Below are 104,317 nucleotides of genomic sequence, written 5' to 3'. Positions count from 1 at the left end.
TACAAAATTTGGCCACCTGAAGCAGTAACTTCGGCAGTATTCACACATTCGTGGTTGTGCAGACGGCACGAAGTAATAAGTAGCCTCTGATTTTTTTCGAATATTATCGCAACCATTTAAGGTTCTCCATAAACAAATTACTTTCATTATCTCGATGACGTCAGCAAATGAGCTGATTATATCAAAATCGCTTAGAGCCGGTTAACTGTCTAATGTTGGCCATACCATTTCTGTACATCGTTTAAAAAATGTTAGCTTTTGACAACTGTAAATGGAATGCCAAAGTTTATTTACAAACCATGGAAAATTAATAAACACGCACCAGGGCCAGCGCACTTAAATTAAAAAAAAAACCAGCGCCAAAAAGTAGGCAGTGTTATTTCTCACTAGAAATTAGCAACCACAAGGAAAAGCTCAGGAAAAATTGCCTAAAGTGTATCTAAGATACATATAAGGTATAGCTCTCTCTCTCTCCTTTTGCTCTACGTTACATCTTTTTTCTCTGTTGCGGAACGGAAATGCCCAAAACGTTGCGTGGTCTTGAAATTTTACTCTCCATTCTCGCTCGTCCATCGACGCCTAAGAAGTTTCACTTCAAAATCTATACAAATTGCTCACTGCTTTGTCTGTTTTGTTTAGTAAACAATTTAAACGCTTACCTCAATTGTTGATTGTGTTTTCGATTTATCCTTGCAAACGTTATTTCGTCGGAATCCTGGAACCCTTTCATTCATCGTTTTTACTCGATGTTACTTGGCTTCTTCAGAAACCTGCTGCGATTTGAAATTTGTATGAAACAAACCAAAACGAACCTATTAAAGGTGGTATCGGTAAATCAGCTGATTTGTTGTTTTTTTTTTTTTCGTCGTGCCCATGTGGCTGTCAGCCCAGAGTGAAACAATTCATTCTTTGTTTTCTACTTTGTGCCACTACCTTTAATGAATGTGCCTTGAAACAAACTTATTAGCTCAGATTATTCTTCATTTTCCTAACTATTTTATTATTTCTTAATATGGATATAGAAAATGTAGTTTTCTTTTGTTTACAGAATGTTTTATCGTTTGCCACATTTACCTGGATTTAGCAGCAAAAATTTCTCGCACTAACGTGGTAACTTCTGACAAAGTGGTTACTTGTTTGCCTTCTCAATTGCACTCTATTTTACTAGATCACTTTCCAGTAATTTCTGGTAAAAAATCGGAAGTTTGGACTGGTACGGTAATGGAACTATTTACTTCAATCACATTTTATTGATAAAAAAGTGTATTTTGTATTCAAAATAGCTTAATTTCAAATTTTGTCTTTTTATCGATCAGTTTCGAATGAGAAATGCTTAGCATTTTATCGCGAAATAAAAATAAGAAAAAACAACTCTGAACCGATGACAAAACAACGCAAAGCCACGCAAACACCCCCACTCGTACACAGTAAGTGGGCTGAACAAGCAAGTTCGTTAAAATTTATCGGTTTCCATTTTCTTGAAATGAAAATGAAAACTTTGCGCTGTGGCTATCTTAAGTGTTTTTTTGTATATGTATTGGCGCCAATTCACTGATATTTGAATGTTTCTGGCATGGGCGTGGTATATGCAGGGATCCAATTTTTGTGTTGTTGTACTTTTTTTCTGATCGGTGCCCGATAAAATGAAATGATGAAAAAACTCGGATTGGTAGATATATTTTACCATTATTCAGGGAATACGGATATAAATTTATGTTAAATTGAGTGTTGTTAAAATTTTTTATAATCTATAGCAAGGCGAATCTATTTTAGGCGGTAGCACTAAACCAACAAAAATGTTTTGTACATTATACCATGTTCGGACAGACATCGACATGTTTTCGTGAAAAGATGTGGTTTTCGATGGAAAATCGTGTTTTTGCCCTTGCGAAGTCTGCCAAATCAAAAACTAGCTTTCGCTGAAAACTTCTTTCAAGTCTGCGTTGATTCTTCCGATAGATTTATCGAAATGGTACTCATTGTTTGACACATCTAGTCTTTCATTGAAATTTTTATTGCCGGCTAACAAATATCAAAAACAAAATATATACAGAAAAAATCGTACAAAAAGAGAAACCTATGGTTGCAGATAAGAATACTGGACATGCCTCCGGCAAATCTTACCATTTTTGTTGGTAGTCAAGCAGTGATAAAGGCACTGGACTCAGCACACGCCAATTTCAGATGTGTTAAGGAATGCAGGAGCTTATCCAACAAAACAACACCACACTTTGTTGGGTACCCGGCCACTCTGGAGTGGAGGGAAATGAAAAAGCGGATGAGTGTGCAAATAAAGGCTCTGAGCTTGACCTTCAGCGAGTAGTATAATATATTAGCAATCCGCTGAATGAACTGCACACTGCGATTGTAATAAGCGTAATCGTGGAAACCAATTAAAAGTGGTCTCCGACTACTAACTGCAGGGTATCCAAAGAGCTCTGGCCAAAACTGAATCTTAAAAGGGCAAAATGTCTGCTCGGATTCAACAGATCAACCATCAGCATCCTCACAAGTGCAATAACGGGTCACTGCACTATTTGCACCCTATCCAGTAGAATGGGGCAATGACTTCTGAAGGAGTTGTGGAGATGAAGAAGAAATCGAGTCGGTAAAGCACCAAGCGGCGCCAAATATCTTGGCAATATATTTGAGAACCTGGGAAATTTGCCTTCTTACCTTCTTAAAAAGATCTAAGTATTTTAAACAACTTAGTTAGGGGATGGAAATCGAATGTAGGTATCACAATGAACCACCGAGTAGCTTGTCTTAGACAAGCAACCTGACTACCCTAACATAACCTAAGGGGGACAAATCTTTTGATCAGGATATGGCGCAATCGCAAATTGATGTTTTGCGTGGGCTCCACAAAAACAGTTACATTATTAGAAAATGGCACTGCATATGGAGTAGCAAAAATGCAAATAAATAAATAAAACAAATTCAAATAAAAGAATTTTTTTTTTTAATAATTTTTTATTAATGAACGTACCCAACTCTGATGTATTTATATATTCTATTTATACAGGTAACGATCGATCTCGAAACCAGATAACACAGAGCTGTTGATTTGTGGCGCGATTCTTCTCCTTCAGGCGCTATTGTTGTGTCACCAATTTGAGTTAAATTAATTTGTTTGTTTTCACTAATTTGAATTCCATTAAGTTATTTACCATTTTGATTTTCTATTTGGAATAAAAATGTAAATAAAGACTGTTGGATATGCAACGAAAACACTTTTGGCCAATGCAAACGTCACGAGCTCATTATCCACAAAACGCGTTTTCAATCTGTTTTCGCTGTCAGTGCGCACATGGTATTAGAATGTCACGAAAAAAGAAAGTAGAGTAATGTAAAATAGAACGACTATTCGCCATTTCATTTTGTGCTGGCATCCAAATATGCATGGCGCAAAAAAATCAGCTGGCCTACTGCTATTACCTTTAATAGATGCGCCTTGATCAATGCTAATTCAATTTTTGAATGAATCTGGCATTTATTGGCAAAACTACATCAAAAAGTTGTTTTCGAATTAATGGAGTAGTTTTTATTTTCTTTTTTTTCTAATATTTATTTATTACACTAGCAATAAAACAGTTTAATCACGGGTCTAGTTTATACCACTACAAAAAATTGTTAACTCTTTATAGATCAAAGTCGGCAGTTGAAAAGCAAATAAGCACCAACAAATGTATGCCACTTTTCATACCGAAGCAAACACGTAAAGAGGTATCAATCCAAATCGAAAGATGTTTACTATTTTAAGAATCAAAATGTATGTTTACGAATGCCGTTCAAACACCTCAAAGAATGTTAAGAAAACCAAGCGTGATCGCACATTTAGCTAAGAAAGTGTGGCTTACAATCGCATGGCAGCTTTGAGGTGACACACGACCAAGCAAGCAGCCACACGAGCACAGGTGGCTTATGTGTGTATGTATGCGTACACACTTAGTAAACAGCTTGAGGTAGCTGCAAACGAAAAAGTCCTAATTTGTTGCTTAAAAAATTCACTAAAAAGAATTTGGACATCAAATACCTGTATGTGCTATGCACACACAATGTTGCGACTGAAGTGAAATTGTCTTTTGCTATAAAGCCAGATTTTTTCTTTTTGCCACAGGTCGGTTATATTTTTGGTTTGTTTATTTTATGGCTATTTAGAGCAATTACATGTGTGTAATAGTAGCTCACCTTAGATGCAATAAAAAGTGTATTGCCACCGCGAATTGCCCAGCAAGGTACAAATGTGCATAAGTTTGCATGATATACGTATGTATGTATGTATATCTGCATGGAATAGCTTTGCAGTATATGTGCCTCTAAATTTTTAGTTATATGCTTCTCATTGATGAGCGTGGACAGTAAAAGTTGTCCTAAAAGGTATATGAGTTGATCAAAATAAGTTGAATTAAGCCTCTTTTATTCATTAAAAAAATATTCTCTTGTTTACGCAGGTACGCAAATGTGTTCCATGCGATGAACACTAATGATAGTAAAAGTCTAGAAAGACATCTTAATCATCATCGCCTTTGGAGCGATCAAGTAACGAGGGCTTGACCTCGGAAGTAAAGTGAAACTTTCGTTGAAATAACAACTTGCAGTGAAAGAGATTTAAATTTTGGAAGCAATGACAGATGAATACCAAAAATACATAATTGTCGTTGCCAACGTGCAAAGGTCCAAAAATCTTGCGCAGAATTTTTCTCTCAGACACTCCAAGCGTCGCTTCATCGGATGTTGTCATCGTCCAAGCTTCTGCGCCATACGTTAGGACGGGCATGATGAGAGCCTTGTAGAGTGTTAGTTTTGTTCGTCGATATAGGACTTTACTGCTCAGTTGCCTACTTAGTCCAAAGTAGCACTTGTTGGCAAGAGAGATTCTTGGTTGGATTTCAAGGCTGACATTGTTATCTGTGTTAATGCTGGTTCCTAAATATACGAAGTCTTTTACAACTTCGACATCATAACAGTGAACAGTGACGTTGGTGCCGAAACGTGAGACTGTTTGTTTGATGACAGGAGGTACTTCGTTTTGCCCTCGTTCACCACTAGACCCATTCGCTTTGCCTCTTTATCCAGTTTGGAGAAGGCAGAACTAACAGCGCGGTGGTTAACGCTGATGATGTCAATATCATCGGCATACGCCAACAATTGTATGCTCTTATAAAAAATTGTATTTGAGCGATTAAATTCTGCGGCTCGTACGATGCTCTCCAGCATCAGGTTAAGCAGCGAGTCACCCTGTCTGAAACCTCGGTTGCTATCAAACGGCTCGGAGAGGTCCTTCCCAATTCTGACGGCGTTCCTTCTATTGAGCAACGTCATGAATTAGCATAGCCGTATTAGTTTTGCGGTGATACCAAATTCGCGAAACCAAAATCACGACATACAAATAACTCCTTTTCGTATCGTCGAATGCAGCTTTGAAATCGACGAAAAGATGGTGTGTGTCGATTCTTGTTTCATGAGTCTTTTCCAAGATTTGGCGTATTGTGAATATTTGGTCGATGGTAGACTTTCCAGGTCTAAAAACACACTGATAAGGTCCAATCAGTTGGTTGATGGTGGGCTTGAGCCTTTCACACGATACGCTCGCTAGAACCTTATAGTCGATATTTAGAATACTAATCCCGCGGTAATTGGTACAGATTGCAGGATCACCCTTCTTATGAATTGGACAGAGCACACTTAAATTCCAATCGGCAGGCATGCTTTCTTCCGTGTAACTATATAAGCTTTCTTCCCAAGCAAATTAGTTGGACGCTACTTAAAGGCTTATACATACCTTTAAAATGTTGCTACACTTTCACCATAATCTACCGGGAAATCTGGGAAATCAGATTTGCCGTTGAAAAATACAAAACGAAAGCACCTTACTGGAATTCCGCAGCCTTATAGTATAAACAAATTGACGACGACACTTCATTAGTTTGCTTAGTAAACAGCTTTCCCGTTAGCTCTTGACAAATCGGCTCCCTTAGTAAGACACTGCGTTGCTAATTCTAGAAATTTGGAGTAAAAGTGGAGGAAAAGTAAAATTTGTAGAAAAAACATTTCGTTTTCAAAAAGGTGGGCTTATGAGTAAGATCTTGCTCGGTATGTCCAGGACCAAAACGATATGGAATACAACTTAAAATAAAGCTTCAACCAGGATATCAAAGAGCATTTTTTGGGGTAATGCGCATGAAAGATGGACATTTTCACAATCTGAGATCGATGCCTTCCTATATAGGCTGTGGAAGTATTTCTAGGCTGCTTTAAAGATACAGGGTTTGATTGAAAAGTAATGAGCCTTATTTTTTTAAGCAGTTTTATTAAACCTTTTGGCTTATACAACTAATATTCTTCAAAATAGGACCCTTGAGCGTCAATACACCGCTGGTAGCGGTCCTTCCACTGCAGGAAACAGTTTTTAAACTCATCCGCCGGAATCGCGTTCAATCCGGCTGTCATAGTTTTTTTGATTGCCTCGATGGAGTCGAAACGCCTCCCCTTCAGCTTTCTTTTCTGGCGCGGGAGCAAGAAGAAGTCCGGAGGGGACAGGTCTGGGCTGTAGGGAGGGTGGGGAAGCACCGGAATCCCCATCTTCGCCAATGCAGAGGTGCGCTGGCGCATTGTCGGGATGAAGGGTCCAATTGTTGACGAGGTCAGGCCGAACCCGGGCGACGCGGTTTTTCAGCCGAAGGAACACTTCTTTGTAAAATGCCGCGGTTACAGTGCTTCCTGGAGGTACAAACTCCTTGTGGACGATGCCTCGAGAGTCGAAAAAGATGATCAGCATGGTTTTTACCTTGGATCTCGACATGCGCCTCCAGGCCTTCCTTGAACGGCTTGTGCCACCGTTTTACCTAGGCACTGGACAAAGATTGGTCCCCGTAAGCCTCCTTGAGTAGCCAAATGGTTTCGGTACTCGTTTTGTTTAGCTTTACGCAAAACTTGATCGAGTAACGTTGCTCCAACGATCGCTGCATTTTCGCCACTGCAAAATCCTAACACACTTTTAAAACAGCTTGCACGCGCGGAGCGATGTTCACTGCACCGCTGTTGCCAGCGAACTGGGACCGGTTTCTAGTGGAAGGGGAAGGTCCGACGATCATTTTCCCCCACCAGCCGATTCGGCTGATCGGTTGGCAGACGTTCCGCGCGGGAAGGCTCATTACTTTTCAATCAAACCCTGTACATAACTTATCAACAATAGTTAATTTAGCAAGATGTAATTTCTTTTTTCATGGCAGAAATACTCTCGGAGGTTCGCCATTGGGACATCTATTACAAACAACATTTTCTATCATTTGATTAGTTAATACACTTAATATTTGAAATTAATATTGGTTACCGCCGTAGCTAAATGGGTTGGTGTGTGACTATCATTTGGAAGTGCGCGGTGTCGATACCTCGGCACGAAACACCGGTTGATAGAAAGTTTTTTCTAATGGTGGTCGCACCTCGGCAAACAATGGCAAACCCCCGAGTGTATTTCTGCCATGAAAGAGCTTCTCATAAAAAACCATTGTCATTCGGAGTCGGGTAAAAACTGTAGGCACCTCCATTTGTGGAACAACTAACATCAAGAGGCACGCCAAAAATAGGAGGAGCTCAGCCAAACTCCCAAAAAAGGTTGTAAGCGTCAATTATATAGTTATATATACATAAGTCAAATATTTCTTCCTTGAGTTGGATAACACCTAATATATATAACATCTAATTATATAATATCAATAAATAAATATTTATGTTTTTCAGAGTAGGCCAGCTTTTTGAGTTTTCTTAAGCTAGGTGGAAAGGGTTTGTGGCGCGAATTTTTTACTCACAGATTTATTTCTTCTTCTTAGATATTCAAGTACTAGTAATAAGTACACTAAAGTAAAAATATGAATATTTCTTTCTAGTCTTCGTGTGAAACTAATGTGGAAGCAAACAAATCCAACTTCCCACTCGCAACCAAACACAAGTGCTTTATTCCAACTATTAAATTACCCTGTATGCCTAAACTGTATGTTTTGTGTTTTTCCGAGTTCACTCACACCTGCCTTCGCACTTGGGTCGCCTAATTTATGGGCCGGTTTTACTTTCAAGTGTTATGACCTAACACCCAGTTGTTTAGAAAATCGCTAATGTCACATATGCTTTGTTTGTGCGGATCGCTGCATCAAAATGCTCATAATTTTGTCACTTTAGGCCGATCTTTGCTACTTGGGGTTGCACATCTGTACACACTTTCCCCTCTCTATTTTTATACATACTCGCATTTAACATAGCTGTTGCGACCACAGTTATTTGAATTTTTCTCAATTATAAAAGTGACAGTGTTGATCATGTGAGGCTATGATCTTTTGAGGGCCAGAAATTTGTCAGTAAACACTTTCTTTTTCACTTCCGTTTATAATTAACTATTTCATAATCATAGTTATAACAGTAATAATGTTAATTAGCATAATAGGCAGAGGCACGACGAACTTATCGCGGGTAATAATGATGCAAGCTTTGATCGATGTCTGCCAATTCAATTGTGAATGAATAAATATAAAAAATGTGCTATGTTAACTGACAACAAGCTGACACGTGCTTGGCAACTTTTCATTATCCGTCTGACTTTTCTCTATTTTTAATTTATCATTTATCCTGAACATTAGCTGAATAAGTAACTAAATCGTCACCTTCATATGTAATACAATGCATGATTGTGCTAAATGCGTTTGCTCCACTTTTTTCGTACCCTAATTTGTGACTCACGCCTAAACTCTCACTAACTATATCTCCATACTTGTATCCAAGCCAATGACGTAAATTTGTACATTGTATGAAGTTATAATGAATCGACAACTACCGATAGAGTTGTAGCAAAGCGTGCTAAATATGGTATGCATTTGCAATATCAAATCTGTAAGACACATTTATGTTAATACCCCAAATACCCTCATATATATCTTTTGTGCATAGGTAATTTCTGTATCCCGATTATTTTAGTTCACTCACGCATACTATGCAACTTCCAAATAGAAAGCGCTATTGATAAAAATGTGTTCAGTGGGAGTCGTTTTACCGCATAACACAACAAAAAAAACGTGTGCTGTTGTTATTTCAACAGCAATACTCAAATCTTGCAAAGTTTGTATGAAAGAGGTGATTGGTGCCATGAGATCTTGCTTCGCATGCTGGATAGGTTAGGTTAGGTTTGACAGCCGCATCGCACATAGAGACAACGATGCCACTTAGACCACGAAATGGGTTCGTTGTGAGCCGCGGGGGCTGCGCTACATTTTGCTTTCCATATTGAACCATCCTGAGCTTTTGACAAAGCGGAAAAAGTTGTTGATATCTAGAGTGTATAGATTATCTATATTCGTTAAGAAGTAGGTTCTTAAATATCGGTTCCTGCTTCTGGCTAGAGCTGGGCATGTGCAAAAAAGGTGTTGAATTGTTTCCAACTCCTCCTCATTTCTGCAGCTACGATAGAAATCATGAGTGTAAACGCTTAATCTCCTTGCATGATTTCCTATGAGATAATGTCCTGTGAGGGCCTCTACTAAGGTCCTAATTTGAAGTCTACTCAATTTTATAATACTCTTGGACAGATGTAGATTTTGCTTAGCAATTTCACTGGTATTAACGCTAATCCATCTTTGATTTGCAGAACTGATTAGTGCGTACTTAATAAGAAGCTTACAAATGCAGGAACTTAACCTGCCATGATATCCCGTTCCCACGAAACATAACGAGCTCATCGTTTGAAAAAGCTTCTAGTTGATCTTCGATAACGTTAATATTCGTGAGGTGTAATCTTGGTGGTCAATCCACTGGTTCGAGATGAGAGATAAATTGCTCACCGAAAAGACGACGCAGTAAGTCCATTGTTTCACGGGATGTATGGCAAGTAGCGCCGTTTTGTCGAAACCAAATGTTGTGGGCTTCTTCATCAAAAAGTCATTTACAGTTACATTGGCGCCAGCCTTGTCTTTGAAGAAATATGGATCGATGATTCCTTCAGCCCTCAGGCCGCACCAAACGGTTGTTTTAAATGGATGTGATAGCTGTTCTTGAATGGCTTCGGGTTGCTCTTCTGCCTAAATACGGCAATTTTGCTTATTGAGGTAGCCATTAAGCCAAAAATGGGTCTCATTGCTGAACGGTTATATACACCATAAGTTGGCCTGAGTGCGCGATGAACACTTTTCATAGAGCGTCGATTTTCGTAACACAATAGTACGATTTATAAACGTTGTTGAGGTGTAAGCCTTTCTATGATGAAAAGTTAAATGAAAAAAATTTAGTTTGTATTTAGTATTTAGTTTGACAGTAGTCACGCGTGATCTGTCAAAAAACCCGTATTGGAAAAAGTACCTCCAATCTGGCCACCTTTTAGTTATGAAACTTACCTTGTATGCATCAGATATAATCCCTACTGGTGCAACCCTTCCCCTAACCCATTTTCTCAATTCTTTCATCGGAAATATTTTAGCCCATGGTGAAATGAATTTAAAGGTGAGCTCTTTAGTAGACCGTTATTCGGCTTTGAGCGAATTTGATAAAATCAGGTGATTGCTAGAAATACATGGGGTGTGTTTACAAAACAACTGAGCTTGTGTTAGTGTTACATGAAAAAAACTAACCAATGACACTTCGTTGCCGTCTGAACAATGACTGATTGGACGAGTGTGTGAATACATGCGAAATGATCGTGCAGTATCGCCTGCCGAATCTCTCCCAAATGTCGTGGCAGACAAAGTTCCCCCTACAGTTTTCTTTTTCACCATAGTTAAAGAGCAAATCGTGCCCCTCAAAATCCACTGATCTAACACGCCTCCCCCTTTAGATGAGTTAGGCGACGACGACCGGTGACATACACTACACTGTGAGGGCTTGTATTACTGCTACAACAACAACAATAACAACAGCAAGTCTTGTAAATCTATCATCCTCGGTTTTAATTACTTGAAAACGTTTTCCTTAAGCGGGCGAAATTTTCATTCAGGCAGCAATAGCTTAAAAAGTGCTTTCAGTAAAAACAAAATTAAGACTTAATTTTTAGACTTCATTTATTTAAGTTTAGGTTTCAGTTTTGCTTTACTGTATTTGAAATTTCAACAACTACTTTTGACACATTTGCATTTTCGCAATTGCATTTAACATCATTTCTCACTACTTAAATGACGAAAAATTACAAAATAATATAATTTTCAAATATGTTCGTTAAATAATTCATAGACAGTATTAAATTGCATACACCTTCCCGCTCGTTTTATAGTTTTAAAAATTGTGTTAAATGTTCATAAAAATAAATAAATCAATAGAGCAAATATTTTAAGTTAGAAAGAAAATATTTCTAGTTAAAAATAAACATAGTTTTATGTAAACTTATCACTCACCAGGGTACACTAGACGCAGTGTTGCTATTATTTTGATACTTGAATAATTTAAATAATCTAAAGCTACTACTTCCCAACTCTTTTGTTGTAATTTTTCTAATAAATGTGTTAAGCAAGTTTGCTTTCCTTAGCTTTCGTACTTAAAAAAACGTACTTTTTGATATATCCTTTTCAACTAGACGCATCTGCGCAACTCAACACTTGTAAAGTTTCTATTAGACAATAGCAATCAGTTGAAATTTTCGTAGAGTTTTTTTCTAACTTGGTTTTAAATTACAAATATCACAATATTTGATGATGATATCGGTCTTTTCTTATTACTTATTGCTTTTCTAGTTATTAATTTTTAGATTTTCTTACTCCAATTATTGCGTTTATTTTACAGCAACACAAATGAATTGATTGATGAATTTTTGAATTCACCACGCTTACCATTAGAACCATAACAATTCGTTAAAGGAACACAATTTCTGATTCATGTAAATATCCTATTACATACTACAGTTATCTGACTAGTTTGTTTTTCTGTATACTGATTAAAGGCAGTACGACATTAACTTAAACCATGCCAAAGCCTTCGCTGCCCTCACTTATAGCCAATAGAAGTGCCTTTTCGAACTGCTCGTAACTCTCGTAGTCAGGTAGGCAGAGCTGATTGAAGCTGTGAAGTAAAATGCAATAAAAAACAACAAATTGATAGAAAACAAGGCTTGTCCTTAAATGATTATAATCATCATCGACTTGTCTGCGTGCACTTACCACGTGTGCGCTGTTGGTAGATTACCGAATGTCGGCGCTGCTGTTATTTGAAATTGTGGATTCAATTCCTGAAAACCGCCTGGTGGTAATTGCGAGCAACCTGTAGTGAATTGCAGCAATCGCGCCATTTCGGTTTGACTAAAATTGCTAACAGCCGCCCAAAACCAGGCCAAAACACGGCGAAACTCAGCGGAATTGCCATTTATGATGTGATGTGCCTTGAAGTCGGCAATAGAGTATTCACCAGTGCCGCACATCAGCAACTGTACAGACAGATTATTAAAAGAAAATTGTATAAATTTACAGGTGCAGACAAGGCGCATTCATTAAAGGTGGTAGCACTAGGGCAACAACAATATTGTGTACATTTCATTGTCAAAGAAAAGTATTGGCAAAATAGAAAATAAAAAATGAATCCACCTTGTTTCATTCTGGGCTGACAGTCCCATGGGCACGGCGAAAGAAAAAAAAAACAACTCAGCTGGTTTACTGATACCACCTTTAATAGATTCGCCTTGGGTGCAGATAATTTTTTTTTTAATTTTGAAAAGTAACTCACCTCCAACTCATTCTCATCGAAAATACTTAGCAAATTATCTGGTATAATACCATTTAGACCTTTTAAAAATGCATCGACCTCTTCCTTAACGCTACTGCATAAACGCTGCTGAGCCAACGCGTCGAGATATTGATTTTTAGTTGCATTCGAAACACGAACCTTTGAGCCGTTCGGTGTGAGCTCCACGGTCTTGCTCAGCTGACCGCCGGTGTCGTAGACTTCTTCAACAAAATATAATTCCAACGAGTCAGTGGCATCCAAATCGGTATCCAGTATATATTTGATTTTGGAGAGATACAAATCGGGATCGTCTTGCTCGAAATACTAAAAAGCGAGAGAGAAGTACAAGAGCGAGACTTTGTATTAATTTAGTGTATTTGTACAGTAGCTTGAAGTGTACCCACCTTGTAATGCACACGCAAGCCAATGAGTTGCGCCAAAAATGACCTAGTGAAGCGCGCTCGCACCAGTTGTCGATAAGTGCCACCTAGTGCGCTTTCGTACAGGCATTTACCCACAATTTTTCCAGCAAATTCGAAGTGTTTAAGCTTGAGATGCGATGGCCGATGTGGATTTGGATGTACCAGCGCTTGATGTTTATCATGAAATGTGCAGAAGAGGCCGCCGCGCGGATCAAATAGTGCGCTGCACACCAATTCGAACCATTCACGGCGCAAGCCACCCCAATCGATGCCTGTGCGGGGCGAAAAAGTGTGAAAAAGCAAAATTAAAAGCCTTAAATTAACGCCACATCAAGGCAGAAACTTGCAGTGTTACCCACTTTTAATTCGCAAAGCTCATACTTTGTGGATTCATTAAAATTTGGAGCAAACTTTACAACACATTGCAACTCAGTAACTCATTGAAAGAAAAGGCCCACTTAGAAGACGCTATGAAGGCAGTCTAGCCACCAGAGGGAGTCACCCTGGTCTTCTACGCTGACGATTGTACGATAATGGCGTCGGGCAATGACATCGATGACCTGTGCGTCAAAGTAAACGATTACTTCACCTGCCTTTCTCGCTTTTTCACTGCACGGAATCTAAAACTTTACCCCACTAACTCCATGGCAACCCTCTTTACCACCTGATCAAAAGAGGTCAAACCATAGCTCAGGTTAAAGTCGACAACACACCAATACTGACTGTAAACAAAGCCAACATTTTGGGAGTCAGCTTTGATAGTTTACTCTCCTTCTCTGCGCATACAACTGCAGTTGCTACTAAAATCCAAAACCGCAACAAGGTCCTCAAATCGCTAGCCGGCAGTACTTAGGGCAAAGACAAAGATATATTGCTGGCGACGTTTAAAGCAGTTGGCCGGCTGATTCTAAATTATGCTGCGCCTGCCTAGCCACTTGGAACTAGTGATACGCAGTGGACAGAGCTCCAGAAACTGCTATTAGGACAGCCACAGAATGCCTCCTGATTTCCCCCCTGCAACACCTATATAATGCGGCACAGATGTTCCATGTCACGGAGCACAACAAACTGATAACCAAACAGTTTCTACTCGGGTGCTACCGTAAGTTTCGCCCAAGTAGACACCTGCCTCCCAGGCACGTCAGGAGGCATCTCTTCAACTACTCCAACAGGATCCAGGACAAAACTAACCGACAACAACTGGACCGTACAGTGTTTAGACATACACTCATCGAATTCATCGGGAAATACTTACCATCTTCCTAAACTCCCGACCCCCGAATGCCGTAGTCGGAGCCCATCAACCACCCACAGTAGATGAAGAGCTCAAGCTACCACGAACGTAATCTTGGCGCAATTACATTAGCAGACTAAACTCCTATTCAGATATGACCCCGACATACCAAGCGTATGTCCAGCATGTGAAGGCACCCCGCTCGATACTAACCACCTTTTCACATGCCCCATTAAACCATCTCGCTTAACACCCCTTTCTCTCTGGACCTAACCTGGCGAAACAGCAAGTTTCCTTGCCCTACCGTTAGATGAGCTAGACGAAGACAACCGGTAACTACAATGCACTGACAGGGTTTAGTAAGCTGCTACAACAACAACGCCATGAAGGCAAACACGTCTAATTCAACTCATTCATATTGTATAGGCCTCACTTGTTCTGAGCTTTCAAAATTTCAAATGGCTTTTTATAGCTACAAAGCTTTGAAGTTGAATATTTCATAGAAAAAGTCTACTTAAAAGACATCTCGACATTCAGATAGAAACGGTACCGCGACATACATAAATATAAGTCAGGCAAGTTTGGGTGAGGTGGTTAAGTGCCTAATACCCCATTAGACATCAATAGATCCATAGACATCCGAAATATCCAACTATGAAACGTTTCTTACCTTGTTCTCCCTGAAATGTTACTTCAAAGTTGCCACACCAATCGGACACCGAAAATCCTTTGGTTGCCTTCATGCTGCTCTCTAATATCTTCTCACGATTCACTTTCAATGCGAGCTTTTCATGATAGTAACTAGCATGGAACTTCCGCACTTCGTGATAGAAAAAGTCCTGCTTATCCTTGAAGGTCTCTGAGCCGCCGATGTTCTTCAACAAGAAATGCGTAAAAGTTGCCGCAATGATGTTACGATCGCGTGATGCCAATTCGATTTTCGGCTGTGCACCATCGTCTATTATGAAGACGGGCCCATGTGGCTGTGTGGCCAATGTAGGCAGAAAATGGAATTTGGTTGACGGACACAGTCGGAATGTAGCAATGCGCTTAGGTATAAATTTTAGTATCATCTCCTTGATGGTCACCTGAAATATTAGAGAATTCTATATTTGAAAATTACGCTGTCATTTGGAGCTTAATAGCTTCAGGCACTCACTTGTTTGGGTCCCACATAGCACAACACCTTGCGTGGCTTGCTCTTCGGCGTGCCGTAGATGCTCAACAATTTGGCTTCATAACAAATATTATGTTTGCGTGATGCGATGTTCTTGTGCACGAGCGTTGTGTCACTTCCTACGAGATGGGTGGGTGGTTGCGAACAAAAAAAACAAAAACAGAAAACAGAGCACAAAACAATAGATTAGTTAAGAGCGAATGAAGTGGAAAGTGCCTGTGTGTCGTGCCGCTGTTGTACTCGTGGTTAGCGGCGTGTGCTCGACATTTGAAAAGTTCAACAAGCATTTGTATGCATTTTATTTCCGTGTTTAAAAGTGATTTGGACGTGCGCGAAATGTGAAAATAAAATGTGTGATTATTAGAATGTACAGGAACATACCACTCAGCACGATGATGTCAAAGTCACCGTTTGGTAACTTCTGTTCAAGGTAGCTTATGACCGCGCGCAGACATATCGGCTCCGGGAATAGCGCCGTCACGGCAACGCGCGTATTCACGCGGTCATAGGTGAAGGCAATGGCGTGATGTAACTTTTCAATGTGTTCGCCATTCAAATCGAAAATCTCAACTCGATAACCCTGCATGAAGAAAAATGATTTACATATTTGAAAATGTTACTTTGGCACGCCTTTGCCGCCACACGTGTTTCACCAGCCCCTCGCACTTACCTTTACCGGATCGTCGTCGTCTTCAAAGTTGCAGGCATTGCCAAATTCATCACGCGGCTCAATGTGCAACATTGTGGGCGTTCCAGCACAGCATATCACTGTGCTGGCAGGACGTATAAAACGCGATCGCCGCGCATCGATTGGCCCTGGTATGAAAGTTTTTGTGAATGGTGAACCAGAAATGTGACTGGAACCGATGAGTACGGAAATTTTATACTGTCCCGCTGTGCGCACAGTAAATTTCACTTTTGCAATATTCGCATTATTCGGATCTGTTGATGAGCCAAGCTCGCTAATAGTTACGACCTTACGTGTACCCTCGGTGACTTCGACAAAAAATTGATCTGTATCACAGATGGGATAAGGCTGTCCGTTGCGTTGAAAGAAGCGTACAACGAAACACATTGTTCCACCCACTGCTGACGGGTCTTTCCAGTCCCACTGTACTTTGCAATTGGCAGGCAGTAAATATTTACCAGTGACATATTGCAGTAACGAATGGCGCGCTTCCGGCGCCAGTGACGGCTGTGTCATGGCAGCTAGCGTGACCAGGCCCGCAACCGATACAGATACCACCAACATGCCACCCCATGTCCAGGCATCCTGATGTTGACTTGATTTCACAACTGTCGACCAGAGTTGCGCTTTAAGTGCATCCAATTGCGCTTTGGATGTGGGCAGGTTCTGTCTTGCTTGCGACCATATTTGCCAATCTTTTCCGAGTATTTTGCTCGCACGTGAATCCTCCAACCAGTATACATCCTCTAAAGAGGCTACCTCGACGGCTAGTAGGCGCTGATAGTGATGCTGTAGTCGATGATCGCGTAACCATTCGCGTAAAATGAGTTTTTGTTGTAAATGTAGAGCGGCGCGCTGGAGGCGTTGTTCATCGCCAGGGGGTAATTCGGGTAGGCGCTCGGGGTCGCCACAACTGGACAAGGAGGAAATGCCTGGAATGAAAAAAAGTAGAGTATGAGTGGAGTATTTTCAAAAATAAAAACTTTAATATTAGTACATAAAAAATTTAGTATTTTTTTAAGAAAAATTACTTCTGACTTTGCTATAACAAATCAACATTGCAAAACTTAACGAGCAAACAAAACATACTGAGAGAACACACTTTGGGCACCAAGATCCAGGGATTTAAAAGCTAACGAATAAGCAGCTATTTTGAAAAGTATGTGGAATCGCTTCCACAATAAAACTCTAAATTGCATTAGGTTGCACATAAAATAGGATTTCTGATATACAGGGTGGTCCATCTAGCGTTAGAAATATAAGTTTTATGAATACATAGTTTTCTATGACTTTTTGACCATCAAGCAGTCACCGTAGCCGAATGTGTTTGTGTGTGACTACCATTCGGAAGTGCGTAGGTTCGAACCTAGCGTAGAAGTTTTTCTGTGTTTCCCGTATTCACAAATTGAGAAAAATACAACATAAGCCTCTGGCAGAACGTGACTAACTTGAGCATATGATTTCTCTTAGTAATAATAAGCACCACAGGACCATTGACTGCAGGAGCTGTAGACATGGAAAATAGATTCAGGTGGAATGAACAGCGCTGTGTAGAAGATGCAATTCTTGGACAACAACTTTAAGGATCTGATTAGACCAGATTCTATTCCCATTGAGGGCATTTTCAGAATTTTCCCAAAGGCTGGCACATTTTAGGAAATAAAAAGGGAATAAATGGTAGGTAGGTAGGTAAGTAGGTAGGTATAGTGGTTGCCAATTGACACGCCTAGGCCTGCTGTAGGCCAATTGTGATACCACCAGAGCTCCACCAGGCCCCTCTCCTCACTCTACATTGTCCTCATTGAACCAACCTGTGGTTTTAATATATCATATCTAACAAGAGTGGTGTTATTTTTAAATTCGATTTCGGCTAATAATATATTTATGTACAATTTTTAATATGCTTATTGAGAATAACAGACGTGAACAGCTGAAAGCCTTAGTAGCTATAGCATTTTAGGTAGAATACATGTTCTTGATGAATGGAAACATTAACATCTGGGCTTAAGTTACATCGCATCTGTACATTGCATACAAACTAAGCATTTTTCTCAGCTTCAATTTCGAGATCAATAAAAATCTCATTCATATAAATTTGGCAAACTAATCCACCAATACCTCCTCAATGGCGATTCCCCGTCTGTGGTGCCCGTTTTGTATCCTCATATCCTCAATAGGTATCCATCAAATCGCTGAAATCCTCATTTCCATTTAACAGAATAGCCGAAATAATGAAACACGTGACTTTAATGGTTTAATGATAAAGTAAATTTTTTTAAGTATTAAAAGAAGAATAGTAATGAACTCAATAACAGCGCACTCCAAACTCTATGGCTCGCGCTTTCTATCTTGTTTGGCCGTCATCCCCTGCTAGAATTGCCAACTAGTATATGTAATATAGTTGACACATTTTCAAAATAATTACGAAAGAATCATAGGCCGCAGCCGCCGGCGATGAATTGCATATTACTCGCGTAGCTCCGAGTGGGGAGTTCTTATTTGTCACTCATAGATAACAACCGTCTTTAAAAAAAAAATGGACTGCAGAATATCTCTTAAACTTCATATGCCACATGTATGCTCTCTTAAACTAATTCAAGGATAATCTGGGAGGCTACTCAAAGGAACAAGGAAAGCGTTTCCACCAAGATATGATCTTTGAACGAAGACACCAACGCGACCATTATGGGAGAATACAGTTGATGTTTAATGAATGAATGAATGAAAATGAGGTTTGTACATCGACCTCATGGCCATTTGTACCCTCTACTCCTCACAGCACCTCATCCAAACACAGTTGCCATAGTAAACCTAATATGATTAGGTATAGCTGGGTTGAGTTGAGCGTACGTGCCTTTCTTCCAACTGCATGCAGCTGAGATAACTCATCCTTCTTTGAGTTACAGCATTATATTCGAAAAGGTGCACTGAAGTCTCTGGAAACTGGTCGCAGAAACGATAAGAGTTAGTGGACCATATCCCAATACTGTGCAGATGGCTACGCAATCTGTAGTGACCTGTGAGAATCCCCTTCAGTATTCTCAGTTTGTCGTTGGGGACGGTTAAGAATTGCCGGAACCTTTTTTTGATTTAAGCCTCCTTTGGTTTAATACCAAAAAGGTCATACAGATCACAAAATATGAAATTAGTAAGAATATTAATTTTTGAACTTTTTTTTTTATTATTTTCCTTTTTGTTTTTTTGCGGATGAAATGCCTAATGTAACATCAAAGATGCCGTCGAAGCAATGGTATGTTCGGTGACTAAAAACCTCCCCTTCGTTGGAACCGTCGCCTACCCGGGAACCGCTTTCGCAGTACTTCAGAGTGGGGTTCCATCTTCCTCATCACAAGTTCTATGCTTGTGGGCCCGCGACCAGGTACTGCCTTTTCATCCCGAAAATTTTTTCTGTGAAGCCACTGCTGATTTCCCACGCTTCCTTGTGGCCTACCATCTTGTCGATTACATTTTCAATGGTTATATTGCATTCTCCAACGTGCGAAGTTCTTGTACCCAACGCGTGAATTGGAAAAAGGTCTGTTCAGCGTCATCTTTGGCTGCATAACTGTATATGCTTCTGAGATGTTCACATTTTGAACAGGCATTTCTGGAAATACCCGTTTCGCCAAATCCTTTGGGTTGTATAAAAATTGACTTTACCGAAGTTCCCGCTGTACCTACTGTTCCTTCTGCCGCGTGTTTCATTCATTCATCCAGCGGTCTTGCCATAGCCTTATCGCTTCGTGCTTTAAATCGCGCGCTGCAAGTTTGCTAATTTTTTCTTCCGCCCTCTCGTTAATGTCCACAACTTTTTCCTCTCAAAGGCTAGTAAATCTATCGGTATTGAATCGGTCATCCCTCGAGAAGGCTGTCCCTGATACTGTGCGGTAGGCAGACACGACTTTCAGAGTTGCCGTTCATTTTACCGATGTTAAGAGCTTACACCGGTGATTTGGCTTTAACGCATTTGCCCACAGTTCAGCTCCGTATAAGAGAACGGAGAGCCATTATTATTTCCCGATTCTTTTGCGTTGGTCTCCCTATGTTTGCCATTAGTCTACTGAGAAGGACCGCCATCTTGGCGGCTTTCTCTTATTTTACATTTGTATGCTATTGTAAATCATTATTCTTGAATTAAAGAATCGAGGCACATCGGAGCAGCAAAAATGTGTCTGAATGAAACTTACGAGGTGTGTTCAAATCGTATCACGAATTTTATGTTTTTTCAAAAATTATTTATTTATTCATTAATATCTATTTTTTCCCCTTCAAAGTAATCCCCATGAGATATTATGCACTTGTGCCAACTTTTTTTCCAATCTTCGAAGCACTTCAAAAAATCATTTTTTTATCTTGTTTCAGCTCCTCCTTCGATGCCGTCTTTTACATGCGGCCGCCGTAGCCGAATGGGAATTCACAGAGAGATCGTAGGTTCAAATCTCGCTGAAGCACCAAAATTAAGAAAAACATTTTTCTCGTAGCGGTCGCCCCTCGACAACAATGGTAAGCCTCCGAGTGCATTTCTTCCATGAAAAAGCTCATCATAAAAATATCTGCCGTTCAGAGTCGACTTGAAACTATAGGTCCCTCCATTTGTGGAACAACATCAAGACGCACACCACAAATAGGAGGAGGAGCTCGGCCAAACACCCAAAAAGGGTGTACGCGCCAATTATATATAGGGTTGTTCAATAAGTGCGCTTCAATTTTTTTCCGATAGGGAGGGCGAACGACGCTATATTTTTTTATTTTTCGCTTGTCATTTGTAAACTTCATTAGTACACATTTCATTATGGAACGCTACACACTTGAGCAACGATTGCAAATCGTGCAAATTTTTTATGAAAATAATCGTTCTGTTGCTGCTACTTTAAGAGCATTACGGCCATTCATTGGGTTCAACGATTGGACTTCGTAAAACGTGCACGCGGTGGTCATGCAAAAGAAATCGAATTTCATACTTAAATGTATATGTTCAAACTCGATAATAAAAAAAAAATTAGTTAAAAAAGTCAAACCGTTTGTGTTTTATTCAAAAAAGTTCAAAAGTTGAAGCGCTCTTACTGAACAACCCTATATATATAAAACTTTACATTCGACCGAACTTGGCGCGCTTTTTTCGGCCTTGGTTCGTGGGGCAGCTTCCATTGGTTTCCACGTCATAACCATAAACCCACGATTCCAATCTGGAGCAAATTTGGGTCGTCACGGACAGAGTCCAACATCTCATTAGCAATGTTCATGCGATGCTGCTTTTGGTCGAAATTGAGCAGTTTTGGTACGAATTTTGCGGCGACCCGTCTCATGCCCAACTCATTGAAAAAAATCAAATGGCACGAGCGGTCCTCAGCAACTTCTCTAACGGTGATTCGACGATTGGCCAATACCATTTTCTTCACGTCATCAATTTTTTCGTCTGTTGTTAAAGTGCGCGGGCGTCCGGCACGCTTTTCGTCGTTCACATATTCTCGACCTTCTGATAACATTTTGCACCAACGATAAACGTTGCTTCCAGTTGGTCCAAAGTAGCTTCTCCGTATGACACAGTCCACATTCGAAATGCATCCGCGCACTTAATTTCGTTTTTCACACAAAATTTGATACATAAAAATCAAAGACGAGCCGAAACACGTGCAAGCAAAGCAGCTGGCCGAACTCGTCGGCATGAGTGAGAGACATGAGTACCAACATATCGCTACAAAAAAATCGAAATCGAATATACGTAATCTGCGAAAATTCAAAATTCGCGATACTTTTTGAACACACTTTGTATACTACAACAAATAAATCTCCTTAATTTTTGCAAATGGCGTCGTACGTCAATCATATTTGGCACTTGTGAACTAGACAGCTTCAGTATACAAGCAGAAGCAATGGAGCGCGTAAAGAAAGATTTTCATCACTCAAAATCATTAAAAAAAAAAGTAATTAAAAATAAAATTGCATGATTAATTTTGCGTTATCTTCTATTGTAAACAAAACTGTGAAAAAATCAACCATTTTTCTTAAAAATTCGAAAAATTACTCTGGTTTCTGCAAAAGGAAACTTTATTTAAAACTGTAAGTAACGTCAAAGAAACCAAAGTTTGTTATTCAGAAGGCCGGACCAAAAATTGTGGCGACCGGTGAAATTTACACCTCCATCGCTTCCAAATTACTTTTTGCGGTGTAGCGTGAATAAAGTAATTTTATAAACTTTTTTTATTAATAATTTTCACAATTGCGCAAAATGTTGTTTTAAATTTCTCACAAAAGTCTTTAATGATTCACATCAATCGAAAACCATTTCTAGAGCCGTCAAAACAAATTTATTACGAATATTGCCAGCCGGCAAACAAATAAAAAGTCACTTAATACAATAATAACAAGTACTTGACAAATTAGCTTAAGTGTATTTCGCTAAAATTGGCATCGAATATTGACAAAGTAATTTTCATAACCGCTACTGCCAATGAATTGCTTTTCTTTATTCAGGTGAATTTACTTACTTACATTTCGCCGAGAAATACAGTAATTTTCTTAAGACCAATTCAAATTAGCCGTCAACATTTTCGACATTTTTAGTGATTGTGGCAGCGAAATGGGTGTAGAAATAAGTGAGGTGAACACATATACACGTACACACTTGTAGGTAACAAGCAAAGCACGTTTTATCGCAGAAGCCAATCTCTCAAATATATTTTAGTAAAAGTCGAAAAGGTAAAATGCAGCAATGGTCACCGAGGACAAGGTCGAGGTGAACCCTGCATGAGTGTGTGAGCGTTTGTAAGCGTTTATGTGTGTGCAGATGGTTGACGCAAACTAAACAGAACTGAAAGGCGAAATCACCAAAAGGAGAAAAGCATAGTTAAATGATGACCTCATAGGCCCAGTGCTTGGAAAGCGCACAAACACATACCTACTTATATATGCATATACATATACACTAAAACATACACTCATGTAAAAAACAAGAAAAAAACATCCCTGCCAACCAAAGTTGAGTAAAAATGCTAAAAAATAAAAAAAATGTATTTTGATTTCTTACACAGATATTTACACCTTTGATGTGCATACTCTTCTCTCTTTTTACAATTGGAAATCTTCTTCTGAAAGCTTTAATAGTACGCTTAAGGTTTTCACTTTTCCGGCTTTAACGGATTTAAGGCCTGTTTTTTTTTCTTTTTCTTAATGCAAATTTCATCTTAAGAAACCGCTCGACGCCGCATCAGCACCGGTGTGCCGCATTTGGCTAGAAACTCTCCCCGGACACTGAGTGCTACATTACCGGAATGATCTGTATTTACATACATATATGCCGGCAATGCATTGTCGATTTGTACTGTCTTCAGATAAATGAAGAACAATTTTGAGAGTCTGACGCTTATCGGGTAACCAATTCCTCGTCAAAGCTTCAAATTAAAACGTATTATTGAATTACACGTAAATGTTATCGTGAAGGAGTCCGAAGTCTTTGCGATCCTGCAGGCATGCAAAATGCTTAGGGAACGCGTGAAAGAGGGAGATATTAAATTTTTTTTAAATCAAATTGCGATCAAGCCATGGTGCAGCTTCCAACTAGTCAACTCCTGTAAGGAGGAGATCAAATATCTTGGGTGTGCAGGTACACATTTCTTTGATCTGGGTTCCAGGACACAGGAACATGGAGGGAGAAAAAATTGCTGATGAGCTTGCCAGGAAGCCAACTGAAATGGTCTCAGAGACCTCCTACCCGCTCATCGGCATCTTCCTGTATGCCGTTAAAGAGGTATTCCATAACTTTTTTTTCAGAAAAGCGCAGAATAGATGCAGCTCCATTTCTTCATGTGCTATTTCGAAAACCCTTTGGCTCCAGTACAGTAGACGGAGGACTCAGAAAGTCCTGTGGACTCTAGGCCATTTAATTTTCAAACTCGTAGTTGTATTTGCCAGTCATGGGACGATCGGCACACACGCGGAAAAGCTCGGTTTACCATTTAACACCCATTGCAGAAGCTGTGGGGACCTTTCAGAGAAGGTGACTGTTGAGCAGCACTTTCTCTGTAGATGCCCGGGTTTGACAGCTAGATGATTAAGGTCACTGGACGCTGCTTTCTTCGACAGCCTGGGGTAGTGCGCCGACCTAAATCACATCAGTCTTGTCCATTGTCCATTACAACAACAGCTCTGGTTGGCTGTAGATATCTGCCTGTTGGAGGTCAAAACGGCGCGATAGTGCTACTTGGGTAGTGCCAGAGTGGTAATTCAACCGTTTCGCTTACCTACCTATTACCGTGAAGTATACATGGCCAAATATTATACAACTAAGCCATCAATTTCTTCCTCCAAGGAAAAACTCCTTTTCGGTTCCTTGATATTATTTTGCCCATGTCATGGCTTTCAACATTTTTTTTTAAACCAATAATTAGACTAATAAAAGTACTTTTTTTGTATTATCTTACTTCAAAATGTAATTTCTTCGAACTTTAACTTTCCTTTAAATAATTTTGTTTGCTCTACTTACATTTTTTATACGGCTAATTCTTTCCTAATCTCGTTTGCGACTCTTCACTCGATCATTCACTTTTTGCTCATAATAACAACACGTTTTTATATACCTTTCCTTGAGCCCTTATTTTCGGTTGACAGGGATATACAATTTATGAAAATTTTTATGTGTGACGTTTGCATTAATTTTGTGAGATAAACGAAGGAATATAAAAAGTCTGTCGTGCCAGCAAAACATGTCTCAAGCAAACGCAACCATAAACTTACAGGGTATGAATAAAAAGGTTGCCTACTTACTTATACTTGTATATTCATACGATATATACTCGTACATACTCAAATAGACTCGTATGTATGTAAGTGACTAGAAGTAGTCACTACCGACGCACACCACTGTTGTTGGCATAGCTATAATAACTAGCTTGCGTGTCTGGAATTTTCAATCAGCTATTCAACAATAGTATACTTTTAGGTGCATAAGCAGGTAAAAGAAGTCGTGTGATAAAGGTGGCAGAAAAACGAAGCGTTTCCGGTAATTGTTCGTGGTGTTGGCCTGATAAAAATTTTGCAGGTAGTCGTTAAGGCCGGTAAGAAATTGAAGTGTAGTGAAGTGAATTGTAGAAAAAAGAGTAGTTAATTAATTCATTATTGCAAATTAAATCCCATTTGTGTATTTATAGAAGTTATTGGATCGATGAAATTATGCGCCTAATTTGTGTTCTCTAAATTAGCGGTCGTTGCCGAACGAGTTTGTGTGTAACTATCGTTCGGTTTGTACTCGTTTCATGGGCGCCGAAGGTATGAAAAAGCAAATGATACCTTCGTTCTTTCAAATAGCGGCCACCTATCGGCAGGTAATAGTAAACCACCGAGTGTGTTTCTGAAATAAAAAAATTGGATAAAATAAATCTGTAGTTCGGTGGCGGCATACAACTGTAGAGTCATTAATTTTTGATACACCATCAATACGCACTCCGCAAATGTGGAGATTAGCTTGACTTAAATACCTTTTAAGGATGCAATAGCCAGTCTATTACGAGTACATGTGAGACGTCACCAAAATAAAAATAACGCATGCAATTACATATTTTGGGTAGGTAGGTGATATAATTGAGTTACCACTCTGCCACTCCCCAAGTAGCACTAAAGCGCCGTTTTGATACCACTATGAGACCTCCAACTGGCAGATATCTACAGTCAGCCAGAACTGTTGATGTAATGGAGAATATTGATGTGATTTAGGTCGGCGCACCGACCCAGCCTGTTGTCTAGCTGCCAAACACGGACATTTAGAGAGAAGGAACTCGGTAGTCTCCTTCTCTGAAAGGTCCCCACATCTTCTGCAATGAGTGTTAAATGGTAAACCGAGCTTTTCCGCGTATGCGCCGATCGTCCCATGGCTGGTAAATACAACTACGAGTTTGAAAATTGAATGGCGTGGAGTTCCTTTTCTGAGTCCTCCGCTAACTGTACTGGGGTCAAAGGGTTTTCGAAATAGCACATGATGAAATGCACTTTCCTGAGAAATAAGATGTGCAATTTCCCTTTAACAACAATCAGGGATATGCTGATGTTCGGCCAGGAGTTTACAAAATAAATTAATTAGAGAAATTGGGCAATCTGCTATAATAAATGAAAGCCAAGGGGTTGTAGAGTTGTGGAATTATTATTATGAGGAGATTTAGCACTGCAAATGATATTGTGAACTCTTTATAAATTCAGAGTACCTATTTCTTTGCGCCCTACTTCAAATCATCAATTTTAGTCGTTGTCCTATTTTATTGAGTTTTATTTCCTCCTCTGGTAAAATATAATTGCCCAGGTGTTCGTCAAACTTATGAAATCAGTGCTGGGCACGATGGCAAACTCCCTACGGTTCTTTACTGATGACTCAAGGCTGCACGATGAAATTGGCTTTGGAACCTATACAATACGTACCCGGTTTTTCTGAGATATTTAGCTTATCAAGACGTTTTAGCACCAGTTTTGATGTAGCCTGGAAAAAGTTGAGAGCCTTGATTGACAACCTCACTATTCCTTATTTGAAGATTAAATATGCCTGTCTTCCTTTCTGAATGCTCGGCAGCGCTAACACATTGCTCAAGAAATACCCATCGCAGCGTAGCTGTTTGGAGAGCATCTTTCCATGCGGCCTTGAAGCAGTTATTTTTTCGAGCTCCATTTCTTTTTCGTTGCAGTAAAAATGTGACCCAGTACTACCCAGAGGTAGGTGTGTGGATCTCGGCTGCAACAAAATCGTGATTCAAGTTGATGTTACATTCTCGGATCGAATCGTACGTACGTGACGTCCGTTTATTTCAACATGATACATAGATTTCATGCCCTGAGAGACGTTTTTGCGTTAGACCTTAGAGGGGTTCTGTCTCGTTAATATTACTGCTCTGTCTTGGGGCCCACCGATGTTCATTAGGATCAGGGTATGAGCGAAGGTTTGCCTACTGAGGTTGGGCTTTCTAGCTATAGGACTACGCACGCTGTAGTTGACGTCGTTAAGCAGCAACTGCATGTCGTGAGGGGAAAGCGAATATGAGTAAAATGTAGGATGATCTAATCATAGAATAATTCAAGTCGCGACTTGACACTTGTCCATTATATATATATATATACATATATAATTGGCGCGTACGCCCTTTTTGGGTGTTTGGCCGAGTTCCTTCTTCTATTTGTGGTGTGCGTCTTGATGTTGTTCCACAAATGGAGTGGCCTACAGTTTCAATGTTTGTCTTAATTTTGGTGTTTCACCGAGATTCGAACCTACGTTCTCTCTGTGAATTCCGAATGGTAGTCACGCATCAACCATTCGGCTACACTTGTCCATTAGAGTGAAAGAAAGCTCTTCACGATGAAGTCTCATTGCTATCACAAATCTACCACCTAATTTGCACGCCGTAGAGGTCGACTCAAGGGAGTTTGAAGACGAAGCCTGTACGATGAATTCACGACAGCTGACGACTCACTGGCAAGGTCGCAAATAAGCTTTAAGCCAGGATTCGATCCCAATGGAGTTTATTTGTAACCCCAGCCGGCGAGCTTGCAAATAATAATAGTAATAATTTGCACTCTTTTTCATGCCATCTAAATTAGAAGTCCAATGGTCTGCTTACCTTGCCATGCCCACCTCATCTTTTGTTATGTGATGATGCCAGCCTTTTCTCTTAAAGAGGAAATCAATCAAACCGACAAAGGCATCATAGGATATTCAATGTGCAAGCACTCAAATCATAATCTTTCAATCGTTTTTAAGAGTAGGAGAGCTCATCCAACGTTTGTGTTTTACGTTTAATTGCAAGTTGCTTTTCTTTAGGCAGTCTCAAACCCAGCGCCCAAAAACACTTGGGAATTTTTCAGGCCGCATTTACATAGTGAACCGTTTTTTCCATCACAGACGCCCGCTTGCAGTCGCATCCATTGATTAACGTACGCAGATTGAGGCAGACTCTTGATGCCCGTAAGCCGAATACGGAATGAGCCCATCAGGGTGTACCGCCTCAGTTTAGTTCACACCCAAGCGGTTGTTTTATTGATATCTAGAAGGTGTTTGACGGTAGTTGCTGCTTGAACCGGAAGGAATAGAACTATTTCTGGACATTCGCACTCGCCTTTGAAATTTTTTCACACTTTCATTGTTTTTATGTACACAGAACAATCCTCGATTTATGTATTTCTCGGGAATTATCTAATCATCACTGAATAAGCGAAAATATACTCGCTTGTGCAAATATGGAATTTATATTATCCCTTTGATGATGGCTTGCTCGCCTCACGAAGTAACACGCAGCCACGCGCTTCCTAAAATTTAGCTAATCTTTTTGTATGCATTCCACAACAATACCATTTTATTTGCGTGTGCGTGTGTGTGTGCAAGTGTATGTGTTTACTTATACTTTTATTGATTTCTTTTGTGTGCAAACAAAGAAGTAATTTTTCTTAGTATGACATACGAGTTTGAAAACGACAAAATAAAAACGAAAATAGCAAATCCAAGCACAAAAATACAATCGCTTGTGTGTATTTACTTATCACACAATGACAGAAACGATTCACAGCGCAAAGCGTAAAGGACACAATCTGTATCATCCTTCACAAATACAAAGGTTAAATATACACATACTTAGGTATGTTAATGTATGTGCTTGTGTGTGTATCTACTTGCCATTGATTCGATTTTATTTACCATTGTGTATCCCTGCTTGAGTGCAAAATGATAAAATCGTAGCTTTGATTGCCTGGAAAATCGAGTGGGTTGGGTGTGCCGGCCATTTTCGCAAGTATTGCATAAAATGCGGCAAAAAGTTGAATTATCCACGGCTGAGAAAAGTGAAAGGTATTAGAAAGGCTAAAAGTTGATCACTACGTAACCAGCCACAATCGCCTCCTCTCACTTCTATGTGGATACTTATAACTAACTAACTTATAACAGAACTTATGGCAGGACTAAGTATTATTGACTGGTAAAGGCAGAGTTTACATTTACTACCTGTTAGCACTTTAGACTTCAGCAATTTTTTGTTGCCGTAATATGCTTTGTTTGCTGCCAATATTCTGTCTTAACCTGCATCGTGACTACTGTTGTACTATAATTTTTTATTAACACTCCCAAATATTGGAAGTGTTGAGCTCCATCAAAGGTAAATGTCCCGATTAGGATGTTTTCAATATTTCATCTCTCTTCGCTGAGATCTACAGATATTAGTTTTGCCTTCATTTATTCTAAGCTAGTTGCAAAAAAAGAAAAGGTATCTCGCTCTTATATCTTTCTTTTCGAACTGTGAAATCATTGGATTCTTTGTTTGTGCCCGATTGCCCAAAAGCTTTGCCTTTGGGTCTTTTTTTAACAGCTTGAGAATTTAAAATGATAACACAAGACAGAAATATTGTTGGAATGCATTTTTTTATTATAAACTGGTAGATAATTTCATGGCATTTATTTTTTTAATATGATATCCGGCATATGTGCGCCGCGGCTACAAGTTATTTGGTCCATTCGAGCTGTCCAATAAATCGACTGTTAAGTGTGGTGTATGGCAAATTGCGCCGTTGTGTTCGAATCGAATGCCGTCGATATTTAAATTTTTGGAAACTAAAATCGATCGCGCTCGTCATTCATCGTAACGGCAGTTCTTTCCTCGTTTCGAAAGAATTAAGGACCGATGATGCCCTCAGAGCTTTATGGAGTTAGGGGTAGTGAATCCGACAAATACGTGTGGAGTTATTCAACAATTAACCAAGAGGGCTCGGGCACTCCGGAATCGACAGCAAAACTTTAAATGATTTTTTCTCAAAACTATGTTTTTTGAACTGGTGATCACTGTAACTTAAAAACCGCTTGGTAAATTTTAATAAGATTTATACTGCTTTTAAAAATCATAAAAAACTCGTACCTGATTGAAGAATTCTTTTTGCAAAATTTCAATTTTTTTTAAACAATTAATTGTTGGCTTTTTTTCTCGAAAATCTGAAAAATATTTCCTGAGGCCGTCATATTGTTAATTATTACATACAAGATTATCTATTAATAAAACTAATTTCTCTTGTCCGATTGATTTTAGATGAATCTCCAAGAACTTGTACTGATCACCGCAAGGGACTTCTGGGGAAACGAGCTCCACACAAGCAGCGATAACTTTTACAATTATTAATTTTTTTTTTTAATTCTGCTAAAGTCAAGTAGAAACACGATGTATTAATGCTATGTATTTTTTTTGTAAACTAAAGCAATTGACTAGCAAACAAAAAAATCATAATTTTTCGGACCTCTCACTACCCCTAACGCCTTATGAACTTTGCGAACAGAAGTAAGTAAAGTAAGTTTCCGCAATTTGAAAGCGTTGTTTTGGCGTTAAACGATTCATGATGGCTTGCCAAACTTTTCTGAATAGAAATGTCAACACAGTTTGTCTTGCTCCGCTGTCAAGCCACAATTCATCTTCTTTACTTGCAAATTCTTAATGCAGAATGTAAGCGGTCACAGTAATAAATTTGTCATTAATTTTAATACAAATGCGATAAATATTTCTATACTATATTATATATAATATTTTGCCAATTGTCGCTGCTTCGGGCTGCTTCAACCAACTACCCAATAGTCCTTAATCCTGCCCACTCCCTTATGTTACGTTGCCAAGACATTTACTTCCTTTCAATTCCTCGTTGCCTTCGATTTTATCTTGCACAATCAGTTGCAACAACTCATTTTTAGGACCACGCAAAATATGAGGAAAATATGCGGGTTTTCGGTACTTTATCATTAATAACAGCTCTCTATCCTTCCTGAGTTTCGTTAAGACTTCTTTGTTATTCACTTTGTTTGTCCACGATATTTTCATCATCCGCCGATAGCACCACATCTCAAACGCCTCTATTTTATGCATACTCGTAACCTTTAGTGTCCATGGCTCCACACCGTACAACAAAATAGACCAAACGTAACATTTAAGGTACCGAAGACGTAATTTCATGTTCAAGCTTTTATTGGAAAGAACTTTCCTGTAATTGGAAAGAACTTTCCTGTAATTGGAAAGAACTTTCCTGTCATTGGAAAGAACTTTCCTCGCTGCTTCAATCCGACATAAAATTTCTCTGTCCTTTGTCCATGTTTCGCTAAGCCAACACCCTAGGTACTTAAATCAGGATACTCTTTGGATCGGATTGTCATATACATAAATGTTTGAATTGGTGATTTGTTGAGAGTTTTTGAAACAACCATGAATTTGGCTTTATGGGTGTTACTATTTAGGCCGTATTGCAGACTTTTTCCGCTGACTTCTTTAAGGAGATATAGCAGATCATTAATTTTGTCAGCCAATATTGTGGTGTCATCGGCAAATTGTGTGTTATTTATTATTTCGCCGTTGACTTTTATACCTAAGCTTCTTGAAATATATATTTCCAGTATAAATTGAAGAGCATTGTTGATAAAATACATCCTTAACGAACTCTTCTTTTGATTGAAACATCACTCGTCACATCATTTTGTAGTCTCACGTTCGCAGTTTGGCCCCAATACAAGTTGAAAATGCACCTTATTTATTTTTCATTAATGTCCGTTTGCCTTAAAATGTCAAATAGTTTGGGTGCAGTACCTTATCAAAAGCCTTTTCTTAGTCAATGAAGGATATATATCTTTTTGGACGTCTTTGCAGTTTTGTACTAGGACTTGAAGGCTGAATAAAGCTTCACATGTTCCCATAGCTTGTTTGAGTCCAAATTGTGTACGACCCATTGATTGTTCGCATTTTGTAAATAAACGGCTGTGAAGGGTCTTAAAGAATATTTCAAGCCATGACTCATTAAACTAATGAGTCGATATTCATGGCATTTGTTAGCTCTGGACTTTTTAGGCAACGGCACGGAGGTCGCCTGCAGCCACTCCTTTGGATATACACCATAATCGTTGATTTTATTAAATATTCGAACCATATTTTCCTATATTTTCTTCATCTACAAGTTTATATAATTCAGCTGGAATTTCATCCGGCCCTAAGGATTTTTTACTTTTGCAGAATTTATTGCTTTTAACACTTCTTCCTTTGTTATGCTTTGTCCCGACAATATAAATATGTACAATATAATTTTGACGTGATAACGTCTTATAATTCGATTTAGCCGGCTGCACGCATGAAAAAATGTGTCGTTACCTTACTCATTTGTCGTTACCTTACTCATTTATCGTTACCTTGCTCATTTGTCGTTACCTTGCTCATTTGTCGTTACCTTGCTCATTTGCCGTTACCTTGCTCATTGTCGTTACCTTGAATGAACTGCAAGCGAGAGCGCGGAACGAACGACAAAGATCACAATCGGCCCCCGCGTTCGGCAACGTTCGACATCTGGCTCTGTCCTACTTTAGTGAGCATATATATGTATGTATATGCGCATTTGTATATAAATTCACATACTTGTATTTGCATATGCCTTCTTCCTGTGTGCATGGTAATGAACCATTTCTCTGTTGAGAATAGGACGATGATAGAAAAAGTAGGAAATGAAAGGGAGTGTTTCGAGTGTAAAGTGTTTTGAAAAAGGCAAATCGATGATGGTGCCTCTTAGTGTTGTTGACTTATTAACGTCTGATGCACAATCGAAATTGAACATATCTTTCATGAATTTGATAAATTTTCGTCATTTTTCACGTTTGTGTAAATGTACACTACCGGTCAAAAGTTTGGGTTCACTTGAAAAATTGTAAACAATTTTTAAATAATCATGATTTTCTTCGTCAAATATTTTTTAATATTGTTATTTTACAGAAAGTAATTGTGTTTAATACAAAATATGTTTACTTTTAAAGAAACCCGCAAGTATTTGTTCATATTTTCGATTCCTCGAAATATCCGCCTTTTGCTCATATTACAGCATCGCATATTCTGGGCATCCTATCAATTAATTTACGCAAAGATTCTGCTGTTATTTGATTCCAGCAATTTTGCAGAAATGTTCAAAGTTGTTTTGTATTAGTAGGTTGCAATTTTCGTACTTCTCTGTCCAACTCGCCCCACAGCAACTCGATCGGGTTACAATCCGGCGACTGAGGAGGTCATTCCATATATTTGAGTTGTTTTTGATTTTCTTTGGCTGCAATGTAATCCTGGCAAAAAGTTGAAGTGTGCTTAGGATCGTTATCCTGCTGGAAAACGAATCCGCTGCCCACAAGTCTTTTCCCACACGGAAAAGCGTACCGTTGAAGTATGTTGCGGTAGACTTTTTTGTCCATGATACCCTCAATTTGCACAATGTCTCCAACTTTGTCTCCAGCAAAGCATCCCCAGACTAACACTAACCCTCCACCATGCTTAAATGTGGGAATAACCCATTGGTTCATCATTCGTTCGTCGACAAAACGACGAACATATTGGCGGCGTCGTTTGTGGAAAATTTCAAATTTGGACTCGTCCGTGAACAAGACTTTAGACCATTGTTCAGTTGTCCACTCTTTATGTTTTTTAGCCCTATTAAGTCTCTTTACTTTATTTTGTTTTCGAAGTAAAAGTTTTTTGGCGGCGACGCACCCTTTTAGGCCGTGGTTTCTTAGTCGTCGCTATACCGTCGAAACAGATACTGGAGCCTCGCGCGAGGAATTGAGTTGTTCGCGAATTTCAGGGGCTGTTAGAAAACGATTTTTTTTTTGCTTACAACACGTATGAACTTATCCTCTCCTTTTGACGTAGTTTTAGGCCTCCCAGAACGATGACGACTCTGATTGCACCCAGAATCGCTCTTTCTTTGTAACGTTCTCATGACAGCAGTTTGAGAGACATTACATTTCGAAGCAAATTTTCGCGCTGAATAGCCTTCTCCACGTAGTGCTACAACGACTGCTCGTGTTTCTACACTAAACTCTGCTTTCCGACCCATTTTAAATAATAAAACAAGAAATATGTAGTTTTATTTAAAATTTAATAATTAGAAGATAATTTTTGTATAACGTCGACTTGTATGTAAGTTTTTGTAAAACAATTATTTTTTGGAATACAAAAAATTGTTTTACTTACCTTTTTGATAACAAAGATTACACCAACAATTAGAAATATAACTCTTGAAGCGAGTTTTGCAGCAATAAGATGTTACGCGTAATAGGCACTAGACGCACTGACAGAATGCAGCAAGTCATAACACGTTTATGCTTGATCTACGCGCCTCCCACAGTCACTTTGTAAACAATAACAATCTCCTAAACTCAAACTAGTAGCAGAACGCACGTTTAAAAAACAAAACCACTAATAAGCCGACTTGATTGTGTAAAATTCCAAAATAATGTAAGTGAACCCAAACTTTTGACCGGTAGTGTAACTTGACCTATTCCATTGCAATTCCATTTACCTCCTCCTCTATATCCATAGAAAATATCTATCAAACAAATAAAGTTCAAATTTTCTTTTGAAAAATGCAACCAATATTTTCTTATGATGTTGTCACGTTAAACTATCGTCAGTAAACCGACTTTACAGACAACCTCTTTTTTAATGTTCAAATCGAAGTCTTGCCTGGATTCATCATCAAATAATCAATTCATATATTTTTCCCAAGTAGTTTTTACTTCTTCTTGACCTGAAATTATTTCATTTCCGTCGTTCATGAGAACACCGAAGGCTTTTTCTGTAGACACCGGAATTTTCTTTAATTTTTTTATGCAGAGCATAAGCGTTGTGCAATAGTTGCAAGTTTTCTATTTCAGAACACTGAATGCTTAGCCTGCTTAATTTCTTTTTGTATAACATTGTGCAGTCCCTTGTATTCTGTGTCATTTTTAGACTTAAATTTTCGTCCTTCTTCCGCCAATGCTAATATTTTGTCAGTCATCCATTTTGGTATTCCTTCAATTTTCTTCTGTTTCAGTAATTAATTGTTTACGCCTTTTTGTGTGTGACAATCGTATTTTAATGTTGGCATTTAATAAATTGGGTCTGATGGTACATCAGCGACTGGGTATGTGGTAACTTTTGCGACTGATGTTTGGAATCTTTTATTTATTAGAATGTAATCTATTTGGTTTCTAACGATATTACCGCCACTATCTTTAGGAGATTCCCATGTATAAATTCGCCTTTTTGGTAGACTAAACCTTGTGTTAGTTATCTTAAAGTATTCTTTCTGACAGAATAATTTCGGATATTGATAGTTTTTCCGCAGCTAAAAAAACACCCTTTAATTTCACAACGGCCATATTCGCCTGATTTACATTTTGTGTCACATCTGGATATTCAATAAATTAAAATGACTTCTCCGGCGACACCGCTTCAAGTCCATAGAATTATTTAACGTGAAAAGGTGCGTTATGTGAAGAGCGTTACGGAAATCGAATTACAAAAAAAAAAACCTTTTAAACAAAGTCATACGCACATACATACATAAATATTTATGTGCCAGTTTGGAATTTTGATAAGTTTTCATCGCATGAATAATGCAAAATATTTATAGTTTACTGCAATATTTTACCTCATCGCGTCAAAGGCGAGGAAAACGTTGCACTAATTATTTAGTAGCACCTCACTCGAAAATACATTCATGCATACAAGCATATACTTGTATGGATACACACGTATATACACGTACTCATACACATGCAAAGGGCTTGAAGGCCTAAACCGAAATGTGGGCGTAGATGTTTCGGTGGGAGCTTTAGTGGTGTGGCGACGATAAGGAAGGGCATTGCTGGCGCCAGACGAGATGGACATTTTGCATATTTAATGGACACATATCACAACATTCGCCATTCAAGTACACATAACACTTTAGCATAATAAATATTTACATAGCTAAGTATGTGCATATGTTTGTGCTCTCCATACAAGCGCACTTATAGTAAAGTATGGATTTACATATTACTAAGTGTAAACTATTCCGTGAGAAAATTTTCGCAGGACAACACTTTACTGTCGACATGCAAAGCAAAACAAACAAATGTAAAAAATAGCAAAAGCAGAAACACTGAGTCAGTGGAAATATTTATTATTTTCGCTTCTACAAAAGTATCCAATATTCTAGCGTATTTAACAAGAACAAACGAAAACAACGATCTGGTGACGGCTGACCAAGGCACTCTTAGGTTATAGAGGAATCACTTCTCCCAGTTGCTTAATAGTGGATGTAGCAGCGCAGATGGGAAAGTAGGCACCCGACCTAGACAAAGTGGGAACATCTATTAGGAGACTCAAAAACAACAAAGCCACTGGAGCAGACGGACTTCCCGCCGAGCTATACGAAGCTAGAAGTGTAGAGCTGACAAACCGCATGCATCAATTCCTTTGGAAGATATGGTCGGTTGAGAGCATGCCAAGCGAATGGACCCTGAGTGTGCTGTGTCCAATACTTAAGAAGGGTGATGCTGAAATCTCCGCAAATTACCTCGGGATAAGCCTGCTTAACATCGCCTACAAGCTCCTGTCGAGCGTATGGTGTGAGAGAACAAAGCCCATCGTCAACAAACTGATTGGACCCTATTAGCGCGGCTTCAGACCTGCTAAGTCCAAACCTTCACAATACGCCAAATCCTGGAGAAGACCCACACAGTGTTGATAACCAACAACTCGAAGTTGTGAAGGACTTTGTCTATTCTTGGGACCAGTATTAATAACAGAAATGCATCTGAGAAGTAGGCAACTGAGAAGTAGAGCTCTCTCTGGAATGACTAAACTGGCACTCTACAAAACGCTCATCATTCCCATCCTAATATATGGCGCAGAAGCATGGACGATGTCAACAGCGAATGAAAAAGTTTTGAGAGCCTTCGAGAGAAAAATTCTGCGTAAGATCTTTGGCCCACTCCGCGTTAGGGAGGAGTACCGCGCACGGTGGAACAGCGAGTTGCATGAGCTATATAGAGACATGTACATAGTTAAGCGTCCATGGACAAATACAGCGGCTACGCTGGCTTGGCCATGTCGCCCGCATGAAAGAAAACGCTCCAGCAAGGCGAATTTACGGCACGGTACTCCAAAAAGAAAGGCGTGGAAGAGGAAGACCAAATCTCTGTTTTCACTCGATATTTCCAACTGGCACTAACGAACGCAGGACAGAAACACCATTTTGGATTCGGCTAAAACCGACACACGGTTGTAGCGTCACATAAATAAGTAAGGAAGTATTTAACAAGAATTCGATTTTGATTATTATCAACCAAGTAATTTGGGCCAAACAAGTTTTTTCATGTCTCAACTGGACGTTTCAATCTTACTCCATCTATAATAAACTCATCAAAACCAGGCATCATTTATCCAGAGAAGATGTCTACCAGGAATGAGAGCTACTTATACTTTAAACGGTATTGAGACTAGGGTGGTTTCAAACAAAACAAAACACAAAAAGATTTGGACTTCACTCTGGGGTCACACTTTAATGGGTGAAGTACGTGTCCAAAGCAATAAAGACTCTAATGATCTGCAAATATCATGCGGGATAATCCTGACAAGACTATCATTCACGAAACTGGAACGCTTGACAGAGGTAGTGCCTACATTTCCGACATTTACGTTGGAAATGATCCTTGCGTTTACGGCGCTACATATGAGTATTACTATAAGTCATAGAGATAATCGCTCTTCTAAGCTTCGTCACAAAAGGTTCTGGAAAGGGAAAAACGGTGTCATCTCTGAATATATATAAGAGGAACTCAGTGCACAGCTGCCTTTTGCTCAACTATCCACAGATGAAATCTATAAGATAATAAAGGGAAACGTGGAAGTAGATACATAGTTTGGCAAAAGTAGCCATGGAAAAAAAGCCGATACGGACTGAAATTTTCTTTGCCGTGGGACCACACACAATCAAAGCTGAGCTCAGGAAAGCAAAGCGGCTATTGAGAAAACTCTATCGGAACCAAACAATGAGATAATGCCGGACAAAGAAACAACTGGCACGCATATCTTTTGTTGTAGGGCCAAGCTCCTACTCTAATTTTTGGTAAGTGTCTTGATGTTTATCCACAAATGGAGGAATCCACAATTTTATGTCGGCCCCGAATGGCAGATGTTTTTTTATGAGAAGCTTTTACATAACTTTTTCATACAGCCGGCGGTTTAACCATTGTCTGTCGCGGGATAACCGCTTTAAAACAAAGCGTTTCCTTTTATTTGATATTTCATACACACAGTGGGTCTCGAGACCAGGTCCTTCCGAATGGTAGTCACTGACAAACACATTCTGCTACGACAACCAAATTGTTTGCCTCACTAAGAACAAATTAAAGATACTGAAAGATATTCTAACAAGTCGTCCACAGCTAATCTGTTGACTGAGAAATTATCTGCACATATGGGTTGGTCGAATGACGTACGAGTATGCAGTTTCCCGGAACTTAATTGCAGCTGAACAGCGGCTAACGGGTTGACAGGGAATGATCAGATGATCCACTTCTGTCGGTTAAACACAATTGCGCCGGACCGGTTTTCAGCTGACATTTTGTGTATACAATATAATTCATTTTATAAATGATCTCGTTTTCTATATTTGTGAAGCAACTCTTTGAAGCTGATTCTTAAAAAAAAATATCTCGAAATTATCAAGGCGAATTCATTAAAGGTGGTAACACTAGACCAACCATAATGTTCTGCTAGTTTGATTGTCAAAGCAAAGTATTGAGAAACTAGAAAACAAATAATGAACTCGTCTTGTTTCATTCTGAGCTGACACCCACATGGACATGGAAAAGAGAAAAAACAACTCATCTGATTTAACAAAAGCACCTTTAATAGATTAGCCTTGTAAATTATTGATAATTTTCAGGGTTTCTTGAGCAAATCGAATATTTTTGCCTTGCTATTTGTCTGCTGTTGCTTCTAAACAAATAAATTATCATCAAGTAATCAGAAAAGAAACTCTGAGCCTTCAATAGAAAGGAATCTAATTATTTTGACGCCTTAAAAACAACCGACCGCAAGAACTCCGTCCCCGCCGTAACTCTGTGCAATTTCATGCTACTAAATGTGATCGAAATTTGACAGCGGGTACCTGACAACCCGTTACCCGCTGCATTTCTGTTCAAGGGGATAGAGTGGGACGACCTATCAAGGAGGCGGAAGAAATATTTTGGCTCAGCAAGCCTAGAGTCACAGCAGCTTTACCCGCTATCGCAGAACATAACTCAAGAATTTCTAAGTAGTTTAAGTCTGATGCAATCGTTGTGTGTAGTTAAACAACTAGAGCGCTGGGAAACCTCATTTGTTTTATTGTTTATAATAAAGCATTAAGGCATGACTATGGCATTTATGCATACTATTATATCCCTTGCAAGAAACTTTTAGATTTTTTTATATTTTTTATACTCATTTTTTATTTTTACTCAGCAGAATTTCCTTCCCGGATTCGGATATAAACACTTTCCTTGTTGTTTAATTTCAAATGATGGCCTTTGTAGTAGTTTTAGTAAGTTTGAGTAAATATTATATGTTAAAAATGTAGGTCTGTGTATGTGTGTATGTGGGTGCACAACAACACAAATTATGTACACAGTTTGTATAAAAGTTATGCCAATTTTGGCATTGAGTCTTAGATGACTGCATCATTGCCATCAGATGTCCTTTCAGCAACAAAATAAATTTCTTGGCAATTGACAGCAAAGGACAGATGAATGATTTTGGCGCCAAACTATAATGAGTTTATATTTTATGGGGTAATAGTTGTTTCGCTTTTTCTTTCACATCTAAAAATTGAGTTTCCTAGATCCCATAAAATATTAAACATTTTGTGCCATTGAACGAAGTTGTTTAAGAGGCTGATTTATGACGCATTGGAATGCTGGGTATTTAAGTGCCTAACTTAAACTTTTATAGCTCGAGTCTCTACTGTCCAGGCTTACTGAACATATGTATTGTAGTTCACTCTATAGTCAGTCCTTATTTTCTGCAGTCGATCTCTGATAACACTGTGCGACAGTGATATTATACTTTTATGGAGACCTAGTACAACTTGTAGGTATAGTAAAACTAAGAAAAATGGTATAGGAGAAATTTCCAATACACCCCCAAAATCTCATTTTATGGCCATAAAACCGTTTTTCAGTAGGTTGATGTGAACAATCACTCCTAACTTCGCCAATTTCCATCCGATTTCGAATTTGTTTTTCTAGTTCGAAAGAACAAAAACAAACCTTTTTGACGGTGTGTTGACAATTTTTCTGAAAGGACAACTGACGACACTGTAGACGGAAGTATTTGGAATTTTTTTATTTTTTCTCTATTTTTTCAACTTTGACATAATTTTTACGATATTATCCGATATTGAGAGTTTTGCGCCGAATGAGCTATATTTGACTGTAATTGAGTTAAAATTAATAGAGTTGTGTGAGTTTTAAGATTTTTTTTTTTTTTACTAATTTGGTATGTAGGTATAACTTAGTATAAGGCTTTTTTTACAAAAAAATTGTTAATGATAAAAATTAATACAATTTACTATGAACTTTTTATTTATAAACATAAAACTGATTATTATTCCCGTACTTAAGTAGTTACTTCTCAAGCTTGGAAGGTTTAGAAAATAGCAGGACTGCAGTCCTTTTTTCCGCACTGCCTTTGATATTTTTGAACGCAGTTAAGAGAAACTTTTGCTAGGTTATGATGGCCGCGAAAAATTTAAAGCCGATACAGCGAAGTATCGTTTTGAGAGCAAAGTCTTGGATTGAATCTTTGATCAAATCTACTAGTCCAACCGTTAAAATCGCCAATATGGTGGGGTAGATTATACAGAGATTTTTATCGAAAAGCCTGGAGGTTTTTTTTTTCCTCAAAAAAGTAAACATTGACACGAAGGCGCTGAACTGCTTCTTAAGATTTTTCTAATGCCTAACAAGCGGCACCAATCTTTCTCATGTTGGTGCTAGCCGATCCCTTCCCAGTAAGAATAGCAAATAGCCCTAAAACAACGAACCTTGGATTTGTTCAACGAACAGATGTGTTTTAAGGTCATTATTATTTATTAGGGTCAAGTGTATTTCACTTTTCTTCAGCCTCTCATCAAACGTCATCTATGGCACGATTACTGAAGATGCTAAAAATATTACCGATTCATAGTGCTGGCGGAATAACTCTTTCCATTGCCGGCTGTTGAATTTAACCGCCATTCCATGCGGCAGAAGCGATGATGCAGCTGATTTTACTTAAGTTTTCTTCATTATTCTCTGACTTCTTGAAGAGTAATCGGCTTACAGATGATTTTTATTAAACAAAAAATACAAAATTTACAACTCACACGAAATTCAGCACTAATGACTTCTATGCGGCAAACGAGCAACGGTAAAAAAGCAGTAAAAATGCCTAGCTTACATTTATTTGTACTTGCATGTTTGTATGTATGTATGTATATACTCGAAGTCATAAATGGCATACGAACGTGCAGAGATTTTCAGGCATAGCTGAAATATGCATGATGGTTTGTGCGAATTTGCATAGCTTTGCTTTTGCGCCTTAATTGCTGCAAGGATTTTTTTTCACACACACAGTTCCACATATATTCTTTACGTGGCAAGCGCATCTGAGCTGAAAATGTATACACATAAGAGCATAAGTATATATGTAGGTAAATATGTAGGTACATATGTATGTACCTATAAGTGCATATGAATGTGAGTGAGCCTGAATAGAAGAGTTGTGCTTGTGAATGGAAATCAGCAAATCGTCCATTCATACACATGTGCGCAGACATTCGTTATTTGGGAGGCCTTTAAGTATGCAATGAATTGCATAATGCTTTTGGCTTTGACCCAAATTGCAAATACAACATACATACACACATGTATATGTATATGTGTGCGCTTGGAACCTGTCGAGAAAACCCAAACTTGTGAACCCATTTTCAGGTGCAGAACTAGTAGCAATCCGCTAATTGCGAAGAACTTTGCTCCTCATGACACGAACAGCGACATCTACTCTCTGAAGTCTTCCAAGTGGGATGCATCCGAATATAATTGAAGCATTCTACTGGTTGTTTATGTGGAAAAGCGATGAAATACGTGGTAGTTATGATTCTCAATTCACTAGACGCGCACGAATTCGTTACATGTATGGATTTCCCTGCCGGGCTGCGTTCAATTGCAGGAGTGTTAGTGGCACGTGAGCAGTTTGTGAGCGCGTTGGCCACGTAGTGGGCGAATTTAAAACCAACGTACATATATTTCGAATTGCTTTAGGTAGAATTTCATGCCAAATAAAGAAATGAGCTGGTCGAGATTGGCAGTTGCAGGCAGTTTCAAAATTTACAAAAAAAAAAAAGTTTCATAACATTCGGCAATGAGCTCGTGCAGACAAGATGAGTTCGCAATGCGCGTTTTTCTTCTGCTTCTTGAAATAAAAAAGTAAAACACAACTTTGCTCTGATTTTTTATACATTTTTAAGTCTTTATAAGCCTTGGCAATGATTTTCTTTTGTTTACTGATTTTTCGCTGACAAAAATTCCTAAAGTTTTGTACTTCTGCCAAAAGACTCACATTCGTACAATCAACTAATCCGATTCAATCAAGTGCGAAACTTTCAGCATCAGCTGAATGACAAAAGTTTTTATTCTCACTAAAGTTTTGCGAAAATCAACTTTAATGACAATGACTTAGTTCTTTAGTAGGTGTATCACATGGTGCAAAGATTTTTGAAGGTGTGCTCTTTAGTAGGCCGTTATTCGGCTCTGAGCGAGGGGATGTGTTTACAAAAAAACTCAGATTCCTTTGGTGATATACGCAAAAAATCAACCAATGGCACTTCATTGCCGTCTGAACAACGACTATTGGACGAGTGTGTGAATACATGTAAAATGATCGTGCCGAATTCGGCTGAATCTCTCAAGTGACGTGCAGCCGAAGTTCCCCTCATCATTTTCTTTTTCACCATAGTTAAAGAGCAAACCTGGTAAATCTCCCATCCTTAGGTGTGTTTAGATTACAAAAATAGCATCGCCTTTCGGTATCATTGGCTTTGACTTTTGTATTACAAGGTGAAATCCAAAATAAACAAGACTGGCGTCATAAAAATGTTTTTGATGGCGCCATCTTTTTAAGAAGTTGGTGAGTTGGAAGTTACAACACTAGCTGACTTCCACTGAAAGCTTGGTGACATTCATTACATCTTAAGTGTCATTATGTTTGTGTCATGGGTACAAAACTGAGTTTCGAACAAAGAGCGAACATGAAACGAAAAAAAAACGTTTAGCGAAACATTTGAATTGATGAAACAAGTTTATGACGATTATTATCTATTTCGTACCAGAGTTTATGAGTGGTTTACATGTTTCAGAGATGGTTCTCAGGACATACATGACAATCAACATACGGGCCGCCCAAAATCAGTAGTCACCGCAAACTCCATCGAAATTGTTCGTAAATTTATCAAAAATAAACCGAAGCCATGAAATTCGTGATATCGGAGTGAAATATCTCCAAAACATCGATTTATCGCATTTCAACTGATCACTTGAGCTTACGAATGGTCTGTGCACGTTTCATTCCGGACAAGTTAACTGAGGACCAAAAATTGCTCAGAATTCAACATTCGAAAGACCTCACTAAAGAGGCGAAAAAAGATGAGAACTTCCTTTACAACATTGTAATTGGTGATGAAGCTTGGTGAACCTGAAACTAAGCGTCAAAGTGCCGAATGGAAGGCCCCAGACGAGCCACCACTCAAAAAATCGCGTTCGGAGAAGTCAAAAATCTAGTCGATGCTCATTTGTTTTTACGATTGTCCACAAGGAGCTCGTGCCAACGGGCCAAACCGTTAATGCAATTTTCTAACTTGGCGTTTTGAAGCGTTTGTTGCATCGCATTTGGCGAATTCGCCCTGAATACCGCGCAGGAGGAAGCTGGCGCTTGTTGCATGATAATGCACCATCTCATCGATCCACTCTTGTGACTGATTTTTTGACTAGAAATCGCATTTTAACCATCAATCACTCATCATATTCGCCTGATATGGCTCCCTGTGACTTCTACCTTTTCGGAAAATTGCTTTTGGCCAAGAAAGGAAAACGTTTTGTGTCCGTAGAGGCCATCCAAAAGGCTTGTACCGGCATATTGAAGGACATTCCGGTCAAACACTCTTTCTAAAAGCTTTTAGATGGCGCAAAACAGTGTATCGAGGTCAGAGGGGACTATATTGAATAAATAAACTTCAAGTTATCAAAGCTCCTGTTGATTCTATTTTACCAGTCTTGTTTACTTTGGACTTCACCTTGTATATATGTATATATCAATTTCAAGGTAAAGATATCTTTAATTCAATAATATTTTCAAACGGCGTTGCCACCTAATTTTATAAAAAAAACTATTAATTAAAGGATTGGATATGGGTATAAAAAAGAAGCTGTAATTGAAATTATTTTTGTATATCGTTGCCATCTAGCTCCAAAGTGTAAATGGTAAATAATGTTACAGGTGAATTAAGCATTAGGGCCCCACACAAATTGTAATTGAGAGCATTTAAATTAAAAATAATTTTTGAACGGCGTTGCCACCTATTTTTTTATACAAAACGTATTGAAATTGTCTTATAAAATACGCTAGATAAAGGGGAATGTCAACTATTAACAGAAATTGTTTGCCTTTCCTGTTCAAAAATGTTAAGCGTTCTATACGCGGTGACTATATTCAGTATTTCATTTCATACGCAAGCGAAGCCACACGCGCCAGCTAGTTTAGGTATAAAAAAACCCTATTTGCTAAAGATACTCGACTTTAAATGTTTATAGTTTTTTCGTTTAACAAAACCTTTCACCCATGTACACGCAATGGTTTAAATGCAATTCCTTTTCTCCTCCCCGTCCTTCACCACATTTTGAAAACTCACCTGATGATGATGACTGCGAATGACGCATCGTTGTGGCCATTGCAATGGAATTAATTTCCGATTCTGGTGTCCACATTTTGCTGCGTTGCGTTTTACATATATGTATGTATGTTTTTATTATTTATTATTTTACTTCTAGTATTTTTGAACACGTTGTTTTATCGATTTTTTGTAGAGTTTTGATTGAGTTTCATGCATTGCTAGGTACGTACGTATATGTGAATAGTTTTTTTTTATAATTTGTACCATGTTTTCAATGTTTAGTTTTTAAGTCTAATATTACTTAGTTTATTGCTAGAAAACGCGAGCATCTTTATAAAATTTTCATGAATTTATTATTGTTTTTATAAAGTAATTTTACATAGCATCTATCACTTCAAGTATCGACCGGTTTTGAGAAGGGACGGACTGAATAGTTAATAGAATACACTTTGTTTAATTTTCTTGATTCAAAAATCATTGACATTAAAAAATTATAAACATCTTATTGATTTTCACCTAGAATAATAATCATAATATTTTCAATAAATCATAATATTTTTATGGAATCACGAACACTTTGGCATTCTGTTGCCTTTAAAGTACGTCTTCCAAATCTAACAAATACTTCTTCATTCTTTGAAACTTTTTTTATTTTCCCTACCGAAACCTTCAACACTGTCTTCAATAAATCAAAACTAGTATCAGTCGGTGGGGTTAACTCACTTTCCAAAAAAAAAGTATTTAACACGTGATAAAGTTCATAATCATAATATAATATTTTATATACCAGTAAGGCGGGAATTGAAAAAATTTGCATAAACAAAGGCTCGATAAATGATGCGGCTATCATTCCTCTTCAAACGAAAGTTTTTCTAAATTCGCATGAACACTTCTTCGCCCAGTTCGTTGTCGACCAATGCTAGACTATCTTTCCTTTTTTCAATAACTGACGTTATAATCTCTTAAGCCACTTTGTCCCACGTAATAATGCAAGTGATATGAAATCTTGTCCAATACTTCCTTACAGGCGAACTCTTTCTTGCTATAACAGCACAGTATTCCTCTCAGCGCTCTCAGAGAGCCAGAGAAAGAGTCGATCGGTAAATTTCCCACCAGTACGCGCAATAGCGATTGTCTTTCGTAGATAGAATTTAGCGTGCGCTGGGGTCAATCGTCCCCATATCATTACATTGTAGATAGAAAAATACGTACTGGGGGTGCATCACGCTCTTTGCATTATATTTCAAATGATATGAGATTACGCCCATCTCGGACTTACCGACAATCTCTTTCTTGCTATAACAGCACAATATTTCTCTCAGCGCTCTCAGAGAGCCAGAGAAACAGGAGATCAGTAAATACCGATTTTTTTCGCCAATGGTTAGCAAGGAACGAAAAGATGAAGCAACTGGTTTAAACAAACATTTCTTAGCAGCGCTACCTAAAATTACATTTTTGTTAAATTGTGAGTTATACCAGAGTTATGTGGTATAACCATGTTCGCTAGTGCCGAATCTTGCCCGATAACTTTGTTGTTACTTTCACGTGCAAATGGTTCATGAAGTGAGCCAAGCAGAGACATAGCGAGCAGAGAAGTGGCGAATAGAGGAGGCCTTAAATATTCCGCCAGCGCACGCAGGAGCAATTGTCTTTTCGCAAATACGATTTAGCGTGTGCTGAGGTCAATCGCCACTGCAGCATTACATTGTATATAGAAAAATACGAGCTAGGGTTCTATCCCGCTCTGTGCATTACATTTGATATGCCATGCAGTAATCCATTTTTAATTTTTTCTGAGGAGATGATGAAAGGCAAAGATAAAGAATGCATGAACTGTTTGGCTGGTTTGGTTTAAGTGGCTGCACTAAGAAAAGAAGGGGTCGACTTACAAGAAATATAATACATAATGAACAGGACCTACTTGGACTGGTTAATTGTACAAAAAACCAAACAGTTGAATAATTACCAACATTGAAAGATCTTCGCCACTCTAAAAATGAATGAGGAGATAAATTTGAACTCCCAAAATCGAAACAGCAGAGAGGAAGATACTGAGTTGAATCCACCGCACTGTCCGTCGAACAAAAATGTTTGCATATGAATTAGTGGTAGTGTTGTATCTTTACAAAAAAATTTAGCTTCCATCGAAAAATACTCCATTGGGTCCTAAACATGGTTACTATGGCCTTAACTTACTTAAAAGCTTACTTGATTGCTTTTGGTCCACGTTGTTATGCAAAAGTATTATGTGGCACCCTGTAGAAGTAGCTTTAGTTTTATGGAATCTCGGGCCATTCTTCAGTTTAGTCTCCACACAGTTTTTGGTAGTTTTTATGAGCTTACTTTCTGAAGTAGGAACTTTTCAATGAGCTACATACCGATATTTTTAAGAAGGGTCCCAATCAAGAAAAGTTTTAGCTAAGTATTTAAAAAAATTTATAAATTTTATTATATTTTAATATTGAATGCTCTATAACTTGTTAAATGATATGCACTACAAAGTTTTTGAATAAGAGACCTCAGCTGCATATCCAATACACATTTCGGTATCAGTGTCACAGCCAACAATTAAATTACGGAGTAGCAAGCGCTAAAACCGAAACCAACAACAGCAATAATAACAATGTTAAGTCATTGTAAATGACACTGCAAGGATGCTGATGCTGACAAAGGCAATAATGAAATTGTTTTAGTGGCCAGAACAAAAATTTTGTATAGACTGACAAAGTTTTTCAATGATGGAGAAGATGAAATGCGGAAGAGGAATGAGCTGCAAAACTGAATGGCTGCTGCAATGTGCTAAATTTCTATAAGCGCTAGGAAATGTATACGCTAAGATACATACACACAAACATACATAGGGGCATTGCACAGTGTGTGTATGTCTATAAATTTATATAAGTAAGTGACTGAGTATCTGAGTAAATGTACCAAAATGTAGTTAACACAGCGGTCACTGTCATTCGCAGTAACTAGGAATGTCTCACAAGTGACTACAGAATAAAAAAAAATTGCACAAAAATGAGTCGGAAAATAGCACAAGTCCGCCCATGCAACCGATTCGCGCAGGCAGACAAACATTTAGTCATTTTCTGTGGGAGTCCTTGTTGTTGTAACGCAGCAGACACGCCATTACTCGACAGTGTGTTTGCCAAGAAATGAGGCGTGAGCGCACACAAAACAACTGAACTTAAGTGAACATTCGACTAACTGATGCACGAGGAGCGAGCTTGAATGTAAATACAAACATGCACATATACATATATGAGTACACGAAAGCAATGAAAGCGAAAGCTTAAATACATATAAATAAAAAAATAAATGTGAAAATTATCTACTGAAGATACCGAATAGTAGTTGCAGGCGAATACATATTGGAATACCTCTTACACATGATATGTTGCATACATTTCGGCGTTCGTCAAGATGTGATTTGAACACAGATCATAAACTTACCGCTTTATCGTTAACGGAATTAACGATAAAGGACTTTTCACGAATTTTCGAGCTTTAGAAAAGCTGCTCCAGAGTGTAAGCATGTAACAGTGCTTATAATAGATGCGGTCACTGCTTTTTTACAGCTGACTGTAGCCTGAGTAGGAGCTCTAAATTTGTGGTTCAGAGAATTTCGGAGAACCAGTAGCGCTACGAGTTTCTGGATTCAACCTCCGTTTAATAATAACGCTTTTCGAAAGTACCATGCAACAATGGGTGCCGCATTTGTGAAGCATTCTCAAGACATTCACTATTGGGTAGAAGTTCGGTTCACACTAATATTAAGGGCTTAAGTTCTAAACTATTATTATTAATATTAACAACTCAGAGGCCCTGTCATAAGATTTCGTGCTATCCCACTAGCCGACCAGCAACTATACGTTCCAGTTACAAGTTCCGCACTCTACAAGTGCTCATGCTAGTGAAAGGCAGAGCCTGTCAACTCACTCAATGAATAGCAGCTGGGTAACTAGAGGTCAATCATTTTGTCCATTGTTCAAATATTGCTTAGGATATTTTTCATAAATTTTATATTATTTATTGGATATCTTCTGAACTATTTTTTGCGGTCTCTGTAGTATTTTTGACTCTGTTTGAAATATGTCTAACGAAGTTTACTCGTCCTCATGATATCGGAACCTAAAATTCGCAGCCTTGCTCTAGCAAATGCGGGACACTCACAGAGAAAATGCCCACTACTATCCACCGCCTCTAAACAAGGCAGGCAATTCGGGTCCTCAATGATTCCAATGCAATGGTAGTCATATGTTGACCCCATGGATTGTGTCCCGTAATACCTACTATCAATTAAACATCTTTTCTTCCAAGTTTTTGAAAAAGTTCAACAGTTTTCGGGCTTGTCACAAAACACTTTGCAGCTCTGCAGCGTTCTAGACTCTTTGTGTAAATTGCATACATAATTGCTGATCCAATTCATGATTCCTGCGGAACTGATTCTGATTATTGGCTCTGGTCCCTGTGGGCGAACCGCTGGCCAATTCACCGACAATTTCATTCCATTAAACACCGCAGCGTTCTGGAGCCCATATAAATTCAAGCTTATTCTGTCTTGCAACAGAATTAAGCTCCTTTTTTCACAGCCTAGTACTTTCGCTCATACATGAATGTCAGCGGTTTGTATTGGTCTGTATTCTTGTGAGGTCACATTCGAACGGAGGGGTAAAAGGAAAAAATAGACAAACAAGAAAAAGTTCATTATATCGCAACTGCCCCGTCGTCCACTCACTCAGGCTGACTGACTGACAGCTTGACTGCCTGCCACCGCGTACATTGCGCCTAGATGCACACTTGTAACCTAATCATGAAATTATTTATTTATGTTGCTCTCATTGTAATGATGCTGCTGCCTCAATTCAGCTCAGCTACGTACTTGTATAGTCGGATCGTCCTTCTTGTGCTTTCGGCTGCCAGTGACACTGTCATTTTAGCTTATGTGCCAATAAGTATGCCACATTTGCATAGGTATGTATACACAGTGCACTGTGGTCGACTTTGACTGCCTGCCGGTCGTGTTGCTCGTTGGTGAACTTGTCGTGCATATTACCGACTGTTCATGAGTATTGTGTCCCTTGTTAGCTGCCCATCTACACCAAGTTAAATGCATGATATGGATATGAACAAACGTGTACGTATGTATGTGTGTAACTAAGAGTTAAGTTCACTACCAGCATCGAATGTGTGCACACTCGTACTCGTATATGCAAATATTTAAGTGCATGGCATGTGGTCCGCAACTGCATCTGATATTTTCTAAAGTGGCTGCAATACAATGGCTCATTATGAGCCAAGTGCAACACAGAATTCTTTGTCGTTACTTCGACTGTGCATGTACGGATGGATGTTGGTCGCTTGGCTGTCTACTTGGCGCGTTGGCCATTATGTGGGGTTTTATGTAGTTTTGAACCGCCAAAAATGTTATGTGGCATTTTGGCTGCTCAAAAGCGAGATTAATCATTGAAAGAATAAAAGCCAAATGTCCTCTTGTTCAAGTTTATTTCTACATACATTTGTCTACGAGGGTAAATATTTAAGTAAGAAATGCTTAAGTATAGAAATAAAATAAATGAGTTGTAGTATTAAAATGTGGAGAGCAACTGTTTACAGAGAATAGATGCAAATTTTCTAAGGAAAAGTAATTTTCAAAAAAAATCTGCCACACGCCTTTTTCAACAGAATGCTTAATTAGTGGAATTATTTTGTAGTCATCTTTATTTCTAGCAACACATACATTCTCAATGTCTGCATGCATTTTCCCCCTACAAGTGAATGAAACGAAAGGCGAAGGTCTCCTTTACGCTTGAAGGATTTAGCTTCACCTGGTGTGTCCAACTGGCGCCGGTTGTCACGAGAAAGAAACGACTGGCGCGCTTTGTTAAACTCGACCAAAATCGTGTAAGCGGTTATCGCGCCAGTCAAGTAGGAGAAGAATGAAAATGCGGTTTGTACTTCGACCTCAGGGTCTTTTGTGCTCATATTTTATCTTATACAATAATTACTTTCCGTTCCTCCCAACTTATCTCGGTTATCTATTCCCACCCGATTTTCTGATCGTACGAGTTCATAATACCCTAAGATGTGGCTGTTGTTTTTTGCAATAACTTAACTAAATCCTGCCCAAATTCGGATACCAACCTTTTAAGCGCCATCATCAAGGAAGAAAATTGTGCCGAACTCACAAGATCAAGGAACCTGGAATCAGCTGCAGACTTTCAAAATCACATTAAAAATAAATTTTAGTTGTCATATTTTCATATCGACATCTATGGTGGACTTGATGATCCGCAATCCCACACGTTTTTGTCTAAAAGACAAATTACACGTAAAGAGTGACAGTTTAAAATTGAAATTTGAAAAAGACGGACCAAGAAGTACCGTGAGAATAGTAACTCCTAAAACACTAATAGGCTAAAAAGCACATTGTGTTCAAAGCCTTGGAATTTGAAGGTGCAGATAGTCAAGGAGAAGAGGATAGAAGTAAGAGAAAGAAAGAGATAGGATAGAATAGGGAAATAGAGGTAGTTGGACATGTCAGAATTTTCCAGACTCTTTGGTAAATCTGAAAATATCCTCCAGAGCGAGAGATCGAATTTTACTCACTCTCATGACATCGCAACCCAAAATTCGTAGCTCTAGCAAACGTGGGACACTCATAGAGAAAATTCTAAGCGCTATCAGGCTCCTCTAAACAAGACAGGAAAATGGTGGATTGGATGGATTCTAATGGCGGCCATATACCGACTCCATGGGTTGAGCGCTGTAATAACACCGACCGAGTGACAGTTGGGTGCAGATCGTGAGTACGACTTTGGGCATGTGCTGCTGAAAATGCCATTTCGGCGATGGAAATATTGTTATGAAGTTTTTGGGGACTGAAATTGACGATAGTTATGAGCTTAGACGATATTTAGTATCAGCTTGTTGGCGCGCCAAGTCATACAGCTGATCAAATAACAGCCGCTTAGGAAATTATATTCGGCAATTTTGTTAGAAGCGATCTTGATCACCTCGGAGCGACAAATATATTTCTTCATACCGGTATTTTGTAAGTAGTCGTTGAAACTCGTTGTTTTGCGAATAACCTAGAAGCGATAAAGAGGAATATTGCCCAAATTATGAGCGAGCTAGAGTCACAAATTGTCAACATGGTCTTAGAAAATTTCTTTGATAGGATATTATACTGCAGCGCCAACCAAGACAGTAATTTGAACGAATCGAATGTGTCCAAGTAGCTCCACTTCCTCTACTACTTCCTCTCCCTTTTTCCACCATAGCTATAACTATAATTTATTCCTCTAGACAGATTATTTACTGCCTCACATACTTATAATCACAAAATAAATATTACAGTAAGATGATTGCGGGTCTCAAACCCAGCACACAACCAAATATCCTGAGTTGTTTCGCCTTCTTACATTAGCTCGCTCTCGAATGGATGTTCGGAAGCTACCCAGCGGATACTTGGACGAAGCCCGTAAGTTGTAAGCACCTTGGACCGTATGCAGAAGAATTGACCTGGTCACTCCCAAGTGAATAACGATCAGGAACTTTCCCCACTTGTGTGGATTTCTACATATGGAAACATTCTCCAAATTAAAATTTAGTACTACACTTCAACGAGCCCTACAAAGAGCAGGATAGTGGCAAAGTAGGTGTTCCAAGTTAACCCTAGCGTTCGCTTTCGTTGCATGTGTTGCACGCGTAGCTCTCGGCTAGTCCCATTTTGGCTGCGTGATGTGGGGTGAGACAGAGTCCCGTCAGTACTCCAACCAATATTTTCTTTTCAAGAGATTGATAAAATAAAGTTTGGAGCTTTCGTATTCCAAGTCCTTAGTATAATTTTGGTAGATTTGTACGAGGTTGAGCGTTCCCACATCTACTGTGTTTCCAGAGTTAATGAATGAGTTCAGTTCCGTTTTCAGAAAGGACAGTGATGGGTATTTGTCTGATGTGCTCAACCACGGCAAATGAATACCTGTCTTAGTGAGCTCATCAGCTCTCTCTAGTTTCCTTCTATTCCTTTGTGTCCTGGTATCCAATAAATAGTAAGCTGCCCATTTCCGCAGAGTTCATTCATTTTGGATCTGCATTGTTGAACAAATATTTAGTTAATCCAAAGATGATTAAGAAGGAGTCCATTATTTTTGGTACGAAACTGCTGACAACTCTTCAGGCGTAATTAAAAAGTGAGAGCCAAGATGTCTCATTCTTAGCTTCTCGAAATCAGGTAGCTAAAAAGTGCTGAGATATTTCTTTCCCAACTCTCTCCCACAGCTAGTGCATGCTGGTGTTCTTGTTCAACGCTCGCACCCAACCAAGAACAGATCACAGATAAGCCACGCGAGTCGCCATCCTTTTTTGCACAAAGCAATCCCCTTATAAGTTCGTTGCTTAGTCAAGTCATTAGTCATACAATTCTCTGCAATATCCCTGTAACGTGATACCCATATGAGTATACAACGAGTAAGCTTAAGTTTTCATTGCCGCCAGCCTATCGGATTCAATTTGTATATCCCTCAATCGGTTTACGGAAATCAGCGGACTTTTGCGCTGGATAAATACTTAAGGGATACTTGAGGATAAATGCTCCCTACCTAGGTACCTCACAGAAGGCTCCTCTACAATGTTGTTCACTCTACATCGCACCACTTGTGAACACTTTCAGTGGCCCCTGCTTCCAAATATTACACACAGGAAAGGACCTAACTTGAGAGTATGTGGCTGAAGAAGGATCCAGTACGTATCTACTTACAGCGGGCATGAACTTGAAGTTCAGAATAATTTTGAAGCGCTCACAGTTTTCTGCACCTCCGTATAACTACTACTTTTAGACAAAAAATTTAATACGATACTTACAGCTCTCACACCAAAAGTTATTGGCTGGAACTTTAACAAGTATCGCTTACTAATTTTGCAACGCCTTGCTTGAATTGCAAAAAAACAGATAAATAAATAAGAAACTACATGGCCTTTTAACTTTATCTACCATTTGCCAACCTGCTGAAAAAACTTTCATATTTATTAGAGGAAAGTAAATTTCAAAGCAATGCGGCTTATTACAAAAGTATACCTACAAGTGAAAGCTCTTCACTGCAACAGGACACAAATTACTATGTCGCGGCATAGCGACTTAACTTGCCTCCACTCGTGTAAGACACGTATCTTTAGTTTTGCTTGAAGTAGCCATACGAGTGCATTGGGTAGGTACTTGGTAATGACCGTCCAAAATAGTTACATAGTTTTCAACGTACAATTATTGTCGCCTAACTATGTACGACAAATTTCCGGAAGCCACAACTAAGAAGGGCAATTTCCACTTAACTGCCTAAAATATTGTTCAACATAGTGTGCATATGTATGAGTACATGGATGGATGCATGTATGTATGTCTGGCTGTCATTTTGAAAGAATATGTGGACAAAGAGCACTAATACTTTCTAACTGCTCATGGGTATTACAGCGAAAAGGTATGCATTGGTTGAAATGAGCAGGGAGCACTTTTGAGTAAATGCTTTTAGTTGCAAAAAATTGAGGTGGCACCTGAGTAATTTTTGGCCTCTAATGAAGTCAGTAAGTAAATAAAAGATGTTTTGAATGTTTGCTTTTTTGGAGTGTGTGAAGTAATTCAATGAAATAGTGACTATATTAAAAGGTTAATTAAGAATATGCCATTTACAGATGAATTAAATGTTTTTTTGTATTCCTTGATAATATTGGCTTGGCAACTAAGTAATTGCGGATTTCACTCATAGATGGCTTCAGTTGAATTTATATGTTTTTAGGACTTTGTACAAATGTAAAACACGTTTTATTATTTGATAGTTGGCAATTCAGTTGTCAATCAGTAAAAAAAAGTTTTTTGATCGGTTGCATAGTTTTCGTTTGGCGTTCGTTGAAAAATGGAAGTGAAAGGGAACATTTTCGTCATATTTTGCTTTTTTATTTCCGCAAAGGGAAAACCGCATGGCAAGCTCAGAAAAAGTTATGTGCTGTGTATGATGACGAAGCCTTAGAAGAACGGCAGTGTCAAAATTGGTTTGCCAAATTTCGTTCTGGTGATTTTTCACTCAAAGATGAAAAACGCTCTGGTCGTCCAGTTGAAGTTGATGACTCCCAAAGCAATAATCGATTCGGATCGTCACAGTACAACACGTGAGGTTGCAGAGAAGCTTCATGTATCACATACATGCATTGAAAATCGCTTAAAACAACTTGGCAAAAACTCGATACATGGGTTCTTCACGAACTGAAAGCAACGCATTTAACGCCACGCACTAACAACTTTGATTTGCTAAAAAAACGTAATTAAAATGATCCATTTTTAAAACGACTGATAATTGGCGATGGAAAATGGGTTGTTTACAACAATATCAAGCGGAAAAGATCGTGGAGCAGGCCCAGTGAACCAACTCAAACAACATCAAAAGCAGATATTCATCAAAAGAAGGTTTTGTTATTAGTTTGGTGGGATTACAAAGGAACTCCATCATGACAATGCAAGGCCACAGACATCTGTGGCCAAGCGGCAAAAATTATTGGAGCTTAGTCCATAGTCCATCATATAGTCCTGACCTCGCACCATCTGATTACTTTTTGTTTCGATCTTTGCAAAACTCCTTGAATGGTAACAACTTCAATAATGATGATTACGTCAAATCGTACCTGATTCAGTTTTTTGCTAATAAAATCCAGAAGTCTTTTGAAAGTGGGATTATGCTGTTGCCTGAAAGATGGCAAAAGGTCATTGATCAAAATGGGCCATACATTACAAAATAAAGTTATTAAGTTTCATGAAAAAATTGTCTTTGATTCTCTAAAAACAATCCGCAATCCAACCCAATATAATATATACTTTTAGTTGACATTTTAAAGCAGAACTAAAGAACTACTATAAAAAACTGTCTCTCCCTCTCAGTATCCGAAGATATTTCGCACGTTTAATAATTATTGCATTTTCAACTTTTTTTTGGGCAAAAGTGTTGAAAGCCTTCTAAATTGAATAGTGCCCTCCGTTTTGTGAGATTAGTTCCACTTTGCGAGATAGGTTAGGTTAGGTTGAAGCAGTTGTCCACAATGTCATGCCGCGTGGGGAACTTGCCCTTATCTCCCCTAAAACCAGTGTGTACCTTTCAAACATTTTAGAATACCCTTGATTTCGACAGAACTAAGATCTTTCAATGCATTAAAGGATTTCTTATCTAAAATGGTTAGTCTACGTTTGGATAGAGCAGGGCAGTGGCACAAAAGGTACGGGATCGTCTCGTCCTCATCCAGAGATAACAGCATTTGAAAATTATGTAAACATTCACCGTAGTCGAATGGGTTGTGGTGCGCGACTACCTTTCGAAACTGCACAGGTTTAAAACCCCGAGCATGAAACATAAATTGATAAAAAAAAGTTTTTTCTAATGGGTGTATTTCTGCCATGAAAAAAGCGTCTGATAAAAAAGCTCCTACCGTTCGGAGGTGGCGTAAAGTTCTAGGTCTCTTCGTTTGTGGAAAACACCAAGACATATACCACAAATAGGACGAGCAGTTCGCCTCAACGCTCAAAACAAGTGATGTAAGTGCATAAGGTGGCGCAAAATTAATCTCCCTATAAGATTTAAGATTTATAAGTGTCATATTTGACACTTGTGAACTAGACAGCTGCAGTATTCAAACAGACAAACAATGGCGCGCGTAATAGCCTAGACAGAAGGTGGCGTTAATCGAGATTAACGACTTAATTCCGAATTATCTCATGAATAAAGTGCAACTAATGCAGATTTACAACTTGACTTGATTCTCATAATTCAAGCACAGGTACAGTTAATAACGGTCAAACTAAAACTGTTCATCAGTCAAAATCTTAATTTTTATTTTTTATTTAGTAAAAGTAGTAAAAAAAGTTATTCAGCAAAAATGGGATGATTAATTTTGCGCCCTCTTGCATATATACATACATATATTTATATACAATATATTGTATATCCAAGTAAGATTACATATCAAAACAAAATATGGAATAATTCTAAATTATACAGTTTTGTTTAAAAAATAATTTGCATTTTTCTGAAATATTTTTTACTGCGTTTATGCCTGAAAAGTGTTCAATACTGGAAAACAAATGTTCTTCCTTGAAACAAAAAAATATATATATGTACGTATATGTATTTGTCTGTCTGTAAAAAAAAACGTTTTGACGCACTTTGAATTCGGAAGGCGCCTTTTATTGAGCGCAGCCTGTGGAACACTGAATTTGATCGTTTATTACTCGCAGTATCAATTTGGCGTCGTGTGTTTATAAAAAAGGATGCAAAGGCATCTATTTTTGCCATTTTCGGCGTATTGAATATTCTTAAGACTGCGCATAAACTCATCAGCCAAGTATTTCTAATTTTGATAAAATATTGAAAACATATGTGCCCCTATAAGAAACTATAGCGTGAAAAAAAAATTTAGGTAAACATTTAAGGTTCAGGCTTATACTTCAATCAATCTTTTTATTATTTCAGCGGATAAGTTAGTCATATTTTTCTAAGTGTGCACATTTTTGTTAATTAATTTCCCTCGCTTTGGTGAACAGAATTAATCACATTTCATTTCTGGACTTCATAACTATAAGCAGGCAAATACTATTGAAATAATTTATATATTTAGTAACCAAGCAATGTTTACTATATGTACATATGTGTGTGTGCACGCCAGCTTATATACATTACAGACATGCATACACACCTAGTATGCACACATTCGTACCAAAAAATAGGTCAAGGTTCAAAGGTATGCGTGTGCTGCATTTTACTTTTTTGATGCAGCAACAATTCCGGAAATTGCAGCAAAAAGTAAAACTTTATACGCTCACCAAAGCATATAACAAAAGCGTACAGTGATTGCAAAAGTTGTGGGCCAAATTGTTTGAAAGAGATAATTTGAACGTAATTTATTTATTTCACTGAATTTCGTATTAAGTTTTAAGTATTTCACACCTTTTCCCATTAATACCAACAACGATAGGGACAATAAACCAGTGTGCGGATAGGGATATGATACAAAGGACAGGTTGGGATTGGATTGGCTAGATCAGAATACGACGCGATGAGAGGAAAAAGATATAAGGAAGGAAAGGATATATTGGGAAAAAATAGGATGGAGGACGATACTTGATGGACTGGAGGACACTTGATAGCATTTGATTAGGGCTGAGGGAATAGATAAGGAAGAATAATGATAGCATAAGATATGATATGAACGGATAGGATATGATAGAACAGTAGATAAGGGTAAAGATAAGTATAGGGGCAAGGCATCGGGTACTTTTTTCCCCTGGGCCCGGAGTTTTCAGAGGGGCCCGGACTCGAGGCTCACTATAACATAATACGCATTTTGATAAATAAAAAAAATTTGAAGGGGCCCGCATCTCAAGTTTCCCCCGGGGCCCGAATACTCCCTCCACAAGGATAAGAATAAGGATAAGGATAAGGATAGGGCAGAAGCAGAATGAGGATAGTACAGGAGATAGGGTGGGTCAGAATAAAATAAGATATGATTGCAAGGATAGAAAAGAATTGGATGTGATAGATTGATAATTAAATAACTAGGTGGATGATAAAAAGTAAAAAAAAACTGCATGAGAACATCAAAACAAGTAAAGCACGAGCAATATGTGCATATGTATGTAAACATGCGTAACCTTTTGCGCTCCAATATGCAGTTATATATCTATGTATGTACAATATTTACGCCTACTGCATATCCCGAAAATCCGGGTTGAGCTGAAAGCAAATCGAAACAATTCAACAGCTGTGACCTACTAGTCGTAGAATTGAGGTCAACTCTATAAGAACACTTGACGGTACTGGGGAAATGGATAAAAAGTATGAAAGGACAACAGGAGGCACAAATTACATACGAGTATGCACGTCAGGTCAATAAAAACTAATTGCCAATTAATTTAGCGCGTTTAATGGTCGCGATCATGTGGGTTTATCTACACACATACATACAAAATCATAAATTTAAAATGAAAGCTACAGTTACTGTTATGAAGTTGACGTCCACATCCCCACGACTAGCCACCACATTCACAGCAATGTTGTATTTTTTACCACTTTTATGTTTTTTATAATTTTTCGCTTATCAAAGAAAACGTCAGTGACGCATGATTGCCAATTACCACGTTTGTGGGCATGTGCCTATAAGTATGTTACGCTTTTATTATTTTTTGCGAGTGATATCGAAAAAAATTCCACACTCTCTAAGCGCACCAACATGTGTGTATATATGTATGTATGCATATTTGTGTGTATGCACATTGATGTGGCATCAAAGCACAAAGTTGACTTGTTGGTGTACGCACATCAACACACGGGAATTACAGCGTGTGCAGAAGTATGGAAAATTAATTTTTAAAAGAATCAATTGTGAAAAGGGCAAAGTGAACTTCATATCGCTTTAAGCGTCGACTGAGAGCACACGCTTCACTTGGTAGACACAAAAGTGAATGTACCAGTTATTGTACGTACTTATACATATGCATGCATACATATATGTGTGTATACACTCGTACTATAGTATTAGCGACATAAAATGGTTGCGTATACGCACTGAAGCCCACACGTGTTAACAATTGATTCGGTAGTAAACACGCGTATTTTAAGCGTTTTCGTCATGTTTGGGGTTATGTTTCGAAATGCTATGCCACATAGAGACTATGTAGATAGAATAATATATGAAAAGTACGCGAAAAAATATATAATTATAAAAAAAATAAAATAAATTAAAAATAAATAAATAAAAAAGAGTAAAAAATTAAAAAAAGTAAAAAATTAAAAATAATAATAAACTAAATAAAAACAAAAAAGTAAATAAAATTAAAAATAATAACAATAATAATAAACTAAATAAAAATTAAAATATAAAAAACGTTAAAAACTAAAAATAATAATAAATTAAATTGAAATTACAAAAAATGTAAGAATTAAATGTAATTAAAAATAAAAATAATAATGGTAAATTAAATTAAAACTGAAAAAATTAAAAACGTAAAAAAATACAAATAATAAAAAAAAAAAATTAAATAAAAATTAAAAATGTAAAAAATTAAACATAATAATAAATCAAATGGAAATTAAGAAAAGGTAAAAATTAAATGTAATAAAAAATAACAATAGATTAAATTAAAACTAAAAAATTAAAAAAGTAAAAACTTTAAAATAATAAAACGATAAAAATAATAATAAATGAAATAAAAACTCAAAAAATTTAAAAGTAAACCACTAAAAATAATAATAAATTAAATTGAAATTAAAAAAGGTAAGAATTAAATGTAATAAAAAATAAAAATAATACATTAAATTAAAACTAAAAAAATTAAAAAGCAAAAATTACAAACAATAAAAAACTAAAAATAATAAAAAATAAAAATAATAAATTAAATTAAAACTAAAAAAATTAAAAAGTAAAAATTACAAATAATAAAAAACTAAAAATAATAAAACATAAAAATAAATTAAATTAAAATTAAATGGAAATAAAAAAAAGATAAAAATTCAATTAAAAATATAAATAATAATAAATTAAATTAAAACTAAAAAAATTTAAAAAAGTAGAAAATTAAAAATAATAAAAAATAAAAATAGTAATAAATTAAATAGAAATTTAAAAGAGCTAAAAAACTAAAAATAATAAATAATTAAAAATAAATACATAATAATAAATATAAAAATGCTACTAAACAAATTATTCCTCGTGCATTTTTTATACTTAGCAGAAGCTCGAAACCAAAATATGTTCTCCAGGTTTTCTAACTGAAGCTGATAAAAGTCATCACCAAGTAAATATTCACAGAAAAAAAGTTTACCAGTGTGGTGCTAAAACATTTGAACACACACATACACACAAATTTACATATGTACATACATACATAAGTAAATAGGTTAAATAAAGATACACGATCTCGATTTGAGAAATAAGAGCAGTAAACTTGTGCCCATTTATTTCAACATGTCAAGCACTTCCACCAAATCTACATTTGGTTAACTTAAGAAAATATTGACGAGAAAAGTGAATGCATTAACAATTTCTTTGTAAGGCTATGTGCTCAGAAAGAAACATTTACCACTAAATAGTAAATATATCTAAAAAAAATTAACACAAGTCAACGTACAAACGCGTAGCACACCGAATAAACGAAGGGACGAACAACACGCCGCGAAAGGAAAACACAACTGAACTGAAAAGGGCTTTTGCCATTGATTTTATACTTGTGCGCGCACACAATCAACCAACGAAAGTTAGTGCATACACTTGCGATACAGGATAAAAGAGATAAACAAAGAGAGAGCGGCTGAAAAAACGCGGGAGAGCGCTTAGAGGTAAAGTTAAATGTCAAAAGTGAGCTTTTTGGAGTCAACTCATTTTTAAAGCTAATATACGCAAAGGAAGTAAAAGAAATTTAACTTTCGCAACTACTGCTTAGGCGTTTTATATTGCCAAACTTTTTTTATAAGGATTTTACATGATATTTAGTAGTAGAAGTAAAGAAGCGAATAAACAATTTTCGAATTTTCATTCCAGTTTCCGCCCACTGGCGATTCTTGTTGTCTATCCCTCGTCTTTAAATACCAGCTGGAACTCGAATTTTGTAATTACTAAGTATTTTCGTTTAGATAACTCATCGATATTTTCCCAAAACATTTAAGAAACATTTCAGTTTGACACTTTCATAAAAAGCATTAATGCATGCTGTTTTATTTTTATTTTTATAATTGAAGTGTACACCCTTTTTGGGTGTTTGGCCGAGCTCCTCCTTCTATTTGTGGTATGCGTCTTGATGTTGTTCCACAAATGAAGGGGCCTACAGTTTCAAGCCGACTCCGAACGGCAGATATTTTTATGAGGAGCTTTTTCATGGCAGAAATACACTCGGATTTTTGCCATTGCCTGCCGAGAAGCGACCGCTATTAGAAAACACTTTTTCTTAATTTTGGTGTTTCACCGAGATTCGATTGTTGTTACTTCAACAGTTCGTCTTTCGATAAGTTCCAGAGAATATAAACAGAATCCAAATCTTACGTCTAACCGTTCATAAATACGGCAAAACCGTATCCCAACTTGTACTCGTGCGTACAATATTTCCTGCTGGGGTATTTATTGCGCACACACATATAAATATCCTTTGTTCCCTTGCTTTTTGCTATCGCCTTAAATATGGCTGCTTGAAGCTAAAGCTCATTAAATTTGCATTTTCATTAGTCGTTAGCTGGTTAATTATAGAAGTTTGAGGTTTTTGCTATCATCTCCCTACATTTGGCGTCGTTCTAATTAGCGAAGTGTAGCTCCTAAGTAGCGAAGTGGATGGATAGCAAGAACATTGCTAATATTTCTGAGTAACTGCTACATCCTTAGTTCAAACGATATTAGAGCTTTTGTATTTAATTCGAGGAATTGCAGGACTAAAGCAAAATAAGAGGGGAAACAGGCGATAATTAAGGCAATAATTTTCTGGTAAAGGCGTATTGTAGAATTGATTCATACATATGTATTGTTTTCAAATATTGTATTTGATCGAGCTTTCGTACGTTAAAGGGGGGAGCCTGGTTTATAAGGTCAAAAAAATCAATTTTTTTTTTCGTTTTAAGCGATTCCTAATATATTTCAGATTATTCACACAAAGTTACAGAGCCTAATTCTCAATATTTCCGTAGATACAAAGCCAAAGGTAGGCGAGCGTTAGGTAGTTACGCTGTGACCGGACAGCTATAGTACAAACTTTAACTTCTTTTCTCGACTTTTCATTTTTATGATTTCTTTGAATTGGCGTACATGAATGAAAAAAAACTAATAAACCTTTTGAAATGAATCATAGCTTGTTCCCTTCAGTATTAAATTCTCTTCTATTTGAACTAACAAAATAGATAAAAAAAAATTTCAAGATTTTTATACCAAGTTGAAGTGAATTTTTTTTTAAAGAAAGGCATTAAAACCTCCAAAAAGTTGAAATTTTGGAATTTCTCTCAGTTTTCTTAGTTCATCTAGAATAAAAAATCATGATAATTAGAAATCTATGAGAATTTTTTGCTTTAGATAATAATTACGAGCTGTATCTTGTACGCCAGTTGGAAACTCCAGCGTTGCAGCGCTCTACTAATTTATATGTTAAACATTTTTTTCAACTTATTTTACAGTACAAAAATTTGTTATACTTTTTAAATGTTCATTAAAAGATAGAAAAAACTTTGCAGTGCTAAATTAATTTTTCCCTCAAAAAAAAAAAAAATCGCAAAAAGATGCAATTTTTAGACCTCATAAACCAGGCTCCCCCCTTAAAAAAATAGTCATTGGGGTAAAATTAGACATAAAGAGCCGTTAGCTGTATTATTCCTTCAAAGGGATCTTTAAGTTTTTTTTTTTTTTTAGTTTTATCCGAGTTGGAAAAATTTAAAAATTTAAGTAATAGTAATAACATAATTTGGTATATAAAATTCTGTTACTAATGCAGGGCGATTCAATAACATCGCAAATTTTCTGATTTCTGAATAAAACAGTACAAAAGTTAACGAAACAATTTTTTTTATTTCTTTATGTTTTTTAGACTGTGTGTAAGTATGTATGAAACACAATATCCGCTTAAATAGAACAGCATAGTATGAGCTGTATATCATTTGTAGGTTAGGTTAGGTTGAAGTAGTTGTCCACTGTGGGACACACTCAGGCCCATTGTGACGCCGCGTGGGGATCTTGTCCTTATCTCTCCTAAAATCAGTGTGGACCTTTTAAGCACTTTATCAGCTAGAGGCGCATTTGCTTCTGCTTAAGAAAGTATTATAGTGGTTTATATCTTCTTCTTTCCGGTCCTCAATCTCTATTGGGACACAGGGCATCATCATAGGCAGTTTCTTAAACATTGATATTTTTTTCTTTCCAAGAGTCTCCTTTGGGCTCAACTGATTTTTTTTTGTGTACTTTAGATCACAAAAAGTCACGGGGAAGATTTTTACAGGCCGTTATTCGGCTCTCACTTGGCGTGTATTTACATAAAAAACTGAGATTGTGTTAGTGTTACGCGAAAAAAATTAACCAATGACACTCAGTTGTCCGCCGTCTGAATAATGACTGATTGGACGAGTGTGCATGATGCAAAGAATAATGAGATGGCGCCGATCGTGGTCCCGTTACTTTGCGCTCAGCGAATTTGACAACTAGTTACATGATTTTAGCTCCAGTATGGCCAGATTACCATTTTCGTAACTTGATTTAGCATTTTTTTTTTTGTTATTTTTATTATTTTTTGTCTCGGAGTTTTAGTTCATTCCACATGACATTTTTCTAGCCTATTCTAATTAAAAGTAATGTTTATAATTTTGTAAAATATACATTTTTTAATAATTATTTAAATAATTCACTCAGTTTTATTTAGCTTTACTTTTTTTTAACATCTGGTGGCATTGCCCGCGATTGCCGGTGTTGTTGGTGTTCTTCTGCTTTCGGCAGTCAAATCTCTCTCTCGCTACTGCAGAGTTGCCTAGCTTTGGATATAAAAACGCACTAAATGCCCATTTAAAGAAAATAAAACACGAAATTTTTATTGTGTTACTTAAAGAACTTTGTATGCGTGACAAATTGTCTGTAGAATGTGGGTTTTTTTTTAAATAAATGTGTTATGCTTATGCACAATTTAATTTATGAGTTTTTTTTTGTTAAGCGAGACTCTTTTATTAAGGGAACGATTTTTTTGCTATATTTGAAGTTATGTAACTAGATAAGGTACTCTTTTTGTAAAAATGTCAGTATTCAGTATTTTCTCGTATTTTGTTGGTTATTTTTACTATGAATACACCTCTTGATGCTCTATGTCTCACTAAGGATTGATGACCGGAAGAAACGATTACACCTCTATGGTTTTAATTCGCATTCAATAAATTCAAAGGCTTTTTAAAATGTGTAAAAAGGTTTTCAATCTTAAGAAGAGTTGAGAGCGGGGCATTTAATATTTTTGCATAGCCTTAAATAGAGCCAAAAATTAAATTTGCACTTTCAAATTATCAAATTTTATAGGAGTAAAAAAATTTTCATTAGCACTAAAATCTTCTCAGAGTGGCCTTTTTTAAACTTCTTTTGTATAATAATACAGTTTTGTTTTAACCTAAAGTTTCGCTAGCCTTAAATTAAAACAAAAAGAAACAAACACCAAACTTAAAAATTGTCGCAATTTCGGTATAAAAAAGCACTAAATTTATTGCGAAGAGAAAATGGTTGGCAATACTGCTCAACTCAGCAAACGTGACGTCTCGTACGCTCTGATGGGCGCAATCTTGTTTCTATCATTCTTGACGAGTGTGTGAATGCATGCGAAATGATCGTGCAGAATTCGGCTGCCGAATCTCTCCCAAATGTCGTGACAGACAAAGTTCCACTCACAATTTTATTTTTTTCCATAGTTAAATAGTAAACCTGGCAAACCTTGTAAAAGCTGCATTTCCGGGTAATCATGTAAACTACTTTCCATCTGATTTAAACATATTATATTATGCTGCAGCATAATTTCGTAATATTTACTTCACTAGTACTACTACTACTATCTACTTTCACTTCTTTAAAGATTATTGCTGGAGTTCTCCCTTCTGATAATTTTTTGTTTATTTATATGCTTTATTTACTTTACTTTGTTAGTTCAGTTTGTTAGTTCTAAATTTCAATCAATTTCCAGCTCATTTGATTGCTCAAAAAAGTTGGCTTGTAGTAACCTATTCAACGCTTATGAAACTCATCTGTAATTTTTTATTAACTTCCCCATGTTTCCAATTCGTTTAAGTTATGAACAGCATCAAATATTGCTTGTTTTTGGAAGAATTAATCAATTCTGATATTCATAAATATTTCCCCCTCTTCTGCACAATGTTTATTTCGACCTGTTTGGCTTTTTTTTATAATTCAATAAATCATATTTTTATGACATAAAATTAGTTGATTTACTTTACAAATATCGAACGTTTTTTTAGCGGCGTGAGAACTATCGAAATCGATAACTATGGTTTGACAACTGAGAATGGCTAACTGTGTTGACATTTGTGTTCAGTAAGGTTTGGCAAGTCATCATGAATCGTTCAACACCGGAACAATGCTTTCAAATTGTGGAAATTTGCTCCGAAAAAAATAAATCTGTTCGCGAGTCGATCTGAGTTGTTCTCAACTTGTTGGCATTTGTCCTTCGACTGTGTGCAAAGTTTTACGTAAGGATCTTGGCTTGCGCGTCTATAAAATACAGCTCGTGCAAGAATTGAAGCCAAACAACCATTGTTGGCGTCACATTTTTACTGATTGGGCTCATTTAGTTTTCATTAATTATTCAGATTTATTGGAAAATGTAGTAAAAAACTGATGTAACTCGTGACTGACCATGTAACTCGTAGCCGTGGCAGACTTATGCCGGATATCATATAAATTATTATTATTAAGATTATAATAAAAAAATGCATTCCAAAAATATTTTTGTTTTGTATTATCATTTCTTTATTTATCAGTTTTTGTGTTTTTAAAAAACATCCGACACAGTAAGAAGCATCAAAAGTATGTGTGTTCCCACACTGTACAAGTAAGTCAAACCCTACCTATATAAAAACATAAACTCGTACAAGCAATTAAATGAGTTTCAACGTATTTTTATTAATAGCTTATTTTACTAAAAAAGAATTTAAAAAAGTATGTCTAGAACAAGTAGTACTGTCATAAGTTGTATAGTATGACATAACACAAGCAGTTTGTATGGCGTAATATTAAACTTTGTGATTTTAAGAAAATTCGTAATTTCTAATTTATAATATTTTGCATTCTTTCTTATATTTGTAAACGAATATTTTCAAGCTTCGAATATTTTTATTTAATTTATGTCTTATTGTAATTTCTTTTTTTTTTGTTTTTTTTTTTTTTTTGCTCAGTTTGCTCATTATCTTGGCCTTTCCACTTGCCGCTAAAGTTGTCAAACATTACTGCTTAGCTTATAAGTTCAGCAGCGAGCAGTGTGGCAACGCTTTCCTTGTCTCTCACTCACTCATTTTCTTTCAGGTGCTCACTGTGAAATTGTAACTTGTGCTAACTGTTGTTAGTTGGTTCCATGGTGTAATGGTTAGCACTCAGGACTCTGAATCCTGCGATCCGAGTTCAAATCTCGGTGGAACCTAATGAAACCACTTTTTTCTTTTAGTTTTTATAATATTTTTTTTCTATATATATTTTTCTTCATTATTACGGAAAACAACTTAAAAAAAAAGCCAAACAATTTTCCGATTCTTCTGGCACGAATTTCTGCGATTTTGATTTTTCAATTATTTCTGAGCAAAGAGAATTTACTCTATTCTTGTGAATTTCTGTTGATCGATTTTAAACGAAAACATAATTTTTTCTCAACACAGCCAGTGCAAAACACTATATTATTTCGAAAAAATATATATTTTCTAAATATAAATATACAGAAAATTTAAATACAACAATTTTTAAGAAATATGTATGTAGTTCAGAAAGCAGCCAAAATTGGAAAAACAACAAATTGCAATTTATTAAAAATAGACAGCCTTTTCATCAGTGAGTGAGTTTCGAAAAAATTTTCCATTGAAAAATAATCGATAAATCGCTTGAGAGTCAATGCAATCTTAAAACTGAAATATTTTAGGAAAATTTACTGACAAAAACGGAACACAGATCAATACAGAATCCTCGACCAAAAATTCAGTTGGCATGCCTCGCAGTTTTTATGTGTAATTTTAACGTCCCTACAGTGTTAATAACCCTCCGTCGGATACCTTTTTTAAAACCTTCGGTTGGACACCCGAGCCCCGTATTGTTCGAATATCCTTTTTGAAAGGTTATATCCATAAATATCGATAGAAAATTAAATTTTAGGAAGCTACTTAGAAGCCTCGTTAGTTATAATAGAAATATGTTAAATTCACGTCCAAAGACGAAAACGCCAGTCTGGCTAGACCTGATTGCTCAACTCAGGGTTAAAAAACACGAACGAGGTTTTATATTTAGATCAAAGATATTAAGGGGTTACGCCTCTGTAGCGGCGGAGAAAATAAAACTATTCTGAGATCTTTTTTGAGTGGAGTAAAGAAACTAAAATTCTGAAAAAGTTCAGTTATTCTACATTTATAAATTATTTTATTCAATGTAATATAAAAGTACAGATTTCCATCGATGTATGTGGACTAAGTGTATATCCAATTTTTAATTTACGGTGAATAAATTTTTTTTCGATTATTTGGATTCGAATGAATAGCTATAAAAATGCAGCACAAACACGGCGCGCTTTAAAAAAAATTGTAAGTAAATAAAAAATCGTTCGAATTTTTGTTTTTAAACTTATGTATTATAACTATGAAATCGATTTTGAATGTGCAGTTTAAATTTTAAGTCAATCGGTAAAGGTTTATTGGCAACACCAACACCCCGATTTTCGGTAGCTGGTTGTATCCCAAACTGGTTCTGTTATAGTTTTCTCTATCTGATTTCTATATCATGAGTTTCAAAATCTGCTGATGGCTTGGTAATAATTCGACTTTTCTCTATGTACGGAGGAAGATATTTATTTATCGTGGAATCTATTATAAATGGATAGCACGTAAACAGACGTTAGCCTATCTGCTCAGAAAAAACAAAGCAGTTAAAACAAAAAAATAATAGTAAATTCATAGTATCAAAATGAAGTGTACACCGGATTTAACAAAAAATAATACTAAATAAATACGCAGCCTTATATTTTTTTCTTTTTCCTTATGGGGAGGTTCTAGTCAAAATCGACCAAAAAAAGTTATTTTTAGTATTGCTTTATTTTCATCCTTAAGGTCTTAAAAATGTGTAGGCAAACGGATATTTCCCTATGTAATTGATTCTACGAGTTATAGCGTATAGACGAGAGAGCGCGTCGGCCGAAAAACAGGTAGAAGCGCGCTCGGAGCTGCTTCGTCAAACTTTAAACGCGTTTTTCTCGAAACAACTTTTTTTTTTGCGCACGGGGTGCGATTCCGCTTCAACGACTACACCGATTTCGACGTTTGGCGCTTAAAATTAAAGCTTATTCAATTTAGGGAGCCTCTAGGAAGCGTTTTTTGTCCAAAAAAAATTTTTTTGTATTGTTTTTTTTTTTATAAATAAAAAGAGGCAAAAACGGTGTTTTTTTTTCAAAGGGTTCCCATTTTTTTAAAAGGGTTTTTAAAAATCGGAAATTTATTAGGCCCCCCAAATTTCATCTACTTTAAGATTTTGTTTTTTTTTTTCGTTTCAGATCACTTGGCAGGGCTGTAGAGTGCCCCGCGCACACTGTCCACCGCCGCGCACAACCATCGCCAGTGATGGCAGCTGGAGCTGCCATTTTGTATTATTTTTACCCGAAAAATTTTTGTAAATTTTTTAATATATAGACAAATAAATGCCACAAGTTTTTAAAAAAATACGTATGTACTCTCAAAAAAAAAATCATGAAATTTCGCGGATTTTCGGGCCTTTGGAATAGAACCACCAATTAAGAACTGCTTCTGGCTACTTCCACTAATTCGTTCCACCAATTTATTTCTCCTTTTCGTTGAAATTTTCATTTATTAAATGAGCATAAAGTTCAATACTTTGTTTTTAATTGTTTTAGCTGTTTGCCTAGGTTTTTTGTTCTGCTGAAAGATTAGATTCCAGCGTTTTTTACAATTACGTGCTCTTTTGTAGATTGAATAACGAAAGGAATGAATATGGCATCACTAGCTATATAAAATGAGAGAGCGAGAGAATTCTGCGCTCCCAATTCAACAGCTAAAAAAACAAAACATCAGCCACGAAAACGTCAAATCTAAACGAAAACAAATTTGCAAAGCAAAATAGAAAGGTAAATAGTGTATGGGCAAAGGAAAGCGGGAATAGGTTACGGATAAACAAAACAATGTTCAGTTCCGTTTCCCACGCGCATGCCACACGAAAAACACACACGCACACTGCACTTACATATGTTGGTACAGTTCTTCAACTCACCTTTGTCTCGGAAAAGTTGCTTATACTGTGACAGTCTTTGCTGCTCCAGCCATTCATCCACCGTTGTGGGCTCACCAGGCGACAGCAAATCCGCGTATAACCAAGTTGGATAAGTATTCCATAGCAATAGAACCAATTTTAGCAGTGAGACAGTGAACATCAATGTTAAGATAAGAGCCACCAGTAGCTTCATTAAACGCTTCTTTTTCATAACTGGATACGATTGGAGGAAGCCTTCCGTACGTCACACTGGACACAAAAATGTGCAAATGGTATTATTCTATTTGCAAACTCATGCGAGCCACACAATCTGCACACTTTGCACTTTAAAATACAGTGCAATTAAAGTTTAATGATGGAGAGTAACACACTTGCTCGGCGACCGTCAATCTGTCAAACGGCACAAAGTACATCGCGTTTGTTGCTTCAGCAGTGCACATTTACCTGCGCATTTATTTATAATTTTAATTACACCTTTACTTACAATTTTAAATGAAAATTCAATTACTTTGCTTTTGAGAATTTTTATTACAGTGTTTCTTTATTAAACAAATTCACTGGCAAAGCCAGCGAAGCATTTCACTCACACACAACTCACAAAAAGTACTGATAGAAATTAGGAAGTAAGAGCCGTGCTCTTTTTCTTTTCTCCATTCGTTTAGCTTCTTATTTTGGTCATTTGCTTTTATCACTAGCGAGTGTGGGAGTGGGTGGATTGTTGACAGCATGGAATTGGCTTAATAGGAAAGCGAAAAGAGGTGAATGGGAAACGTTTACATATTGAATCAAAACAAAACAAACCACATGAATGCCTTTCGCTGATAGACCTCTGTCGTGGTTTGTGAGAGGAGAGAGAGGAGAGCGTGTAAAACAAATCAAACGTCAACGTTAGCTGTCAACTTATATTAACTTGAGCCATTTCACCTTGCATATTTGTTGTTGGATTTAAGTCGGCCTACTGCAATAAAACTAATTTTCAACAATTAATTTAGCTGGTAGCACTAACAACATAGTTGAGCTACATTTATATAAACGATATAACTTTTTTATAGCATATAGAATACACGCTGAAGATTTAAATAACTTTAGGCTGATTGCAAAAGCGTCCATGGATCTATTTTTAGCACAGACAGTGATGCCAACCCTACTGCATGTATGAATTATCTCAGGCCGAAATACCGGGCTCTTGCGTGATTGAATTTCAACTCAAAATACGTATGTTTTTGCTTACTAGTCATCTCGACACTACATTTTTGAGGTTTTTCAATTGTCAATTTCACTGAAATTACCAATCGAAACTGCAAATTGCATGAAGTTGGCAATTCATGTAATCAAATATTTGAATTCTGTGAAGCAGTGGGCTGTAATTTTGTATGTTTAACATCCATTTGGTATTTTTTTGCGACGCTCACATTGACAGCAGTTTTGATAATTTTAGTTCTCCAGACTGTGCATTTCCCTTCTTGCAAAACGGGATTCACTCAGGATCGCGACGTCCTTGTTTCCTCTTCACCGAATAAATCAAACAATGCTTTCAAACAATCAAGAGCGGAAGCACAATGTATTGACTTCCTTGACGACATTTTCAAAATTACAATAACAGCACATGACAACGCCCCCACTTAAAATATTGCCATCGCATTCAATCAAATTTGACCGTTGTTTTAAAGTGAACAATTGAGATGTTGAGTTAAATACTGAATTGGCAAGAAATGGTATATTTTATTTAATTTTCTGCATCCCATTATATTTTACATATTTCGATTTCTGATTTTTAAGTTTAAATTATAAAATTCGGTTTCCATTTTCGGTTAATTAAAGTATCGATTGTCTTATGGTAAAATTGGTTAATTATATAAATAAAAATATTATTATTATGTATTGATGATTGGGTTAAAAAATAATTTAGTTTTTGAAATAAACGAGTTAAAAGTTTGAGGTATAGGAGCGCGCGGACCGTTCTCTACCTAGTTAATGGGCTGTATAGGCTATAATATTAGAAATTTCCGCATGAAAATTTCACAGTATATTCTTAAGATACAATACTTTCGAAATATCGAAAAAACAAAAATCGATTTTTTAGATATTTCTAGACCACCGGGTCCTCTTAAATTTATTTATTTTTGAAAAGCTTAAATAACAGTAGAATTGCTAAATAAAAAAGGATAACGCAGCGTTAGCAACGGAGGCTTTCAGCTGGCTGGTGAAGAATTGCTGGTTTATATACGTCGTAGAAGATCAGAGTCCTTCAGAAATTTATAGATTTTGGAAATGTTGGAATCGGAAGGGTTAATTAGTAGCGATAGTGCATCATGACCGTCAAAATTCTGCTGTCTTTGTATATCTAGTCCAGGGCAAAAGGCTAACAAGTGCAGGATACTGACTGGAATATTACAAAATGGACACGGGCTTGGTTGCCTCCCTTGTAGTAGATATGCATTAGTGATTACACTGTGACCAATGCGTAGGCGAGTATAGTTAGATGGGAAGGGTGACATATACATAAGTTGGTTTAGTACGATTAGGATTAGTCCTGGAGTAATGGTGGCTATAGTGAAACCAGTCAGCTACCAAACTGGTTTGCCTGTGCTGCTTTATAAGTCGATAAACATCATTTTTACATATAAGATTTGATGTGATATCCACTTAAATTAATTAAGCATATTTTGGCCTTCACTAACAAAGTTGCTTTCTGTAACTATGCCGCAGTCTGCAGTTAGCTGGGAATTAATAAAGCCAATTTTTCTGACAGTCTGGGTTATAACAGCAATTTTTTTGTTTTCCTCGGTTGAAAATTTTAAGGTTTTTTTTTAATTTGAAGTTGCCGTTCAAGGAGAAGTATTAGTAATTAAAATTCTCTGTTTTCTCCGGTTGACAATGGGAACCATTTTTTTTAAATGATGTTGCTGTTCAAGGAGGAGTATTTAAATATTAAAATTGTTTTAAATGCATATATTTCTACAATAAAAACGTCCTTCCGGGCGTGTTTGAGTAGCGCTGCTCTTGATGCAAAGATCTTAAGTATGAGCTGTTCACTTTTTTTTAATCTTTTCATTTCGTTAATCCAAAAAATCTATTTTTTTGCACTTAAGCACCAGCTAGGGGCCGTTTTTGATAAAAATAAATTGCAGATTCAGATTCTTGGCAACCGTAAACTAACTGGAAAGACATTTTAAGAGCGTCAACCTACGATAACTAAGAAAGTACTTCGTTTTATGCAACCCATTCTTGTAGAAACACTTTGTTTCATCAATTCTTCACAAAAGGAAAACCGATACAGAATACCGATTTATACTAAAAGTATAAAAAAAAATCGTATCTTTAAACAAATAAACAAAAATTCACAAAAAATAAATATAATTTTCCACATGAAAACAATTTATGAAAAAAATCGATTGACAGTCATTAAAGTTAGAAAAATAAAGCGATATTTATATCGTCTAGAAGCAAGAAAAGGAATATAAAAATGTAAAAATTTGCTAACATACAAATTCAAAATTGTACTAATACTAGTTTGGGGGAAAATAAATCAATTATTTTTGCGTAAATGATTTAAAACTGTGTTATGGTCGATCTTTAGCTCCTGAACGAAGCTACTAATATGTTCACACATAAGTAGATGATCTACTTCTTCGTGCTTAACTCAAAATCCGTAATTAAGAAGCGCGATTTCCCATATAAAATTTCTCTCCCAAAAACTAAATGAAATGGATGCCGGCAAAGAAAACAGGTCTGTAAACATAATTCTAATACAATTTTTGTTAAATATTATTAATTAGGGATTCATTTTACAGAAAAAAGCGTGTGCCCATAAACGTTTTGCCTTTTTACTTATTATAACATGTAATATAGAATATCCCGCGCATTGCTGCCATAATTTTTTGCAACCTCAGTAAACGTCGCATACGGATTTCCTCCAACTGTTTATTGTTAGCAGCCAATTGCGCAATTAAATTAGTTATTCCTTCTCCTTGTATTTTCTTCATATCGTAAGTAATAATTAAAGAAACCAAAAACACAGAAATATTCTATCAAAATAATTTCTATGAAGAAAAACCTCTCAAAGCAGTATTGCCAATTTTCCAGTAATCTGCCATATGTGAATGGGTAGATTAATTTGGTGGACTTAACATGCCTGTAATCTTCGATTATTTCTGTGATTTTATCGATATTTTTGACATCTTTCATCATTATCGGTGCATCTGTAACATCAAAAATGCCTGAACGGAATCGACGAAACCAAAAATGCACGTAAATGGCTTTTTTTATTCAAATGTCTTTCGTTTAAGCACCTAAGTAACTTTTTTGGGTAAATAGCAAGTGCTAACAACACTGCTGTGCGCTTAGTAAAGACACAAACCTATGCCACATAAGAGACTTATGGCTACTTTAGTAAAAGCTAAATATAAATGAATAGTGGTACTCGGTTGCAACAAATGGTTGTTTTAGGTTAAATGTGAATGATTATTGTTTTTATGCAAACATTTTTTTTCATCAGTCGATTTCTTATAGAATGTTCTCTCAAAGCAATAATAATATATACTTTTTGTTTTTTAGGAAAATATTCCGGAAAAATACGACCACGTTTCGTCAAGGTTCCACCGAGATTTGAACTCGGGTCGCAGGATTCAGAGTCCTGAGTGCTAACCACTACACCATGGAACCAGCGAATTAAATAATGGCTAAAATGTTAATGGTACCATTTGGATTCAATGCACTGAAGAAGTTAATTATTATCTACTTAATTAGCAAATATGTATTAAAATTTCACAATGCACAATTCATGATTGAAAGCGCATTGCTTTGGTTTTAGTATTCAAATATAAATACATATACTTATATGTATTCAATGTTTACTATTTCGATTCTTTGTTAGATTGATTTCGAGACAATTTAGAAGGAAGCTAATGCTAATAGTCCGGGAGCCAGGGGTCATTTTGACCTCATCATTTCATGCCAAATGATTTTAATACTAAAGGTAGACGCCATCCAATGGATGACTAAACCAACCATCCGCTGGCCTAGTAGCGGTGGGACCGTGCGTTGGATCCTGCGAAACGTGTAGAAAAAAATTGTTTACAACTATTTTAATACCGGCTGAAATTTTTGACATTTAGTAGAATAAAAAAAAAAATAGTCAGCTGCGCCGTAGAGAGAAAATGTCAGCTGAATGGGTGAACTTGTAAAAAAAAATTTAAAAGTAAAACTACTTTATGCCGATTGAATTTTTTTTAGAAAATTTTGAACACATATGGAAATATAATAATGATGGTCAGCTGCGTTTAAAGAGGTGGGAAGACCGTCAGCCGAAGCAAAAATGTATCATTGCGTACAGCTGACGTATTTTCCCCCCTCTACGGCACAGCTGACAATTTTTTTTTATTCTACTAAATGTCAACAATACATGAAAAAAATGTCAGCCGGTATAAAATGAGTTGGTAGAAATTTTTTTTCGACACGTTTCGTACCCTCTCACAATCACACTCACCGCGGGTGCGCCAGCTGACGTTCACTTTCGTTATTCATGAAAGCTAAATCACAATTATAGTCAAGCATTTAACGGTATAAAAACGCAGTCCAAAATCGACCCCTGGCTCCCGGACTATAATGAGCTTTGGAATCTCTAACTAAATATATTTTATTAAATCTCCCAATTCAGTCACCAAAAAGCGGACCTTTAACAGTTTCCATTTCCAAAGGTTCCACCGAGATTTGAACTCGGGTCGCAGGATTCAGAGTCCTGAGTGCTAACCGCTACACCATGGAACCATTCTCAAAAATTATATCTTCTTATTTTGAAATTGTTTCAATGTTATAAAAATATAGACTAAAACGTTAAAAAAATGTTGAAAAAAGTTATTACGGAATAAAAAATCAAAAGAAAATTAATTAGTAAAAAATTAGATTCCACTAGATATCTGGATGATACTCTATTATGGCATATAAATCAAATAGAATATAAAAAACAATGTCACTTTTAAACATCACTGAAAGGTTCCACCGAGATTTGAACTCGGGTCGCAGGATTCAGAGTCCTGAGTGCTAACCACTACACCATGGAACCGTTATAGCAGCGATTCTCAATCTTTTTTCGGGTATGATCTATAGAAAATGTGGATTAAGCTCATAACACTGAGCTATTAAAAAAAATATATATATTTACAGTAGAAACTCAATTCTGGCACGTAATGAAAACCGTTTCGAGATTGTCGCAAGTACGCAAATACTCTCTTTTACTAATAGCAATCCAAGTTTATTTGATTTTGTTTTATATATTAAATACACTTTAATTCGATTGATTGAAATTAAAGAAATTTTCCATTTTGGTTTGTTTTGTACAAATTCGCTTCTTCAGTGCCACCTTGCTTCTCAGCCTCTGCAGCGTCATAACATCGTTTAAGCAAGCATTGTTTTGCTCTGCCCAATCCAAGCGTATATTGAATGCTGATATTTCCTCGCCCGATGTGATTTTATTCGAATTTAGCACCACGTCGTTTGATCCTTCACCGATTGTTTCGTCGTCTTTATTTAAAGATGTGGGTTCCGAATGAGGTTGAACAGTCCATTGCTCGATTTCAGATTGGGAGACTTGGTGCAATAGTTCTATTTTCCGAACCAAAGTTGCAATGAATTGAATATTGGATGCAGCGTCAGCTATCTGTAATCGTAACTCCGAAAGAGAAGTCACGATCACAGTCAGACGCCTTTTTAAAACAGTTTTTGAAACGATGACTGAATTGAAGTTGCAGTAAGAGCATCACATAAAGCATATTGCCGATATCTGGCCGTTGTAGCTCTTCAACTCGCTTTCTTTGGGATGGCATGGAACATTGTCAATAAGAAGAAGTACCTGAGTACCTCGCCCGCAGAATAACTACCATGAGATCAGTGAGGAACTCTAAACTTTTCGCATACGGATTCCTCTGACGAAAAATTCGAGATCTTTTAATTTGATTCATTCATTGAGCGGGTTTGCGATGTTCTTGTAAGAAGTGAATCGCTCTCCAATAAGGGCTGACTGCATTAATCTTGAAGGTGCAATGCGATCTTTTTTACTCACGCCGAAATTGCCACTTTGCAAGCATCGAAACCACTCTTTACAAGTTGGATTTGATGGAGCGTGATTACCGTAAATATTTATCAATATGCGACACGTTTCAGCTAGACTTTTCTTAAAAAGGTAGTAATGAAACATAAATTCTCGCAAATGCTGTTTTTTCGGGACGATCGTAGACATTTTTGACGAATGTCAACTACTGCGATCGAGACCTCACATATACACCTTCAAATCCCCAGTATATTACTAGAGCGTACACAAAAATAGTATCAACGGCGACACCTCTTTTACGAGTGTGGAAACATATTGCCATACCCAACAACTTAAAATATTTATATAAATTTTATCATGAGCCATGTAACTCTGTGACTAGCCCTAATAATTATAAGGTTTACCCTTTCTGTGTTAGGATTGAATCACTAAAAAACTAGAGAAATAAATAAATAACAAAATAAATAAAAAAATAAAAAAGTAGAGAAATAAAAATATACATAAATAAAAAAAAATAGTAAAAAAAAATTAATATATAAATAAATATATAAATAAATAAATAAATAAATAAATGAGTAAATAAATAAACATCTAAATCGTTAAAAAAGTCTTGCCGTGTTTTAGCCAAAAAAAGCTTAAATAGGTCAGAATATAAGTGACCACATTATGTGAGACAGCAATTTGCGAAAAACTACTCGGCTGTCTGAAGTGATGTAGAAGAACTTCGAAGATGCACCTTCTCAAAAACGTTCTAGCTCTAAATTATGCGTATAGGTATAGCAAGAATATACATTTTTTAAGAATACACAGCACTTGTTTTCTGATATTCTATATCTCTGAAGTAGATCTTTTTGCTTTCAACCCCAACCTCAACTTTTTTTAAAATCATCCGTTTTTTTAATATTGCGTCACCCACTTACAATACGGGGTTCTTTAGGTTTTCGACGAACGAAAACAACCCTCTATTAGACGTTCCCGGTGCTGAATCCTGGATAGTCAAACAATCAGATGCAGCCGCTCTTGGAGTTTTCGAGAGGGAAGTGCTTCGCAAGATTTTTGGCCTTGCTCGCGTAGATGACAATTATCGCAATCGAATGAGCCACGAGCTGTATGAGTTTTACGGAGATATTGCTATAGTCACTCTGCAGCGATTAAGGTGGCTGGATCATGTCGACCTTATGGAAGGAACTGCTCCGGCGAAGAAGGTGCTTGAAATGGTAATTGGCGGTCGCGGCGAAGAGGATGTTTTCGTGTCCGGGGCAAGGACCAAATCGAAGATGACCTGGCTTCTCTTGGCTTAAGAAACTGGAAAAGGCGTGCGGAAAACAGAGGCACCTGGCGAGACATTATTCGGCAGGCTGTAACTCGGGAACGATTTCTTACGACCAATGAAGTAAGTAAGTAAGTAAGTGGTCATTGCTGGCAGTCTTTGTAGGGGGAATAACGCAAAGGCCTTCGTGGACTTTGTGCCGTAACTGCAAGACTGTCGGAAGTGCGACTATTCCTCCCCGTGGGGGCCACTGGAAAGAGGATACCCCAGCACGGTCATGTCTCTGTTGGGGTCCTGGCTAATATAGTCGGGCGGGAAGAGTAAACTTCCTTGGGTAAGTATAAATCCCCAATCCAAGGTGGAACAGCATACGCCGAGGGATGCTTGGCTAGAGGGGGATCTAGTCGCTAGTATGCGGACTTGGGGCGCCCTGGCGAGGCCTCATTTCAAAAATGCCTTCCTGCGCTACCGGGGCACTGGCGCAGGTGACCGATATACCCCTTTACTCGTGGGAACAAAAATGAATACAAGTAAACAAACACAAAAAAATGGCGGAAGCGGCCAAGAAGGCTTCAACGAAGAGGCTAGCAAAAAACCTCAAAAACCAGAGGCGGTCACACCTCAACAGAAAGAGGCCACCAAGCCTCAAACTAATAAGGAGGAACGGTCCGCAGTTGAAGGCGTGAGAACTGCCGAGACGACTCCAAACACCGATGGCGAAGGGCCGAAAACGGAACAGCCAAAAAGGCTCAGTGGTGCGGGCAAGAGAAGACTTGTACACTTTCTAAAATAAGGGCTAACCAGAGAAGAAGCTTATGCTAAGGCTCTGGAGCCCATGTGCAAAAACACTGAAAAACCAACGACGGGGCCGAAACGACTAAGGTCGGTTGAGGACACACCATCCGAAGCAACAGCAAAAAAGCGGCCTAAAGATGATGGTCCGTCCACATCGAAAGACGCAGCTCTAAAGAGCAAAAAGTGGCAGCCCACTGCCACATACAAAGACATAATAACAGGAGTCAGGTTGGCAGTACTTGCTAGGGACTACCCCAATACGGTACTGACAACCGAACAAATGGACTCCATCCAACAACTCCTGTTGGACAAAATACTGGCGGGGAAAAACATGGCCACAAAACCAGCGTTCTTGGGCACTACTTGTCCTGCATTGTAAGGAGAGCACTTCGGCGGAATGGGTCAAGGCGGCCATCTTTAATGCGTCGCCGTGGGAGGGTGCAACACTGTGGGCCACAGAGGAATCCAAAATTCCTCACTCTCGGATCGCAGTGGGGTACTTTCCCAACTCAGTCAAAGTCGAGACAGCCAAGATACTGGACTTTGTGCAGGGGCAGAATAAAGGCCTCAATGTTGATTCCTGGCGCCTGCTAAAAAGAGCCGAAAGAGGCTCCAACGTAACGCTAGTCATAGCAGTAGATCAAAAATCAGCCGCCAGCCTGAAGGAGTACAATGGTAGAGTAAACTACCGTTTCATACAAGTGACCCTCAGGCTGAAATCTGAAAATATAACGACCGAGGAGTTAGTGGACCAAATGGAGGCAGTGGAGTTACAAGAAGAGGATGAAAGTCATCCCAAAGACTCCGAAAAACAACCGGCGAAATGAGGTGCCTCCAGGCAAATCTTCACCATGCTAAGGCTGCCACCACTGAGCTTAGCAGAAGACTTGCCGGAGGTATCAACATAGGGCTGATCCAAGAGCCCTGGATCTACAGAGGCCGTCCCCAAGGCCTCAATGTCTAAAACACACAGGTAATTTATGACAAAAGCGCTGTCAAACCTAGGGCTGCGATAATCATAGATACCAATATTAAATTCTTGCCATTCACAGAATTCATGGATGGCGACACATCAACAATACTGGTCGAAGCGGAGTCTGGCGGAAGCAAGAGAGAGGTCGTAATCGCCTCAGCTTATTTCCCCGGAGACGCCGACATAGTACCACCAGAAAAAATCAGAGGCCTAGTGGAGTATTGCCAAACCCACAATCTAACCCTCGTAATTGGATGCGACGCCAACTCCCACAATGTGGCATGGGGAAGCACGAATACAAACAACAGAGGTGAGTCACTCCTTGAATTCTTATTACTTAGTAATATAACAATAGTAAACAGGGGCAATAAACCCACTTTTGTAAACGCAATACGACAAGAGGTACTCGACTTAACTCTAACTACTAACAAATCTTTGAATATGATCCGTAACTGGAGAGTCTCGGATGAGGACTCAATGTCTGACCACAAACACATACTCTTTAACCTAAATGGGTTGGTAAAGTTCTCCACATTTTACAGAAGCCCAAAAACAGCAAACTGGAAAAGATACAATGAATGTCTTTCAGCTAAGCTTAATAACAGCGTAAGCAAAATAACATCAACAGAGGAACTAGAAGAGGCAGTAACAGAAACAATCATGGCCTCATATCAAGACTGTTGTCCACTAAAAATGAAATCCTCCACGAAGAGGGTCCCCTGGTGGAACAACGAACTTGACAAACTTCGGAAAGCAACGAGAAAACTATTCAACACTGCAAAGAAAACAAACAAATGGGACGAATATAGGAAATCCCTAACTAACTATAACAAAGAACTAAGGAAATCCAAACGAAACTCTTGGAAAAACTTCTGCAACAGCTAGAATCCAAAAATCACTTTCCAAAGGTGACTCAAGTCCCATAGGCACACTAAAAGGTCCAAACGGAACTATTACCAACACATTCGTAGAAACACTAGAGCTTCTCCTAAAGACTCACTTCCCAGATTGTAAAAGTCAAGACCCATCAATCGACAATAGTCTAGACATGGTAACTCACCATCAACGGAGATCTACGGTCTCATTTGTCAATAAAATCGTAAACTTCGAAGGGGTAGAGTGGGCAATTAACTCCTTTAAACCCTTTAAATCACCAGGGCCGGATGGAATATTCCCAGCACTTCTATCCAAAGGCACTGTGGAACTGATCCGAGTCATGGTGAAAATCTTCAGAGCTAGCCTAATATTGGAATACATTCCAAAGATATGAAGGAAAGTGAAGGTAATATTTATTCCTAAGGGAGGTAACAAACCCCCTGATTCTCCAAAATCTTACAGACCAATCAGTCTATCGTCGTTCATGCTAAAGACAATGGAAAAACTACTCGAATATCATCTAAGAGAAGAAGTAATCTTCAAAAAACCCCTTCATAAGCTGCAATTTGCTTACCAAAAAGGGAAATCCACAGTCACAGCACTGCACACACTCGTTGTCAATATAGAAAAGGCCCTAAATCAAAAAGAAATAGCCCTATGTTCCTTTATGGACATAGAGGGAGCCTTCGACAACGCAAATTACAAATCCATGGAAACAGCACTCGAAAAAAGAGGTGCAAACCCAATAATAACTCACTGGATAAGCCAAATGCTTAATCAGAGGATTATTAAAGCCTCGCTAGGACAAGCTGAACTGAATGTCACAACAGTAAAGGGATGTCCGCAAGGAGGAGTTCCTTCTCCACTGCTATGGTCCCTACTAGTTGATGACTTGGTGCAGCACTTGAACAACAAGGGATTCATAACCATTGGTTATGCAGATGACATATCTGTTATAATAAAAGGCAACCATGAAAGGACACTAACGGACTTAATGCAAAATGCCTTGAACGCAACATGGGAATGGTGTAAAAAGGAGGGGCTGTCGATCAACCCTAACAAAACCACAATAATCCCCTTCACAAGAAAAAGAAAGTTAAAGTTTCCTGCATTGAAACTAAATGAAACAGTGATAGAACTAAAGGAAGGGGTCAAATATCTAGGTTTAACCTTAGATAAGAAACTCACTTGGGAATCACATATAAATAATATAACAAAAAAAGCCACGAAATCCTTGTGGACAACCAAACAATTACTAGGGAGATCCTGGGGCCTCAGCCCTAGTATGGCCCTCTGGATATACACCCAAATGGTTAGACCAATCATACTGTATGGGGCACTAGTATGGTGGAGCAAATCTATCCAACAAACAACGATAACCAAACTGGGAAAAGTACAAAGGCTTGCTTGCCTATGCATCACAGGGGCTATGAGAACTACCCCAACAGCTGGCATGGAAGCACTCCTTAATCTCCCACCACTTCATATAGCAATCCAAGAGGAAGCAGCTACGCAAGCACTCATGCTACACATGAAAGTAAATTTCAAATTGGGCAACCTCACCGGTCACCTAAATATCCTAAACAAAATCAAAAACACCATAAGCATGGCTCAAGTTTCAGACCACATTGACCCAACCCTCTGTTTCACAAAAGGATACTCAGTTACCTTTCCAGAGAGGATAGAGTGGAAAACAAACCCGAAATGGATGAATGATGATTCACAAAAATGGTACACTGATGGATCAAAAACACCTTACGGTGTAGGAGCAGGTGTAGTGGGGCCCAGAATCCACAAATCATACACTCTCACCAGGGACACCACTATCTTCCAAGCGGAACTATACGCAATAATGGAAGCAGTAAACATCATGCAACGCAGAAACCACAAGAGAGTAAGAATTAAAATACTCTCGGACAGCCAATCAGTCCTAAAAGCTCTAGATAGCTATACATACAACTCAAAAACCCTCTTAGAATGCCACAAGGCACTCAATAATCTGGCATCCAAAAACAATGTCTCATTAATTTGGGTACCGGGACATGAGAGATATGACGGCAACGAAAAGGCAGACGTTCAAGCCAAAAAAGGGGCAGATGAAAACTTCATCGGACCTAGTCCTATGTTCGGATTCAACAAAAACAACCTAAAACAAAAAATAAAATACTGGACCAAAACTCTATTAAATCAGCATTGGAACAATGTAGAGGGTCTTAGACACTCCAAAAAGTTCCTAAGTTTCAACGCTAAAAGAGCCAACATGGCCCTCACGTTAAACAAAAAGAGCATTCGCACTCTCACAGGCGCCCTCACGGGTCACTTCACCTGCAACAAACACTTACATAAATTAGGCATAACTAACACCAGCACCTGCAGATTCTGCTGCGAAGATGAGGAGTCTATGGAACATCTCATTATCGAATGTCCGGGGTTGACGCACAGAAGGAAAAGGTTTTTAAACAAGTTCATGCTTACAGATGAAGACCTTCAATCACTCCCTCAGAAGGAGCTGGTACAATTCATAAGCATACTTAACAGTCAATAGACAGCATAGGGTGCACAATAGATCAATATGGTCGCAGTGCTAAAGGGCTACTCCTTAACTCTCTACAACCATTAACCATTAAGTAAGTAAGTAAGCTTGATTAGGATCCTTGTATGGCCCATCACATAACCGATTTTTGAGTCAACAGTATTTAGTACCTCAATAGTTGGTATAAGAATTTGGTAACGCCTACTTAACACGTCCTGTGCAAATATATAGCACATTGAGAAGCGCGGTGCCAACCTTTTTGAGCACTCACCAATTCTAATAAATATTCTAAGTGTCATCTTGTTTACGTGGAGCGGTTATGCAACTCCTGCAGTCAGAGATCGCAAAAACGTAAAATGATAAAAACAGTTTTTCTCACAAGCAAACCCGCCGAATGGATTTCTGCCATCAAAAAGCTTCTCCTAAAAAGCCATTTGCCGTTCGGAATCGACTCAAAACTGTAGGAAGAAGGAGCTCGGCCAAACACCTAACATTAGTGTGCACGCCAATTATGTTTTTTTTTTAAACGCTTTGTGGAACTCGAGTGTTTTTTTTGTGGTCTAACACGTCGAGCTTCACAAAATCCTTGCCTAGCACATCGATTTTAATACAGATTCAAATAACATTTGTTTGCTGCATTCAGATTTTTTTATTTACTTAAATTTTAACAATTTCATATATGGACATTTGTTGGATGTAAGCACACAAACAACAAACAAGTAACAGCATAACTTAAATCAAGACTAAAACTAATTAAAATTTCCATAGTGCATTATCCAAAATCCATTATCCTTGGTCCATTAACAACAGAGCAATTAGTCCTTGCGCCACCGAGTGGAATGTTATGAGTGAATTAGTAATTGCGTTATTGTAACTAGTAGTAAAATGCAACTGAGCAGGCGACTGAGCGCATCGGTAATCCTTTCTATAATTTCCGTATGAATTCCGCTAATCTCAGAGCTTACCTACCCATAATTACACACTCACTCGCACACCAAACACACAGTGGATCTACTCGTAAAGTGGCAGTGACTATTACAACTTAACCGTAGTATGGATAGGCAGAGTAGGCGTAGGAGTAGGGCGAGGCATAGCCGCCATAGTAGAATTGTGGTGCTGGTGCTGGTGCGGGCGCTGGGTGTGGGCTAGCCACCGGCAGTGGTACTGGACGGGCCACAGGTGATGGGCCGGCAGCGGCGAAGGCAAAGAGAGCGGCGAAAAGGACAACGAACTGTAAGTAGAGTGGAGAAGAGAATGTTATATGTAAGTAATACTCGTGAACTCGTGTATTAGTTAAGATAATTGTTTCATTCGCAGATTATTGAATTACTAAGTGGCACCGGATTACACCGGTTATGTATGTAGATCCGGTGGAATTTGCAAAATATAGCCAATTATTTACTTACAAGCTTGAACATTTTGCTGAGTTGTTGATTTGTTTGAGTTTCTTGTTAGAAGATCGCTGGTTGTGCTGTGAATGTCTTTTTGCAGCGAATTTGCGTTCTATTTATGTGGAAAATTGTATGCCCTGCCGAGCGGTTTCTCATGGAGCGCTCACATTAGTATGTAGATGTGAGTGTTGGATTGGATTTTCAACGCGATTTACTACTTCTTTTGCATTCATTTCGAGTAGTTTTTGTTTGTTATTCTCATTTTCATTTTTTGTTTTATTTTTATATTCATTATTATTCTACATTTGTGGTGACAAATAGTTCTAATTCTCATTATAAATGTATATTTTTTCAAATTTTATTCTATTTTAATTACTTTGAGTTTATTTTCCTACTTCTTTGTTAAAAGTCAATAGCAGCAGAGCCTTGGGGTAAAAGGCCCATTAGCAGTTTTATTCCGATTTTGGTGAAATTCTCACACTTTATTTGTAATAAAACAAAAAATCATTCGTAGACATAAGGAGGTGGGTAAGGGCGAAAAACTTTAAGGCTAGAAGCTCCTTTGAACGAATATACTCAGATTTTAAACTGATTTTGCCACGTAGATTTGACAAAAGGTAGTGAGAACCCCAGTTCCAAAATCTTTTCTAAATGTGGCTAAATTAGTGGTAACCCCAGACACTTTTTCGATTAAAAATAAATAAATAATTGGCGCGTGCACTTCTGTTAGGTGTTTGGCAAAAAATGGGGACTCAAGCCACGTGTCGTACTTTCGATGTACAACTTAGTGGTTCTGCCAATTTTGACATATGGTTGCCTAGTTTGGTAGGTAGCTCTTTAGAAGGGCTACAACACCACTAAACTAGATAGAGTGTGGTGCATCACTGGTGCTTGTAGAACATGTCCCACTGCTACGCTCAACGTCATTCTGCACTTACTTCCCATGGATCTGCAAGTTAAATCTATTGCTGCTCAGCGCGTTGTTAGGTTGAAGGAGATTGATCTCTGGAGGCAACTTCCTGTAGGACATAGGAGCATCTTGAAGAAGATCTATCCTTCCTTCTCTGTACTTCGAACTGATTTCTCCATCCGCAAACTGGGTTTTGAGGGTTGTGCTAGGGCTATTTTTCCGAGCAGGCAAGATTGGAAATAAGGGAGAGTCACCACGGATATAGGTACCTCTGTTTTCACTGCCGGATCCAAGATGGAATCTGGAGTGGGAGCAGGGGTTTTCTCTAAATCAGGCAATATTTCGGTGTCCTTCAAACTACCGGAAACGTGCAGCGTTTTTCAAGCAGAGGTCTTTGCGATCCTGCAAGCATGCAAAATGCTTAGGGATCGCTGCTGGAAAGGGGACATAAATATTTTTCCTGATAGTCAAGCTGCGATCAAGGCCCTGTCGTCGCCGTATTGCAGCTATCTTCTCATAAACTCCTGTAAGGAGGAACTCAAACGTCTCAAACGCGCAGGAAACATTTCCCTTATCTAGGTTCCTGGGCACAGGAATATAGAGAGAAATGAAATTGCTGATGAGCTTGCCGGGAAGGGGTCGACAGAACCGGTTTCAGTTGTCCCCTTCTCAGACATTGGTGCCCCCTTGACCGTTGTTCAAGGGAAACTACACAATTTCTTTCTAAAAAAAGCGCAAGACAGATGGAGGTATGTCTCATCGTGTGGTATTTTGAAAACACTATGGCCTCAATGCGATATAAACAGATCATGGGATTCCCCCGCTATTCAATTTCCAAACTCATTGCGGTGTTCATTGGTCACTGGGTGATCGGTACTCATACGGAGAAGCTTGGAAATCAGTACAACTCCTATTGCAGAAATTCTGGAGATCCTGCGGAGAAAGAGACTGTAAATGTCCGGCTCTGGGGGGTAGGTGCTTAAGATTCCTTAGCATGCCCTTGGGGGATGGCTTAAAGAAATGCTCCAGCCTAGATCCCTTTTCTCCCCTCCACTACATCAACAGCACTGGATGGCTGTAGACGGTTTTCTCTTCCCTAAATTTTTTCACAGGTAATGGTGGTTCACATTATGGTATCAAAACGGCACGTAAATGCTACTTGTAGTGTACCTGGGCTACTCTTGCCATCTATCCTACCTACCTTGGCCGAGTTCCTATTCCTATTTGTGGTGTGCGCCTTGATGTTGTTCCACAAATTGAGGGACCTTCAGTATTAAGGCGACTACGAACGATAGAACGGAGATTCGAACGTACACACCCCGAATGGTGGTCACCCATTCAGCCGTTTTGATTAGTTCATATATTTTGATCACTAAGCAATTGGGGTATATAGAATAGAATAGAAAAAATTTGACTTCGACTTCATGGACTTTTGTGTCCTCTATTCATCACAGTACCACATCGAAACCCATTTCCCTTATCAAATTTAAGATAGAGCTGGGTTGGACTGAGCGTATATGCCTTTCTTCTGGCTGCAGTAAGCCAAGATGTCTCAACCTTCTCCGCCCTATAGCGTCACATTCACGGAAAAGTTGTATTGGATTCTTCGAGGATTGGTCGCCGAAATGACAAAGAATCATTGTACCATATCCTAATATGCAGATGACTGTGATATCTGCAGTAGTTTGTGAGAATGTACGCGAGCATTCTTAGTGAGTTTCCTACACATCTCTTGCTTGGGGCTTCGCTTGGCATATTTTGGTGCCAGCTAACATTTCCTGGGCTAAGCTCTTCACTCCTAAGATTCTCCTTGATAATGCGTTGTCCCATAGCAAGGAGGGCTCGGGTCCTAGTAGTAACAACGGGTCTTTACAAAATATGTTAACTTTAGTACAGCAAAGAAGCGAAATCGCTAAATAACAAGTATGTTTTCCTATACAACACTGATTACAGTTACAGTTACAATTGCGCGGCTATATTCAATCTTACACTCTTATGCACCCGGGCTATCCCTTATAACTGGAACATAAAAACTGACATTTAAGGTATGACAGATGGGCAAGACGAAAGGACTGCGACGTGGACTACAGCCACTAGACAAGAAGCTCAAAGTCAGTGCGGATTTGTGGTGGGAGTAAAATCTCCTCGCCAAGTACTTTCATCCACTTTGGCGGACGAGTGTGTTCCAATAATCAATATCGAAACGCGAATCTTCAACGTCTCGCTCATTTGCGCTCCAGCCCCGAGCAAGAGAAAAATTGTGCGATTCCGAAATACGTGATTGTGACGAGCTTCAGATGATGGTCGATAGAAAAAGTGACCAAAAATTCGATGGCTTACAGAAGTTCAGGGTGTTTTCCTGTAAGAACAAAGGCCGCGATGTAGTGATTGTCGTCCAGAGATGGAGGAAACACTTATCGTGTCTGCTGAATGTTGACAGCAATGGAAAACAGGAAAAGGGAAACCGCTGATCCATCAACCTTTGATGACGAGATTGTAGTTCCATGGCGAGGTTTGAACAATAACGCACTGGGGACACTCCCGTAAAAGCACGTCATTGTTGACAGCTATAATTTTTAATGATTAGGAAACTTCGTTAATTTAGAAGCCAACATTAACATCTGTAATAATGTCAGCTTTGAAATCTCACTTTCAACAAGTCTTACTTTGGAATAAGTCCGCTCGCGACGAAAAATCACACTTCCAAGTGCTTCCTCATGCTGGTCCTATTGTATGACGTAGAACCTTGGACGAAGACAACACCTGATGAGGTGGCTCTTTGATTCTTCGAGAGAAATATTATGAGGAAGATTTTTGTATCTTTGCACTTTGGGAACGTCGAATATTGCAGACGATGGAACAATGTGCTGTATGAGCTTCACGGCGGCATGGGAATAGTGCAGCCAATAAAGATCAAGGAGCTCCGTTAGATAGGTTGGCTTTTGTTAATATCGGGCGAAGGCGCTTAAGGGATTATATACACTTAGAGTTTTCAAAAAATCGATTTTTTTTTCTTAATGTACATAGGTATATAGGGTGGGCCATGTAAAATTTGCTTTTTGAATCGGCTATATAAAAAAAAAAACTAATCAATATTTTTTCAAACTTTTTTTTTTATTTTGAAGACAGAGCATTGTCCTTTATGAATGAAAAATAATATCGTTCAAATGACTGCCACGACTGGCTTTACAGTAGGCCATTCGATCAACGCAATTTTTAAGCACATTTTCGGTTGCTTGGGCTCCAATTTCATGAATGGCAACTTCGATTTCGTGTTTTAAAGCATCAATCGTCTCTGGATGGTTCGCATAGCATTTGTCCTTAACGGCTCCCCACAAAAATTAGTCCAACGGGCTTAACAGCTCCGGGGCGGCCAATTGAGATCGGAATTTCGGCTGATTATTCGGTTTTCAAAAACGGTAGCCAAAAGTTCGAGTGTAACTTTGGCATTGTGACAAGTTGCACCGTCCTGTTGAAACCAAATTTTTTTGGAAACAACTCGTTGAGCATGTCACGGTAACGCTCGCCATTTACTGTAACCGCAGCTCCTCGCTCATTTTCGAAAAAAAGTGGCCCGATGATGCCACCAGACCAAAAACCGCACCGAACAGTGACTCGTTGTGGATGCATTTGCTTCTCTACAGGAACGTGTGGATTTTCTGAGCCCCAAATCCGACAATTTTGCTTTTTGACGTAGCCACCGATGTGAAAATCAGAAAAGAAGTAGAAGACTCACCACTTTGGAAATAGGTTTTCCATATTTTACAATTTTGTTCAAGCGTATAGCGGCCAATTTCGTAAATGTCAAACCTTTAAGAAAATTATGAACACATTTGACATGTCATTTGTGTTACCATTCTCAAAAAAATAGGACATTTAATATCGTTCCGGTGAATATTTTCGAAGTTTGCAAAGTACTTTTCAAACTGTAAACGCGTTTTCTCCCAAATGGTGTTTTCAAAGACGGTGACCAACATTACTTCAATATTAAAATGGCTAAACCGATTAGTCTCAAATTTTAACACGAGCTTCTCAAATATATTTTTTAGTAATTAATCGAAGCTTTTTTCTCACCGATAAATATTTTTTTTATAATAAATTTAAGGCCAAAATTTTGGTCAAAAATCAATTTTTTTTTGAGAACCCACCATTTTGTGAAAACAAATTATTTTGCTTAGCCCTTCGATTAATTACTAGATTTAACATTATTTTAACGAAATCTGTTTGGTTTTTTAATTTCCAGTTCAGAGATATGGTGGCCACCGCAAAACGTCTTTTTTGAGAGAAGCTCCCGGAGATCAGCTGTAGCTCCTTTTCAAATAAATATTTTTACTAATACTAAGTCTTTAAATACAGTTAAAAGATAACCAAATATGTGCACACATTTTTAGATCAATAAGTTTATAAGTTTTCTCAGAAAATATTTCTGGAAAATTCGCTTTTTTCAGCCTTCTAACTGTATATAAACCCTAAAGCGGTTATCGCACTAAACAAACATAAGAAATCTGTTCTTCCCCGATTACTCGCCATTGTCAGAAAAATCAAATCTACCAAAAACTAATCTTGTATTATTTTTTATTCTTTTTAATTGCATTAAGATTTTCATGAAAACTAATTTTTTTTAGTTTTTAAATATTCACATTTTTTATGTGCCTAAGCTAGAAACATGCGCTTGGTATGAAGAATTTGGTCTCAGCCGAAGTTAGGCACTTTTTTGTTTCATTTGTTTTTGTTTTCTATTTTAGTTTTTTAATTTCGTACATTTTATTTTTAACGAAATCACAGCGGCTCCTTTGCCTCTTAAAAAGTCATGCTTGAATTGCCTTAATCGTATTCCGAATTATAATTTCCAGCCAAATAGATATAAACGTGCACGCCCACACATACACATTGTAAACAATGCATGTATTTTCTGCTATTTTATTTCGGCGAAAAAAATATTAATCTAAAAGAAAAATCTATTCGGGGAGTCTCCAATCCATTTAAACGTGAATAACGAAGAGAACACAGCGGCAGCGGAAGTAGCAGAATATCTACGCCTCTGACCTTCACTGACTTTCGGCATGGAGCGCCGGCCACTCGTCATTGGCTGTTTCTCCACTCCCCTTCTCTCTCCCACCGCACAACAGTCTCTTAAATTTCTTTATTTATTTTTCTACACACGTACTCACCCACTCTCCACTCACCGCTCACATGAGCAAAACAAAAAATTTCAAATAAAAATTTGGAATCAAAACAAAATAAGAAAGAAAAGCAAAAGTAGCAAAAGTATGTCTCCTGCATGACAATTACGAGGGGCTTAAAAAAGCAAGAATAAAAAAATGGTAAATACCTAATTGTAGATATGTTTGTACATAAAAATCATATAATAAAGTTAGCTTTTATAATTCCATACAGCTGCGCGTCTTTTGAATGAAATTCTAATTGACATTTAATGAGTTTTTCGGTAAATAAATATTCTATGCTCTCTTCAAGTGGTTGACTACAATTCAAGAAATAAAATTTAATGACCAAAATTTCAATTTATTTTAAACGTACATTTTTAAAAATAAATAAAATATGTCTAAAATAGGTATTGAGCGCACTTTGAAAATTACGTACATATGTACATATTTATTTGTATCACCTAAGCTAATTCGATTACAAGTCGAGACTTTGAAATGTAATTTTTCTTTTTAAATTTTTAACAATTTATTATGCTTTACGGATTTACATATTCCATTGAATTTGAACTTTGGACATACTTTTGTTGTTTGTTCTGTGAAAGAACTGGGAATGGGCACAGCTCTTCAGCAAATATCCGGTATCAAATGATGTCAATAAACATTGATGAGAAGGTTTTGGATTTCTGGATTTCTTATCAACTCAACAGTTGTCGTGTTTTCCATCAAAGAAATTTTTTTTGTCGAGAAAACTAGCAAATGCTTCTTAACACATCAGTGCCAAAGACCTCAAACCTGATTCGAGCGAAGGCGGGACAGACGCACAGGAAGGGGTCCGCCGTCTCATCCTCCTCTTCACAAGCTGGACAGAGTACACTGTCTGAGATGTGCTTCGCCTTTTCCATGTGCTTCGCCCATGGAAAGTGGCGCGTCATCAGTCCAACTACCTGCTTGGAGTCCATTCTGCTAAATAACAGGAGGATTTGCGACAGCCGATCGGACATGATAGGTAACATCAGTTTAGTCCATCTGCAGCCTCTCTCAGCCTGCTAAGCTCGCTTGTGGGTTGTAGTAATCCATTTGCTAACCGTGGCTTTGATGGCTGCAGAAAGGAGTGGCAGAAATGGTTCCGGCCCAAAGAAGTTGGCCTCAGAGCCCATCCTAGCTAAGGAGTCAGAGGTCTCGTTACCCACGATACCCTTACATCAAATTTATCCTCTGATAACTTGCTTGTTTGATAGTCTATGCACATCGGTGAGTTATCCTCTTGATACTCAATATCCGCTAAACCTATATCATCTCTTTAAGCCCAGGCTCTGCAGTGCTCATCATTGTGTGAAATAGCATTCACAGCGCATTTTCAAAAAACTCGTGTCTAATGTGGGATGGCAGCTAATTTCAAAATTTTTATAAATCTGGTGCACAAAATCTTTAAACAGTTGAAATCGACGATGTGCCGATGTTTCTGAATAGACTAGGGCTTCCCTGCATACCATTTCCTTGTTTCTAGCTTAGAACTCCAGCAGATGAACGAAGTTTTTTAATTTTGGTTGAATTCTTATTTCAAGCACGGAGCCCATGTCGTTTGCTTCTGTCCCGAAGGCAAATTAGACTGAATCCCTTTCTCTAAACAGGTATGAAGCAATTTCAAAACCAGGTTTATTTAGAAAGGCTGTTATGCTGAGATTTGTATTGTGTGTACATAGTTAATGGTTAATGGTTAATGGTTGTAAAGGGTTAAGGAGTAGCCCTTTAGCACTGGGACCATATTGATCTATTGTGCACCCTATGCTGTCTATTGACTGTTAAGTATGCTTATGAATTGTACCAGCTCCTTCTGAGGGAGTGATTGAAGGTCTTCATCTGTAAGCATGAACTTGTTTAAAAACCTTTTCCTTCTATGCGTCAACCCCGGACATTCGATAATGAGATGTTCCATAGACTCCTCATCTTCGCAGCAGAATCTGCAGGTGCTGGTGTTAGTTATGCCTAATTTATGTAAGTGTTTGTTGCAGGTGAAGTGACCCGTGAGGGCGCCTGTGAGAGTGCGAATGCTCTTTTTGTTTAACGTGAGGGCCATGTTGGCTCTTTTAGTGTACATAGTTATTCTGCCCTAAAAATGCTTTGTAAATACATTATATCAAGCCATGATTACAAAGATGTAAATAAAATGACTAATTTTACCTTAAGGCTTATATATTCTAGCTTAAAGGCTTCACAAGTTGAAAATGATCTTAAAATCGTCTTGGGCGAAAACACCTTTTAGAATGAGTTTGACGGGCTCGTGCACATCTGAGGAGCAAGCGCAAGAATTCCTTTGTGCTACATACAAGGCATAGGGTATCCGGTAGCAGAATTTAGTTTAAAATTTAAAGAAAATAGCCCAGTCGTATATCGAGAACAAATGAAATTATTGAACTCGTCGCTCCAAGTTTTCACTATAATCCTCGTCAGCCAAAGCTCGAACACTATTGTGCACGAAATATTGAGGAAGCGTCTTAGACTTCAGCTCTCTTGAAAACTCAAATCGTGCAAGCTCTAAAGGCTAACGATTACAATTTGCGTAAAAATGTCTGCGACTATTGGCTATCTAAAGGACAAGTTACGTCTATTACAACATCAACAGCCTCTTCACAGCCCCAAAGTGTTGATTTGTTCTGCATTGTGAAGCAGTGGAATAATTGGACCAAGTAGTTTTGAAAATCGTCGAGGGCAAGCAATTTCTGTAAACGGTGTCTCCTATCGGCTCATGCTGAACGGTGCTGTCTATAAGCGAACAATCTTCCCTCAGTAAACACACACACAAAGTTGAGAGACCATGGCGATACTGCATGACTTCTTACTAACAAACTGATTAGCCGTCTCGGGGACATAGTATCCTACCCACTCGGGTCGCCCAACCTTACCGCTAGAGAAATAGAAATTGAGATAAAAATTCTGTAAAAAATGTGAAACAAATTCTAAACAGCCCAAATTCCATTGGACCAAAATTCTGTGTTTTCAAAATTCCCCAAGGGCAAAATAATGTAGACTTAATATTCTGGCAGTCGCAGTAGCCGAATGGCTTGGTGCGTGACTACCATTCGGAAAACGTAGGTTCGAAACTCCGTGAAGCCTGCAAATAAAGAAAACGTTTTTTCGAATAGCGGTCGCCCCTCGACAGGCAATGGCAAACCTTCGAGTGTATTTCTGCCATGAAAAAACTTCTCATAAAAAATCATTTGGCGTTCGAAATCGGCTTAAAACTGTAGGCTTAACATTGACACACACCACAAATAGGAGGAGAAAAGGAAATTAATATAAAGGGGTTTTCAAAAGTGACGCCAAAACATTAGTAGTGAATAATTCCTAGACTGTACCTTTTTTTATATCATCTTTAACATTTGTGAAGCACACATATGTACAACTTTACACTTTAGAGCAATTCGTTAAAATGATTGAAACTTATTATGAAAATCGTTGTCTGAGTGAGTCGACAATGCAAAGATTGATGAACAAATTTAAAAAAACTGATTCTATCGAAAATAGAAAACTTGCAGTGTACTCGCAGACCAAAAACTGGACGTTCTCTTGAGAATATTGCTCCCGTGGCGATAAGTGTTGCTGAGCAACCATCAACATCGATATCTCAAGGTTCCCAACAATGAGGCATTCACGAATCGACTGTTTGGCGGATTTTACATGTAGATGCAATTTTTCACATACATATAATTATTAAGAGCCATTGAATAAAAATAGTGAAACCTGAAATAGTCTAAATTTTTACATGTCTTATTTTGAAACAACATGTAGGCGCTTTCAAGTTAAAATAAAATACTAAAATCCAATGCTTTTTCCTCTCAGCTGATGCTCCACGTGCACTTAAATCTCAGATAACAACAATGAGGGTTGGGGTAAATGCTTCATTTTTCTTAACTCCCTGCTAGCCAAAAACCCATTTTAATGGGATGGAGGGAAGAGAGTCATGAAGGTACTGAACAGACGAAAGGCAATTCAAAAGTTGAAATTTAAATTTTCTTCATTTAACAACTTTTTACCAAAACTTTGTTAACACAAAGAAGCTTCTAATTGAGTAAATGTGATTACGCTTTAATCTCTAAATAGGAAAAGTCATATTTATTGCGTCGTTAAAATTTCAAACGCTGAAAAAGTGTTTTGATGTAAGATAATAAAAAAATATCGCAACTATTCCATCACAATTAAACCTCATAAATGGACAATATCCAGAAATGTTAAAAAAAGCTTTTCTCTGACAAATTTGTTTTCATTCGTACTAAATATTCGTGTCAAAATTATAACAATGATATGACAGAATTTGATTGGTGATTATTGTCACGACACTCAGTTATGGCGGGCAGGGAATGAGCGCATATTTCAGTGCAGCTGTCATCGCGTATTAGAAACAACGGGTTTTTCAATAGGGACATAACAATTGTAATTAAATGAAGCAGGGAATAATTCAGATATTGAGCTCAAAAAATTTGCTAGGCATAGTACATAAATACATAAGTCCGCAGAAAGGAGTTTTACACAAAAATGCTGTGGAGAATATAGCATCGTGAATTTGATCATCACTTCGTTAAGAGAAACAGACACCCGATTTCAAAGGAAGCTTTAGAGTTTTTAAAACCAGCCGCGTCTGAGGAGAGCGATGAAGAATAAGCTATGCCTATCGCTACCGAAAACTACGAGAAGAAGAGAATCGTATTAATCGAAAGAAGAGCGGGAGAGCGAAATGCGTGAGTGTGAGGAGCTTCAGATGCTGGCCAACAGGAACAACACCCGAAAATTCTATCAGAAAGTTCGGCAGCTTACAGAAGGTTTTAAGACCGGGGCGTTTTCCTGTATGAACGAAAACGGCGATCTGACATCCAGAGCATATTTAAATTATGGAGGGAACACTTCTCGAACATGCTAAATAGTGATAGCTGCGCATGTCATAGAGAATGTGAAGATCCCGATAAACCAACCGTTAACGACGGAACTGTCATTCCGCTACCCGACTATGACGAGATGAGAATAGCGATAACGTAGCTAAAGAACAACAAAGCTGTGGGTGCCAAAGGAATGCCAGCTGAGCTATTAAAACATGGTGGCGAGGAGCTGGTAAGGTGCACGCATCAGTTTCTATGCAAAACATGGTCGGATGAAAGCATGCCTGCCGACAGGAATTTAAATGTGCTCTGCTCAATCCATAAGAAGGGTGATCCTGCAATCTGTGGGATTGGTCTTCTAAATATCGATTATAAGGTTCTAGCGAGCGTATTCTATGAAGGGCTGAAGCACTCCATCAACCAACTGATTGAACCTTATCAGTGTAGCTTTAGACCTAGAAAGTCTACCATCTACCAAATATTCGCAATACGCCAAATCTTGGAAAAGACCCATGAAAGGGGAATCGACACACACCATATTTTCGTCGATTTCAAAGCTGCATTCGACAGTACGAAAAGGAGTTATCTGTATGCCGGAATGTCAGAATTTGGTATTCCCGCAAAACTAATAGGGCTATGCAAGAAGACGTTGCTCAATTGCTCCTATTGCGCTGTCAGAATTGGGAAGGACCTCTCCGAGCCGTTTGATACCAAACGAGGTTTCAGACAGGGTGATTCGCTGTCGTGTGACTTCTTTAACCTGATATTGGAGATGATCGTATGAGCCGCAGAACTTAATCGCTTAGGTACAATTTTTTTATAAGAGCGTACAATTGTTGACGTATGCCGATGATATTGACGACCTTAACAACCGCGCTGTTAGTTCTGCCTTTTCCAAACTGAGAAGCAAAGCGAACGGGTCTGGTGGGGAACGAGGACAAAACGAACTACCTCCTGTCATCAAACAAACAGTCGGCGCAAACACTCGCTTATCGGCATCAATGTTGACAGTTATAATTTCGAGGTTGTAAAAGACTTTGTTTATTTAGGAACCAGCATTAACACCTATAACAATGTCCAACGAAGAATCTCTTATGCCAACAAGTGCTACTTTGGACTAAGTAGGCAAATGAGTAGTAAAGTCCTCTCTCGACGAACAAAACTAATACTCTGTCAGGATCTCATATCCCCGTATGGTGCAGAAGCTAGGATGATGTCAACATCCGATGAGGCGCCCCTTGGAGTGTTTGAGAAAAGATTCTGCGAAAGATTTTTGGACCTTTGCACGTTGACAACGGCGAATATCGCAGGCGATGGAACGATGAGCTGTATGACCTTTACGACGACATAGACATAGCGCAGCGAATAAAGATCCAGCGGCTACATTGGCTGGGTCATGTTGTCCGAATGAATACAAACGCTCTGGGTCTGAAAGTATTCGATACGGTACCAACTGGTGGTATCAGAGGAAGAGGAAGGCCTCCTCTGCGTTGAAAAGATCAGTTGAAAAAGGACTTGGCTTCATTTGGTGTATCCAACTGGCACCGGTTAGCACGAGAAAGAAACGACTGGCGCGCTTTGTTAAACTTGGTAAAAATCGCTTAAGGGGTTATCGAGCCATTAAAGAAGAAGAAAAATTTATTGATCCTGTTGGGTTGGCTATTACAACATGAAACTGAAGTAAGTGCTCTTTAAATTGTCCCCAGTCTTTGTTTTTTAGTAATTCTTAATGATTTCTAAAAGAGGCTCTTTCGTGAACCTCACAGTGCTAAGAGTCAGAATTTCTCAATGACGTTTTGGCATCGGCGGATCAAAACAAGCATTCAAGTATATTTAAATAAAAAATTGGGTAGATACTAATAAAACACCCGTTATGTGTGCAGAAGAAGTGAAAAGTGAAGGGAATATTGAGGAATACTGACTGTCTGGAATTCTGTTGTTCCAGATATTTTCGCAAAACTGAGATTAAGAAAAATTAGCAAAATCTTTTAGCTCTACTTTATATGTACATTTAAAAAAATAAATAAAAAAATAAAACATTACGTTCTGTAGCAGTAAGTAATACATAACAAGGCGGATGCATTTAGAATATGAAATTCGAACGAAATAAGTTAATATGTGAAACGAAAGTGTGAGACTCTCAGCGAAGTACTTGGCGAGGTGGCTACTTTGTTGTTGGCTTACTTAGCTAAGTTATGTCTTGACGTTATGCCACTGGCGATACTGGAATAACAATTTTTGGAGTTTTGTATCTTGTCCATTTTTATTTGCATATATACAAGTATATCTGCTCTAATTGTTTTCATCAGTTGGTTCTGTGCTTGCAAATAAGTGCCGAATTGGTCACGGATGAGGAAATGTCTCACAGGAATATTAGCATACTTGCCCAATGTTCATATGTAAATGCTTGAGTGAGTCGATAGATACAAACAAACCACTTTTGGTATAAATAGCACTTTGGGCAGTCAATGTCAGCATTCCATTTGCAGTTCTCGCACTTGTAATATCTACAAAAACAATTCTAACAAAATGATGAAATTGGTAAGATTCTTGATCCTTCTGTGAAATAGGATACTTAAATAACCTATACTTAACTTTGCAGATCCTTCTCGTTATTGCCGCCCTCTTCGCTGTTGCGATGGCTGTGCCCACACCTGTGGCCGGACCCAACCCTGTGCCTAGTCCCCAATACTTGTATGGCGGTTACCCAGCAGTAGCTTCCTATCCATATGCCTACTATGGTTAGAATAAATGCAGATTTTATTTTTTATTATATTTTCGACTCGGCTTTGACTCTGGTTCAATGATTCTACCTGTTAACAATTTCGTATATGGACGTCAGCATTGATTTAAATTACGGGTGTAGCGTGATAAATTTGTCGTGTTTTTTTTACCTATGTACTTTTTGTTTTAATAAATTTTATTGCATTTTTTGAACAGTAAAATATATCTGGGTATTTCTTGATTATATAAACCTTCGTTATTTTTGAACAACGAAGTGTATTTGGTGAAGATGACCGAATGATGATTGATTTACGGCGGTGTTAGCCGCTTCGTACTGCTGATGAAGCTCATCAGGTTTTTAATATCAACGCCTGCTATATCAGAAGGAGATGAGAGCCAAGATACTTAAATCTTAGCAGGACAGTTAAGGATCAGGAACTCAGAGATGTAAACAACCGGAGAATAAGTAAATGATTTTCCATTTTCTTTGTGAGTGCCCGGCCTTATGGAAGGAGAGAATGCCAACCCTGGGCAAAGCAATGTTCGAGAGTGTCGAACAACTGTTTGGCTTAGACGTCAATAACTTAATAAAGTTCTTAAACCGCACAGACTGGATATAGTCAAGCTGCAAATACCCGTTAACCAACTTGGTAGCGAGAATGTGGCAAACAAAATTGTGTGCAAGTTCTAGTTGGATTCTGGATGAATCACCACTTTAACCAACCAACTAACCAACCAATGCCGAGTCTCACTGCATTTATAGCAACCAATATCCTGTTAGGACATTCACGAAGTTCAAGAGCTGTGATTTTGTAAACCTCAGAAGATTCCTCGAGCGGCTCCGATCCACTCGTGACCAGAAAGATTTCGCGACCTTACAATATTGTTTACTTTCCCAGCATTCGCTGAGTTGACGCGAAGCCCACCTCTCCAGAAGCAGATCGCAGGTAGTCAAAGGGATCCTAATCCTCTCGTTTCGCGGTGTAACTACCTCACAGGTTCCCTGTCTGGCTAGCTTATCCGCCTCGCAGTTTCCTGTTTTCTAGATGAGCCTTATTTTGAAGAATTCGGATGCGATCGAAAGTGAAGTCAGACATTTTCTAACCATTTCGAGTCCACCAGAGTTGTAAGTAAGAGTCAACAAAAGTTTATTCGTGCATTTCCACGTACAATTCCACGTCGATGGACCCAAGTATCACTAGGTGAGAGTAGACAGTGCTGGCTGAACTGTAAAAAGATCTCATATAGACCTGTAGGGTCCATTGTGTTACCAGTTTTACGTATTTGGAGTCGAAGCTATTATTTTTTGTAACTCTTAATACACGTCTTCGCGAGTTTTAACAAGCCGCTCAGCCTTTTGTCTGCAATATCCTTCAAGGATGAAAAATATGTTGATCCTAGGCGCATTTGTTGAGTGCTACAAAGATCGCTCTGGACTAATCCCATTTCGGCTACGTGATGTGGGATTGGACAGTATCCCGTCAGTACTCTAACCAATATTTTGAAGTCTTTTCCAAATAGTGATAAAATAAAGTTTATAGTTTTCGTATTCCAAGTCCTTAGCATAATTTTGGCAGTTTTCTACGAGGTTGAGTGTTCCCATATCGACTGCGTCTCCAGAGCTACTTCCTTATTTAGTTCCGCTTTCAGAAAGGAGGATGATGGGTAAATGTCTGACGTGCTCAATCATGGCAATCGAATGCCTGCCTTAGCGAGCTTTTCAGCTCTCTCTCATTTCATTCTATTGGTTTGTGCTCTGGTATCCAGTAAATAGTGGTTTGCTCATTTCCACCGAGTTTATCCATTTTGGATCTGCTTCATCAACACCAACTATGCCTCCGCGTCATCTGCAGAATATTCTGGCCAAACAAACGACGCAATGTGGAGATTAACGAACGAGGAACCCATCCTTAGACAAATTAAACGCAGAAAGTGGCGATGGATAAGTCACACATTGAGAAAAGCAACAGATAGCATCACGAAAATGGCACTGAATTGGAAGGGAGTAGAGGACGACCAAAAAAAACTTAGAGAAGGGCGATGCTGCGCGAACTAGCAGATGCCGACATCTACGATGGAAGAGTCTTGTCGAGGCCTTTTGCTCCCGAGAGGAGTGAACAAGGAAATAAAAAAAATACAAAGTAGCGCAAAATCATCCAATTTTGTTTTTGATTCGCTTCTTTGCTAAATAAAAGCAAAATTATTTTGAGTGATGGAAATGTTTATTTGAACATTTATAATTTTTTTGTTAACTTGAGAAAATGATATCTTTTATGTGGCTGCTGCTACATATTTACGACCGTTTCATCGCACTTTACGCCTTTTTTAAGAATTACAAAACCTTTCGATAGGCTGATTAATTTTGCACCTCCTTGTATTATTGTCACAAAACGTATTCTTCTGACCATTTAAGGTCCTGTGGTGTTAATTTACATATCTAATTTTGGAATTCACATCTAATGTACTAATATGATATGGTAGTTTCGGGAGTTGAATATTTTAACCGATACATTTGCTGTGGCACAACCAAACTTATATGCTCCATGCCCTACTTAGAAGTATTGCTTGTGGCTTGCCCTCTAAATATACAAATATGTAAAAAATGCTCAAAAAAGGCGTCACTCAATATGTGTTTGTGTATGTGTGACTTTCAAAAAGTGCTCTGGAAAAAACATAAATATTTTTTTTTTGCTTTTGGCTGTTTTCAAAAATATGTTGTCTATTTTTGTGTTCTGTCTTCTACTAAAGTAAATTAGTCGGTCTTTCATCAATTTATTCTATATATTAATTCTTTAGTTTCTTTCATCAATCCATGTTTTAGTGTTTGTATTTGTTAATATAAATTTGTTTCCGTCGCAATGCCTGTGAAAAATTCCATTCCGTCGATGAGTGAAAACATTCGTGACCTTTGCGCAAAATTACTAAAAGAGCGTCACCGGCGTCTTAGCGCTGCGGGACAGAGAAAGAAGCGCACTGTACGCAACGCCATCATCACCGACGATGCCCGACCTTTCATCGTCAAAAGCCTAGTGGACGTAAAACCTGGTCCATTAGATGATGCACACACCGGCAGCAAGAGCATGGAGACATCGCTGGATCATATCATACAGCAGCTGCAACCCGGTAAATGGCCGACCGATGTGGTGGTGCTCATCACGCCCGCCAGCAAACACAACCATCTCTATAAATTGCATGTGATCGATCGAGCCAGCGAGAGTCATCTTGGCATGACCAGCATCACCAAACAAGAGCTGGGAGAGTTGCGTGACAGTCATTTGTTCGAGAAATACGCCACCATTATGGGTAATAAATATATCGATTTGAAGACGGTGACACTAAATACGGTGATCATTGCGAATATTATGAAAAATCTGAATGGTGATTGTTGTCAGCCACTCCGTTCGGAAATACCATTCCCAGCGCCACCGAGAAAGCATGAAGCCAAAGAACAAGTGACGCAAAAAGGCAATGAAGATGTGCAAATGGATATGCAAATAGAGCCTCGAAGTCGTTGTCGTAGTGCACACTCGCGGAATATTGGTCAATATTACACACAAAGTGGCGTACGGCTCCTATCGCTATTCGATCGCATAAATGATGCCATAGAGCCGGCCGACGAAGACTTACATAACTTTTTTGAACTCGCCGAACTGTACAAATTCAAGATCTACATACGTCCGGAGTTGTGTTGGAAACCGCCACCACAAGCGGCGGCTTTGCAAAACGAAAGCGATACCGACTTCGTGCGGTTCAATGTCGAATGTTTTATGCTCTTCGACAATTATGTTGGCACTATTACGATTAACTCCTTGCAGTTACACGAGCAGTTGAAATTGCATGCGGAGCTCTTGCCACGCATACAGGTCATCGATGATGTTTGCGATATAACACCGTTGCCGAAGTGGCTGGTCACTATAATGCGCACAGTTGCCGAATGGCTGGGACTTGAGATGTTCTATGATGCATTTGGAGAATTCGTTTACGATTTGTACAAGCAAATTTCTTGATATGAGCGAAAGGGATGCAATGAGGGTGTAAAAGCGGTGCTAAACAATAAAATTACTACTATTTAAAAAGCCAGAAATATAATAATCATTTATTTTTATTAAATTTTTTAGTCTTATCTAAATAATGTGAACGTTGGAGCATGAAAAACACGGGAAAATAGTTTCTCTCCATACGTTAGAGGTAAGTATATACAGCTATGGGGCTACTTCCAAATGACTCGGAACGACTGAGAGTGCCTCGTTTCTACGAAAGTCGGTTCTACGTTACTTGGTACAACAACAACAACTAAGAGATAGTTAAAATAGCATTTCTAATCCTTTTTCAGCAAAGTTCTGCTCCTTTGTACTGGTATTGAATGATGACGTAGTTATTTATGCTTTTTGACAATCGGTCAAATCAGTCAATCAATCAGTCTGTGTCAGAAGAAAATAACCGGGTTTTTCTTGTATTGTAACTTCAAGATATATTTCGATCTGCTTTTTGCTGCGTAATAGTCCCACTCAAGGGCTACGACGCCAGTGCTAACTTAGGTCAGTGTCGTTCGAAATTTTCCCGTAAACGCAACCAAACAAAAATGAGTGAGCGTTTCGAGGCGGTATTTTTATGCACGCATTCGAAAGGGCCAAAATTATCTTACGCCGCGCTGCAAAAGTTATTAAAAATCAAAAAAGTTTGTTGTGATGTGGAATCAGCGGTATAAAGTGTACGAAAATGTTGATTACTTTTTCGAGCGCGGCTTGAAGCGAGTGACGACAAAAAAGCAGGATAAAGTCATGTGAGTATCAACACCATCGAACGATGACTGAAGGAGGCGAACATATCCTACTGTCCCACATCGTCGAAACCACTACTCCCAGAAAAACATATTGAGAAACAACAAAACAAGAATATGGCGTCACAGTATTGGACTGGCCTTTCCAGTCCCCAGACGCCAACCCCATTGAAAATATGTGGGGAATTATGAAAACGCATCCTGCCGGAAGGCCAGTTCATGATTTAAAGTAACTCGTGCGTCAAGTTCGCAAAATCTGGTCCTCTTTGTCGACGAGCTATGCAGAAAAGCTGCCGCATGCCGAGAAGATGTCAGGCTATACTCGACAACGAGCTATACTCGACACAGTTTATTGAGTAATTGCGACTCGTAGGCTTGTACATACATTTATGTAAACATTTTTTAAAATATTATATTATCATATATATTATATATCTTTTATACTTCATGAATAATCGCAGTTCCTTTTCCTATTTTCTGACACAGACTGTAGTACTTGTAAAAGGTGATTAAGAGGTATCGAATTTTAAATTGAAATAAAACAACGAAAATTCAAATTGATTGGGCGATTTCTATTAATTTTATGTAGAACCATTCATCACATTTATTTCTTAAAGATAATTACTTTCAAATGTTATCTGCAACTGCACCGTAATTCGGTCAGTATCTCGTGAATAAATTTAGTAATGTTGGAAGCTGGTTTATTCACAAAGCATTTAGACTTTATATACCTCCACAAATAACGATCCAAAGGTACGATATCACACGATCTTTGTGGCCAATCCACTGATCAGAGATAAAAGAAAAATTGCTCACCGAAACAATGACGCAGTAAATCCATTGTTTCACAGACTCTATGGCAAGTAATGCCGCCTTGTTGGAACAAAATGTTGTGGAGATCACGGGTTTCAACATCCATTCGCCATTCACAGTTACATTGGCGTCCGCCTCGTCTTTGAAGAAATATGGACTGATAATTCCATAGGCCGCGCCAAACGGTTGTTTTCAATGGATGTGATGGCTATTCTTGAATCGCTCCG

General features: G+C 37.9%; 3 protein-coding genes and 4 non-coding genes across 14 annotated transcripts; 2 read left to right on the top strand and 5 right to left on the bottom strand.

Moving 5' to 3' along the window:
* Window positions 1-11,045: 11,045 nt before the first annotated feature.
* LOC128863137 (apoptosis-resistant E3 ubiquitin protein ligase 1) lies at window positions 11,046-71,040 on the bottom strand. Of its 8 annotated transcripts, XM_054102104.1 has the most exons (11): window positions 70,866-71,040; window positions 70,743-70,770; window positions 69,942-70,677; window positions 16,188-17,137; window positions 15,899-16,097; window positions 15,500-15,636; window positions 15,011-15,446; window positions 13,089-13,378; window positions 12,685-13,008; window positions 12,126-12,388; window positions 11,046-12,027 (listed from the first exon to the last, which is right to left on the bottom strand). In XM_054102104.1, the coding sequence occupies exons 3-11, from the start codon at window positions 70,150-70,152 to the stop codon at window positions 11,925-11,927; spliced, it is 2,913 nt and encodes a 970-aa protein (XP_053958079.1). In that variant the 5' UTR covers window positions 70,153-70,677; window positions 70,743-70,770; window positions 70,866-71,040; the 3' UTR covers window positions 11,046-11,924. The 8 variants fall into 8 exon arrangements, with proteins under 8 accessions (XP_053958079.1, XP_053958082.1, XP_053958080.1 ...); XM_054102107.1 differs by having other exon boundaries at window positions 69,942-70,385; window positions 70,450-71,040; XM_054102105.1 differs by having other exon boundaries at window positions 70,743-71,040.
* On the top strand, window positions 67,036-67,107 carry Trnaq-cug (transfer RNA glutamine (anticodon CUG)). Its single transcript has one exon. It is a non-coding gene; the product is annotated as a tRNA-Gln (tRNA).
* Window positions 71,041-74,534: 3,494 nt separating the features above from the next.
* Trnaq-cug (transfer RNA glutamine (anticodon CUG)) lies at window positions 74,535-74,606 on the bottom strand. The gene has a single exon. It is a non-coding gene; the product is annotated as a tRNA-Gln (tRNA).
* A 1,032-nt stretch (window positions 74,607-75,638) lies between these two features.
* On the bottom strand, window positions 75,639-75,710 carry Trnaq-cug (transfer RNA glutamine (anticodon CUG)). The gene has a single exon. It is a non-coding gene; the product is annotated as a tRNA-Gln (tRNA).
* A 223-nt stretch (window positions 75,711-75,933) lies between these two features.
* Trnaq-cug (transfer RNA glutamine (anticodon CUG)) lies at window positions 75,934-76,005 on the bottom strand. Its single transcript has one exon. It is a non-coding gene; the product is annotated as a tRNA-Gln (tRNA).
* An 8,068-nt stretch (window positions 76,006-84,073) lies between these two features.
* LOC128863864 (neuropeptide-like 4) lies at window positions 84,074-84,941 on the bottom strand. Its single transcript, XM_054103240.1, has 2 exons — window positions 84,843-84,941; window positions 84,074-84,667 (listed from the first exon to the last, which is right to left on the bottom strand). The coding sequence occupies exons 1-2, from the start codon at window positions 84,852-84,854 to the stop codon at window positions 84,479-84,481; spliced, it is 201 nt and encodes a 66-aa protein (XP_053959215.1). The 5' UTR covers window positions 84,855-84,941; the 3' UTR covers window positions 84,074-84,478.
* A 16,267-nt stretch (window positions 84,942-101,208) lies between these two features.
* LOC128863956 (uncharacterized) lies at window positions 101,209-102,573 on the top strand. Its single transcript, XM_054103396.1, has one exon. It carries the CDS (start codon window positions 101,356-101,358, stop codon window positions 102,502-102,504), a length of 1,149 nt encoding a protein of 382 aa, XP_053959371.1. The 5' UTR covers window positions 101,209-101,355; the 3' UTR covers window positions 102,505-102,573.
* Window positions 102,574-104,317: the final 1,744 nt, after the last annotated feature.

The sequence above is a fragment of the Anastrepha ludens genome, chromosome 5 (genome assembly GCF_028408465.1).
Source record: "Anastrepha ludens isolate Willacy chromosome 5, idAnaLude1.1, whole genome shotgun sequence".
NCBI classification, from domain to species: Eukaryota; Metazoa; Arthropoda; class Insecta; order Diptera; family Tephritidae; genus Anastrepha; species Anastrepha ludens.
The sequence above is the reverse complement of the archived record's forward strand: the minus strand, read 5'-3'. Positions and strand labels throughout refer to the sequence as shown.

Coding starts and splice junctions, on each gene's coding strand:
- LOC128863137 (XM_054102102.1), bottom strand. CDS start 70,152: ATGAAAAAGAAGCGTTTAATGAAGCTACTGGTGGCTCTTATCTTAACA. Junction 13,009..13,088: donor GCTTGCGTGTGCATTACAAG/GTGGGTACACTT, acceptor CTCGCTTTTTAG/TATTTCGAGCAAGACGATCC. Junction 12,389..12,684: donor TCGATGAGAATGAGTTGGAG/GTGAGTTACTTT, acceptor CTGTCTGTACAG/TTGCTGATGTGCGGCACTGG.
- LOC128863956 (XM_054103396.1), top strand. CDS start 101,356: ATGCCTGTGAAAAATTCCATTCCGTCGATGAGTGAAAACATTCGTGAC.